Below are 131,368 nucleotides of genomic sequence, written 5' to 3'. Positions count from 1 at the left end.
GCTGTGCTGAAATCCATATAAACTACATCAACTGCACTATCCTCATCTACATACCTGGTCACCTCAAAAAATTTAATCAAATTTGTTAGGCATGACCTCCCTCTGACAAAGCCATGCTGACTATCCCTGATCAAACCTTGCTTCCAAGTGGAGATAGATTCTCTCCTTCAGAATTTTCTCCAGTAGTTTCCCTACCACTGATGTGAGACTCACTGGCTTATAGTTCCCTGGCTTATCTCTACAACCCTTCTTAAATAGCGGAACCACATTAGCTGTTCTCCAGTCCTCTGGCACCTCCCCCGTGGCCAAAGAGGAATTAAAAATTTGGGTCAGAGCCCCTGCGATCCCTCCCTTGCCTCCCTCAGCAGCCTGGGACACAAATCATCCGCAGCTGGAGATTTGTCCAGTTTTAAGCCTGCCAATACCTTGTCACCCCCTATATCAATTTGCTTAAGAAACTCACAGTCTCTCTCCCCGAGTTCGATAACTTCATCATCATTCTCTTGGGTGAAGACAGATGTGAAGTAGTCATTCAACACTCTAGCGATGTCCTCTGGCTCCACCCGTTGATTGCCCCCTTGGTCCCTTATGGGCCCAACTCTTTCCCTGGTTATCCTCTTCCCATTGATATACTTATAGACTTTCTTGGGATTTTCCCTACTTTTACCAGCCAGAGCTTTCTCATATCCCCTCTTTGCTCCCCTAATTGCTTTCTTAAACTCCTAGCTGCACTTTCTGTAGTCCACTAATGCCTCCACTGATTTCCTTCCCTTGTACCTGCTAAAAGCCTCTCTATTCCTTCTTATCGTAACTTCCTCTGGTCATCTATGGTTCTCTGGGCTTGTTACTCCTTTCTATCATCCTCGGGGGAACATGTTGAGCCTGTAGCCTCCCCATTTCCTTTTTGAATGCCCCCCACTGTTCCTTTGTAGATTTCCCCACAAGTAGCTGTTCCCAGCCTACCTTGGCCAGATCCTGCCTTACTTTACTAAAATCCACTCTCCCCCAATCCAAAACAATTTTTTGCAACTTGTCTATTTCTTTGTCCATAACAAACTTAAACTGTACCATGTTGTGGTCACTATCCCTAAAATGCTCCCCCACCACCACCACAGCCACCTGTCCGGCTTCATTCCCCAGAATTAGGCCATGACCGAAGGAAGCTATTCAGCCCATCAAGTCCATGCTAGCCCTATTTGTCAGTCACATTCCTCTGTTCTATCCCCATAGCCTTGCCAGTTTATTTCCCTCAAGTGCCTATTTAATTTCCTTTTGAAATTATCGATCATCTCTACTTTGACTACACTTGTGGCAGCGAGTTCCAGGTTCATTACCACTCTTACCAGCTATACGTTAATTGGCTGCAGAACTGGATCAAGGTGAGACAGAAAATCTTTTAAAAAGTGGAGGTATGCTTACCTTGGAATGAACTCTTCAGAGCATACAAAAGCAAAATATGGCAGGCTGGAAATCTGAAATAAAAAAAAAATGCTGGAAATACTCAACAAATCTGATAACTTCCTTCTCTCCACAGGTGCTAAAGTTTCAGGTCAATGATCCTTCATCAGACTATGAATGGACTGGTTGAGTAATGGTCCACATGGTCCATCTCTGACACTTCCCTTCCTTGACCTCTCTCTCAATTTCTGGTGATAGACTATCCACCAATATCCATTACAAGCCTACCAACTCCCACAGCTACCTCGACTACAGCTCCTCACACCCCGTTTCCTGTAAGGACTCCATCCCATTCTCTCAGTTCCTTCGCCTCCGTCGCATCTGTTCCGATGATGCTACCTTCAAAAACAGTTCCTCTGACATGTCCTCCTTCTTCCTTAACCAAAGTTTTCCACCCACAGTCATTGACAGGGCCCTAAACCGTATCCGGCCCATCTCCCGCGCATCCGCTCTCACATCTTCCTCTCCCTCTCAGAACCATGATAGGGACCCCCCTTTCCTCACATCATCCCACTAGCCTCCGCATTCAAAGGATCATCCACTGCCATTTCTGCCAACTCTAGCATAATGCTACCACCAAACACATCTTCCCTTCACCCCCCCGGCGGCATTTTTAGGGATCGTTCCCTCCGGGAACCCTGGTCCACTCCTCCATCAACCCCTCCTCCTCAACCCCTACCTACGGCACCTCCCCATGCATACACAAAAGATGCAACGCCTGCCCCTTCACTTCCTCTCTCCTCACCGTCCAAGGGCCCAAACACTCCTTTCAGGTGAAGCAGCATTTCACTTGCATTTCCCCCAACTTAGTCTACTGCATTCGTTGCTCCCAATGCAGTCTCCTCTACATTGGAGAGACCAAATGTAAACTGGGCGACCGCTTTGCAGAACACCTGCGGTCTGTCCGCAAGAAAGACCCAAGCCTCCTTGTCGCTTCCCATTTTAACACTCCACCCTGCTCTCTTGCCCACATGTCTGTCCTTGGCTTGCTGCATTGTTCCAGTGAAGCCCAACACAAACTGGAGGAACAGCACCTCATCTGCCGACTAGGCACTTTACAGCCTTCCGGACTGAATATTGAATTCAACAACTTTAGATCTTGAACTCCATCCCCACCCCCTTTCCGTTTCTTCCCCCTTCCTTTTGTTTCTTCCAATAATTTATATAGATTTTTCTTTTCCCACCCATTTCCATTATTTTTAAATCTTGTATGCCGGTCTAGTCTTTCCACCCCACCCCCCACTGGAGCTGTACCTTGAGTGCCCTGCCATCCATTCTTAATTAGCACATTCGTTTAAATAATATCACCACCTTCAACACTTCTTCTTTCCTCTGTGACATCTTTTGATTATCTGCTCCTATCACTGCTTGCTTGTCCCTACAACCACACCACTCCCCCCACTTCTACCCCCCCACCCCATCTTAAACCAGCTTATATTTCACCCCTCTTCTAACATCCAATCAGTTCTGTTTACGGGTCATGAGGACTCGAAATGTCAACTCTTTTCTTCTCCGCCGATGCTGCCAGACCTGCTGAGTTTTTCCAGGTAATCCTGTTTTGGATTTCCAGCATCCGCAGTTTTTTGTTTTTATCGCTAGTATGGTGCAGCCTGGCTTGTCTCTGCATAAGCCTTTAAATGCAGTGAGCAGCCTCAAGTCAGCTCGCTGTTCAGCACTTAGGTGGGTGAATAAGGAGTCTAGTTTCACTGGTATCTCTATGTTGGTTAGCCAGGTAGTAGGGGGCTCAATGTGGGCCTCACCTACGTCTCCCTCCAATTCATCCCCACTGCTACCCTCACTTCTAGGTCAGTGGCAATAAAACAGACCGTTACCTGCCTGTCCCCTTCTTGACTGAGATATTGCTTTACCAAAACAAAAACAGAATTACCTGGAAAAGCTCAGGAGGTCTGGCAGCATCGGCGGAGAAGAAAAGAGTTGACGTTTCGAGTGGATGCTGCCAGACCTGTTGAGTTTTTCCAGGTAATTCTGTTTTTGTTTTGGATTTCCAGCATCCCCAGTTTTTTGTTTTTATTGCTTTACCATGTTGATATGATCAATTAGATAGTTTACTTCCCCAAGCTTCTTTGCTACTCTGTACGGGCCACTGAATCAGGCTTTTAAGAGTTTACCTGGTATTGGTAGGAGCACCAACACGTAGTCCCCTTGCTGAAAGGTTCGGGACCTGGCATGTTTGTCTTCCTGCTTCTTCATAGCTTTTTTGGTGATTTTTAAGTGTTCTTGAGCCACATCATAGGCTCTCATGAGTCGCTGCCAGAACACTGTTACATAGTCTAACATGGAGACTTCCTTCTTCTGTTCTAAAAACCTCTCCTTGATTAGTTTCAGAGGCCCTCACACTTGATGCCCATAAACTAATTCAAATGGAGTAAAACCTGTGGACTTATTGGTTGAGTCCCTGGTAGCGAACAGAAGAAAACTTAGTCCTTTATCTTAGTCATGGGGATACTCGTGACAGTATGCCCTGATCATTAGTTTTAGGGTCTGGTGGTAACAATCTAGTACCCTCTGCAACTGCAGGTGATACGCTGAAGACTTCAACTAGGTCAGGCCCAGGTTACCAGTGACTTGGTGGAATATTTTGGACATGAAATTTGAGCCCTGATCCAACTGGATCTCTGTGGGCAGCCCAGACCTGGCAAAAAATTGTGTTAATTCCCCCACCACTGTTTTGGCAGATATGGTTCTCAGGGGAACAGTTTCTGGGAAGTGGGTAGCCACGCCCATGATGGTAAGGGTATGCTGGTAGCCCCCTTTTGTTTTGGGCAGGGGCCCCACACAGTTCACTAACACCTTGCTGGATAGTTCCCCAAAAGCCAGCATGAGAATCATAGGTGTAGGTTTTATTGCAGGCTGGGGTTTTCCCACAATCTGGCAGGTGTGGCAGGTTCTGCAAAACATGACTACATCCCTGTGGAGGTGAGGCCAGTAAAAATGCTGGCTGATGCAGGCTTGGATTTTGCATATACCGACATGCCCAGCCATCAGAATTTCGTGAGCTAGCCATAACATTTCCCTATGGTACCTGGACAACACCACTGCCTGGCAGATCACTGTCCACTCCTCATTTACAGGTCTGTGATGGGGTCTCCATTTCTTCATTAGCACCACATTTTTAATGTAGTAGCATTCAGGGACGGCTTCTGCCTCAGCTTCAGTGTGGGTAATCTGAACTAATGTTTTTAATAGTGAATCAGCTTGCTTGGCTGCTACCAGGGAAGATCTATTACATCCTAAGGGTCTTCTAGACTCCCAAAAAAGGTTTGCGATGACCAGACCATAGGGTCTTCTGTCTGCAGTGCCACTTCAGCCTCCACTGACAGAGCTTGTCTGGCCTTAGACCATATTACCACACAGTCAGGGAAAATGCCAGGCACTTTCTCCTGCAGCTGTTCTGACTTCCTGACCTCATTTGGCTTCTCTGAGACCACTGGGGATGCTGTTACCTTTGAACCTCTAGGTCATTGCCAAGGAGCAGGTCGACCCTGTCCACAGGCAAACTGGGGGTGACTCCCATAGTCACTAGTCCTGACACAAGGTCACACTCCAGATGCACCCGGTATAAGGAGATGGGCATGTACCCTCCTTCAGTCCCCTTTACCAACCTTGGCACTTACTGTACTCTCTGGTGGAAAGGTCATACCTTTTCCCAGCAATAGAGTTTGGCTGGCCCCTGTATCCCTCAGTATCACCATAGCCTTCCTCGTCTCACCCTGGGGAAATGTGGCTGCCCTTCCTTTGGATACAAAATCCTTGTAACACTCGGGGATTTATTTAACCTTACCTGCACTCTCAGGAGTGCATCTGCAGGTTCACAGCTGCAGTCAGGGCCATAGCCTAGTCTGCTATGCTCTCTGACTGACTCCCATTCTCTGCACGGGGTGTATGTGCCCTTATAAATCCCACTGGTTTTTCCTGTAACCTCCAACAGTTGGCCTGGATCTGCCCTACCTTTCGGCAGTTGGCCTCACTTTTCATCTCAGCACCACCCTTGCTCCACAACAACTCCTTCACTCCCATGGGTGCTCAGTTTTCTGTCACTCTCTCCACCTCTGTCCTTTCCAGTTGACTAAGGGAGAGTCTTTTCTGGGACAAGGGCTTGTGGATCAGGGATGACTGGGGAAAGGTCTCTTCTGGGACCAGGGTTTGTGGATCAGCTCATAATCATCAACCAGTGTGGCTGCCAGCCTGGCCCCTGTTACCCTCTGTTTCTCTATGCATGTTCTTATTGGGAAGGGTATGGAGTTTTTGAACTCAAGGTGAATTATTTTACGGAGGTTTTTGTAAGCGGCTTCTGTTTTAAGTGCCGGCATCAACTGGTCAAAAGTAAGTTGCTTAAGCCTTTCAAATTCCAGGTACATCTGGTTAGGCTGTTTCCTGAGGGTATGGAATTTCTGATGGTACGCCTCCAGCACTAACTGGTACACGCTTAAAATAGCCCTTTTTGCTGCCTCAGTCAGCGGCACTTTCCTCAGGCGAGAGGGAGTAAACCTCGTGAAGTTTTCCTGAAATCTTACTTTGCTGAAGTTCTAATTTCCGCTGCTCCAAATTTAATCTTTCTACCGCTACTCTAACCATATCATTGTCCTAAATTTCCACCAGTAGACTCTTGGCCACCCCTTTTAAAATTTTGGGTTTTCTGACTTTCGAGTGATCTTAAGTGCTTTACTAGTTCTTTTAACTCTTCAAGGGACAGAACTATTAAATTTTCCTAAGTAATGTTCCTTCCATCCGTAAAAACACTGGCATCAAATGTGGGAATTTTTACACTTTAGTAAGGCAAAAAACCTTTTTGCGTTTTTTATTTAAATTGGTTTCAAAGGAACAATTTACTTTCCCCACTCTTAATTCTTTTGTTTCGTCTGTGGGAACTATCCTGGATGACCTCCCAATTTGTTACGACCAGTCCCTGGGCAAAGGTCCTTAATTTGTTAACGTCCCAAACGTGACCCCAATTTTGTTATGCTCCCACATCAGGCAAAATGAGCTGGCTCCCCTTCTTTATTCAACCTCTTTGGTTGGTTTCAACAAGGTTAATTTGAAAGGGATCCCTTCTCCCGTGGATACCTTTTCCCAGTCCAAATGTATTAATTTTTTAGAAGGAGCCAATTTAACCAGGCTTTCTTGAGTCAAAGAAAGAGTAAGTTTATTAGTTACTAAAACTCCCAAAAAAATGCAACACATGCACACAGATCAGAAAAGAGAATTTAAGAGTCCAAAAGTTTAAAAAAAGAATGGATCAGTTTTTGGCTTGTTTGTGAGGCTTAGATGGTGGTACATTGTGGCCGTTAGGTTGGGTGATTCTGGTAAAGCTGACTTTTGCAGTTGGTTTGGAGACATTTGGTTCTGCAGGGTGGCTGAAGAGGCTATCCTATTTCCTTTCGATTGTAGCTTCTGCTGAGCCTTGCCTCCAGCAACAGAGAGTGAGAGACTTCGCCTGCAACTGCAGGGGTGATTAGTTGGTCTTATTGTGCTGTCACTCTCACAGCATACTAGTACACACTGCACTGCTCTGCAGCTAGCTTCTTAACCCATTTCCCTGTCTATTCCAGGAGGGGAAAATAGTTGTCTTGCATCCACCTTAGAACTATTTACATATTCTGAGATTTAAACAAACAGGAGATGGATTCCTGACTGCTGAGATGTACAAATCAGTCTTTTGTCTTCACAACTACAGGAGATTAAAGTTCAGTCTTTTGCATCTTTCCTCTCCCCTTCAAGTGTCTCTGCTTGAAGACCTTCAGGTGTGACATCCCATGTTCTCTCAGGACAGGTCTGTCAGTATAGACATTTTCCAGAAAGTGATCACTTTACATTATCAGCCATCATTTGCTCAGTGCCCTTGCTTGTATTTCTTTAAAAACACACAAGTCTTCCTTAAAAAGTTCAATATGCCTGTAAATAATGTGTGTCGATAATCAGCTTTTCATGACAGTACCCAATGCTAATTTGCATGTGGCTCAGGTAATAATCCAGAGACTATTACCTTTGAGGTTCTGCTTTTTAATTTATTGCCTAGCTCCTCATACTCTCAATGCAGGACCTCTTTCCTAGTGGTACCTATGTCGTTGGTACCTTCATGGACCACAAGAACTGATTCCTCCCCCTCCCACTGCAAGTTCCTCTCTAGCCCTGAGCATATGTCCTGAACCCTGGCAATGGGCAGGCAACACAGCCGCCTGGATTCTCGCTCTTTGCTGTGGTGAACAGTGTCAATCCGCCTCACTAAATTGTTCCCTACGACCACTACATTCCTTTTTGCTCCCCTCAACTTGGATAGCTTCCTGTACCACAGTTAGTTTGCTCATCCACCCTGCAGCCTCCACTCTCATCCAAACAAGCTGAGAGTACCTCAAACCTATTGGATAATTGCAAAGGCTGAGACTCCTGTCCTCTGGGTCCTCTTAGCTGCCACATTTCCTCTCCCTGACCACTGACCAAATCAGAAGACCCTATCCTAAGAGGTGTGACTGCCTCCTGGTACAAAGCAGCCAGGTAACTTTCCCCCCTCCCTGATGTGTTGCAGTGTCTGTCGCTCAGCCTCCAGCTCAATGACTGAGCCGAAGCTTCTAGAGCAGCAAGTACTTTTGCAGATATATTTGTCCTGGATACACTGACATCCAGGAGACCCACCCCCACATCTGCAGCCTTGACACATCCTTGATGTCCTGCCATCCTTAATGTGTTTTAATTAATTAATGAGATTATTCACATTATTTTGCTTTTTTATATATATTTTTCTAACTTTACCACCAGTTTGTATACTATTTTAAATGTTTGGACTGGAATAGACCATAACCACTTACCTGATAGTCACCAAACAGCTAGCTCTTTTCGCTGTAATAGAGCAAAAACCTATTCCCACATGGTGAAAAGAATAGAAAAAGAGGAAGGGAAGGAACACCTCCTTTCCCTCCTCACCGAACCCCCCCTCCCCCCCAGTCACCAAACTCCCAGGTATGCACTCAGTCCCAAAGCTGCACTCGTTTGCCTAACAGCAGTGATGCTCTCCCCCATGGCTATCAATTAATATCTTCCTGCTGCAATTTCAGAGCTCGATGCTATTCTGAGATAACGTGGAACCATGCAGAAGTTCTAAGTGTGAAGTTCCTGCTGCTCAGATTGTCTCAGGTACTTTGTAGTAAAAACGCACTGATTACAGATTCCAGTATGATCAGTTCCACCTCACAAGGTGAACAGGTGTGTTGGGCAAATTAAAACAGCGGCTTCAAACAGCACTAATGATGTGGAGAATAGTGACGGTTTAGGGTCAGTAAGCCTGTACTGCCAGATCTCTTCTTTGGACAAGTGTAATACATGCCCAGGAAAATGGCACCAAGTTGCTTGACAAACAACTTGACACCTTTGGCAGGATTTTCCATTCCTGCCTGCCATCAATGAACTTTTGGCTGGCCCACTGCGCCCCCTGTGGTGGGTCCTGCCATGGCGGGGCCAGCAAATCCTGGCCTCTTATGTTGGTGTCCTCACTTTGGAGCAAGTGCAGATCTTTATGTAAATAAACCAATCCAAATACTTTGTCATATTCTGGCTTTACATTTATTATAAGACCTTCAAGATTTTAACAACAGCAGAGGGAAAAAATAACTTAAAATCCAAAAGCCAGTAGTGAGCCTCATTTAGATCTAATTCAAACTATTACAAAGCAGAACTTATAGACAATACAATCTTACCCACAGTCATCAGTCCGAATATTTCTCACATATACACCAGATAAAAAACATCAACATTTTTAAAATAGACATCCTTTCACTATTAATATGCAGACACTGATTATTTTATTAAGGTTTCAATGAGTTTACATCCATCAGCAAAGCAAAGCTCACAATTCAAAGCATTATCCTAGTCCCTGCACTTTTTTTCTATCCCAGCTGTACCCTGCCTCCATCCTGTCCCTTCCACTCAGATCATCTCTCTACCTAGCTCCACCCCACTCCCACCCAGTTTTGAGTTTGGTAAGTGATGGTAAACCTATCATGACCAAGAGACCTTACTGTCTCACGTATGGTTTTATTCTATTCGGAAAGTTGTGCAAGATCCCACAAGTTCCTTACTTTGTAAAATCAGAGATTTAGTATGATTAGCATGCTCCCAGCACAGCCAAGGAGCTGCTGATCATACAAGAGCTTTGCTGCTACTGGATAACAGAACCACCAATGAATAAAGAGTGCGAGAGGCACACACTGGATTGAGGGCAAGGGAGGGTTTACGAGGATCTTTCAAACCAAATTAGCAAGCAGATTAGTTCAGGAACAACAAGATTCCTGTACCAATCTTTGTACACTGCCTGCTTTACAGCAGGTCACCAAAGGCTGGTAGCTAGAGGAATGCACTGCACCAGATTTTTGTAAAAACAATCAAATGTTAATACTCTAGAGCAACCACAGCTACACAAGTGATTCCAGTGTTAGCTTGCAGTTGGACAGCAGTTAACCTGTCGTAAAAGTCAACCTGAGAAGTTTTTACCCCGTGGGTAGGTCAATGCAGAGGCATTTGTTGTGTTCGCCCAGCTTGTGCGTGTTTTTCACTCATTTTCAGCAATCACACTCCACCTTTTCAAAGTGAGCAGCACTGTTAGTGCAGGTTCAGAGGCTACATTCATGCTCCACATTCCACTACAACACAACTACTCTCATTAACGACATAGTCTCTCGTGATCACACAGCATCAAACACAACAACAAATGAGTAAAATTCTATTCCTATCCCCTTTCAGTTCAGAAACTAAGAACAGCAGCAGGATTGCCTCCCTGCGTGCCCAGCCTCACTAAATTTTTCTCAAGCTTGACTGAGAGAAAGGCAACAGCAGCTGTGCTACCATCCCTCAGTGCTACTGAGATAGGGAAGGGAAATCATTCAGCATCCTCGCTCAGGATCTATATCCAGTAATTCCTGCTCGAAAGTTTGCATGTGGATGTGAGGCAAGGACAAAATTAGTCTTGGCTGGAACGCCCTGTAAAATTCAATGGTCCACGAACACTCACTGAGTTACAAGAAAACTGGATACCAGTGTGAGATACTGGAGGGTGACTGGCACATGGGGAGCTGTGACCCAGCGAGAGTCAGCCCCCGGGGAGCTGTGACCCAGCGAGAGTCAGCCCCCGGGGAGCTGTGACCCAGCGAGAGTCAGCCCCCGGGGAGCTGTGACCCAGCGAGAGTCAGCCCCCGGGGAGCTGTGACCCAGCGAGAGTCAGCCCCCGGGGAGCTGTGACCCAGCGAGAGTCAGGCCCCGGGGAGCTGTGACCCAGCGAGAGTCAGCCCCCGGGGAGCTGTGACCCAGCGAGAGTCAGCACTTTCATGAGTGCAGGGGAGAAAGCTGGATGTTGGGCGAGGGAGTAAATTAAAAAAAAAACAACTTTTATTAAAACGTTTGTACCCTCTCATCAAGTTACCTGAACTCCTCCATCCCACTCAAGTTGCAACTCCACACTAAAATTCAGGATCTTTGACAGCATCAAAAGAAAGTCTGCCTATATAGTAAAACTACAGAACACAGCAATTCAACATTATTCCAAAACTCAAAAACACAGTCATTTGCAGTCTGGTGAAAAGCTGTATTTCTTCATTGTGTGGGGGAATCTTCAATTTCAGGATTTATTCAAGTCGGAAAACAAACTGCACAAGGACAAAAACCACCTCTAATTTGATTGATTCAGGGAATCGTAGAAAAAACAAACATGTAGTTCCATTCAGGAAATACAAGGGACAGTTTCTCTGTAGACGTCAGCTGGTATCTTGAGCAGTAGGTTCCCCTTGAAGGAATGTGGCTACTTTTAACACAATGCTGAGTCCTTTAATACTCAAAGCGCAAACTTCATCTTGGCTTTGTTGACAGGGAGAGGCAGTGGGTCAGAGAAATACTTTAAGGAAGACAGGGGAATCTGAAAAAGAGAGAAACAATATGTACTTTAAGATCAGGGTCAAATATAGCTGCTTAGATGTCAGTCAGGTCCAGCTGGCTAAGACACCAGGTCAGATATCAGATAGTGGAAAGTGACAGAAATGTTTAAAAACACACCAGAAAGAATTAAACTTTTGCTGGAAAAGATTAATTAGACTGATTTATGCCTACAAAACTCCAGTAGAACATAGAGGGTATCAGATGAAATTGTGTTCAGTTGATTTGTCACACAGGCACTTACCAGCTAGGGGCTCACTTGTTACAACAACCGCATTTATATAGCACCCTTAACATAAAATCTCCAAGGCACATAGGAGCCAAATCAATTAAAAATTGACACAAAGTCAAAGGAGGACAGGTGACCAAGAGCTGGTCAATGACAAAGTTTTTGGAGAGCATCTTAAAAGTGACGTGACTAGTGGCGAGGAATTGATAGAATTCCAGAGATTAGAGTCTAGATGGTTGAAGGCATGGCCCTCAATAGTGGGGCGAATAAACTTGAAGGTGCACAAGAGGTCAGAATTGGAGGAATGCTAATTTCTGAGGTCTGTAGGACTGGAGGAGGTTACACAGATAGGGAGGGATGAGGCCATGAAGAGATTTGAACATGTGAATGAGAATTTTAAGTTCAAGGCATTGGTAGACCTGGTACCAATATAGGTCAGCAAACACAGGGTGACAGGTAAAAAGGACTTGGTGCAAGTTAGGATATGAGCAATAGAGTTTTGGATGACTGCAAGTTTATGTAGAAGAACATAACTATAGAAGATGGGAGACCAACCAGGAGACGATTGGAATAGTCAAGTTTGGAGGATGAGGGTTTCAGCAGCTGAAGGGCTGAGGCAAGGGCAAAGTTGGGTAATTTTAACAGAGTGGAAGAAGATAGTATTGGTGATACAGAGGATATAAGATAGGAAGCTTACCTCAGGGTGTCACTTGACAATTAGGATGTCAAGGTTGCAAACAGTCCCAGACAGTGGCCAGAGAAACAGTTGGAGGGAAATGTGGGGGTGAGGGAACAGAGTTTGTGGCAGGAGGCAAAGCCAATTGCTTAAGATTTTGCCCAGGCTTAATTGGAGGAAATTTTGCCTCTTCCAGGGTTAGACCATTGTCAAGTAGTCTGAGAGCATAGAGATAATGGAGGGGTCAAGAAAGATGGTGGTAAGGTAGAGTTCGGTGTTGTCAGTGTAGTGTGGAACCTGACAGTGTGTTTTCAGATGATGTCAGCATGTAAAGAAGAAATAAGAGGGGGCTAAGAATAGATTCTTTTGGGCCTCCAGAAAGAAAAGTGAAGGAGATTCTCTGGCTAAGACTGAATAGATAAGGGTGGTACTGGGCAAGGGCATTCCCACTCAGCTGGACAATGGTGGAGAGGTGTTGGAGGAGGATGGTGGGAGAAACTATGGTCACAGTCAGATAGAACCATATTACACAGTTATGTTAGTGATCAAGAGGGAAAACTCTGCCTGGTTTTCTTCCCCCTATCTTGGGTATGCTGAGGCCAATTATAATGGTCAGCTGTGATCAGCTAGTTGCATGGGTCAGGAACAGAACCTGCTTTCCTTGTCTGTAGCAACTCAATGAATAAACTCTCAGAACCATCTGAAGACAAAAATCACTTTTCTTTGCTGGGTTTATAATAGAAATAATAAATTCTTTTTTATATGTTAAGTTGCCAGCCACTGTGTATTAAGGTAATTACTGTAATAACCACAAGGAGGAGGAAGCACAAAGTGGATTCTGAATTTGTCAGGCAACGATAAAGTCACTGCTGTACTGGGCTGAGAAAAATTGCAATTAAAATATAACTAGATTAAGTAGATTCTTGAGGGAAAGAATAAAGCAACTAGCTCAAATGATGCTTTTATTTTTGGGTCACAGGAGCTAGTAAGGGAGAATGCAATGTGGTACAAAAAACCCCAAATATTCAGAAGATAAGTAAGTTTTACCCAATGAGATTGCTTCGTACATGTCACTTATGCAGATAAAACAAACAGCAAATCCAAATAAATAAGTTACAAAACAAGTTTCTTCTAACTGCTGGCCAAATTTTTACATGGTCAGGTCACGACTGACCCAGTGATATGGAATACCACTACAATGTGCCACAGTATGCGAAAACATTAAACCTATTCAAAAAATATAATGTGGAATAGTACAATAGCACCTGAATATTAATTATGTACTAATAAATTGATTGTGCCATTAACTGTGGTCAGTTATTGAAACTCTTTTCACATAAGTTGCCATTGATGTTGGGAGACTTGAGAAATTCTCCACACAGAGCATCTCATGGTCACGACCTTCAAATGCATTGTGACATCTGGCATAGTAAAACTGAATGGGTAAAGTTAATATAGCAATTTACAATGGTAAATTTTGACACCAAAGCATGATCAAAAACAGAGACAAGAGCTAAGATTTGCATGTGTGTCCCAAGCAAGGTTACTGATAATAGATCACTGGAAATAAACAAAGAGGTAGCTGAAGAGGGGCTGGAAAAACAGCCATGATGAAGCAATTTAAAAAAAATGTTTTTGAACTGCAAAATAAAATTAATAAATGGAACAAATAAGTTTAAAAAGAAAAGATTTTCGGGGCTGCTTGGTGCCTTACCTTTCGTCTCTGGCCTAGAAAAGTCTTTCAGTGCATGCGGTAATGAGGTATACAGGCTAGGAAGAGCCTAGGTTTATTCTCTGGGTTGTGCTAAGTTTGTTTTCAGCTAAGGCAGCCTCCAGGAGTCAGGGAGGAGTAAAATCAGTCAGGTCTTTAGTTATGTCTACTGCAAAGTGCATGTGTGTTAATACCAAGGACAGAATCAGATTTAATTGCAATGCCCTCCATGGTTTAATATCCTGCCAGGACTCAGTGTTCATGAAGAATGGACACTCAAGTGAGTCGCTGGTGCCCAATAAATTGTACCTTAGCAAGAGTCAGCACCGTCAGCAGTGAAGCTGAGAAAAGAGTAGAACTACTATTTAAGCAGATGGTGATATTTATTAATAGGTTTACCCAAGTTTTTTAACTCAGTACCATGGTAACAGTAACTTTTATTAATGGATTCCTCCCACCCCGACTCTGCCCAAGTTCTGTAACTCAGCACCATGGTAATAGTGACTTGAGTCTATAATCAGAACCATAGTAACAGCAATACTTACCTGAGTTATGTAACTCATTAGCCAGGTAACACTACGCTGCAGTCGTATCGATGAGTTGCATTGTTTGAATACTAATTGGCACTGTGTGACTGTAGCCACCCTTAGATTGCATTTGGCCATGTACATCAATCTGTAACAGAAAGAAGAGTATTAGTATGGGAGATCAGGTTAATGTAATACTATGCTGTCAAAATTTACCCACCTGTAGTTTTCATTCTAATTCCTTTTGTGAAAGCTGCACTCTTTCACTTTAGCTTGTTCAAAATGCAAGCATTTTTTGAAAATATTTGTGTTTTATAAGCTACCAATGGTCCATATATCAGGCCTCTGTTACTAACTCCCTCAGGGCTAGCATCATGAGTTGTCATTTCTATGGCAAGTCAATCATTTGATCTTTCATTTAGAAGCACTTTCTTCAGTAAGTGACAGGGCAGACACTGAGATACCTAGTCCAATCCATAGCCTGTACTGAGTTATTTGAGATACTATAATCGACCTCAGTGCCTTCAAACTGGGTATGAAAAGAAATTAGTCTTTCATGATCATACGAACATGCAAAATAGGAGCAGAAGTAGGCCAGTCGGTCATTAGGCTTCAAGCCTGCCCTCCAGAGACCCTTGCTGAAATATGCGGATGTCAGGTTAAGTGTGGGATCTTCTCAGAGCTGAATAGACAATACTCATGTTCGGAACTCACACATGAGGAACAGCCACTTAGGTAGTACTGGAAGTATAACCCAACGTGAGTCAGTCAGAGGAGGGGAGGGGAGAAAAATAGAATTAAAAAAACCTGTTTTAATTATCACAGCTAAGTGGAGCCATGACAACATTTTAAGACATGTTTCATTCTCCCTGTACAAGTGCACTGGCCACATCCTGAAAACTGAGAGGCACTGTATGGTAATATCAGAACCTTTCATCTGCTCTTCTATTTGACACATGATCTGTAGGTGAGAGCAAGACTTCAAAGCTCCACCTCCATCTTTGGTGGATGGAGTCAGGGATGCAATTGTTGCCCTTCCTGCACAAACTCTCAGTTGCTCGGACTCCAACCTCTTACACATCACTCCCTCTCTTTCGCCCACCGTTGACAGTGACCCTTAAGCTGGCTTGGACCCCACGTTCTAGAATTAATCACTCTCTCATTCCAGCTTTCTTTTTTAGGACCTGCCTTAAAACCCATCTCTTTGACCAAGCTTTAAGTCACCTTGACTAATGTCTCTTCTTTCAGCTTGACAGCTAATTTTTCTTCTTTCCTCTGTGGAGCCATTTGGGATGTTTTGCCACATTAGAAGTGCAAATTGATGTTGGTGGTATTTGCTCTGGATCTTTTATAATCGAATACGTGTTCACTACAGAAAGTATAAACACCTTTGTTGATAGGGCTATAAACTAATAAAGGAGGGAGGGAAGGGTTCAAGTAGATATAATAATTTAAAGATAAGGAAAAATAGAGATGTGAGCAAATATGAGCATATAAAAAGAGATGAAGATAACATAAATACTCAGGAAATAGAAAAAGTTATGTGAATTAATAATAAAATAGCTGACAAAAATAAAGCAGGGGTAATGAAAAATAACAGAATATTAGGTTAACCATGCAGCAACATATAGAATATCAGTGACAAATAGGGGAATGGAAGTAAATAAGTAAAAGTGAGGAAGTAGATAATAATAAAGACAATAGAATTAGATCTGCGCAGAGGGTTGTAGAGCTGGAGGATGTTACAGAGTTAAGGAGGGGTGAGGCCCTGGGAGGGATTTGAAAACAAGGATGAGAATTTTAAAATCAAGACATTACTTGACTGGGAGCCAATATAGGTCAGTGAGCACAGGGGTGATAAGTGAACAGGACTTGGTGCAAGTTAAGACAGAGGGCAGCAGAGTTTTGGATGGCCTCCAGTTTACGGAAGGTACATAGGAAACAGGAGCAGGATCGGGCTATTTGGCCCCTTGAGCCTGCTGTGCCTTTCAGTTAGATCATGGCTGATCTTCTACATCAACGCCATTTCTCTGCATTATCCCCATATCTCTTGATATCTTTACTCTAGAAATCTATTGATTTCTGTCTTGAACATACTCAATGACTGAGCCTCCACTGTTTTATGATGTTGTATGCGCCTGCATGCATCTGTGATGTAAAGGTGCTCAGCAGACCAAGGAATAATGTGTGACTGGAGAATGGCCTACCTCTTATTCTGAGACAATGTGTCCGGTTTCTAGAATCCCCAGCCTGGGGAATTATCCTTCCTGCATCTACCTTGTTAAGACCTGTAAGAGTTCTGTATGTTTCAATGAGATCACCTCTCATTCTTCGAAACTCTAGAGAATACAGACTCAGTCTCCTCAGTCACTCCTCATAGAACAATCCCGCCATCCCATGCATCAGTCTGGTGAACTTTCATTGCACCCCCTATATGGCAAGTACATCCTTCCTCTAGTAAGGAGACCAAAACTATACACAATACTCCAGGTGCGGTCTCACCAAGGCTCTATACAATTGAAGCAAGACATCTTTACTCATGTACTCAAATCCTCTTGCAATGAAGGCCAACATACCATTTCCTCCCTAAGTGCTTGCTGCAACTGCATGTTAGCTTTCAGTGACTCATGAACAAGAACACCCAGGCCCCTTTGGACATCAGCACTTCCCAATCTCATCATTTAAGAAATACTCTGCATTTCTATTTTTCCTACCAAAGTGGATAACTCCACATTTTTTCACATTATATTCCATCTGCCATGTTCCTGCCCACTCACTAAGCCTTTTTAAATCCTCTTGAAGCCCATTGCTTCCTCCTCAAAACACACATTCCCACCTAGCTTAGAACCATAGAAAAATTACAGCCGATCATGTCTGTGCTGGCTGAAAAATAAAAAATAAAAAACTAGCTGCCTATTCTAATCCCACCTTCCAGCACCCGGTTCTTAGCCTTACAGGTTACAGCACCTTAGGTGCAGATCCAGGTATCTTTTAAATGAGTTGAGGGTTTCTGCCTCCACCAACAAACCGGACAGCGAATTCCAAACACCCATCGCCCTTTGGGTAAAGAAGTTTTTCCTCATGTCCCCTCCAGTCCTTCTAGCAATCACCTTATATCTGTGCCCCCTGGTAATTGGCCTCTCCACTGGGGAAAACAGGGCACCCCTGTCTACTCTGTCTAGGACTCTCATAATCTTGTAGACCTCAATCAGGTTACCCCTCAGCCTTCTCAGTTCCAAAGAAAACGACCCCAGCCTATCCAAACTTTCCTCATAGATGCAGTTTTCAAGCCCTTGCAACATTCTTGTAAATCTCCTCTGTACTCTCTCCAGAGCAATTATGTCCTTCCTGTAATGTGGCAACCAGAACTGTACACAAAATTCCAGCTACAGCCTAACCAGCATTTTACACAGTTCTGTCATTACATCCCTGCTTTTGTACTCTATGCCTCATTCAATAACTGAAAGCATTCCATATGCTTTCTTTACCACTTATCCACCTGTCCTGCCACCTTCAGGCACCTGTGGACATGCATTCCAAGTTTTCTCACTTTCTCTACACCTCCCAATATCCTTCCATTTATTGTGTATTCCCTAGCTTTGTTTGCCCTCCCCAAATGCATTACCTCACACTTCTCTGGATTGAAATCTATCTGCCACCTTTCCAATCACTCAGCCAGATACCATTCTGAAGACAACAGCTATCATTTCACTCATTGGCAAACTTGGAAATATTACATTTGGTCCCCATATCCAAATTACTGATAAAGATCAAGAGTAGCTGGGGCCCATGCACTGATCCTTGTGTTACCCCACGAGCCACAGCCTGCCAAGCTGAGAATGGTCCATTTATTCCTACTCTCTGTTTTCTGTCTGTTAACCAATTTTCAATCCATACCAGTATATTACCCCAATTGCACACGTTCTCTAATTTTGTTGACTAAACTCGTGTGGGACCTTATCGAAAGCCTTCAGAAAATCCAAATACATTACATCCAGTGGTTTTTCCTTCTCTGTTCTGCTAGTTACACCAACAAGTTTGTCAAACATGATTTCCCTTTCATAAATCCATGTTGACTCTGCTAAATTCGATCATTATGTTCTAAGTGTTCAGTTATCACATCCTTTATAACATATTCTAGCATTTTCCCTACTAATGATGTCAGGCTAACAGGTCTGTTGTTGTTACCTTTACATTTGGTATTCTTACAAATGTCCTGATGAATGCAAGACAAAAAGCTTCGATGTGTCTTTTTTCATCAATACTCAAGATCTATAGTTCCCAGTTCTTTCTTCCTCCTTTCTTAAATAGAGGGTCACATTTGCTACTTTCTGGAATATGACCACCAAAACATCCACTATCTTTACAGCCATCTCTTTCAACACTGAGATACAGAGCATCAGGTTCAAGGAATTTATCAACTTTCAATCCCATTAATTTCTCCAGTACTCTTTTTCACTAATACTAATTTCTTTCAGTTCCTCATACTCACTAGTCCCTCAGTTCTCTAGTATTTCTCCTGTCTCTGTCTGTAATGGGCCCACATTTGTATTTGCTAATCTTATCCTTTTTACATAACTATAGAAACTTTTTTGGTCTGTTTTTATGTTTCTCGCTAGTTTACTCTCATATTCTATTTTCTTTTTATCAGTTTCTTGGTCCTCCTTTGCTGAGTTCAAAATAGCTCCCAATCCTCAGGCTTATTCTTACTTATTTTTGGCAACTTTATAAGCCACTCCCTTTGATCTAATACAATCTTTAACTTCTCTCGTTAGCCATTATATCACCTTTCCTGCTGGGTTTTTGTGCATGAAAGGAATGTAAATTTGTTGTAAACCATGTATTAATTCTTTAAATGCTAGCCATTTCTTGAATATCGTCATACCTTTTAATGTAGTTTCCCAACCTACCATACTCAACTTGCCCATCATAACTTTGTAGTTTCCTTTGTTTAGATTTACTTTCTGATTTAGCTACCTTACTTTCAATCATAATATAAAATTCTATCATATTATGATCACTCTTCCCTAAAGGCTCCTTTACAACAAGATCATAAATTAGCCTTTCTCATTGCACAGGTAGAATGTGAGAGACCAGCCAGTTTGTGAACAGATTGGTTTGATCTCAGACTGTTGCTAGGGAGAGGAATGGAGTTGATATTTAAGCCTGAAATGAACTTCCGACCACATATTCATGTCAGCACTACCTATTTCCACCTCGAAAACATCGCCCAATTTAATCCCTGTCTCAGCTCATCTGTTGCTGAATTTCTCATTCATGTCTTCGTTACCTCTAGACTTGATTATTCCAGTGCACTCCTGTCCCCCTCTATCTTTAAAATCTCCTCCAGCCCAACAACCCTCTGAGGTATCTGCAACAGATTTTGGAGTAGGGACCAAAACAATACTTCATTCTTCCCAATATTTAATTGGAGGAAATTTCTGCTTATTGTTATGATCCCAGCTGCTGTTAATACTGGACAAGTCAGATCCCAGAGTGAAACCTGACTTGATAGACCACTTTTTTTTGAAACTGTGGAGGCAAGTTACTGAACATATTCACAGGATTTTGATGAACTTTTAATACAAAGAATAAAATATTTATTAAAACAAGAAAACGTTTATTACACCAGAAAAAAAGGTTGGAAAGATCACAATACAAATGCAAGACAATGAGTCAAATTCCCACTATTCTTCCCCAGCAATATCTTTACAGACACATAAACCAGTGAAGAGTTACCATAAGCTTGACACAAAGGCTTCTCACTTGGGACTGGCATAGCTGTAATGGTTTTCTTTCAGTAAATACCTGAGCATTCATTTAATATTTCTCACCCAACTTGTATCTCTCCCCAAGACACCCAAAACCACACTCTAAACTCCCTGTTTCTTCAACTGCAGAATAAGTCCCCTAAACTCAGTTTTCCAGTCGCACTTCTGCTAAACTGATCACTTTATTGAGTCCTATAACTGATTATTCAGTTAACTACTAAGATAAAAGCAAAATACTGCGGATGCTGGAAATCTGAAACAAAAACAAAAATACCTGGAAAAACTCAGCAGGTCTGACAGCATCTGTGGAGAGGAATACAGTCAACGTTTTGAGTCTGAATGACTCCTCATCAGAACTAAGAAATATAGAAATGAGGTGGAATATAAGCTGGTTGAAGGAGGATGGGACAGATAGAGCTGGATAGAGGGCCAGTGATAGGTGGAGGCAAAGAAGAGATTGCCAAAGATGTCATAGACAAAAGGACAAAGGTGATGATATTAGCTGAGGAATGTGCTAATGATGACATTAAGGGTAGAAAGGACAAGCAAGTGATAGATAGCCCTAGTGGGGGTGGGGTGGGGGAAGGGATCAAAATAGGCTAAAAGGTAGAGATAAAATAATGGATGGAAATACATTTAAAAATAATGAAAATATATGGGGGAAAAAATATATAAAAAATTATAAATTATTGGAAAAAGGGGGATCAGAAAGGGGTGGGGATGAAGGAGCGAGTTCATGATCTAAAGTTGTTGAACTCAATGTTAAGTCTGGAAGGCTGTAAAGTGCCTAGTTGGAAGCTGAGGTGCTATTCCTCCAGTTTGCGTTGAGCTTCACTGGAACATTGCAGCAGGCCAAGGACGGACATGTGGGCATGAGAGCAGGGTGGTGTGTTGAAATGGCAAGTGACAGGGAGGTCTGGGTCATGGTGACAGGGAGGTCTGGGTCATGCTTACAGACAGATTGGTGTTCCACAAAGTGATCAGCCAGTCTGCGTTTGGTCTCTCCAATGTAGAGGAGACTGCATTGGGAGCAGCGAATGCAGTAGACTAAATTGAGTGCAAGTGCAAATGCTGCTTCACTTGAAAGGAGTGTTTGGGCCCTTGGACGGTGAGGAGGGGGGAAATAAAGGGGCAGGTGTTGTACCTTTTGCGGTTGCATGGGAAGGTGCCGTGGGAGGGGGTTGAGGTGTAGAGGGTGATGGAGTAATGGACCAGGGTATCCCGGAGGGAATGATCCCTACAGAATGCCGCCGGGGTGGGGGGGATGTGTTTGGTGGTGGCATCATACTGAAGTTGGCGGAAATGGCGGAGGATGATCCTTTGAATGCGGAGGTTGGTGGGGTGATATGTGAGGACAAGGGGGACCCTATCATGTTTCTGGGAGGGAGAGGAAGGTGTGAGGTCTGATGCGTGGGAGATGGGCCGGACATGGTTTAGGGCCCTGTAAACCACCGAGGGTGGAAAACCTCGGTTACGGAAGAAGGAAGACATGTCAGAGGAACTGTTTTTGAAAGTGGCATCATCAGAACAGATGCGACGGAGGCAAAGGAACTGAGAGAATGAGATGCAGTCCTTACAGGAAGCGAGGTGTGAGGAGCTGTAGTCGAGGTAGCTGTAGGAGTCGGTAGGCTTGTAATGAATATTGGTGGACAGTCTATCACCAGAAATTGAGACAGAGAGGTCAAGGAAGGGAAGGGAAGTGCCAGAGATGGACCATGTGAAAATGATGGAGGGGTGGAAATTGGAAGCAAAATTAATAATTTTTTCCAGGTCCAGACGAAAGCATGAGGCAGCACCAAAGCAGCCATCGATGTACCAGAGGAAGAGTTGTGGGAGGGGGCCTGAGGAGGACTGGAACAAGGAATGTTCCACATACTCCATAAAGAGACAGGCATAACTGGGGCCCATGCGGGTACCCATAGCCACACCTTTTATTTGGAGGAAGTGAGAGCAGTTTAAGGAGAAATTGTTCAGTGAGAGAACAAGTTCAGCCAGAACGAGGAGAATAGTGGTGGATGGGGATTGTTCGGACCTCTGTTCAAGGAAGAAGCGGAGAGCCCCACCTATCACTGGCCCTCTATCCAGCTCTACCTGTCCCACGCCCCCCTTCAACCAGCTTATATTCCACCTCATTTCTATATTTCTTAGTTCTGATGAAGAGTCATACGGACTCGAAGCGTTGACTGTATACCTCTCCGCAGATGCTGTCAGACTGCTGAAGTTTTCCAGGTATTTTTGTTTTTGATTCAGTTAACTACTGTCCCTTGTACTTGTACTTTTCTTCTCAGAGAGTTTCAAATCCCTATCTTCTCTCTCTAACCCACACTGAACACCCCCTCTCTCAACTCCTTTCTTTTCTGTGTCTGTGTTACTGGATCACTGTCGCTAGGCAATAGATGAGCCTATTTTTTTTCAGAATTACTTTCAACCCCTCTCTCTAACTTCAGAATTTATAAGACCTCATTAAAAATGTATAGACACAAACAAACCCAAAAGATCTGAAACCTTTTAGTCACAAGCCTCTGGACTCCCATGCACCAAGGTTCATAAACAAAACCTAAATGAAACTAAAACCACTTTTACATTTCTTAACACACTTATATATATATATATATATATATATATATATATGAATTCAACCTAAAGTTATACATTGTTGATAACATTATACAGCACTAAATGTGGGAGCAGTCAGATAATTTAGCAACAGTGGAGAAGTCAAGTGAGGTTGAGCTGGGTGTTGTCAGCAAATAAGTGGAAACTAAAGCTGAGCTTTCCAATGATGTTGCCAAGGGGCAGAACGTGGTTGAGAAATAAGAAGGGGCCAAGGAAAAATTCTTGGGAGACACCGGAGATAATGGTATGGGAGAGGAAGTGAAACCACTGCAAGTGGTATTCTGGCTGCAAATAGATAAACAAGAATGGAACCTGCCAAGAACATTCATACCCAGCTGGACAACAGTAGAGAGGCTTTGGAGGAGAATGGTGTGGTCTGCCATGTCAAAGGCTGCAGACAGGGCAAGAAGGAATAGACTGGAAAAAAATAATCTTTAAGATAGAGATTAATAGAATTTACGGGGAAATATATTCCATTAAAAATAAGAACAACCAAGCAAAAAATAAGATGTCATGGATAAATAAAAAGGTGAGGTTAAAATGAAAGCTAAAGTAAAGAGCTCACCTAAGGTACATAAGTAAGAATCACAGAATCTCACAGTGCAGAAGAGGCCCTTCAGCCCATCGAGTCTGCACCGACACGTGACAAACACCTGACCTACCTACCTAAACCCATTTACCAGCACTTGGCCCATAGCCTTGAATGTTTTGATGTGCCAAGTGCTCCTCCAGGTACTTTTTAAAGGATGCGAGGCAATCCGCCTCCACCACCCTCCCAGGCAGCACATTCCAGACTGTCACCACCTTCTGGGTTAAAAAGGTTTTCCTCACATTCCCCCTAAACCTCCTGCCCCTCATCTTGAATTTACGTCCCCTCGTAACTGACCCTTCAATTAAGGGAGGCAGTTGCTCCCTATCCACCTTGTCCATTCCCCTCATAACCTTGTCCACCTCGATCAGGTTGCCCCTCAGTCTTCTCTGCTCCAACAAAAACAACCAAAGTCTATCCAACCTCTCTTCATAACTTAAATGTTTCATCCCAAGCAACATCCTGGTGAATCTCCTCTGCACGCCCTCCAGTGCAATCACATCCTTCCTATAATGTGGTGACAAGAACTGCACACACTACTCCAGCTGTGGCCTCACCACAGAAAGGAGAGGATGACAAAAGGGAATATAACGAGTTTAGAAAGAAGGTTAAAACAATTAGGAAGGCAAAGAGGAATGATGAAATAAAAATGGTAAAAAATATAAAAAGTAGAGAAATATTCTATAGACACATAAATAACAAAAGGACAATTAAGCTAAGGATATGACAACTAAGGGCTGAGCAAGATAAACTCACAGGAGATGATAATGAAATGGCAGGGATAATGAACAGATACAGTGCCTCAACTTTTACTGAAGAGAAAGTTACAATGATAGAAGGAATCCAGAGAGATATTACAACAGTTAAGATAGGAAGAAAGATGATAATAGACAAACTAATCAAACCTAAGGAGAACAAGACCTTGGTCCAGATGGATTGTTGCCATGGATAGTCAAAGAAACTGGGGAAGAGGCAGCAGAAACACCAGCAGAATTTATAAAAATTCAGTAAAATTCAAAGGAATAGTGTCAGAGCATTGATGCACAGCAAATATAACTCCAATCTTCAAAAGAGAAATAAAACTAACCCAGGGAACTACAGACAAGTTAGACTAGCATTAGTGATATAATAAAACATCTATAGACAGAGAATATAATAAAAATAGTCAACATGGATTTCTAAATGAAAGATCACGTTTCACAAACCTTATTGAAACCTTTGAAGAACAATAATAGACAAGGATAATGCAGTGGATGTGGTAAACATAGACTTTCAAAAGTCCTTCAAAAAGGTGCCACATAAGAAGTTCATTACAAAGATCAGAGCATGTGAAGTCAGAGACCAAGTGGCAGAATGAATTGAAAGATAATAACAAAACAAAGGGTAGGAATCAACGGAAGCTTCTCAAACTAGTAGAAGGTCCTGCAAGGATCATGCTGGCACCACTGTTTTCATCATACACATAAATCATTTAGAAATTGGAGGTATGATGTCAACATTTACGGATAATATGTAATTGGGGGAATAGAATGATAATATCACCAGCTGTACAAAATAAGGAAGACATAAACAGGCTTGCAGAGCGGGTAGATAAATGGCAATTTAAATTCGATATAGCAAGTGTGAGTTGGTTTATTTTGGTAGGAAAAATAGGAAGGCCATTTATTCCATAGAAGTCGAGCAACTGAATGGGGTAGAGGAGTAAAGAAATCTGGGAATTGTAAATGCACAAATTGTTAAAAGTAACAAAACAATTTGTTATGGCTATATAGAGTACAAAGAACTGGGTTCATTTCTTGAGGAATAGAATACAAAAACAGGGAGCTAACATTGAATTTATATAGCATCTTGTTATTATCATACCTAAGTGTGCTGTTGTGCAGTTCTCATCTCCATTCTATATAAAGGATATTTAAAAACTGGAGAAAGTGCAGGAAAGATTCACAAGAATGTTACCAGAACTAAGAGGGTGCAAATATCAGAGAAGATTAAGCTGTTTAGGACTCTTTTCTCTGCAAAAAGAATATTAAGGGGAAACCTGATCAGTGAAGAGGTTCAAGATGGTGGATATAAAAAAAACTAATTCCACTCAAAGTAAGTCATGGATACTAACAGATCAAATATAGAATTTTAGGAGGATTTTAATTACACAGTGGTGAAACTTGCTGCCACATCGAGTGGGTGAAGCACATAACACTGATGCATTTGAGTGAGGTGGGCTTGATCCATGAGGAGAAGGGAATGGAAGGATATGGGGCCAGGGTGGGAAGAGATAGTTAGAGCAGAAGGCGGCTCAGAGTATGAGTGCCACTATACACCAAATGGGCCATTTATATCCTGGCTTATTTGACACAAAATGTAACAAAAGTCTTTCATTTCTTGAATCCGAGCAGTTGAAGTAGTTAGTGGATAACACTGAGAACCAACAACTGAACTCCCTCGCGCTGCAACACTACAGTGAACAGTAACATTAAAATAAAACTGAATTTAGCATCTGCAGTCTCCCCACACAATGAATTTCCAATCTTACTGATGGTAGTGTGCTGACAAACAAGGCAGGCAGGCATGGTGCCTGTGGCCGACCTCACATGGCTTATTAAGGTCTTAGAAGTTTGTTCACCCTCTCAGCCCCACTCCAGTTCCAAAGCAGATAAAATAACAAAGCAGCAATCAAAAAAGATTTAATACCATTAAAATATTTTTAGAGACACTTACAGAGCTCATTCGATCCCCAAACATATCTCCAGCCCCCATGTGAGATGTGTGAACAAAGTTTGTTGGCTCTCCAATCATACTCCTGTCTATTCGTCTGCGTCTTTTCTGTCAAAAGAGGTACCAAGATCAGGAGTGAGGTCCTGCACTATGACAACACATGGATATGTCAATTGTAAAGTGATTACATCCCATAGATTACCATAAATATACAATAGGTTTATTAATACAAACAGCCATGAGGCATTCTCATGATGAAAGTTATACCCTATCTAAATTTAAATACTATGCAATCAATCAAGACTCTGTAGAAAGTACTTTAAGGAGTAACTAAGCATTACAGACATTGCATATATTATAGATGGTTAGTGTTCTAATTTTCCTCACCACCCCACTCAATAAAATACAAATCCGATATCAAAAAGTTCCCAGGAATACAAACCTGAAAGCAGATATTCCATTCTAATCCCGGCCCCTTCTCTTTAATAAGTATATAACAAGCCATTGAAATCCAACCGTATAGCTCTGCACTACAATAAATTCAATAAAGTTAAAATTATGGGATACATTCACTTAAAAAACATACTTACTGGCTGCGGTTGTTCTGCGATGCAGCAGTTAAAGCATAACCAGAATTCACTCATTGTTACAAACTATTTTGCCGTGTTTGATAAATCCAGGATCACTTTGGCTATGTTAGCTGTTGCTGAAGAAACTTGGGCAAGCAATGTGAATATAACTGGACACTCAGGTTCTGGTACTTTTGCTGTCAAACTAGAGTTCAGTAATCTTGTGGTAGGTTATCAGTCTTCCTACTGAAATGGTTTCTCCTACCAATGCTGCATCAGCTTTGCATATCACCAGTGCTGCCGTAGCCAAACTGCAGAAACAAAATAAATATTTGCACTTGAGAAATAATATCTGGTTTTATTTTTGTATTAATTTATTTGGCCCAAGTAATGAGGCATCACTGATGCTCCACAATTACCAAGCACTCAACACTACATGGCTTTTAATTAACTTCAAAAACAGAAAATACAATCTCATGGTGGGTCACAGAGCTTATCCAGTGAGTATCCAAGTCAAATAGTGCAGCAAGGTTCCAGCTTCAATCTTAGTTGTGCTGAGCCAGCAGAGCTCGGGCTGTGTTTGGTGTGGGGGGGGGGGGGGGGGGGGTGGTGTTATAATTGGCTTTGTTGCCTGCAAAGTAGGGAGGATGAAAAAATAATCTGACTCCTGATTACTAACGACCGATCCTTCTAGGATGCATATTTGTGATGTTGGCTCAATTCGGAAGTTCCCACCCCGTAAAAATTAGTGACTAGAAACTCTACCCAAGCAAGAATCAGTGCCTATGGAGGCCAAACTCAAGTCTGAGACAGCGCCCAGGAAACCCAAACATCAGGGAAATTCAATTTTTAGGGAACTTGTATCCCAGTGAGAATCAATTCATGTGAAGCCAAATCCAAGTGCAAGCCAGCACACGGGGAGCCCAAAGCCCACTGAGAATCAGCTCATGGGGTATCCAAACCCCAAGGAGAGTCAGTATCCAGGGAACGGAAACCTCCAGTGACAGTCAGCACACATGAAACTGAACCATATTGAGAGTGACAACACGGGGAACACAATTCGAGTGCTCAGGAACCAAACCCCTGAGAGAGCCACTCCTTCAGGAGAGAAGAAAATTGGCACAGTAAGGGAAAATCTAAATAAAAAAAACAACCGTGAACAAGTAATAAAATGTAAGTACTTGTCTTACATGTGAATTCTGTCAAACTTCTCTGAAGAGCATCACTGTCAGAGAAATACAGCATGTAAGCATCTACCCATACAGCTCACTCCCAGCCATTTCACAGCAATATTCTCACCCAAATATGTAGCACGACCAAATGGATGGTGTCCCTCTGACTGTTAGACAGCACTCTGGTGTTCTGCTAGGCAGTTGGATTTTTATCTGTCTGCGTAAACCATGGGAAGCTGCACTTTCCATTGGGAAATATTTTGGTAGCTTGCCCCATGACTCAGACATTCACAGTATGTGTCAGTGTCTTTACAAAGTAGTCATTACCCAGTTAGTCAGATATTGTGGTAAATGTTGGAACATTCAAGTAAAACTATATCTTTAGCAAAAGCACTTATACTAGTTGGACCATATGGTTCACAGTGTAAAACAACTGTCAAACCCCAGGACACAATAACTGCAGATTTTTCAATCTTTTTATAAATCATCTGTAACTCCATACAAAATTAGTTCCAGTTTAGCTGATTCCGTTACTGAATCGTACTCATTGAATCAGTTGCTCCAGTAAATTAAAGCAGAATAAGGTCTTAGTACAATCTGAGACTCCACCATTCTGAAGTCATTAGAAAACATTTCTAGTCTGTTAGATCATAACCAGATTATTGGGTCATTTCACACTGACAACACTGTATCCTAGAACACCACATGAAAACTGTAATGGGGAATTTTCAGTTTTCAAAATACCACTAGTTTTGCCTAAAAAAAAAGCGTATTTTTCCCAAATTTGCACTAAGTATGGTAGCTTGCAGGTAAAACAGCGTGCTGCCCACCAATGGCAATGGTGGGTTTTCACGCCGTATCGCCCCAAGCCCACCTCATTATTTATGCACTCCCAGGAAACACGCCATTTCCATGGCAGGCGGGCTTGCTCATTCACCCGCCCACCATCACTCCACCTTTGCATCACGCTAGGCGCCATGTTTATAGGCCAGCCACAAGCACAACACTCTTTGCTTCAGCTCACTACTGCTGCCCGGGAGACATGGCCCTCAAAGGCAAGAAGACTGCAGCCCCATGGTTTAATGACGGGTCCCTCGAGCAACTACTGGATGCTGTGGAGGCCCGCCGGGATGTCCTGTACCCTCACTCTGACTGTAGGATGGGCAGTAATGTGGCCAATCTAGCTCGGGAGGCGGTGGCAGTGGTGGTCAGTGCCAATGTCCTTCAGAAGAGGGCAGCCACCTAGTGCCACAAGAAGATGAATGATCCCCTCTGTTCCGCCAGAGTAAGTCACTCTTCATCATTCTCAACGCACACACTCACAATCCTAGCACACATCCACAGGGCTCTCACTCACTGCCAGTTCAAGGGACATCACCATTCGCTCTCTCGCACTCACCGTCATTGTCCTCATCCCATCCATGGGACCACTCACCACCCGTAAAGGCCAGGCACATTTATCATCTGGCACCGCAGGCATACCTGCTTAAACTTTCCCCATCTCTATCCATGCAGGACAAGCTGGCACACAATGAGAGAGAGAGGTCAAAGACCGGTGGCTGAATGCCCGAAATCAAGGTCCTCACAGACTTTGAAAACAGAGTCATCCAGCTGGCCGGCAAGGACCGGTCCTGCGCTGACGGTGAGGTTGGCGCTGCTCTACCAAGTGAGGATCCAGCAGTGCAACATCCATCAGACAGCTATGCTGTGAGTGATGTGTCCTCTTTCACAGACCACTGCCATGCACTAATTATCTCTCCTTGCTTTCACATGCACATCAGCCAAACAGTTGACAAAGTCCATGACCCAGGGTCTCCAATCAAACCCCAAAGAAACCTCTGAAGAGGAATCTGGAGGCACTGTCCCTGAAGCTTGCAAAGCAAAAGGCGACCCTGGCAAGCTCAGCAGAATGTTGCTGTGCACACACCTCCAGTTCATCCATAGTGCAGACCACCAAGTGCACATCGCCTCTGCTGTTGTGAAACATGTCGGCGTACTTTCCCGATGATGTGGATGTACAATCCAGCAGGGGTGCAAGGACTAGCGGGATGGTCTGGCAATGATATGCTGATGTATTACAATGAGGTTCCCAACAACTGATGGCGGGAAATGCGGCCCGCCATCAGTGGGCTGAGCATACAATCGCGACCTGCCTTCCTGCCATCGTGAAACTGATCCCGCCATACTGTCCACTCACACCACCTATCATGCCCACCACCAGCGGGCACAGAAGATTCCACCCAACGTCTGCAAATATTTCTTCTTTTGATATTTTTCATCAATTTTCTTCACTCAAGACATTGAACCCCATTGGGATACAGTCCCACAGGGCGGTCACCCTCTATACTGGGATACCGTCACGTAGCAAAAGTTACTCCTCATTACTGTAGCAGGAATCACTGGTTAGAGGCTCTTTTTCTCCTTTGTAACTGATGAATTATATGGTCAATCATAGTACCCCTACTGCTGTTATGGAAGAGATCAGCTAATCTGTGAAAGGAATCTGGAAACTTTCCACGTGACTTGGGTACTCACTAGATAAACTCACTGAGTCATCGGGAAAGGTTCTGGAAATTTCTACTGTTGGGTATACTTATGTGAGAACATCTGTGCATTTATAAAAGGCTGATTGAGGGTAGAAGGCACAGGGATTGTGGTATTTACACTGTAGGCCAAATAGAAATCGATACCCTGTGTATAATGTGACTTCTTCTATGGCAGTGTGTTTTCCAAGCTGTGTATTTTTCTGTTAGAGTGAAATTTTCCTGAGGAAATGCCGTATGAGGAATTAAAATAAAAATTGAAATGCAGGTACATCGGCACCTGAATGAAAAGAGCATTATTTTGGGTGGGACCCTTATTGTGATTCAAGAGGATTTCCACTCGTGGAGTTTTGCTACCATGGAGACGAGGAATGTGCACAAAATGAACTGCATTTTGAGATAAAAGTTAAAAAACTGCAGGGAATCTAATATTAAAACAGAAAACATTGGAAATACAAGACAGTTCCATCAGCAACTTGTGTCCTTGCTTTTTAGATGCGATAGGCATATATTTTTCTTTTGAGATGGTTGTGTGTTCCAAATTCTAACTAATTTAAACTGGTAATTTGAGCAAATCTTTACTGATTCCAATGTAAGCAAGATATCCTGAATATCTTCACTGATCCAGACACAGGTAGGATATCCTCAATGATTCAAATTCCTCAGCATACAGCCTGATCCAATTTGAGTCACGGAGTCAGTCATCTCTACTCAGAAACAAGCTCACAACAGGTTACTGTAGGAGATGGCATAATACATGTCACTTTGAGGGTTTTGTATCTTTTCATCATGTGGCACTGCATTCAGTAAGCAGAGCAGGAGTGTTCTCTTAACTAATTAATCCAAATTCTCTACAAATCACTAATTTTATAAGGTTTTCATAAGTTGTACCTGTTGTGAGCCACTTCAATGGCTCAGCTGATTTAAATGGTGAGGGATTGAGCCATAAAGATCAGAAAGGTCACAGGTTACGTTAGTGACCTATATTGAGTTAGCTTACCTCATCTGAAGTACTGGCAGGTACTTTGCGATTAGTCCCTGCAACCTTGGAAGGGTTGAGGATGGTAAAGGGAGGAAAAGGTAGCCAAACAGGACTCCTGTATCTGATTCCTATCCAAATTGGATGCATCTCAGCTGTGAAGTCGCTCCACTGATACTCAACTAAAACTCACAACAAATTCATAGGAGGTACATAATACATATGAAACATATAAGAAAATATCTTATGGTGGATGAAGGGAAAACTGGGCTTTTATGTATTCTATCATCTATTGGGAAATATCTTCATATACATATATGAAAGACTAGAGTCTAATGTAAATCTGTCAAACTACAGACGTCAAACTTCATTGGCTCACAATTCAAAAGAGATCTTATTTCTTTCTGGGTTCTGATCTGCAGCCAGAAATTTATCAGTAGATAGAGTTGCCCTCTATCAGACCTCAGTTGTAGAACTAACCGGATTTCCCATTTAACAGGCGCAGATAAAAGCACTGTAATTAAATAAACACACACCCCAATGACGATCCGCTTGCATTCACAGTCATCTGGCTCCAGGAGAGACAAGCCCGGGTAAGGCCTCTCAACCTATCCTGCTACCCCGCCAATACCCGCCCCTCGCAATAACTGGCCAATCACGTAACAGCTGCCGGCATGCGGCCCATCCTGATTGGTCGATCTCCCCTTCAATCAGAGTCAACGGTCTCCTGCCCACCATCACAGTGGGTTGCTCCGGAGATGCGAGTGGAAACTCATTCAGGAGTTTACCTGAGGGGGCCTAGCCTGCAGTCAGGGCCGCCGATGTCTGTCCTTCTCCGGCCGACGTCCGTCCCTCTCCGGCCGCTCAATCCCACACCGCCTCCACCCGCCCGGAAACCGCCGGCGCTGACGTCAGAGACCTGTCAAAGGTCACTGGCTGCTGCTAAGTAACGTAGAATCGTGACGGTACAGAAGGAGGCAATTAGGCCATCGTGTTTGCGCTGATTCTCCAAATGAGCGTAATGACTCAGTGCCATTCTCCTGCCTTTCTCCAGTAACCTTGCATAATGTTTCTATTTAAATAATAATCTAATGCCTGCAATTATAACCTGCCTCCACCGCACTTCTAGGCGGTGCATTCCAGACCTAAACCACTCGTTGTGTGAAAAAGTTTTTTCTCATATTGCATTTGCTTCTTTTGCAAATCACTTTAAATCTGTGCATTCGTTCTTGGTTCTTACGTGAGCAGGAACAGTTTCTCCCTATCTAACCTGTTCAGCGCCCTCATGATTTTGAACACTTCCATCAAATCTCTTCTTAGCCTTCTCTTGTCCAAGGCAAACAGGTCCAACTTCTCCAATATATCTTCATCCCTAGAACCATTTTTGTAAACATCCTAAACTGAACGCATCCTGCAACATCCAACCATGTGCTCCTTTCAAGTAGTAAAACATCCCAAGGTGCTTCAAAGGGGCATCATCAATTTGACACTGTGCCCCATTAGGTGACATTTGGTCAGATGACCAAAAGTTTGATCAAAGAGGTGGGTTTTAATGGGTCTCTTAAAGGAGGACAGCCAGGTGGAGAGGTGCAGAGATGTTTGGCGGGTATTCCAGAGCTTAGGGCCTAGGCAACTGAAGGCACGGTCACTAATTCAAATCAGAGTGCTCAAGAAACAAGAATTCACGCAGATATCATGGAAATCATCATAGTGAATTTACAGGATGCAAGGAGACCATTTGGCGCATCATGACTATGCCAGCCAACAAGGAGCCATGCAGTGCTCTTGGTCCATGGTCCTGTAGATCAAAGGACTTAAGGTGCATAACCAAGTTACAAGGGTTTCTGCCTCAACCACTTCAGGCAGTGAGTTCCAGATCCCCACCATTCTCTGGATAAAAACCACCTCTAAACCACCTACCTCTTACCCTAGGTCTCTGCCCTCTAGTTATGGACTCAACCAAGTGGAATAGGTCTTCCCTATCTGGATTCCTCAATTTTATACACTTCAATTAGGTCTCCCCACAGCCTCCTCTGTTCCAAGGAAAACAACCCTGGCCTATCTAATCTTTCCTCATAACTAAAATTTTCCAGTTCAGGCAACATACTCATAAATCTCCTCTATAATTTCTCTAGTGTTATCACATTTTTCCGATAGTGCGGTGGCCAGAACTACACGTGGTACACTATTTGAGGCCTAACCGGTGTTTTATATAGTTCCAGCATAACCTCCCTCTTATATTCTGTGCCTCAACTAATAAAGGCAAGTATCCTTATGCCTTCTTGACCACTTTACCTACCTGTCCAGCCACCTTCAGGGATCTATAGACATGCATTCCAAGGTCTCTCTGTTCCTCTACACTTTTCAGTATCCTACCATTTATTGTGTATTTCCTTGCCTTGTTAGCTTTCCCTAAATGCATTACCTCATACTTTTCCTGATTGAATTCCACTTGCCACTGTTCTCTCCACCTGACTAAACCATTAATTTCCCTTTCTACAGCTTCTTTCTTCATTATCAAGCAATAGGACAATTTTTGCATCATCTGCAAACTTGTTAATCATAGCCCCTACATTCAAGCCCAAATCATTGAAATATACCATGGAAAGCTAGTGCTAAACCCTGTAGAACTTTACTGGAAACAGCCTTCCAGTCACAAACGTTGCCATTGGCTGTTATCCTTGGCTTCCTGCCACTGAGCCAATTTTGGAAGTAACTTGCCACTTTGCTTTGGATCTCAAGGGCGTTTACTTTTGCAACCAGTGGCCTTATCAAAAGCCTTACTAAAATCCATAGCGACTACATCAAAGGCACTACCCTCATTAAACCACCACCCCCACCCACCCCCCCCCCCCGCTGTTACCTCCTTAAAAAGTTCAATCATGTTAGTCAGACATGACATTCCCTTAATAATTCAGTGCTGATTATCTTTGATTAATCCATGTCTTTCTAAATGAGGATTCTTCCTACCCCTCAATTTTTTTTCAATAATTTTCCCACAAGCAGGTTTAGGCTGACTGGCCTGTAATTACTCAGTCTATCCCTTTTAAACAATGGTACAATGGTAGATGTCCTCCAGTCCTCTAGCTCCACACCTGTAGCCACAGAGGATTTGAAAATGATGGTCAGAGCTCCGGTTGTTTCTTCTCTTGCTTTCCCTTAGTGGCACAGGACACATTCCATCTGGGCCTAGGGATTTATCCACTTTCAAAGATGTTAAATCCCTTAATACTTCATCTCTCATTATGTTAACTTCATTTAATATTTCACACTCCTCCCTGATTGCAATCTCTATTGTCCCTTGCATTTATGAAATCAGACACAAAATATTCATACCCATGTCCTTTATCTCCACACACCAGTTACCCTTATGGCCCCTAATAGACCCTACTCTTTATTTATCTTCTGGCTCTTTATGAATTTATTTAAAAAGATCCATGGGTTTTCCTTGATTTTACTTGCCAATATTTTATCATGCCCTCTCTTTAATTTCTTAATTTCCTTTTTAATTTCACTCCACACTTGTTATACTCTAGATTTTCTGTGATATTGAGTTTAAGGTATCTTTCAAAACTTCCTCTTATTCTTTATCCTTTCCTTCAAATCCCTTAATGTTCCGGGGGCTCTGGAATAGTTCGAGCTACCTTTTTATTAGGCAACATACTTGCTAAGAACCTTCGGTATTTCATCCTTGAATATCTCCCAATGACCTGGCACTGAATTACCTTCAAGCAGCTGTTTCCAATCCACTATAGCTAAATAACATCTCAGTTTAGTAAATTGAGAACTTTTATTCCTGGTCTATCTTTGTCCTTTTCTATAACTACCCTAAACATAACTGAATTATGATCACCTCTGCCAAAGTACCCTCCAACTGATGCCCCTTCCACTTGCCCAGCTTTATTCCCTAAAACAAAGTCCAGGTCCATGCCCTCTCTTGTTAGGCTTGCTATATACTGGCAAAAAAAAAAGTTCTCCTGAATGCTTTAAAGAATTCTGTTCCCTCTGTGCCTCACACAGTAATTCTAACCCAGTTAAAACTAGGGTAGTTAAAACACCCTGCTATTTCTGCCCTATTGTTTTGCATTTCTCAAAGATTTGCCTACATATTTTCTCTTCTATCTGCCTCTTCACTGTTTGGGGCTCTATTTTACATACCTGATAGTGTGATTGCTCCTTTTTTGTTCTTCAGTTCAAACCAGATAGCCTCATTTGATGATCCTTTGAGCATATCATCCCTCCTCACAGCTGTAATTGTTTCTTTAATCAATATGGCTACCCTCTTTATTTTTTACCCCCTATCTCACCTGAAAATCCTGTAACCAGGAATGTAGAGCTGTCATTCTTTCAGCATGTCTCAGTAATGCTTATACTATCATATTCCACTCTGTGCTCTCAACTGTTCTGCCTTATTTTTTGGACTAGTTGCATTGAAGTTTGTACCATTTAGTACTGCCAAACTCCCTTGTTGTCTATTTTCTAATCTTTGTTTCCTCTGCCTTCAAAACACACTTTGGAAAGTTGTGGAGCTGGAGAAGATTGAAATAGGCATGGGAGGTCATAGAGGGATCAGGAAACAAGATTGAGAATTTTTAAGTTGAGGCATTGCGTAACTGGGAGCAAATGTAGATCAATAAGCACAGGGGTGATTCATGAATGGGACTGAGTGCAAGTTAGGACATGGGCAGCAAAATTTTGGATAACCTCAAGTTTACAGAGGGTGAAATGTGGGGCCTGGCCAGGAGATTGTTGGAGTTGTTCAGTCTAGATGTAACATAGGCATAATTGAGGGTTACAGCAACAGATAAACTGATCATGCAGGAAGAGTCAGGCAATCTAGCAAAGGTAGAAATAGGTGGGCTTAGTGATAATAGAATGGTTATAGCACAGGAGGAGGCTATTCAGCTCATTGTGTCTGTGCTTGCTCTATGTAAGAACTACTCAGATAGTCCCACTCCCCTGCCTTTTCCACGTATCCCTGCACTTCTTTTCTCTTTAGATAATTGTCCAATTCCCTTTCAAAGACACAATAGAATCTGCCTCCATCACACTCTCAGACATAGTGCATTCAAGATCCTAAACACTTGCTGCATAAAAATGCTTTTCCTCTTGTTGCCTTTTGTTCTTTTGTCAATCACCTTAAATTGATTTCCTCTGGTTCGCATTCCTTCCACCAAGGAAACTTTATCCCTATCTACTCTGTCTAGACCACACATGATTTTGAACACCTTTATCAAATCTCCTCTCAAACTTCTTTTCACTAAAGAGAACAACTAGACACTGTAATGTGTTTATTTCTGCTGTGTTCCAATAAAAAGGTTCACTGTAATGAATTGGTATCAAGTTTGAAGCATTTGAATTCTGACAGTGACAATAGCATGTTTCAGGGTACTAGTTAGATAGGGGTAGAGGTGGAGCTGAACGTAAGCAGTCTGGTGATGGAGAGGAAGTGGAGTTGGAAGCTCCAGTTGGGGTTGAGCAGATGTCCAAGTTTGAGAACAGCCTGGTTCAGCCTAAGACAATGGCTGAGAAGAAGATGGAGATGGCGGGAACTAAAAATGATGGCTCCAGCATTCCCAATGTTTCACTGGAGGAAATTATGGCTCGTTCAAGACTTGATATTGAATAAACAGTCTGACAACACATTTTCACCTCAGCTACAAACCTATCCTGAAGAACAAAACAGCATTCATAGCACCCTTGAAGTAGAAAAATACAAGCAGTCAAATGCTGTAAACTGCTGTAGCTCTACGTACTTGTGTTTGTACCTAGGTATACACAATAATGTGTGACATGTAACATTCATTTCTCTTTTAATTCCTGCATTTTTTAAACAATGCAGCTTCTTAGCTTTCCAAGTACATATCCTGACTTATTTCCTAATATTAGAAATTGCTCAGTAGATTGACACTGTGTTGTCTGGAACTCCTTTGGGAACTTATATTTGCAGAAGGATGTGTAAATGAAAGATTAGTGTGGGAATATTTTGTGTTTTACAAAAGCACAGGATATAGTTTAATCATCTTAGATAACCTAATACAGTTTCTGCAACCCCTATTGGACCATTTATTTCACTGAAATTAGGTAAAATTTAGGATGAGGAGCAATATTGCTTCTGTTTTCCCTGCACCACTGACTTGCTGAACTGTGTATTCAACTTAAAAGTCAAAAATTAATTTATTTCCCCCGGGCCTGGTTACCATACCCACAGCTAATTTCACCACAAAAAAGAATCAACCAAAAGATGTTTTTGTTTGGGGGTGGGGTTGAGGGGAGAATGGGTAATGAAATCATGTATTTCAGTTTCTTTTGAAATTTCCTCATAGATAGGGCCTATGATTTTATATTAACTATCAGTGTGACTCATCTGAAGTCTGCTGGTGATGTGCTCTTTACCACCCTGCTATAAACTAAGCTAGAAAAGTCCAACATTGCATAGTTTTAAAAACACAGCATGTGACAGTATCAATGACAATATCTTAAAAAGGACCATGCACTTTAAATCAATTTAAATGAAATTATATGACCCTCCCTTCCTTCAGCAGTTATTGAGCTTTAAAACCTAAAGTTTATGTCAGCCAGTGCCCACTCCTGGGCACACTATCTTAGAGGTGTAATGTGTAAGAGTAATGTTAATAATGGGCACCCATTATGTGTAAGGGTAATTCTTAATCCTGTGCCCAGAGATGAAATGTGTAAGGACAATTGTCGATACTGGAATACTATCCCAGGGAAGCAGAAAGTTTTCTAATCAAATCTGGAATCAGGCAAGGCTGTACTCGCTCCTATTCATGTGGTGTACTGAGCCTTTTGCCAAGCCCATCAGGAAGGACATGGGCTTAAGAGAGGTGACAATCCCAGGCAGCGGGGGCACTCAAGTCAAAGTCTCCCTCTACATGGACAACGTCGCTGTCTTCTGCTCATATTCATTGTCACCTCACAGACTTATGAGCATCTGTGACTTATTCGAACTAGCCTCAGGAGCCAACATAAGAGCAAGGCCATGTTATTCTGGATCCTTTACTGTCAGCTTAGAATGTCTGAAGGTATCGGGAATGTGGTTTGGAGGGGGCAGCTCAAGCACCAAAATCTGGAAGGAGCATGCAGCCATGTTGAAATAGAAATTCTACACGTAGGAGTGATGCTCCCCTTCCATTGTGGGTAAAAGCCTGGTCATCAGGTGCTAGGCACTCTCAATGCTGCTGTACATGGCGCAGGTCTGGTCCATACCCAGTTTCCTGTGACTTGGCTGCATCAAGCTTTGTGTATACCCTTGGTACACAAACACCAAGTGTCACTACTTGCTAAGTTTCTATGTCTCCAGTGTTGCAAAGGATGGGTCAGGCCACGTGGCCACAGAACACTCCGTTCAGTTGGACCGTGCCATACCACCTGTCCCTCATGGAAATGTTTGTGTAGAAAAACACCTTTAACAACAAATCCATCAGGCAGTGCTCTGCATGTAATGTCCTCAAAGTCCTTTGGGAAAAGGAGATGGTGGATCATGTCAGATGGTTCGCTGAGCAGACAGTAAAAGTCATTTGGCAGAATGCCTCATAGCCAGAACTTTCAAACAAACATCAAGACATAGCTTGGCTGGTGGTGAAAAGGATCCTCCCTGTCAGATCCTTTCTGCATGCTTGGAATCTCACTGCCTCTGTATGCTGCCCTTGAAGTGACCACCGCCCATCTCCTTCTAGAATGTGGCTTTGCATCACAGGTCTGGAAAAAGATGCAGTGGTTTTTGGTCATGGTTCATCCTGAACTGCTCTGTAATGCAGAGCTCCATGCACAAACACTTCCATGAGAGGCAGGTAGTATGGCATGGTCGATCTGAATGGAGCGTTCTGTGGCCACATGGCCTGACCCATCCTTTGCAACACTGGAGACAGATAGAAATTTAGCATGTGTGACACTTGGTGTTTGTGAACCAAGGGTATACACAAAGCTTGAGGCAGCCAAGTCGCAGGAAACTAGGTATGGGCCAGACCTGCGCCATGTACAGCAGCATTGAGAGTGCCTAGCACCTGATGACCAGGCTTTTACCCACAATGGAAGGGGAGCATCACTCCCACATGCAGAATTTCTATTTCAACATGGCTGCAGAACTCTGTGTGCTATGGACTGTTCCCAGGGACCTGCCCTGAGATGAGCAGCAATTGCTGTTTAAGGACCATCAACTTGGTGAAAGACACTTTTTAGTCTCCTTGAAATTTCCAGTGCAAAGGGCTGTCAACTATCGAGTGTTGCAGACTGGCACATTGCAAGTTCCAGGACTACATTCTGAGGAGTGCACTAAAGCTTGGGGCAGCTGCTGTGAAGGCTTAATGGGGAAAGGCTGCTGTCTATGGCCTCCTGCCATAGTTAACTGAGGGATTAGAAACTATGTAAAAGCCCTCGAGTTGTATAACCTGTAATGGTAACTGTAGTGAGGCAACTCTTACTATATTGGAGGAAACTGATCTGTAGAACACAAAATAGGACAGAGTGTTTGGAAAAGGCTAAGAATCTAACTTCAAGCACATCAGATAAAAGGACAACAATGAGAAAGGGGCTAGGAAATACAGGACTGAAGGTGTATCTGAATGCATGCAGTATACGAAATAAGGTAAACGAGCTGGTGGCGCAGATTGAAATTGGCAGGTATGATGTGGTGGACATCACAGAGACATGGCTGCAAGGGGATCAGGACTGGGAGCAAAACATCCAAGGATATACATCCTATCGAAAAGATGGGCAGGTTGGCAGAGGGGGTGGGGTTGCTTTATTAGTAAGAAATAAAATTAACTCGATAGCAAGAAATGACGTAGGGTCAGATGATGTAGAATCTGTGTGGGTAGAGTTGAGGAAACACAAAGGTAAAAAAACCATAATGGGAGTTATGTACAGGCCTCCGAACAGTAATCAGGATGTGGGGCACAAGATACACCAGGAGATAGAAAAGGCGTGTAAGAAAGGCAAGGTTACAGTGATCATGGGGGATTTCAATATGCAGTTAGACTGGGAAAATCAGGTTGGTAGTGGATCCCAAGAAAAGGGATTTGTGGAATGTCTACGAGATGGCTTTTTGGAGCAACTTGTGATGGAGCCCACTAGGGAACAGGCAATTCTAGATTTAGTGATGTGTAATGAGGCATATTTGATAAGGGAGCTTAAGGTGAAGGAACCATTAGGAGGAAGTGACCATAATATGATAGAATTTACCCTGCAATTTGAGAGGAAAAAGCTGGAATCAGATGTAACAGTATTACAGTTGAATAAAGGCAACTACAGAGGCATGAGGGAGGAGCTGGTCAGAATTGACTGGGAGATGAGCCTAGCAGGAAAGACAGTGGAACAGCAATGGCAGGAGTTTCTGGAAGTAATTTGGGAAACACAGCAAAAATTCATCCCTAGGAAGAAGAAGCATACTAAAGGGAGGACGAGGCAATCATGGCTGACAAGGGAAGTCAGGGACAGCATAAAAGCTAAAGAGAAAGCATACAATGGGGCAGGAAACCAGGGGATTGGGAAGCCTACAAAGACCAACAGAGGACAACTAAAAAAGAAATAAGGAGAGGGAAATATGAGGGTAAAATAGCCAGTAATATAAAAGAAGATTGCAAGAGTTTTTTAGATATATAAAGGGTAAGAGAGAGACAAAAGTGGTCATTGGGCCGCTGGAAAATGGCGCTGGAGAAATAGTAGTGGAGAACAAAGAAATAGCGGAGGAACTGAATAGATACTTTGTGTCAGTCTTCACAGTGGAAGACACGAGTAACATTCCCAAAGTTCAAGAGAGTCGGGGGGCAGAGGTGAGTATGGTGGCCATTACCAAGGAGAAGGTGCTAGGAAAACTGAAAGGTCTGAAGGTGAATAAATCACCTCGACCAGATGGATTACACCCCAGAGTTCTGAAGGAGATGGCTGAAGAGATAGTGGAGGCATTAGTGGTGATCTTTCAGGAATCACTCGAGTCAGGGAGGGTCCCAGAGGACTGGAAAATCGCTAATGTAACCCCCCTGTTTAAGAAGGGAGTGAGGCTAAAGATGGGAAATTACAGGCTGATTAGACTGACCTCAGTCGTTGGTAAGATTTTAGAGTCCATTATTAAGGATGAGATTTCAGAATACTTGGAAGTGCATGGTAAAATAGGACAAATTCAGCATGGTTTCATCAAGGGGAGGTCATGCCTGACAAATCTGTTAGAATTCTTTGAAGAGGTAACGAGTAGGTTAGACAAAGGCGAGCCAATGGATGTTATATACCTGGACTTCCAGAAGGCCTTTGACAAGGTGCCGCACGGGAGGCTGCTCAGTAAGATAAGAGCCCATGGTGTTAGAGGCAAGGTACTAGTATGGATGGAAGATTGGCTGTCTGGCAGGAGGCAGAGAGTGAGGATAAGGCGGTCCTTCTCAGGATGGCGGCCAGTGACTAGTGGAGTTCCGCAGGGGTCAGTGTTGGGACCACAACTTTTCACTTTATACATTAATGATCTAGATGAAAGAACTGAGGGCATCCTGGCTAAGTTTGCAGATGATACAAAGATAGGTGGAGGGACAGGTGGTATTGAAGAGGCGGGGAGGCTGCAGAAGGAATTGGACAGGTTAGGAGAATGGGCAAAGAAGTGGCAGATGGAAAACAATGTGGGGAAGTATGAGGTCATGCACTTTGGTAGGAAGAATAGAGGCATAGACTTTTTACTAAATGGGGAGAGAATTCAAAAATCTGGAGTGCAAAGGGACTTGGGAGTCCTAGTCCAGGACTCTCTTAAGGTTATCTTGCAGGTTGATTTGGTAGTTAGGAAGGCAAATGCAATGTTGGCATTTATTTCGAGAGGACTAGAATATAAAAGCAGAGATGTGCTGTTGAGGCTTTATAAGGCTCTGGTCAGACCACATTTAGAATATTGTGAGTAATTCTGGGCCCGGTATCTCAGGAAGGATGTTCTGGCCCTGGAGACGGTCCAGAGTAGGTTCACGAGAACGATCCCAGGAATGATAGGCTTAACATGTGAGGAATGTTTGAGGACTCTGGGTCTGTACTCGATGGAGTTTAGAAGGATGAGGGGGGATCTGATTGAAACTTACAGAATACTGAAAGGCCTGGATAGAGTGGATGTAGGGAAGATGTTTCCATTAGTAGGAGAGACCAGGACCCGAGGGCACAGCCTCAGAGTAAAGGGAAGACTTTTTAGAACAGAGATGAGGAGAAACTTCTTTAGCCAGAGAGTGGTGAATCTATGGAATTCATTGCCACAGAAGGCTGTGGAGGCCAGGCCATTGAGTGTATTTAAGACCGAGATAGATAGGTTCTTGATTGGTAAGGGGATCAAAGGTTATGGGGAGAAGGCAGGAGAATGGCCTAATTGCTGCTCCTATGTCTTATGGTCTTATGGTCTTTATGAAATGTCAAATTTAAACTGTTATGTAATGTACCTTTACAAATTTTATGAATAAAGTAAATTTTTTCATAGAATATGATCCCAGAGATGGGCTGACCAAAGGTAATTCTTTATTCTGGGCACTGTATTCCAGAGATAAGACATGTAAGGGCAATTGTTAATACTGGGGACACTATCCCAAAGATTTGTAAGGGCAATTTTTAATACTCTACTAGGATATTATCTCAGGGCTGGATTGTGTAAGGGTGATTCTTGACACACTACCCAGTTCTTACATTATTGAAGTCTTAGCTTTTTTACAGAAATGACTTTTTAAAGTGAATACAGACCTAAGTGTTGGAAAGAACCAGAATCCTACCACCTATGTCTTTGAGTATCAGTAAGTTGTGTATATCGTTTGGGATGCAGCACCATTGTAGCAGACATCCATAAATGCACTCCAGTTACTGGACTACCTGTCAGCAATGTAATGGAAGACCAGTTTTTAACCACTTTGAAGACAGAAGTTCAAACAAGCCAAGCCAAAACACATGTAAAATGCAAGAAGCAGACACATGTTTGCCCCGATCCCACAGTTTAAGTGTCCCTTATTTTATTCCTTAAGACTTGGTCTCCCTGGGGTTTGTGCTGTGATCTGTTCACTGTACTTGCCGTGATATACACTATTTGCTATGGTGGAGCAAATTGAAGACTTGTTTTTTTTTTTAGCTGAGACTTAGCTGCCACACTCTGCCCTGGCTGCCTGACTCTCTTCCATGGTATTCTGACTGGGTGGTTTGGACAGGGAAGATCCAGTGTCCACTGGCATGTATAAGACCTTTTGTGACCATGTGGGCACTGCAGGACAGACCTTGTTTTAAAGACAACATTCTGATTTAGTTGGGTAGATTAGGTGCACTTTGTTTTTGTTGGGTCTATCTTTTAAAGCTAAGTTTGAGTTTCTTTCAGTTTGATTAGACCATATATCAGAGGTGCCCTATAAGGGCATTTGTATTACCCTTATTGGTCCATTAAAACAGGCCAAGATGCCAGACATAGCTCTGGCCTCCAGCTGCTCTCTGGATCGGGGGAAATGGCCTGCGGGGCGACCAGCCACAGGGACAACAATCCGGCCACCGACACTGTGCTTGAAGTTGGTCAGAGACTTTTCAATGTGAACCGGGTTATGCTGGCGTCGGCCAGCGAGTATTTCCGGGCCTTGTTCGGCGGCGGCGCCAGAGAAAGCTCGGAGAATCACATCGTGCTGCGAGGCCTGGATCCCGAGGCCTTCCAGCTGCTGCTGGGCTTCGCCGCCCGGGGCCGAGTGAGTGTGGACCGGCAGAATGTGGAGGCCTTGCTGGAGGCGGCCGATTTCCTACTCTTTGACCGGGTCAAGCTGCTGTGCGCCGCCTTCCTGCAACGGGAGCTGCGGGTGGGAAACTGCGCGGGGGCCCTGGCCTTGGCCCAGCGCCTCGCCTGTCCCGGCCTAGCTGCCGCCGCCCGCGGGGTGGCCCTCACCCACCTGGCCGCCTTCATGGCCGAGGAGGAAGAGTTCCTGCAACTTCCCAAAGAGGCTCCGGCTGAGCTCTTGGCCAGTGACCACCTGTACGTGACCAAGGAAGACCAGGTGTTTGAAGCAGTGATGAAGTGGGTGAGTCACCACGACAGCAGAGAAGGCCAACTCCTGGAGCTGCTGGCCTTGGTCAGGGCCCCCTTCCTGAGCCTGGCCTTCCTTGACCTACTCATTAAACGCTCCAAGCGCCGCCTGGAGGATGACCCTCACAGCAGGCTCCTGAGAATATTAAACCACAACCTTCCCCAGAGCTGGACAAAGACCCAATCCCAGCCCCAAAGCAGCAGGAGCTATGAGACCATGTATGTTCTGGGGGGGAAACACGATCAAGAACAGCAGGAACTATTTCAGTTTCATCCTAAAACCAACACCTGGCAAGCCTGCTCTCCTCTTCGACGCAGAAACCTCACCCAATATGCGGTAGCAGCAGTAGGTAACGCCACGTGCAAATTATAGCACAGTAGGTTGCATCAGGTGCTTGGTACAGTTCTAGTGTTTGGGGGTAGTTTAAAACTTAACTGCCTATTCAAATGAATACAATGAAATTATGTTTGTAGGCTAATTTAAAAACTTGTTTCAGTGCCCATCAAGATAATACGTATCATTGCAGGGGCAAGAAAAATTTCCCTTCCAGGCACCCAGTGTCTGGATCAAACCTGGAGGGAAATTTACTCTAGCTGCATGGGTTAAATGTAAAGTTCCTCTACAAACGTTCCCAGGTGAAGTGCAGCTCTGTTTAGATGCAGATAACACTCCCTCAAACAAGAACAGAAAATGTTGGGAAAACTCAGCAAATCCAACGGTATCTGAGGAGAGAAAGACAGAGTTAACATTTCGAGTCCGTATGACTCTTCTTCAGAGCTATAGAGAAGTAAAAATGTGATTAAATTTATACTAAGTAAGGGGGTAGAGCAGGTGAAGTTGGTTAGAAGGCCAGCGATAGGTGGAGGCAAAGGAGAGATTGACAAAGATATCATGAACTAAAGGAAAAAGAGGTGTTAATGGTAGTGGTACTGGCTAAAGGAGGTGCTGATGGTGGCATTAAGGTCAGAAAGCAGAATGTGGTAATAGCAGGACAAGGGTGAGCACTCTGGAAAGAACAGCATGAACAAGTGAGAGATGGCCCCGTTGGGGTGGGGTGAGTGGTGGGATGGGACAGTGGTGGGAAAGAAGATCGAAAATAGGATAAAAGGTAGGGAAAAAACAATGAATAAAAATGAAAATAAATAAAGATAAATAAAAATAAGTGGATAAAAAATAAAAATGAATATTGAAAAAAGGGGATAAAAAAGCAGGGGTGAGGATGGAAGCGAGAGTTCATGGTCTGAAATTGTTGAACTCAATGTTAAGTCTGGAAGGCTATAAAATGCCTAATTGGAAGATGAGGAGCTGTTCCTCCAGTTTGTGTTGGGCTTCACTGGAACGTTGCAGCAGGCCAAGGATGGACATGTGGGCATGAGAGCAGGAGGGTGTGTTGAAATGGCTAGCGACAGGAAGGCCTGGGTGATGCTTGTGAATAGGCCGAAGGTGTTCAGTAAAGCTGTCACCCAGTCTGCGTTTGGTCTCTCCATCGTAAAGGAGACTGCATTGGGAGCAGCGAATGTAGTAGACCAAATTGAAGGAGGTGCAAGTGAAGTGCTGCTTCATCTGAAAGGAATGTTTGGGCCCTTGGACAGTAAAGAGGGAGGAGGTAAAAGGGCAAGTGTTGCACCTTCTGCGATTGCATGGAAAGGTGCCATGGGAGGGGGATGAGGTGGTCGGAGTGATGGGAAGGTGTGTTTGGAGGTGGCATCATGCTGGAGTTGGCGGAAATGGCAGAGGCTGGTGGGGTGAAAATCACTCCCTCAAACCCAATCTTGGATGAGCATCCCGTGTGAATTTTTACTGTTCAACACTTATAGCCTAGGAGGCAAAGGAGAATTCCAGTCTGATATTCTGGGATGGATTTGAATACAGACCTCAGAACTTAAAGTACAGGGTTTAATCCCACTGTGCCATTCAGCCTCTGGTACTTAGTGTTAATTAACTTTTGTTTCTTAGCTTATAAGGACAAACTTAGAAACGTAAATAAGATTCCGAGTTTGGTGACAGTAATATAAATAAAAGCCATTTCATCACAGACCTCACACCCTCAACGTCAAGAGCTTGATTTGCAGGTGGGGGCGGGGGGTTTGGTTAGTACATAAATTCCTTATGAACAACAAAAAAAGCTCAACAGGCCTGTGGGTAGATCAACCTCACTTCTCTGATTTCTCATTGTATTCCTACCTCACACTCTTTCTCTGTCTCCAGAAATGCATCGACCTCTCATTCACATTTATCCCAATTTATGCCCACAATCCTCAGAGCAAAATCTATCAAAAGATGGTCAAGTAGTTTCCCCTAGGTAAGAAAACTGGAATATCAGGCAAGTGACCCAGGGTTATTTCGGTCTTCCTGTAACAGGATTAGTGCATATTTTTAGGTGGTTAAAGAAAGGAAAGAAAAATGACTTCCAAACTTTGGGTGGGAAGTCAGGGGTTCAGCCACATCCATAATGTCTCTTGTCAAAGACATCATATGTCAACAACATCATATGCCAGAGCTGTCACATATCCTTAGCACAAATGTAGTGTTTTGCTGAATTAACTACTTATTTGTTAAGTTATCAATCAAATATTTGATTCACTAAATGTGATGAATCACAAGTAGCAAAGGTAACAATCAAGGCTGAGTAACCCAGAGAAAGCCAAGCAATAAATCATTGTTTTTTTTCCGAAAGATACCATCCAAAATAGCATGTATGACAAAACCAACCAATCAAATCACAAGTAATTTCTTCAAACTGTGTTTGCACTCTGTTTAGGTCACTATCACGCAGGTCACGCAGTAGCATCTCAGCTGTGGCTCAATACAATGAATCTAGGTCAAACTCCGCGAACTCCCTTCCTAACAGTGGGTGTACCTATACCACATGGTTTGCAGCTGTTCAAGAAGGCAGCTCACCACCACCTTCTCAAGGGCAACTAGGGATGGGCAATAAATGCTGGCCCAGCCAGTGAAGCCCACATTCCCTGAATGAATTTAAAAAAAATCTTGCCTCTGAGTCAGAAGATTGTGGGTTTAAGCCCAACTGCAGGGGTTTGAGCACAAAATCCATAGGCTGACAATACTGGGAGAGTGCTACTGTCAGAAGAACTGTCTTTCAGATGAGACATTAAACCCACCCTTTCAGGTGCAGGTGACAGATCCCACAATGCTATTTGTAAAACACAAGAAAGTTATCGGTTCTGTCCTTGTCAATATCTATCCCTCGATCAACACTAAGACAGGTAAAAATAAAAATACCTGGAAAAACTCAGCAGGTCTGACAGCATCTGCGGAGAGGAACACAGTTAACGCTTCGAGTCTGTATGACTCTTCAACAGAACTAAGGAAAAATAGAAAAGAGGTGAAATATAAGCTGGTTTAAGGAGGTGGTGGGGGGGACAGGTAGAGCTGGATAGAGGGCCAGTGATAGGTGGAGATAGCCAAAAGATGTCATAGACAAAAGGACAAAGACATGTTGAAGGTGGTGATATTATCTGAAGAATGTGCTAATAGGTGACATTAAAGGTAGAAAGCAGGATGAGCAAGGTACAGATAGCCCTAGTGGGGGTGGGATGGGGGGAAGGGATCGAAATAGGCTGAAAGGTAGAGATAAAACAATGGATGGAAATAGGTGGGAAAAGAAAAATCTATATAAATTATTGGAAAAAAGGTCTTGTTGGCTGGCGCACTGACCTCTACCTCGCAAAGGCTGAGCGTCAACTCACAGACACTTCCTCCTACCTCCCCCTGGACCATGACCCCACCACTGAGCATCAAGCCATTGTTTCCAGGATTGTTATTTACCTCTTCTCCTCTGGAGATCTTCCCTCCACAGCTTCCAACCTCATAGCCTCGCAAGCTTGAATGGCCCGCTTCTACCTCCTACCCAAAATCCACAAACAGGACTGTCCCGGCAGACCGATTGTGTCAGCCTGTTCCTGCCCCATGGAACTCATTTCTTGCTATCTTGACTCCATTCTCTCTCCCCTTGTCCAATCCCTTCCTACCTACATCCGTGATTCCTCTGACACCCCACATCATATCAACAATTTCCAGTTCCGTGGCCCCAACTGCCTCCTCTTCACCATGGACATCCAATCCCTCTACACCTCCATCCCCCACAAGGATGGTTTGATGGCTCTCCGCTTCTTCCTCGAACAGAGGCCCGAACAATCTCCATCCACTACTACTCTCCTCCGTCTGGCTGAACTTGTTCTCTCTCCGAACAATTTCTCCTTAAACCCGTCTCACTTCCTCCAAATAAAAGGTGTGGCTATGGGTACCCGCATGGGCCCCAGTTATGCCTCTCTCTTTATGGGGTATGTGGAACATTCCTTGTTCCAGTCCTAATCCGGCCCCCTTCCACAACTCTTTCTCCGGTACATCGATGATTGCTTCGGTGCTGCTTCATGCTCTCGTCTGAACCTGGAAAAATGTATTAATTTTGCTTCCAATTTCCACCCCTCCATCATTTTCACATGGTCCATCTCTGACACTTCCCTTCCCTTCCTTGACCTCTCTGTCTCAATTTCTGGTGTTAGACTGTCCACCAATATTCATTACAAGCCTACCGACTCCCACAGCTATCTCGACTACAGCTCCTCACACCCCACTTCCTGTAAGGACTCCATCCCATTCTCTCAGTTCCTTCGCCTCCGTCGCATCTATTCTGATTATGCCACTTTCATAAACAGTTCCCCTGACATGTCTTCCTTAACCGAGGTTTTCCACCCATGGTGGTTGACAGGGCTCTCAATCGTGTCCGGCCCATCTCCCGCGCATCCGCCCTCAGATCTTCTTCTCCCTCCCAGAAACATGATAGGTCCCCCTTGTCCCCACTTATTACCCCACCAGCCTCTGCATTCAAAGGATCATCCTCCGCCATTTCTGTCAACTCCAGCATGATGTCACCGCCAAACACATCTTCCCTTCATCCCCCCGGCGGCATTCTGCAGGGATTGTTCCCTCCGGGACACCCTGGTCCACTCCTCCATCACCCCCTACACCTCAACCCCCTTCCATGGCACCTTCCCATGCAACCACAGAAGGTGCAATACCTGCCCCTTTACTTCCCCTCTCCTCACTATCCAAGGGCCTTTCAAATGAAGCAGCATTCCACTTGCACTTCCCTCAATTTAGTCTACTGCATTCACTGCTCCCAGTGCAGTTTCCTCTACACTGGAGAGACCAAAGGCAGACTGGGTGACCGCTTTGCGGAACATCTTCGGTCTGTCCGCAAGCATGACCCAGACCTCCCTGTTGCTTGCCATTTCAACACTCCACCCTGCTCTCATGCTCACATGTCCGTCCTTGGCCTGCTGCATTGTTCCAGTGAAGCTCAACGCAAACTGGAGGAACAGCTCTTCCGACTAGGCACTTTACAGCCTTCCGGACTTAATATTGAGTTTAATGCTTTTAGATCATGAACTCTCTCCTCCATCCCCACCCCCTTTCTGATCCCCCTTTTTTCTAATAATTTATATAGATTTTTCTTTTCCCACCTATTTCCATTATTATTTAAATGTATTTCCATCCATTGTTTTATCTCTACCTTTTAGCCTATTTCAACCCCTTCCCCCCACCCCACCCCCACTAGGGCTATCTGTACCTTGCTCGTCCTGCTTTCTACCCTTAATGTCACCTATTAAAACATTCCTTAGATAATATCACCACCTTCAACACGTCTTTGTCCTTTTGTCTATGACATCTTTTGGCTAACTCCACCTATCAATGGCCCTCTATCCAGCTCAACCTGTTCCCCGCCCCCAAACCAGCTTATATTTCACCTCTTTTCTATTTTTCCTTAATTCTTTAAAATGTTGGAGTCATACGGACTCGAAACGTTAACTGTGTTCCTCTCCGCAGATACTGTCAGACCTGCTGAGTTTCTCCAGGTATTTTTATTTTTGTTTTGGATTTCCAGCATCTGCAGGTTTTTGCTTTTAATTAAGACAGATAATCTCATTATCACATTCCTGTTTATGGAACCTTGCTGTGTGCTAATTGGTTGCTACATTTTCTGCATTACAACAGTGACTGCACTTCAATCAAAGAGCTGGCTGTAACAGCTGTAAAGTGGCTGTAAAGTGCTTTGGGACACCCTGAGGTCATGAAAGGACTATAACTGCAAGTGCTTTTTCACAGTTAAAAATAACATTTATATCGTAACAAAGACAATAGAGTACACAAAGCTTAGCCATAAAGTTAGTTATTTAGTATTACAAATGCTTGCAAGAAATTTCTCTGTGTTGGCCTTTTATTGTGCTTTGATTTCAAAGCTTCTGCTGAATCTTGAGATGCTCCTGATTTTTAACTATTGTGGAATAATTGCGTGCAAGAGAGAGTTGGATCATGAGAGTTATAGTTTACACCATGGTTCTGTGAGACTACAATACCCATAGTTCACCAGAGCAACCCATGTCTCATTACAATCAGGTAGAAAGTGATTTATGCTACTGTTAAACAATTTTTCGAAGCATGTAATAGCTTTTATTAATTGAATAAGAACTAACTGTGAGGTGGTGTGGTCACTAAATAGCAAAGATGAAGCTTTACTAATCAATACCTTAAGTCAAAGAATGACCAAGGAAATGATATTGCTCAATGAAAAATGGGCAATGCTATTATTTCTGCATAATTGATAACCCAGGAACTAGATTGCAAGAAACTGTGGCTTTAAATGCAATACCGAAGAATTGCAGTTGTTTTAGAGAGCTATTTGTTTCACAGAGAACCTCTCTGGCCACAGGAGAGGTGCCAGAGGACTGGAGGACAGCCGATGTGGTACCGTTATTCAAGAAGGGAGGAAGTGATAAACTAGGGAACTACAGGCCAGTCAGCCTAACCTCAGTGGTGGGGAAACTTATGGAAGCAATTCTGAGGAACAGAATTAATCTACAGTTGGAGAGGCAGGGATTTATCAAGGACAGTCAGCATGGTTTTGTTAAGGGGAGGTCATGTCTGACCAATTTGATTGAATTTTTCAGAGGTGACCAGGTGTGTAGATGAGGGCAATGCAGTTGATGTAGTCTACTTGGACTTCAGCAAGGCTTTTGATAAGGTCCCGCATGGGATACTGATAACGAAGGTAGGAGCCCATGGGATCCAAGGCAAATTGACAAATTTGATCCAGTACTGGCTGAGTGGCAGGAAGCAGAGCGTGATGGTCGAGGGGTATTTTTGTGACTGGATGCCTGTGTCCAGTGGGGTTCCACAGGGATCGGTGTTGGGTCCTTTGCTGTTTTGTGGTATATATAAACGATTTAGACTTGAATGTAGGGGGGTTGATCAGTAAGTTTGTGGATGACACGAAAATTGGTGGGATGGTAAATAGTGAGGATAGCCTTAGATTACAGGAGGATATAGATGGTCTGGTCAGATGGGCTGGTCAATGGCAAATGGAATTTAATCCCGATAAGTGTGAGGTGATGCACTTGGGCAGGACAAACAAGGCATGGGAATACACGATGAATGGTAGGACCCTGGGAAGTACCAAGGATCAGAGGGACCTTGGTGTGCATGTCCATCGATCCCTTAAGGTAGCGGGACAGGTAGATAAGGTTAAGAAGGCATATGGGATACTTGCCTTTATTAGTTGAGGCATAGAATATAAGAGCAGGGAGGTTATGCTGGAAGTATAAAACGCTGGTTAGGCCACAGCTAGAGTATTGCGTGCAGTTCTGGAATCCGCATTATAGGAAGGAAGTGATTGCATTAGAGAGAGTGCAGAGGAGATTTACCAGGATGTTGCCTGGGTTGGAGAGTTTTATTTATGAGGAGAGATTGTTTAGACTGGGTTATTTTCCTTGGAGCAGAGGAGATTGATGGGGGACATGATTGAGGTGTATAAGATTACGAGGAGCATAGATGGGGTAGACAGGAAGGAACTTTTCCCCTTGGTGGAGGCATCAATAACCAGGGGGCATAGATTTAAGGTAAGGGAAAGGAGATTTAGAGGGGATGTGAGGAAGAATTTTTTCACCGAGCGTGGTGGGAATCTGGAACTCACTGTCTGAAAGGGTGGAAGAGGCAGAAACCCTCATAACATTGAAGAAGTATTTGGATGTGCACTTGCGATGCCATGGCATACAAGGCTATGGGCCTAGTGCTGGAAAATGGGATTAGAATAGTTGGGTACTTGTTTGACCGGCACAGACTTGATGGGCTGAAAGGTCTTTTTCTGTGTTGTAGACCTTTATGACTCTAAAACGGGCTTGGATTCCAAGTCACAAGTCTTAAAGCTGCAGGTACTTTTGATTTTATTTTCAGTTTGTTCCACACAGAAATGTTTGTAAATCATTGGGTGAATCACTGGGAGATTATCCATTTCAGTCTGTACAAATCCTTATCCTATCAGGTTTCCCATTCTCAGATTAAGCTGTTCCTTGTGTGTTTCTGTAACAGGGAATTTCATCTTTGTGACGGGAGGGTACTTCCGAGATGAGGTGGTGTGGTACTGTGTGGACTGGGTGCTGATTTATAACTACTGTGAAGACAGTTGGATGGAAGGACCAGCGATGAAGCAGTCTCGCAACTGGCACTGTGCAGTTGGTGTTGGGATGTACCTTTACGTGCTGGGCGGGAGTACTGATGCAGCTGTTATCGCTGATGTTGAGCGACTGCCATTGATGGCCACAGATTGGGAGGACATGGAGCCAATGGTGGAACCCGTGGAGAGGGCTGCAGTGGTCAGTGCTGGCACCAATATATATGTTTTGTGTGGACTGGATGAAAAAGGCGATGTTTACAGCGGGGTGCAGCGGCTGGACGTGGACAATGACGTTTGGGATGTGATCTCCTTCTCCCCTCTTCCTCGGTAGGTCCTGTTTAATTTGTATGAGGAAGTTTGTTAATTTGACACTAACTTGCAGTTGTGTGCATGTTTTCAACTACCCTGATAGCTTTCAGCTTAGATTGATCATGTTTAAGCTCTCTGCTTAACCTCCTGCTTGGTCTCTCTAGATCCACCTTCTGTTTCCTGTCCCATTACCACTTCCCTTTTGCCTTGCCCCAGCATCCTATTTGTTATTTAAATCTCTCCTGCCTTCTGCCTTATCCTTCCTTTTCTTGCTTCTGTACTTCCTTAAAATGTTACATCTCTTAACTTTTTCCAAAAGGTCACAAACCTGAAATGTTAACTATGTTTCTCTCTGCTCAGTTACCTTTTCACCTACTGAACTTCTTCTGCATTTTCTGTTATACCTAAGTTCGTGTTGATTCTGTTTAAGGTTAACTTTGCCTGTGATGAGCTGTAACTGAGTGTAAGGTAGCTGCACTGTATCAGATATCTCAGAATTAAACACAGTTCAGCAGCACTGTCACTGATACTGGTGTTTTCTTTACCTGTTTAAGGTATGATCTCTGTGCCACCATTCTGAATGGTGCAATATACGTAGTGGGAGGTCAGACATTCCGTCTGGACACAGACACTGACGAGTGGACCCCAGTGGACGAGGAATGCTTGAATCAAAAGTTCTTCAGCGGCTGCACTACTGTTAATGGGAGGATCTTTCTCCTTGCAGAGAGGAGAGGGAACACATCAATCCCAAACATGGTTCTCTTCGACCCTTATACAGACACATGTCAGGTGGTGGATGTGGCTGTGCCCTGCCCACTCCCTATACGAAGCTGTGTGTCCATCCAAAAGTTCAATGTGAGGTCTGGGGTCTAATCAGATTAAGAGAGGATGAGTTGTTTGTATTGCTAGCCTCAGATCAGTACTACTTTTTGAGAGTGGCATCAAGACTGGGGAAATCACTGCCAGCTTTCCCAGTACAGGAGAGACTGCAATCGCTATCGCACTGAGGCTGCCATGAACAGAATCTGGGATCCTGATTGGTACTTTATCTAATGTACCATTAAAAGGCACCTTGCAATTTGCCCCTTAATAACCCAGGGAGTATGCATTAATTATAAGCTCCTACCTACAGGCTGTTTCCTATATGGTTAGATACCCTGCTTTCTGACAGTGGGCTGAATTTCCTTTTTCTCCCTCATACATGCCTTTCGTGCTTCCAGATTTGAATATAATGCTTTCCTAGCCACTGCCCTGCATGGGAATGGAGCAACTAAGTCTAAGTCAAAGTTCCTAGCCAGCCTGCTATCTTTCAGCTCAACCAAAACTCTGCTGCATGGATCCTATCCCACAACAAATCTTGTTTGCTCATCGCCTCCGTCCTTACTGACTTGGATTGGTTGCCCTTTGCTGCAAATGTAAATCACCCCATCACCGGATTCCTCCCTATCTCTGTAACCTCTTGCAGTCCTTTAAGCATCCCCTCACCTCTGTTCCTCTGACTGTGACTCTTGTGCACTTCTTCCTCTCCTGCTCCCTTCACTCCACTATAGGCAATCGTACCTTCAGCCACCTCGACTACATGCACTAGAATTCCTTCATTATCACCCCCCCCCCCCCGCCCCGCCACCACCTCCAGCAACCCCTCTGCTGTTTTAAGATCCTCCTTAAAACCCACCTCAACCCTCCTATCTTTCTTTGGCTCAGTATCCATTTTACTTATGCCTTGGAATGTTGCTCTACATTAGAGGCAAGTTGTTTTCCTAGAGCCCTACTTGGTCCTGCTGTTCTGCAGCTGGCAGGGACCAATACAATGAAGTTTTCACCAGCAATCCGTTGCCCCCATTAGGGGTTTTTGTTTCTGTTCGCTGTGAGTGCTTTTTATGGACTGAAAGCAATGTTGTATTTCCCTGCCTTTGTTTGCAACATCACTGAAACGCAGAAAGTGAAAGATTCAAGAGAATGAGCACACAATAGTGAACACTGATGAGAAAGTCAAGAAATCAGTTTCTTTGAATAAATGAACTGTTATATTCAGCAATGGTATTGTTTATTGTCCTCCATCACCCCCAGCCATTAAAAAAATAACTTACATTTGTATAGCACCTTTAGCATAGTAAAATGTCCCAAGGCACTTCTCAGGAGCATTATTCAACAAAATTGGACTCTTAAGCCACATAAGGAGAAATCAGGAGGAGTGATCAGAAGCTTGGTCAAAGAGTTAGGTTTTAAGGCAAGTTTTAAAGGAGAAGAGAATGGTGGAAAGGCTTAAGGAGGGAATTCTAGACCTTAGGACCCAGGCAGTTGAAGGTATGGCCGCCAGTGGTGGAACAATGAGGAATCAATGGTACTCCAAAGACCAGATTTGGAGCAATCTACGAGTCGTCCCTTCATTACCACACACAGCTGGGGGTGGAACAAGGGCTACTCATGAGTTATCCGACAGGACCTGCCCACAGACATCTGGATGCTGCTTAAAAACTACAGAAATCAAAACATCTAATGTTACTTCACTGTGCTAACAGGAAATTCTAAGAAATACACATCAAGTCCTTTAGCATCAGAGGAAAAGGACAAGCATGTGTTGAGGGTGGGAGCCATGGTTGAGGTTGTTGCCTGAAATGTTAACCTGCTTTTTCTCTCTTAGATACCGACAAGCCTGCTGTGTAGTTCCAGAATTTTCTATTTTTGTTTCACATTGTCAGCATTTTTGCCCTTGCAACTTCAAATTTACAGCAGGCTAGATTTCAGGTATGTCTAATTTTACCACCCTTAGTTGTGGCACTGAAATTGCAGACATCTCTTTGGCATGAGTTACCAGTTGTTGCTGGTAGGCAGTAAGATGCCAGGAGTTGAGTTACTAGGACCATGTAGAATCATAGAAATTATAGCCATTCAGCCCATCGAGCCAGTGTCAGCTCTTTAAGTGGACCTGTCTGTTCCTTATGGATCACTAAGTAGAAACTGCCCTTTGTTGGGATTGTGGAATTAGCAGGGAACAAAATGACATCCAACTCTGGACATTAAAAGTAGCTGTAGCTTCACTGCAATAGAAAGAGAAAAACACCAGAAATTTCCTCGAGAGCTCTGCCAATCAGCTACTGTACCTGTGACAGAAACTTCCTTTAGACATCTATCCCAGATTTCTGCCAGTTGCCAGGACTCCAAGGAATTTCTTCTGGGAAAATTAAATGGTCAGTCTATGTTTATTTTTGTAACACACTGAAGTGTCACAGACAGCTGATCAGCATCAACACCAATGTTGCATCAGCATTACTGCGTTCATAGAGTGGGAGGAGGCCATTCAGCCCATAGAGTCTGTGCCAGTTATTTCAATATAATCAAGTTAGTCCCACTCTCCGATCTTTCTCTATACCCCTGTAATTTTTTTTTCTCCTCCAAGTGTTTATCAATTCTCATTTGAAGGCTGCTGCTGAGTCTGGATCCACAAACATCATTCATGTGACACATCAGACCGTGACATCTCAGTATATGACATCAGCTCAGCTCCCACACCAGGCCCTTCTATGCAATCAGTGTGCAACACCAATTTAGTCCCCGATACCTCAGTGTGTAACACCACTGATAGTCTTTGCTTGAGCCATAGTTGATCAGTGTAACTGTTCCTCTGGTTGTTTGGGTGAGAAGTGATAATATTTATCAGGGCTAAGTTACTAACTGTAAATAGAGGCTGTAATTCAGTCTCTGTTTCTGAATAGAGCTTTGTGCTTTTCCTACTGCTGGGACTACCAGACTACGTCATGCTAAGAGAAGAGACTTGTCTCTGCCAGATATTCACTTCCAAAGCTGAAGTGAAAATTGCTTTGTAGTGTCTGAAATGTTCCCATATATTAACTAGACCAGGCTGCATTTAAAAAAACTCAAATTTGAAAACAGCACAATGTTTTATTTTAGCTCAACTTATCTCTCTCAAGGTGAAATATTTTCAACTTGGAACAAATAGTTTTTGAGTGATTTTTATTTTGTCACAGCATTTTAAAAATATAAAAGCATAAAAATAATTTTGAACAGGCAATACTGGATGAAGGAAAATTGTGAGTATTGGTACAGGTCTGGGCAAGTCCCACCTGCCATTCTGGGCAGGTACCTTCTGAAATTGTTACACACCTGGGCAGATCCTGTCGGATATTGGTACAGGTCTGGGTGTGTACTATCTGATTTTGGTACAGGTCTGGGCAGGTACTGTGTGATGTTGGTGCAGTTCTGGACGGGTACTGTCTAATTCTGGTGCAGGTCTGGGCAGGTACTGTCTGATGTTGGTATAGGTCTGGGTGATACTATCTGAGGTTGCGACAGGTCTGGGCAGGTACAGCCTAATATTGGTACAGGTCTGTGTGAATACAGTGTAATATTGGGCAGGTACTGTTGTAAGAATCTGGGGAATGCCTAATTTGAGTTTTCTCACTAATTATTGAACACTAAATTAAATGTTATGACTGGCTGTGCATTTTAAAAAAAATGTTATTGTTGTATTTATCCTGTTTTCATTCGTGTTGGGATTATACTCTGGGTAACAATGGTTGACTGGTGAAAAGACGGGAAATTGTAGTTTGGACTTTCATTGACCAAACGTTTTACTGGCTGAAAGGTGTAGAAGAGGCCAAATGGTCAAAATGCAAACTTTAGCAGTAGTCCAGTAAAGTGTGAGAACAGACAACTTGCTGTGAGAACATGGAAAAAAACTGCTCCCAGAGGAGCAGTACTGCCTTGAATCCCAGACAAGACACCTGGGTGTCGAGGCTACCATGTTTTCACTGCTTGGCATGGGAATGCTGACACCCTGTACCAGGGACAGAGCATACATAGGAAGCCAATTGTTTGAAAGTTTGATGTAGCTTGGGCAGGCACAGATGGTTCAATGACAGGTTTTGTAATTGGGCCGCTCAATTGCTAGGCAATGATTGGGTTAAATCAGTCTCTGTAGGTTTTGCTGTGAAAAAGATGGTATAAAAGAGATTCCTCGAGCACAGAGATTTATAGGAATCTTACATTTTGCATTGACTACTGATGGTTCTCTGGCATTTGGGCAGACCAGGGAGTGTTTTCCTGGAGATTGTGCCTCTAACCAGTGTGTAATGGTGATACTGTTGCACTTTGATAGTGCTGCTCGGACATTAGCATGTGTCAGGACTTATTTATGCTGAATAAAATATAACTGCTGTCACCAATAAGGGATAACTCTTAGTTAAGATGAACTTCGAGTCATTCCAAGGTTTAGGAAAAGGGGATAAAGAGTTAACTGACTTCCTAGACTCTGTTTTTCTGATACTCTCTGATGCTGCTCCAGGTCTGGATGGGTACTGCCTAATATTGGTTCAGGCCTGGACAGTTACTAGTCTGTTTCAGTGCAAGCATGGGTTGATCCTTGCTGATAATAGTGCATACTTGGACTGGTACAGGTCTAGGTTAATACAGGCCTGTACAAGCTCTGCCAGTGTTGGCACAGAACTTGGCTGAGCTAGCCTAATAATTGCTCGTGTCTGTTTTCTCCCCTCACTATTTTCAGACAAAACCAAGAAGTGGGTGACCCTGGTACTTGCTGCCCATCCATAATCACCCTTGAGAAGGTGAGCCATCTTCTTGAACTGCTGCAATTCCTGTGGAGTAGGTATACACATACAGTGCTGTTAATAAGGGAGGTCTAGAAATTTGACCCATGACAGTGAAGGAACAGCAATCTAGTTCCAAGTCAGGATGCTTTTTTCTCATCCTTTCCTTTTTATCCAGGCCAGGATTTATTGCCCATCCTTAATGCCCTTGAGAAGGTGGTGGTGAGCCACCTTCTTGAACCACTGCAGTCTTCTGATGTAGCTACACTAAGTGCCATTAAGAAGGATGTTCCAGGATTTTGACCCAGCAAGAGTGAGGGAATGACGATAAAGTTCCAAGTCAGGAAGGTGTGTGGCTTGGAAGGAACATGTAGGTAGTGGTGGTGTTCCCATGTGCCTGCTGCCCTTGTTTTTCTAGGTTGTAGAGGTTGTGGAAAGCGCTGTTTACCAGGTAAGTTTTTTTTTGTTCATTCGTGGGATGGGGGCATTGCTGGCTATTTCAGAGGCCATTGCCATGGGTCTCACTAGGTAAGGACAGCAGATTTCCTTCCCTAAAGGGCATTAGCCACAATCAACAATGGCTTCAGTAATCAGTAGGCTTTTAATTCCAGAATTTTTATTGAATTTAAATTCCAACATCTGCTATGGTGGGATTTGAACCTCGGAGATTTAGCCTAGTCTGGTGACAATACCAGTACACCACTATGCCTCCCCATGCAGTGTACCTTGAAGATGGTATGCACTGCTGCCACTGTGCATCAGTGGAGGAGGGAATGAATGTTTAAGGCGGTGGATGACGTGCTGATCAAGTGGGCTGCTTTGTCCTGGAAAGTGCCAAACTTCTTGCTGGTTGTTGAAGCTGCACTCATCCAGGCAAGTGGACAGTATGCTATCATACTCCTGATTTGTGCCTAGTGGACAGGATTTGGGGAGTTAGGAGGTGAGTAACTGACTGCAGAATTCACAGCCTTTGAGCTGCTCTTGTCCAGTTCAGTTTCTGGTAAATGATAATCCCCAGGTTGTTAATGTTGGCAGATTCAGCGATGGTAATGCTGTTGACTATGATGGGGAGATGGTTAGATCTCATTTGTTGGAGATGATCATTGCCTGGTAAAAATATTACTTGCCACTTATCAGCCCAAGTCTGAATGTTGTCCAGGTCTTTTCTACTCCAGAATTTTGTGGATGCTGCACCACTGAATATATTTAAGGCTGAGATAGACAGATTTTTGGTCTCTCAGGGACTCGACGGGTATGGGGAGTAGGCGGGAAACTGAAGTTGGAGCCAAAAATCATTGAATAGTGAAGCAGGGTCAGATGTTCTAATCATGCTCTTATTTCTTGTGTTTTTGTGAATGGTACTAACCAAGTGCAAACATCCCCACTTCTGACTTTATGATGGAAGAAAAATCATTGATGAAGCAGCTGAAGTTGGTTGGGCCTAGTTCACTATTATGGAGAACCTCTGCAGCGATGTCCTGGGACTGAGATGATTGGCCTCCAACAAGCACAACCATCTTCCTTTGTGATAGATGTAATTCTCCTGAACTCCCCGTAAACTTCCCCTGAATTCCATTGACTTCAATTTTCCAAGGCTGCTTGATGTCACACTTGGTCAAATACTGCCTTATGGCAAGGGCAGTCACTCTCACCTCCCCTCTGTATTTAAGCTTTGTCTATGTTTGGACTGAATCTGTACCGAGATCTGGAGCCAAGATCTCCAGTCAGGAGCCCTGGCAGAACTCAAACTGAGCATCGGTGAGCAGGTTAATGATGAGTAAGTGCCACTTGATAGCACTGTCAACGACATGTTCCATTATTTTGCTGATGATTGAGAGTAGACTGATGAGGTGGTAATTGGCCAGATTGGATTTGTCCAGCTTTTTGCAGACAGGACATACATGAGCAATTTTCCACATTATTGGATGGATGCCAGTGTTGTAGCTTTACTGGAACAGCTCGTGTAGGGGTATGGCTAGTTCAGGAGTACAAGTCTTCAGTACTATAGCCAGGATGTTGGGGCCCATAGTCTTTTCTATATGCATTTCCCTTAGGCATTTCTCTATCACATGGAGTGAATTGAATTGATTGAAGACTGAGATGTGAGATCCTGGGGCCCTCAGATGATGGCTGAGATGGATCATTTGATTAGCACTTCTGGCTAAAGATGGTTGTGAACGTGTCAGCCTTGTGTTTTGTACTCAGGCAGTGGGCTATGCCACTATTGAGGATGGTGATTTTCATGAAGCTTCCTCCTCTTAGTTGCTTAAATGTCCACCACCATTCACAACTGGATGTGATAGGACTGCAGAGCTTTGATCTAATTCATTGGTTGTGAGATTGTTTAGTTCTGGCTATAGCATGCTGCTTCTATTGTTCAGCATACATGTAATTCTGTGTTTAAGTTTCACCAGTTTGGCAATTCATTCTGTGGCAGTTGCTGCTCCTGTCATATACACACATTATTAAAAAAATGATTAATCCCTGGCTTTATAGTAAAGGTGCTTTATTTTTATTCATTCATGGGTGTCGCTGGCTAGGCCAGAATTTGTTGCCTATCCCTAATTGACCTTGTTTACAGGGCATTTAAGAGTCAACCACATTGCTGTGGGTCCGGAGTCATGTATCAGACCAGGTTTCCTTCCCTAAAGAACATTAGAGAACCAGATGGGTTTTTAATGACAATTGACAATGATTTCATGGTCATCATCAGACTTTTAATTCCAGATTTTTTATTGAATTCAAATTCCACTATCTGCCATGGTAGGATTTGCCCTGGGTCACTGGATTACAGGTCCAGTGACAATACCACTACACCATTACCTCCCCGCAAAGTGAAGGAAATGCCAAGACACGAAGTGACAGGTTGTGGTGGAATACAATTATGTTGCTGCGGATGGCCTATAGTGCTTCATGGTTGGCAAGTTTTTGAATTACTAGATCTCTTCTGAATCTATTTCCATTAGCATGGTGGTAATATCACACAACACAATACAGGCAGGAGTTCATCAGCACAAGGACTGTGCAGTCATCACTCCTATCAATAGTATCATGGATAGATGTATTTATAACTGAGAAATTGGTGAAGATGTTCTCTCACCATCTGCCACAAATCCACTCTTGGTGTTGGATATTGAAGCCCTCCACCCAAAGTAGATTGTGCCTTTGCTACCGTCAGTGCTTCTTCCAAGTGGTGTTCGGCATGGAGAAGCACCGATTGAGGAAGGGTGGTAGTCAGCAGGTGGTTTCCTTACCCATGTTTGACCTGATGCCATGAGATTGGGGTCTGAAGTTAATGTTGAAGACTCCCAGGGGCACTCCCTACTGACTGTGTACCGCTATGCCACCACTTCTGTTGGGTCTGTCCTGCCAGTGGGACAGGACATACCGAGAGATGGTGATGGAGGAGTCTGGTATGTTGGCTGAAATGTATGATTTTGTGAGAATGACTCATTGAGCAGCTGCCTAACATAGTCTAGAGGGACAGCTCTCCCAATTTTGGCATAAGGCCAGATATTAGTGAGGAAGATGTTGCAGTGTCCACAGGCTAGATAATGCCCTGACAGCTGATCCAGTTTTATTCTTTTATCTAATCACAAGAATGTTGAACAACTGACTATGTGAGAGAGTAATTAAAAGTCAACCACATTGAAGGTCAGATAAATAAGGACAGCAGATTTCTTCTAAAGGAAATTAGTGAATCAGATGGACTTTTGCAACAATCCAACAGTTTCATGGTCACCATTACTGATGCTAACTTTTTATTCCAGATTTATTTAAGTTTCCCAGTTGGCATGGTGGGATTTGAATTCATGTTGTCACATTGTTAGTTCTTAACATAACCACTAAACTACCCAGCTCTTATAAATAATTCAGTTTGAAGGCTTCCATCTAGTGTGTTATGACTGTAGGATTACAGATCTGGAAACAATTCTCATTTAGCACTGTTTCTTCCATCATCCCAGAGTGATTTGCGATGAGACATTTCCCCCTTGACATTAATAGTTTTTTTTCTACACACATTCCAATACCTGAAAAATATACTGTACTCCCAGCTGGTGAACATTGCAAACTAAGTGTTTGCAATTAAAATAAAACTTCAAACTGTTCACTGTTGCTGGTTACATGTCAGAGTCAGTAATCTAACTCCTATGGTAGTAAATTATCTCAAAATAGAAAGCCAGTCACATTCGTCTACTGTCCTGGGGAGACACAATGACCTTTTGGGCCAAATTTCCCTGGAAAGGCCATGAAGGCCTTACCTGGGATGGATGCAGTCAAGCTCATGCTGCAGTATTACAATCTCATGAGAGGAGTCTCTACTTCACTGTGTCTCTTAGGAGAACTACCAGTTAGCAGTTGTCACTGGACTAGCAATCCAGGGGTCCAGGCTAATGCTCTGGGGACATGGTTCAAATCACTCCGTGGCATATGGCAGAATTTAAATGAACAAATCTGGAATTAAAAGCTAGTCTTGGAAAATATGAAACCATTATCGTAAAAACTCATCTGGTTCACTCATGCCCTTTAGGGAAGGAAATCTGCCATCCTTACCTGGTCGGGCCTACATGTGACTCCAGACCCACAGCAAAGTAGTTGACTCTGAGCAGCCCTCTGAAATGACCTAGCAAGCTACTCAGTTGTATTAAATCACTACAGCAAAGTTGATAAGGAATGAAACCGGATAGACCACCCGGCATCAACCTAGGCATCAGAAATGACAACAGCACACCCAGCCCTGTCGACTCTGCAAAGATCTCCTTACTAACATATGGGGGCTTGTGCCAAAATTGGGAAAGCTAACTGACAGACGAGTCAAGCATCAGCCTGACATTGTCTATATGGTATGGTTCTGTGAGTATGTCCCAGATACCACCATCACCATCCCTGAGCATGTCCTGTCTCACTGGCAGAACAGACCCACCTGAGATGGCAACACAGTGGTATACAGCAGGATGAAGTCCTCAACATTGACACCGGCCCCATGAAATCTCATGGCATCAGGTCAAACATGGGCAAGGAAACCTCCAGCTGATTACCATGTTCCCCACGTACCCCCACCCTCAGCTGATGAATCAGTACTCCATGCTGAACACCACTTGGAGGATGCATGGAGGGAGGCAAGGGCACAGTATGTACTCGGTGGGGGATTTCAGCACTACTGACTGAGCCCTAAAGTATATCGATACTAGACTAGGTCTGCAGCAGGTGGTGAAGGAACCAAGAGGGAAAAACATGCTTTACATCGTCCTCACTAATCTATCTGTCACAGATGCATCTGTCCATGACAGTACTGGTAGGAGTAACCACCACATGGTCCTTGTGGAGACTCCATCGTTTTGTGGGGTACTACCACTGTGCTAAATGGGATAGATTTTGAACAGGACAGCCATGAAGTGCTGTGGGCCATCAGCAGCAAAATTGTATTCAACTACAATCTGTAACCTCATGCCTGGCAGATTCCCCACTCCACCATTATCATCAAGCCGGGGATCAACCCTTGTTCAATGAAGAGTGCAGGAGGGCATGTCAGGAACAGCATCAGGCATACCTAAAAGTGAGGTGTCAACCTGGTGAAGGTACAACACAGCACTACTTGCTGCCAAGCAGCAAAAGCAACATGCAATAGACACAGCTAAGCAATCCCACAACCAACGGATCAAATCAAAGCTCTGCAGACCTGCCACATCCTGTCACGAATGGTGGTGGACAATTAAACAACAAGTGAAGGCAGCTCCACAAATATCCCCATCCTCCATGGTGTGGGGGGAGCCCAGTACATCAATGCAGAAGACAAGGCTGAAGCATTTGCAACCATCTTCAGCCAGAAGTACTAAGTGGATGATCCATCTCCTCCTCCTCCTGAGGTCCCCAGCATCAAAGATCCAGTCTTCAGCCAAGTTGATTCACTCCACGTGATACCAAGAAACAGCTGAATATGCTGGATACTGCAAAGGCTATGGGCCCTGACAATATTTCGGCAATAGGACTGAAGACTTGTGCTCCAGAACTCGCTGTGCCCCTAGACAAGCTGTTCCAGTATAGCTACAACACTGGCATCTACCTGGCTATGTGGAAAATTGTCCAGATATTTCCTGTTCACAAAAAGGACAACTCCAACCCGGCCAATTACCGCCACATCAGTCTACTGACGATCATCAGAAAAGTGATGGAAGATGTTGTCGAAGATGCTATCAAACAGCACTTACTCAGCAAAAACCTGTTCACTGATGAGCAGCTTGGGTTTTGGCAGAGCCACTCACTCCTGACCTCATTACAGCCTTAGACCATAAGACTAGGAGCAGAAATTAGGCCATTCGGCCCATCGAGTCTGCTCCGCCATTCAATCATGGCTGATAAGTTTCTCAACCCCATTCTCCCGCCTTCTCCCCGTAACCTTTGATCCCCTTACCAATCAAGAACCTATCTGTCTCGGTCTTAAATACACTCAATGACCTGGCCTCCACAGCCTTCTGTGGCAATGAATTCCATAGATTCACCACTCTCTGGCTAAAGAAGTTTCTCCTCATCTCTGTTCTAAAAGATCTTCTCTTTACTCGGAGACTGTGCCCTCGGGTCCTAGTCTCTCCTACTAATGGAAACATCTTCCCTACGTCCACTCTAACCAGGCCTTTCAGTATTCTGTAAGTTTCAATCAGATCCCCCCTCATCCTTCTAAACTCCATCGAGTATAGACCCAGAGTCCTCAAACATTCTTCATATGTTAAGCCTACCATTCCTGGGATCTTTCTCGTGAACCTCCTCTGGACCCCCTCCAGGGCCAGAACATCCTTCCTGAGATACGGGGCCCAAAATTGCTCACAATATTCTAAATGTGGTCTGACCAGAGCCTTATAAAGCCTCAGCAGCACATCTCTGCTTTTATATTCTAGTCCTCTCAAAATAAATGCCAAAATTGCATTTGCCTTCCTAACTACCGAATCAACCTGCAAGTTAACCTTAAGAGAATCCTGGACTAAGACTCCCAAGTCCCTTTGCTCTTCAGATTTCTGCATTCTCTCCCCATTTAGAAGATATTCTATGCTTCTATTCTTCCTACCAAAGTGCATGACCTCACACTTTCCCACATTGTATTTCATCTGCCACTTCTTTGCCCATTCTCCTAACCTGTCTAAATCCTTCTGCAGCTTCCCCGCCCCCTCAATACTACCTGGCCCTCCACCTCTCTTTGTATCATCTGCAAACTTGGCCAGGATGCCCTCAGTTCCTTCATCTAGATCATTAATGTATAAAGTGAAAAATTGTGGTCCCAACACTGACCCTTGCGGAACTCCACTAGTCACCGGCTGCCATCCTGAGAAGAACCCCCTTATCCCCACTCTCTGCCCCCTGCCAGACAGCCAATATTCTATCCATGCTAGTACCTTGCCTCTAACACCATGGGCTCTTATCTTACTGAGCAGCCTCCTGTGCGGCACCTTGTCAAAGGCCTTCTGGAAGTCCAAGTAGATAACATCCATTGGCCTTGGTCCAAACATGGACAAAAGAGCTGAACCCAGGTAAGTGTCACTGCCTTTGACATCAAGGCAGCATTTGACCAAGTGTGGCATCAATGAGTGCTAGCAAAACTGGAGTCAATGGGAATCAGGAGGAAAACTCGCCACCGATTAGAGTCATACCTAGCACAAAGGAAGATGGTTATGGTATTGGTCAACTTTTCACTTTATACATTATGGTTATTGGAGCCCAATCATTTCAATCCCAGGACATCGTTGCAGGCGTTCCTCAGGGTAGTGTCCTATGCCCATTATCTTTTGCTGCTTCAATGACCTCCTCTCCATCAAAAGGTCAGAAGTGGGGATGTTTGCTGATGATTGCATAACGTTCAGTACCATTTGCGACTCCTCAGATACTGAAGCAGTCCATGTCCATATGCAGCAAGACCTGGACAACATTCAGGTTGGGCTGATAAATGGCAAGTAACATTCATGCCACACTGGTGCCAGGCAATGACCATCTCCAACAAGAGAATCTAACCATCTCCTCTTAAAATTCAATGGTGTTGCCATCACTGAACACCACACTAACAACATTCTGGGGGTCACCATTGACCAAACCTGACTGGACCAGCCATATAAATACTGTGGCTACAGGAGTAGGTCAGAAGTTGAGAATTCTGCAGCTTCTGACTCGCCAAAGCCTGTCCAACAGGGTGTGATGGAATACTCTCCGCTTGCCTGGATGAGTGGAGTTCCAAAACACACAAGAAACTTGACATCATCCAGGACAAAACAGCCTGCTTGATTGGCACCCCATCCACCACCTTCAACATTCACCCCCTCCACCACTGTGGCAGCCATGTGTACCATGGACAAGATGCACTGCAGCAACTCACCAAGGCTCCTTTGACACTACCTTCCAAATTAGGGAGTTTTACCACCTAGAAAGACAAGGGCAGCACTGCATGGGAACACCACCAGCTGCAAATTCCCCTCCAAGCCACACACCATCTCGACTTGGAAATATATCACCACTCCTTCACTGTTACTGGGTCAAAATCTACACCACACGGACTGCAGCAGTTCAAAAAGGCAGCTCATCACCACCTTTGAGGGCAATTAGGGATGGGTAATAAATGCTGGCCTAGCCAGCAACGCGCACATCCCGTAAAATAAAAAAAATGTTAGGGCTGCATTAGGAGCAGTTTTGTAGTGTGGTCTCCTGCCCAATCCAGAGACTTAGGCACGTAATCTTTACTGATACTTAAAGTGCAGTACTGAGGGAGTGCTGCACCCTCAAAGATGCTATCTTGCAGGTGAAATGTTAAGTAGAGGCCTGAGCTTCCCCCTCGGGTGCAAAAAAAAATCCTTCAACTCTATTTAAAGCATTCTGTCAGTGTGCTGGCCAATGGTTATCCCTCAAACACTAATTACAAACCATGTAGTCATTTATAACTTTTCTGTTTATGGGAGCCTGCTGTCCACAAATTGGCTGCAGTGTCTGCCTACATCACAGTGACTGTGGATTTCATTGGTTATGAAGCAGTGTATGATGGATTTGATGATGAAAGAAGTGAAAAATGCCAGTTGCACTTCTTTCCTCCCATCAGTCTGGACTAGATTTGAACTCTGATCCCCAAGTGTTTAAATCATTGCTCTTCCAAAGATCTAGCTAGAGGCAATGCATAAGGAGTCGTAAACTAACCAAAGTACAACTACAGGCAGTGACCATACAAGATACACCACTGCTGGCAACCTCTGGCCTCAAATTCAATTAATATCAGAACCACTGATAGAAAAACTTTGTAAAAAATTTAATTTATTCAGATATAATTTCAAAACAAATCTTATTTAAATTTCTACTGAAATTGACTAGGTGGTGCAGAATCAGACACTTAGTATGTCAATCAGTACAGGTGTTTAAATCAAAGATGTGCACTCAGATTTTTATGTATTTACAAGCAATGTAACTAAGACTGTCATCTGTACAACAGCATCATTCAGTCTGGATACAGTTCAACTCCAGAAAGGTTAAATAAACATGAGCAAGAGGGTGCATGAGCAACTTAAACATGAAATGAGAAAGTCCATAAGATTATTTCAGTCTTGGTTGTTGCATCTCATGCCCTACAGTGTTCAGGATTGCAAAAGGAGTTTCTTTCAAACTGTCCTGCAACGACCCATCTTCTCCCCTTCAGAATTCAGACTATACTCAATAATTGGTCAAAGTCAGCAAGATTGGCATGGTTTTCAGTATTAAAACAAGATTCCTCTGGGCCCATTGACTTCTTCCCCATAGCTTTACTCAGTTATACACAAAACATCTGGAGACCGAAGTATTTCATGTCTTGAAATGGTCCACTTTGTGAAGATTAGAGCTGAGAAACTAAATAGCAGGTACACTCGAGCATCCTACAAATAAATGCCATGAGACCGTTGCACCACACCCCATCCTGGAAGGCATCTTGTGTCATTGCATCTTTTCACACCAGCAGAGATTGCTGTTCTTGATGCTCCCTTTAGAGAATTCCAGGAAAGCAGACATCGTTGCAGCTCAACACACACAAAAATTTGAATTCCAACTTTTAAAAATGTATTTTTGATGGAAAGTTCATGGAAAAGTTAACCTCCATTACAAGTGATGCCAGCTTACCTACACAGTACACTGGAAGTAAAAGGAATAGTGCCCCTTAATGCTGAAATTTTACAGACTGGGTACAACAGAAACCATTGGCTTTCCTCAGTGGCGGAAGGAGGCAGAGCTGCTGAAATTAAAACTCTTGAAGCACATCCCTTTCCGGTTCAATGTCTGTGAGAATATGCTAATCCTAGTGAGAAAATGTGTTGGAAGCTGGATCGCTGTCATATCTCAGCACTTTGATTGTTTCCAGAAAACTACTGAAACGTCATTAAAAATCCCTTAAATCAGAAGCTGGATTTAAATCCAGTTTGATGCTCTGTGCTCAGCCCAGTGATACTACTAGGATTTGTAATCTGTCAAGGACTAAACACTCAAACACACCCCAAAATACATCCACCAATTCTGCTTCTGAATAAATACATAAAAAATGCAACACTAAGTATTTCAGATGTTTAGCATATCAGGACAAAAACAGTTTACACTGGGGTCTGGATTGTCATGTCAGTCTGCCAGAGAGTTCCTTATCTCAGCTATGCTGCTTACCAACTCGGGCATCTCCCAAGAATGAATCAGCCCAGACTGGTCTTGTACAATACATAGTGTCCACTATGAGAACCACACTGCAAAGTCCTGGGGAATTAACGACACAATGGGGGTGAAGGTGGGGGTGGGGGAGGGGGGCCATAAACACAAATAAAACTAGTCAGTTTGACAAAATCGTTCAAATAACTTCACTTTGTTAATCAGTATTTCAATATTGAAAGTGTTTCCTGGATGAGATCTTGAATTCTTTATCTGCGTGAAGGCCTCAATAGTGATGATGTGATGTATAAAATGGGAACATTGTGTTAAACACATGCCCCCTGACAAAATATTTGAAGTCAAATGAAAAATGTGAAGTTTGACCAAGGTCATGAAGGAGAGGCAGGTCCATTGCAGTAGAATTGTGGATAATTGTAGATTCTGCAGCTTTGCAATCCCTTTTACAAATGTATAGGATGAGTGTCATGGCAGGCAGTTGTTAGTGTTCATCAGCAAAAATCTAAAGAACAAATCTTTTAATAAGTCGGTGCTAACCTCATCCTTCATTACGCAGCTGCCAGCTACCTGACTTTGGGCAGCTTGTTCCTTTCATTTGATTTGCTTTTCATCCCATTTGTCATTTTATTTAGCACACCATTGTGACTGGTCGATGATGCAGACTTTGATTCTATCCTCCCATCTTCCTCCTCCTCAGTCCTGTCACTTTCTTCATCGTCACTCCTTTCATCCTTATCAATCTACAGCAGATCCAAAAAAACCTCACTTAAATTTCCAAAGGGAGATTCTATACTTTAAATAATCTATTGCTTAGGCTATTCATGCAAGATCCCCTCAGCTGGCCTTCTTCCGTCAACTTCTGTAAAGTGTACATCGTTCTATTAGTCTGATTACTTCCACCCAGGACACTTTCCAGTCTCGGATCAGGATGGAAATGGAGCATGCAGAGTGGAGGCACCCCCACTACTCACCTCTTCTGGTTCAGGGATGTTCCGATCCCTCCCCTCAGGGAATCCAACAAGGTAAGATGGGGAAATACTGAACATGATTAAGTGCTGCTCAACCAAACTGGATCTTTGAACTGTAACGCATGAGACCTGCAATTTCTGAAAGATTCTCAATGCCTGCTCAGGGGCAGCCTTTTAAGGTGAATATCTTTTTTTCAGCAAGTTCCTTGAAACTCTGCAAAGTTGGCCAAAAGCCACTCAGTTCAAAACCAGCCCAGAGCAATGAAATGAGCATCAAAGCCAGGTTCAGGTATCAGTTCTTTATTACCCTTAGTTTTATCATTGGATATGAGGGCATCATTTAGATAGCTGCAAGATTAGGAGTGTGAGAAAATCATCGGAATGGGAAGCAGATATAATCACTTCTGTGACAACTGGAACAACTTTGAGCAAAACAAGCTCAACTGGTCAGCCTGCAATCTAGTGGGACACAGATGGAAAGAGAAAAAGAAAGAAAGAGTCAGTGTTGGAAATACACCACACTTCCATCAGGGCTAGTAAAAGAAAAGGCAGAACATTGAGTGCAAAGTCTGGGTCATGACAATGGATGTACTGTGCCCACCATTTTCTGCTCTGGTTCCCTTGGACATCAGTTCATTGTGCAATTGCCTGTATTTGCCACTAATTGATACCATTTCACTTAGAGGTGGGTGACATGAAAATTGTGTACCAAGGATGACATGCGAGATATACTTGCAATGCAAAGTACTTTTTTTTTAAAAAAAGGTGATTATGGTCTTCTAAATATTAATTAGCGATCTTCCTTGGAATCAGGACTCCAGATGTCATTGCTTACAGCAGATCCCAGTGCCATTCATCTCTCATCTAAGAGTTGCCATCATAACTCTCATTTGGGCCTTCTGTTGATCTGTTGTTACACAGCAATAGGCTATAACATTAAATGAAGGAAGCAGAGGTTTGGGCAGTTTACTAGATCACCTCATTCACTGTGGATTTGGAATGATCAAGCTCCTTTTCCAAACTTATGGTTCAAGTTGATGAACAACTGAGCCCAGCGAGGAGAGTTCAAAATCCTGTTGTGAAACTGACCTAACTCTGGTATCCAACCAGGTTTACCAGCCCCAGTTGTGTTGCTGTCAACCTCGAAGTCTGCTCACCATGTACTTCCAATGCATTTCACATGTAGCACATCCTTACCTTCCCAACAAACACGAACTTGACTACCATTCTCAAAATGAGGTAGGCCCAAAATATGTGCAACAGCTGCAGGACCATCAGGAGAACATTGAAAAAATAGTAACCAAAGAAGGGCTGGAAAATCTCCATGGAGTAGTAGAAAGTGGTGTAAATTACCCTGCAAATGATAGTTTTCAACAGTTAGCAAAGACAGATAGGTGACAGGGAAAGAAAGCATCAAACATCATCCCAACTCACATCTATTGGCTCGAGATTCATAGGTGTATTGACATTCAGTTCAGTCTCATCTCAGTAACAGCATCTCTTTAATGACACAGGTTGTGGTGGGAAGGTCTTTATATTCAAAGGGTGGTGGTTGGAAGGGTGGGGTTAAAAGGATGTTTGCATGGATTCTGTACAGCAAATTGCATGCACTAAAGGGGTTCAGCCGGGTATACATAAGTCAGAGTTCATGTGTACAGTTCCTCATTGCTTTACTCCCACCTTGGTCAGATATTAGGCGAGGCAGAGTTAAGGTAAGTCACCTAACCCCACAGAGTGGGAAACAAAACATTTATTGTGGGTAAACCCATAGCCGCTCTCTGATGTACAACAGTTCCACAAACAAACATTTGCCTATCTAACCTCTTTGTTTGGTGCAATTGGTGCATTGGTCGGCACATAAAGAGTAAGGAGAGTTCTCAAAGATACTGACTAGCCCTAAAACACAGATACATACAGTCAACTTTGAATTAAGATTTAAAACAAGCTGTACATTAAACCTGCCCCAGGCAACTGCTGTATAATCAAGGCCCTGATGGTGGCATCACTGAGCTTGCACAGACTTTACTCAACAGCACCACCTGTGGGACCTGTGTTACTGAAGACTTAAGTAAGATGCAATTTACATCTCCATCCCCCACCCCACCCACCACGGTCACAAAGGCTGCAACAAATAGCATTAACCTCTCTGACTCTCTCTCCACAGATGCTGGCTGCCAGGTCAGTTCAATATTTCCAACAGTTTCTGTTTTTATTTTGCATCTTTGTTCAGCTTTCAAGTTTGCGTTTTTCCAGAGTTGTTTGGCCTTAGGCAAATTAACGTTTAGGTACTTAATTACTGATTTGTACTTTAGTTTGAGTCAATCTTTAAATGCAGCTATCTACAGCATTGGCATATTGTCCAATAGGAACTGACCACTGGGGCACGTAAGCTTTCAGGTGAAAAGCCTTCAACTTGTCTTTAGTGTTTCAGATGCTGACAGGCAGATATGTTTTTCCAGCATTTTCTGTTCGAGATTCCGAGTGTTGTATTTACCCTGAATGTCAACTGGAAATTTGAATAACCTGATTTTCTAGGTGATTTTCTCAATCTGCATTGCACTCTGCCTACAGACCAGTCTTCTGCTTTGTCTAAATGAGTAATTTACTATAAGAGATACCTGCAGGCAACCAAGACCAGGGTAAGCATCCACACACTCCAAATCAGAGTGACTGTGGGCGGTGCCAGGAACGATTGCCAAAGATTCAGGAAGGGCACTGTCCCTCCCTCGATCAATCCTTCACATATCAGCATTTGCCAAACAAAAACAAACTAAGATAAAAGAATCTGCATGTCAGCAACATGAATTTTATTCATTGCAGCCTTTTTGACTTTGGGGCTACTGGTAATATTAAAATGGGCCTTAATTAGAACTGCAGTAACACAGCTTCAAGAGTAACTTTCAAAAGGAAATTGGGTACGTAATTGAAAAGAAAAATTTGCAGAGCAGGGGAATGCAACTAATTGGATAGCTCTTTCAGAAAGTGGGCACAGGCAGGATGTGCCAAATGGCCTGCTCCTGTACTGTAAGACTGTTTTCACAGGGCTCCTAGAAAGGTTGTGTCTAGTGTCCAGTACAATTGGCAGCCTGTGGCAGACCATCTCCTTGATCCTGAAGTAGAAGAGTTTCTCATTAGCTTGAATGATAATAGATTGATTTCTCATCAGCACTTTGAACCCTTTTGGACACCCCCAAATTATCCAAAGTAGGAAAATCACAACATCCCAAGCAAAGAACTACTCACACATTTGGAAAGATGATAAGCCGTGTAATCAGAAAGACCACAGCAAAGACCACGAACAGCATGTCACAACTCTTTCGCCATTCTGCATAGTTCAACATTTTTGCGCACTGCAAATTAAATAAAAAGACAAAGGATTCACGAACTGAAACTTGTCTTGGGAATTGGTCCTCAAACTTGGGATTTATTTCAAATTCCTCTTTGAACATTGGCCAATTAAATACTTGGAAGATTGAACCATTGTCTTCAGTCCTCACCACAAACTCTATTCCTTAGCCACTGACTCCATCTCCATTCCTAACCACTGTCTGAGACATGTAGGATTGGAATTCCCTCTAACTGGGAAATTTATGGAACATAATTTCAAAACCCACAAACATGTTTTGACCTCATGATTGGAACTATAAATTACAAAGAAAGATAAGTTGCAGTTAGCAGTACAGGGCTGGACAGCAAAGGGTTAACTCGGACTTTTAGGCCGGAATTTCTCTCTTTGCGGGCGGGCTTAGCCACAGAGCCAACTGCCGCCCGTGATTGGCTCGGCACAATTTCAGGCAGGTGGGCCAATTAAGGCCCCCAGCATGGATCGCGAGCGCTGATGCTTCAATCTCCCCTAGGCACAGAGCTGCCGTAGGTAGAATGAAGCGCTTTTTAAAGAAGTTATAAAAGACATTAAAAATTTAATGAAACATGTCCCCTTATGTGACTGTGTCACATGAGATGGGACATGTTTTTCTTTTTCAAAAAAAGTTTTTATTCAATTTGTAAAAGCTTTAGGAAACCTCATCCTGCTTGTGGATGAGGCTTCCTAAAAAGCGTAAAGGCCACTTGGCCTTTTCGCCTGCTGCCAACCATTAGCTTGGACAGGCAGTGTAAATTTGAAGTTAACTAGTTCATTAATGGCCTTAATAGGCCTTTCAGTTATCGGTGGGTGTGCAGCTGACTCCGGTGCGTGCTCACCGAATGAAATATCGTGAGACAGCGCAATGACATCGTTTTACGTTCCAGCATGTCAGGCCCGCTCCTGAATGCCGAATGTTAAATCCTGGCATTAGTAAAACAAAAAAAAGTGACTCAACAAAAGGGTTTGGACATTGACTGACTACTATCAGAGAACATTGGCACCAGGGAAATGCCATTACCTGCCATCAACCAATGTAATCAAGAAGTCTGATTACCCAATAAAATGGTACAAAGGATATAGCATCAACACAATATATTCAAGGAATTATGCAACTAAGGTTTGCATCACAGCCAATAATACTGGAAATAGGGTCATTCAAACCCTCATTAACTTTGGAGCCAGGTGCTGTCACTGTGCCACCTCAAACAGCAGGAGAACTGCTCATATTTGTCTGGATACATCTTCCATGGAAAACCCTGTATTATTTCAACCGGCAGGAGCTGATGACGTTTGTCTGGACTTTGTGTGGAATCAACTAAATGGACATTGAAGCAACAGGAAATATGTTTTGACATGTCTGAGTTAAATTATTATAAAAGAAGGGTGGATCTGAGTATCTGGGCTTCATTTGGAAGCAGGGTCAGGGCTGGTCATCTTGACTCAGACCTACATTCTACACTGTGTTGGGGATAGCAAGTTTCAGCAAAATCACAGTGATATTGGTCTGAGGGTTTTGTGAAGGATTGGGGTGAAAACTTGGTGTTTTTTGCTGGTACCTTGTAACTTGTTTCAGCCATATATCTTGGTAATATTGGTCTGAGGGATTTTTTCTTCGAGTTTTGGGACAAGACATGGACAAGACATGACAAGCCTGTGTCTTTGTAAGTTTAAACCAAATTGTGGGGATTTTGTATGGAGTTAGCATTTTTTGTAAGTTTAAGTCCGAGTCGTGGTGACTTTGTGTCGGGTACTGGGAACCAAGGTGTTTTAAATTTTGGGATTTTGTACTGTGGGTTGTGGGTGATTCAATAAAGCGATTGTGAATTATCAGAAGAAACTTGTCTCGCTGGTCATTCTGTTCAAGTCATACACTTGTGAATCTGGTGTCGCGAACTTGAGTATGGGAATGGTCTCTGAGAGAAAAGGGAACCCCCTACAGATTGAACCGGACTGCTTGTAACCTCAGCAACTGTTTGACCCTGAGATGAGCTTCCAAACTCACATCCTCGCCATTACCAAGGCCACTTACTTCCACCTCCGTAACATCACCTGTCTTCGTTCCACCTCCGCTCATCTGCTGCTAGAAACCTTCGATACCTCAACTATTCCGATGTCTTCCTGGCCAGCTTTCCACCCTCCATAAACTTGAGCTCATCCAAAACTCTGCTGCTAACTTCTGAACTTGCACTATGTCCTGCTCACCCATCACCCCTGTGGCTGGTGACCTATGTTAGTTCCCAGTCTGGTAGTATCTGGCTGGCAGCACCTCCATTTTGAAATTCCCATCCTCAAATCTGTCCAAGGCCTTACCTGTCCTCATCTCTATACCGTTCTACCCAGCTGGGGGAAAGACATCGGTGTAGTGGGAACATCACTGGACTAGTACTCCAGAGGTCTGCACTAATGCTCTGGGGACATGGGTTCAAATTCCACCACGGTAGCTGGTGGGATTTATATTCAATGAGTAAAACCTGAAATTGAAAGCTAGTCTCAGTAATTGAGAGGGTGAAACAATCACCGATTATCATAAAAACCCACCTGGTTCTCCAATGTCCACTGGGAAGGAAATCTGCCACCCTTACCTGGTTTGGCCTACATGTGACTCCAGATCCACAGTAAAATAGTTGATTCTTAACTGCCCTCTGAAATGGCCTAGCAAACCACTCAGTTCAGGGGCAATTAGGGATGGGCAACAAATGCTGGTCTCGTCAGCGACATCCACGTTGCTTGAAAGAATAAATTTTAAAAAGTACAATACCCCAAGATCTCTGCACTGCTCCAATTTTGGCCTGTGTGTGCCTCTCTGGATTTCCTTTACTCTACCATTGAAGATCATGACTTCAGCTTCTTAGAACCCAAGCTCTGGCATTTCCTTTACTAAAACTCTCTGCCTGTCTACCTCTCTCCTCATTTAAGCCATTCTTTTAAACCCACTCCTTTGACCAAGCTTTTGGTCACTTGTCCTAAATATCTCTGTGAATGTCAAATTATGTCAGCTAACGATCCTGTAAAGTACCTTGGGATGTTATTATGTTAAAGGCGCTATGTAAATGAAAGGTGTTGTTTTTTGTGATGGTCTGGATCTGTCGGAATGTCAGGTGATCACTCATATCTGAAAATTCTATACATGACAGATTTTAATGAGTCACTCCTGTTTCTGGCCTCTCGGATATTTCAAAACTGGTGCTTTCTGATGAGAAGTGAGGGCTGGGAAACAGTAAATATCAGCATAAACACTTGGATGAAGAGATGTGGGTATGGGCTAATCGTAGCCACCTCCTCCTCCCACACCCTCCCATTTATGCCCTCCACAACTCATAATCCACCTTGGATCAGCTAACCCAGCACAGATTTGTGATCATACCCGTCACTTTCCGGATAGTATGACACGGTGCATTAATCCATATAGCCAGCAGGAAGCTTGTACGTGATGCTTGACCATATATTCATTCTGGACTGGTCAGGTTCCAGTCAATTCAACAGAAACAATATTTCAACAGCAAGTTCCAAACCTTACCATGGATTGTTACGATCCCTGTAGAGACTGATAACGTTTTTTTAAAAAAAAGAAATTCGAATTTCCAGTTAAAAGCTGAAAGGATAACATGACAAGATTTCATGTTTTAAGTCTTTTACTTTAACACCATACTAAAAACACTAATGACTAAACACTATTTTTGCAGGTAACTTATACTTTAAACCATGGAACAGAACACTTTACTTTTAGCACAACCAAAAAAAACACACTTCAGAGGTATACTTTACACTATCTTTTAAATGGATATTCATTTCTCCCAGAATCAGTCAAAAATGATTCTTAGCGCTCAAGGGTTTACTTTTGTTCTTTTCCTTTCTCAGCTTGGTAACTTATAATGCTCTGAAATTTCCTTCATGGTGAGGGTATTACTGGAGATCCTCTCTCTAGCACACACTAGGTGAATCTTCCAGCTTCGTTTCAACTCCTCACGAATTTGGTCTTATCAATCCAAACTCGAGCTTCCACCTGCATTCAAGCGCAGTGAACCATAGAGACATTTGGCCGTTAGCTGCTCTCTCTCTCTCCCGCAGACCCTAATAGACTAACTATGTATGAGAATTTTCAGGGATACCTTAGAAACCCTCCCTCCTTCACCATCTCAACATTAACCTGCTCATTTACTGAAAGTCCAAATTTCAAACTGACCCAATCTGGGCAAATCGGGACATATCCTGAGAGACCAGTGGCACATCAGTATCCCTATGGGTCTGCATCTTGTAAAAGTAACTCACCTCCATAATATAATCAGATGCATCATGAACTAACATCACCAGGGTCCCCACCCGGATGTAGTTTGCACAATAGGAGAAGCCAATCAAAAAAATGGTGGCAATGTGGTGAACAATCTGCTCCTTGAAGTCCTGCAGCAGAAGAAAACAGAAGCAATTTATTCAGAGCTAACAGAGCACACGACCCTTCAGATAGGACTTAAAATCAAGTTAAAAATAGTCTATTGCCTTCGAGCAATAAGTATTTCAGGCTCCTCAGGCAGACAATCTCTCCAAAACAACCAGGATCAGCTGTCCCTAAAGTCTGCACATTTTTCACAGCTCCGGAATGCCGTTACTAGCACATGACCTCCTCCTAGACCTGGGTTCAAGTGGGTTTGGATGATTTCTAATAAAAACAGAAAATGCTGAAAATACTCAGCAGGTCTGGCAGCATCTGTGAAGGGAGAAATAGTGTTAACATTTCAAGTCAATGATCCATCATCAGGTTCTCATGAACCTGTTTAAATCTAGAGGAAAACCAAAAGGAGAGATCTCCTGTATTGTACACCTGAAAACATGGCTTAAAAGTAAGTTATAATTCATGCATTTATATAGTACCCAATCACAGGGGAATGTCATACGTGGGAAATATGCCCCAGAAACAGGCCATTCGGCCCAACCAGTCCATGCTAGTGTTTATGCTCCACTCAAGCCTCCTCCCATCTAAACCTATCATAACTATCTATTCCTTTGTCCCTCATATGCTTGTCTAGTTTCCACCTAAAATGCATCTATACTATTCACTAACGACTACACGGTCCGTAAGATGCAGATTCTCATGACTCTCTGGGTAGAGATATTTTTTGTGAACTGTGTATTATATTTCTCGGTGACTGTCTTATATCGATGGCCTGTAGTCATGTCTTTCCCCACAGGAGGAGACATTCCCTCCATATTTTGCAATCTTAAAAACCTCCATTAGGTCACCTCTCGAGAAAAGAAGGCTGAGGGAAGAAACCCAGCCTGTCAATCATTTCCTGATATGTATACCCATGCATTCCTGGTATCATCCTTTTGAATACTCTCTGCACCTTCTCCAATACCTCTTAATCCATTTTATAATATGGCGACCAGAACTGCACACAATTCTAACCAAGGTTCAATACAGATTTAGCATCACTTTTCTACTTTTCATTCTATTGCTGGAAATTGCCAACATGTGGCACAGCTTTTAGCGAATGGTGTATATGTACTCCAAGATCCCTTTGCTCCTCTACCACTTGCACCAAGTAATAATTGACCTCCCTATTTTTCCTACCAAAATGTACTACCTCACATTTATTTGTGTTGAAATTACTTTGTTATTTATTTGCCCATTATGCTAGTTTATCAACATCCTCCTGTAATTTGTTGCAGTCTTCTTCAGTATTGACAATCGTCCCTAATTTGGTGTCATCCTAAAACTTTTCACAGAAGTGAACTAATTTTACATTGAGGGGGTAGGGGTCCAGAAACACAGTCCAATAAAGAGAGAGTTAAATTCAACAAGACTTATTGCATTGCTTCCTATTTTAACTGTCTCTCAGTATTCCCAAACCTTGCTCAACCTTCAATCAAAGCTTGGTATCAGCTAACCAATACTTGCCCAGTTAGTTCCTCTCCATCAAAAACAAAATGCTGGAAAAACTCAGCAGGTCTAGTAGCACCTATGGAGAGAGGAACAGAGTTAACTTTGAGTCCATATGACGGTCATGCGGACTCAAAACATTAACTGTTTCTCTTTCCAAAGATGCTGCTAGACCTGCTAAGTTTTTCCAGCATTTTCTGTTTTTGTTTCAGATTTCCAGCATCCGCAATATTTTGCTTTTATCTTAGTTCCTCTCCACTATGTTTTCCAACCTTCCTTAGTGCTGTACTATGGGACTGGGCTCTTCATCCAGTGTCCCTTAATGAGGGAGCTCTAAAGACAACTTCAAGTTCAGCTATTGGCCTTGCTATAAATATGTATTTAAGACTCTTGATTGCAACAAACAAATATACAAGCTCCAGAAATGTGTCTAGTTCTGAATTGTTTCATGAAATCAGTCAGCCAGCCACAACCCTTGGATCAGCAGGCAATCCCCTCAGAAGCTGCCTTAAATATCTCAGACTGACGATGACAGTTATGGAATTTAGTGCCTCAATGAGATTTTAAATGAGAGATGGAGTGCAACCTTAGTGCTATAGCACTAAGACGTCACTAAGAGCAGCACGAGGTGATATCAGCTGCCCTGGTCCAAGGTGAAGGGTGAAACTCAGTTCCAGCCACTGATCCAATTTTCTGTGTAATGTGATACTGAAACAGAACACCGAAAGATCATTTTATTCCATTGGTAGCTCCTCATGGGGATTTTGATCTATAGAAACTAATCATGCCATGTAATTCCAAACATTCCCTTCCAAACATGAGCCCAGTGCGTTTGCAAACCATAACAACTTTTAATGTGGAAGCAATTCAAAACGGTTTGAGATTTTTTAAAAATCTAGGTCATAGGTAAGTCAGATGTGATGATAGTAGAACAATAAATAGAATCTGTGATTGAGAGATAATTATTTAAGGTAGCTTAAAAAAAAGTGTCAAATCAAGTCCACAAAGAAACTCCATGAATCCACTGCTTACATAACCTTTAATATCTCCACATCAAAACTCTCAGCCTCGATGTCCTTACATTGTAGGAAGCTTATACTAGTGGATGATGTACCTCGCTTGACTCCTCCATCATCTCTAAATTGTCAAATTACTTATCCAACATCCAGTGCAGGATGAGCAGAAATCCCCTCCAATTAAATATTGAGAAGACTGAAGCGACCCTCACCATAAACAATGCTATCTCATCGTTGATTCCATCTTTCCCCTGATAACTGAGACTGAACCAGACTGTTTGCGACCTTGGTGTCATATTTGACTCCGAGGTGAGCTTTCAACCACATATCCACGATGTCGCCTATTACAACCTATGCAACGTTGCCCATCTCCACCCCTGCCTTGGCTCTTCTCTTACTGAAATCCTCATCCATGCCTTTGTTACCTCTAGACTGCACTATCCCAATACATTCTTGGCTGGCCTCCCACATTCAACCCTCTGTAAACTTGAGATCATCCAGAGTTCTGCTGCCTGTTTCTTAACTCACACCAAATGACATTCCCCTTTACCCTTGTGCTCACTGACTTAAACTGGCTCAGAGTTAAACAATGCCTCCATTTTAAATTTCTCAACATTGTTTTCCCATCCTTCCATGGCCTGGCCTCTCCTTATCTCTGTAAACTCCTCCAAACCTACGATTCTCCAAGATATCTGTGCTCCTCTCCAATTCTAGCTTCTTGAGCATTCCTGATTTTAATTGCTCCATTATTGGCGGCTGTGCCTTCACTTCCCTAAACCCAAAGCTCTAGAATACCCCCTAAACCTTTCCGCCCATCCACCTTGCTTTTATACTTTAAGACACTCCTTAAAACTTTCTTCTGACCAACTTTTTGGGCATCTGCCCTAATATTTTCTATTTGTAGCTTGGCGTCATATTTTTTGTTTTATAATGCCCGTGTGAAGTTCCTTGGGAAGTCTTCTTCTGTTAAAGGTGCTATATAAATACAACTTGTGGTTGTTGTAAGATGTTAACATTGCCTGGTAATGGATCAGGAAGTCACTTACCTTCCTCTTCACATCCAATGAGACCCTGAAGAGGAGGGACCAGTAGAAAGCCAGTTCTATCATATAGTACCAGTACTGGGAGGGTAGCAACACCTGAAACAGAACTAGTAACTTAAGAAAAACGGGGCTAAAAACTGAAACCAACAAGATGAGAGAGCAGCACACTGAAATATTTTATAGAAAAGGAACATATGCAAGAAAACAAAACAGGGTTAAATACTGAACCAAATACATAAACTAGATTTGACCCCCCATGTTTCAAGAGGGGCAAGGGGGAAAACAATCAGAAAGCAATGACCGACTGGGATTGCCCTACAAACAGGATCATGGTGCAGGAATGATCTATTTTACATTTTATGCAGAATGCGTTAGATCATGGGGTGAAGTGAGCTGTTGGACCCATCCCAATTCATACACAGTCAGAGCTGTAACAGCACAGGAGGCAGCCAATCAGCCCATCAAACCCATGCCAGCTCTCTGTTAAAGTAATCCAGTCTGTCCCATCCCCCGTAGTCCTGAAAGTTGGTTTGTGCCCACCCAATTTCCCTTTCAAAATCATTGATCATCTCCACTTCCACCATCCTCCAGCAGTGAACTCCAGATCATTACTACCCGCTCTCCTCCAGACACAACATCATGTCCTTAAAAGATTCCAGGGTTTTGCATCCTGTCCTAAAATGTCCTTTCCCCACAGTGAGTGACATTGGCCAGGCAGCATCCATTGCTCTAAATCGGAGTCAACCGATGTGAGTCAGACTGGATGGCTGGTACATTTCGATTGGGGTGCCACAATCCAGAAGCTTTCACATTCATTTACTCTGACCATTCCCCAAATTAAGTGTTTTATTAAAGTCAATTTCCATTACCATGGTGATTTAAACTAACGGCCTATACAGTGACTACTACATTATTGTCCCCTTTATCTGCTCCATAATCTTTTATACATCTACAAATGTCACCAGACATAAAGAGCCTCAGTTTCTCCAGTCTTCACCATAACATAATCTTTTGATGCCAAGATGTCAACCCTTGTGAGTCAGTACCATCTCTCTGGCCCAACTCTGCAGTTTTAGTCACTGAGACAGGGAGAACACACAGTGCTCAAAATGCAATACAATCAGCACAGCACACAGTTTAAACTCAACATCCATTAACTTACATAATATGGATTAACAATATCAACTGAACATGCTGAGGACATGGCCAGTGATAGGCTGCGCACATGAGAGGATGGTTGGGCCAGTTTAAGCATCGCTCTTTGCATATAATATTTACTTTGCAAACACAGTCAGTACATACTTGCTGAGGGTATCCTTTCCAGCACTCCTTTTGATCCCAGAACCACGGTTTCTGTAAACAAGAGACAAGTGTTTGCAATGACTAACAAGCAGATTGGATAGGTGAGTGAAGAAAATGTTAACAAAGGGATTTAGGAACGGGGCAAGTAAATGCGATTAGAACTATTTGCTAGCAATGAGGGTAAATGGCCTCTTTCCTGTTTTAATTTCCATTTATCTCTGTAACTAGTTCTAGATTTCTCATCATGGCCACATCTTTTACTTGCTGAGAAGGAAGATGCCTAACAATTGAAGCATAAGAATTTGTTAGTCAACTGGGTTCATGCTGGAACCTTGGTGACCCCTTTAAACTATTGTTGCATGTGATTATACTGAAGAACAACATACCCTCTAATTTTTCTGTGTAGTGCATAGCCGATTGTTTAAGTGCATAGGCCCCTTAATTTTTTTTTGCATAGCCACACACCAGCAGTAACTTAAAGGGGTTGACTTGAGCAACCTGTGTGGGATCCTCTAGGTTGCTGTGTGGCCACACAATTTCGAGGGCCCATTACTCAAGAGCCCTATGTCATTGTTCAGGATAATAGAAAAACACTCAAAACAGCAGAGCTCTTTCCCTTATTTTCTCCCCTTTGACATCCCAATGGCACACATTTCACTCAAACCTCTGCTATGTTAGTTCACGAGCATCTTCTGTGAGGTGTGTATGGATGGAGCAAGGGAAACAGAAATCAGGGCCACCTAACCCTGTCCTTGAAAGGGGAGCAGCTCAAATACTGGAAGCTCAAACAGGATGCAGCTGGGAGATCTGTGGTTAAACCTGCCCCTCCGCTGAAAAATAAGTTGTCCTGCAAAGAGGTTTGGGAGATCAGGACACCAGAATGTAACTTTCCTTGCATCCAGCCTTTTCTCTTGTAGCTGCAAAGCACATGTACTACAGACAGTCATCCAATTCACGAAGCTCACATTATTGGATCTGCTCACATGGTGCCATTGGGATAGAACAAACCTTACATTCTTGTGCAACACCCAACAGAAGTAAGGTCACAATTCCCACAGTTGCAGGGTTGGTAATGTCTTGGTAGCATTTAACTGAGTTACACAAAACTTGATCTTGGGTTCCATGCCTGGTTTGTCCAGAGCTGGGCTGGTGGTTGGGTAATTGTAATCAGCATCACTGCCTCAGAAATAAGGGGGAGGGGAAGTGGAGGAGAGGGGGAACAATAGCCAAATGGTTGCTCCTGGTCACTGTCTAATGCCTCCTGCTGGACAATCCCTGCATCAGGATACAAGGCAAAAACATGGCACTAGAATTGTCCCCATCTCCAACGATTCTGACAATATTCGCTGTCTAGGCAGAGCAGGTATACTCTTGGTCCCTCATGTGCTGGATAATTGCTCTTTCCTGAGCTGAGGGCACCAGAGGTGGCTGACAGGTGGTCGGATAACCCCCCCCCCCCACCCACATACACATAACCCAGGAGCTGTTGTTCACAAAAACAAAGTGGCAGAACCCTGAAAGGCAAAGTACTGCAAGGCAGACAGTGCCAGTAGAACTGTATCCCAACAATTCACCAACACCACAGGAAGGTTCAACATCTTTCAGAAAAAAGGGGAAAAAATTGGAGAGAAAAACTATTAAATCAAATCAGTGCACTACAAATCACCTGCCACATTAAATAAATACTGCCTTTGCTCCTGAAAACAGGCACTAAAATGGGTAATTCTCTTTCTGCAGCTACATGCAAAACATGTGTTATTAGGGAACCAAATAGAACTTTGAACTAAAGTATAGACAGTTAAAACTGCAGTAAAACAGAAACATAATAAAATGCCTCATGGAAGTTCAGAACATCATCACTGTAAGCTTGTGATTTTCTTCTCTAACATTCTGCTTTTGAAACATTGAGTGTTTCACTGGGATATGACTGACTATCAATAAACTCTGTCATCAGTAGTAATCCAGACTCCATAGCAATCCCAACAAGAGAAGGGGGTGAGGACAGCATTAGGAATTACCTGCCAAGCCCTTTAAAGCTTGGGCCTCTTTCCAATGCAGCTAACAATGCAGCAAACAAGAGGATTTATACTTACATCAAGGAGCACACAGAGACCAGCAACAAAAGCAAGCAGGTAAAACGCAAATCTCCAACTGCAACAGAGAAAGAGAAGAAGTGTGACCTCAGGCTGGGACTCAGAACACGAGGAGCCAGAAGCAGTCAAAGTAAAACAAAAGGAATAGCCCCTTTCATGAGTCTTAAACTTCTGCAAAAAATATTAAGCAGATTGTTTCACTGCCACTACTGTACAAACGATCTATACGCCAGGTGGGTGAACAGTCAGAATCTTCAAAGGACAATGTGGGAACTTCAGTGATGTGAAACAGAGACCACAAGTTTGGTTTCTCCCCCATTTGTGGCTTCACGATTTAAAAGCTTTAGTCGCTAGAAAGGTATCAGAAAAGGAAACGACAAACTCCGGCAATGATTCCCTCTCATTGGCCCAAACCCACCTTTTCTTTCCCTCCCCAACCCCCTCATTGATGATTTGAAGATCCACATCACTGTCTGTCAATCTTCCCATGAAAGTGTGATATCTCCATTATCCTTCAATATTCCTTTACCCATATCACTCTTAACTTTTCAAATCTCAAGATATGCATGTTTATGGTAGGAAACATTATCGAATTGGAGTTACACTCATGTGGGGTATAGGTGGGGTGGCCATGGCAGAGAGGAATTGAAGAGTGTAATAGTAATTGAGGGGTGCAGGCATTTTGGTAGCAGTGGAGGGGCGCGGGAGGAGTGGGGGGGTGGGCCTGGGTCTGGCAGGTATGCAGAGGTTTTGTTCACGAAAGTACACAGATAATCCAACCCACCCACAAAGCTCCAGTAAAACAGGCTGGAACATTTGTTACATAATATTCCACTCCTGAAGGCACCAATTCTCTCCAGGCTGCAATACCCCAAGTATAAGCTCTTATTGAGATATAGATTCATGTTCAACTCGTGTCCTCAGATTCTTAATTAGTGTAGCCATTTATGATAAGTTAGCCAAACGTCGACACATTTTCCAGCATTGGGGTCACAGAATAGTAATCAGGTGCAGAAATCCATAATACACACTTGGCTGGGAACAAATCTAGCATCTTAATACCATGCTTGCATAGATCGGTCAAGCCAAGGCCAGAGATCAAATCTGAAACTCTTTTGCCCCATGTGACTCAATGACACATTACTTAGTGCAATCCAATCAGAAGAATTTTCCTCAACGACATATTCACAGGCAATCACTCCATCTCCAACAGCGAGAGCGCTTTTAACCTTATATTTGGGCTGAGCAAGTTTAAATCTACCTTTGCGTCCACAAGTTCTTAAAGTTCCCTGAACAGATGAGGAACTATACAAAAGTGAGAATTATTGAGGCTTTGCTCATATTTCAGAAAGCCCTAAAATAAAAGCAAAATACTGCGGATGCTGGAAATCCGAAATGAAACCAGAAAATGCTGGAAAAACTCAGCAGGTCTGACAGCATCTATGGAGAGAGAAACAGAGTTGATGTTTCGAGTCTGTATGATGAAGAAGGGTCATACGGACTTGAAACGTCAACTTTGTTTTTCCCCCCACAGATGCTGTCAGACCTGCTGAGTTTTTCCAGCATTTTCTGGTTTCATTTCAGATTTCCAGCATCCGCAGTGTTTAGCTTTTATTTTAGGGCTTTCTGAAATATGAGCAAATCCTCATTTTTGTTTCAGCAAGTCCTGCCCGTCACTCCTATGACCTGACCACCGCAACCCGCGCCCCACCCGCGCCGCTCCCCCCCCCACCCCCCCCCCACTTCATCCAGCCCCCATGATGCTGCTCCCCATGTTCAACCCCTTTGACCCTGTTCAGGATTCTCCCCACTGTCTTACAGTATCCGCCATCCAGTCCTGTTCACACCGTCCCTATCCCCAAACTTAGCCTCTGTGGTCCCACTGTTCTCAACCAGAGACACTTGATCTCCCCCAACTCCCACACTCAGCCCCATGAGTCCCCACCTCCGCTCAGTGCCCTGCCCCATCCTCACCAATGCTGTTCCACTCCCAACCCCTGGCCCCCACCCTCCTCGCAACTCCACTTTCACCATGCTCTCAGCCCCTTGACCTGAGTCCAAAACCCCACTCAACACCCCTCAGCCCCTGTGCTCTCAGCCCCTGCAACCCTGCTCTACCAGCATTCTCACATGACACTGCTTCTCCACCCTACAAAGAATTTCAGATTGTTTTATTTGCAAAGTTAATACCATTTTATTACAGTGTGTAGAATGTGCAACCCTTTCCCTAGAGGCAGCAAACAAAGTATATCCCAATAAACACTCAGAAGGCAGGACTCCACTCACCACCCCACGGAGCCAAAATTCTCTTAAAGGGCAGAAATCCATGTTGAAAGAGCCTTGCAGAGATTAGGCTGAAAAATCAAATTATTTGAGTAGGCCCATTTACAAATCTCAAACTTTCAGATTGCTCATTATTGTAATTTTCCTCTGCAAGAATAGAGAGATTAGATTACAGTATAAGTACTGTATACACTTGCTGCACTTAACGCTCTCTTCATTCTTCAGTCCAATCCTCCCTCTTTGATAAAGTGGTGGGAAATCCTTTTCTTGCATAATAGGTACTCAACCACCCTTTCACAAATCTATCAACAGAGATCCAATAAATATTTATCGGGCCATTACATCTAACTTAGTTTGATTACTCACTAAAAAGACACTGCCAAACAGGTTGTTGGATGCAGTACTTCAAATACATGTGTTCCATCAGATGGGAAGTTTGGAAGTAAGCACTAAGATTCAACAAGAATCACATCATTTGCCACCTCCCCAAACATAACAGTGAGCATAATCCATTCATAATTAATTCATTTGAAATGCAAAGACCTTTGCTGTCAAGACAAAGTTGGCAGCCATTTTGTGCACAGCAAGATCCCACATACAGTAATGAGATGAAAGGTCCGTTAATATTTTATTTGCATTTATTGGTTAAAGGATGGTCATCTATCAAAACAGTGGGCATACCCTGATCCTCTTCAAAAAGCACCATGGGATCTTTCAGATCTACCTCAGCCAGCACAGCAGCCAGATGTGATCCCAGTTCAACATCTCATGGCTAAAGCATAGATGATGGTTTCAGCAGATGGCCTGAAGCAGGGGTGGAGATGGACAAATTGTAACACTAACTCAGAACAGGTAATGGATGGAACGTGGCATAGTCCTGCTGTGTGACTTTGTCTCACATCAGGTAGTGGTTTCCCAAACTGGATGGTGTGTTTACTCCAAGTGACCACTTTTCAAAATAATTCTCAAACACATTTAGAAACAAAGTGTATAAAATATACACCCAGGCAAAGAAAAGGCAGTATCTCCACAACAGAATAAACCCTGTGACCTCAGGATTATTCAAAGCTGATATATTGGAGCCAACTTTATGCCTGAATTTAGGATGAACCTACTGCCTCTCTTGGTTTAATTGCTTCAAATCATCCTCACCTGGCTTCACAGAATTTCTGGGTGATGCTGGGTCTGTCCTGATTTCTCCGGTGCCGAAACCATATCTTCACCTCCTGCACCGATATGTCACACTGCTTGGAAAGGGCAAGGAGATCACTCTACAATAAGCAGACAGGAAAACACACTGATCAACCTTGATTGCTCACTCATGTACATATAGCTTGTACTGGCAAGTGGTTATTCACATTGCAACATGGCTTCAGCTAGGCAGCACAGTCTGCCCTCACACTTACAGATAACTTCCCCAGCAGCATTCAAAATAAACCCCAATTTAGCTTTTTTCCCCTCATTTTCATCCCCATCAGGTGGGAAATAAAACCTTCAGGAATTCTGGAGAGTGTATTGACAGAAGAGGATGGAGTCGGAGGCGTCTTGCGTTGAGTAACTATTTCCCAGGAGCATGGACAACAATAACTTATCAAGTGTCAAAAGCGGTCTCAGAAATCAACTGACAGAGAAACATGGTCGATGTTTCAGGCAGAGCCCTTGTGTGTTTTCCAATGAAGGGTCTTGATATTAGAATTACTTCTTCTCCCACAGTTGCCGGCAGAACTTTTCTCAAAAAATATTCCAGTTCTAGGCCATTCCAACTGCCTATCTGTCAAATCCATTTAATAAGTGACTGCGTAAGATGCCCCATCCTTTAGAATGCTCAGACTCACAGGGTAGGCTCACTCTTGGGCACAGTCAGCAAGATGACTAAATGTTTGTTGTATATCATTGCATGATCAAGAGGAAAGCAGGAACCTCCAGCAATTATGTCATTGTGGTGTTGCAGCTCAGTGCTCCCTTCTCAGTGTGTTAAGAGCTTCCTTTTTATTGGAATTCCAGCACTTCAAGGATCCCGTGCCAGCCCTGGGCCCAGAGGGTGTAGCAACAGGATATCTGGCTGTCCTTCAAAAACACAGGTTGGTTCAAAGTAGGGAGTCATCAAAAGTCAAAGCCATTCAAATACTGCAAGAAACAGGTGGCAGAATGCCAGTCTTATACACTCTTCCTCTTCTGTACAGTCCCCAGTCTCACATGGAATTCAGTTCTGGTAGGATCAGGTTATCACCCAGGGACACAGAGATGAATAATTTATAGAGCAGAGTGAGGTTTCACAATCATCACCAGTCAGGAATTGTGACAAGTGTTAAATAGTATAAACCACTGGTGGAAGTCCCCATACGTCAACCACAGGGTTAATTAACACTTCTGCAACTCTATAAAATATGTTGTAATAGCGCACCATACTTTCTATACGTTTTCCCACAAGAAATGAAACCTGCCAAATGGCCATTTGCAGCCCATCCACTCGAACTGATGAACATTCTACAAACTTGTATAGTCGGCAATGATTTCTTGGAGCGTTAGTATCTCCCTTTGGAGCCGTGTATCCACTGTTCCATGTTTGCCCAAGTGCTGCTTATTTCCTGATGTTTCCGAGTTCTCTGTTTGTCTGCCTGAATAGCGCTGATGTTCCCATGTTCTTCAGTTGGCCACCTATTTCCAAGCCTTTGAAGGTCAGTGCTCATGTCACATCCACAGAGTCCTTTAAACATTTTGGACTTGTACTTTATTCCCCTCCTCCACCACCACCCCCACAGCATCCCAGGACAGTTAAAATGTTATGCAAGTCGAATATTGCACTGTTAATTAATTTTGCTTCAAAATAATTATATTGCTCAGTGGTAAATCTGAATTTGATTTTAGTCCAAATGGAACTTTTCCATTTTTGTGAATGGACAGGAAATTCCAGGCAATATCTGATGCAAATGCACAATAGTATCAGAGGTAATCATAGTCCTGTGCCATACTAACCCATTCATGTCATGGATCAGGGTGCAAATTTCAGATCAAAGTAGATGCTGGTTACCTGATGAAAACTGCTGTGAAGCCTATTGGAGGAGTACTGAATTGTATTATCAAACTGCAAGTCCCTCCCATCCCAGGTTGGAATGATAGAGAATAAACTCGCCCACCTCTTTAGGACATGTGGGCTGTGTTGTATAGACTTTCTCCAAAGTAGGCTGAGGAGGTGCTATCCTTCTGTATTTCTCCTTCACACCCATATGCTTGCTCAGAGGTAAAGCAATCAACCTGAATAAACAGCAAAGGAAAGACCTGTCAATAAAATTGCTTCGATTAGCGGCAGTCTAGCTAGCATATATACTGAGCCACAGCCGAGTGCAGGGTTAAAAGTTTAATCATTTTTACTGCAAGATTAGAAACAGTTGTTCCTACCCATGGCTCAGCAATTGCTTCTTCAGACAAATCCTGATTATGCTACATGATCATGAACATTTGCTGCACAGACATGGAAATAGTCAGCACAACCTCTACTGCAAGCTGCCTGATCCTTGAAATTCCTCAGTGAATGTTTGCTTGTACAGTGTATGAACATTACAAGGTGCTACAACACAAAAACATATGAAATAGGAGGTGTAGGCCTTTCAGGCCTTTTGAGCCAGTTCCACCATTCAATAGGATCATGGCTGATCATCTAGCTACACCTTCCCACGCTATCCCCAATATCCCTCAATTCCCTTAGTATCCAAAAATGTATTCATCTCAGAATTGGATACATTCAATGGCTGAACATCCACGGCCCTGTGGTGGAGGATTCCAAAGATACACAACCCTTTGTGTGAAGATATTTCTCATGTCAATTTTAAATGGTTGATACTTTTTTTGAAAATGTGGCTTCTAATACTAGACTACACAGCCAGAGGAAACATCTTCCCAGGATCGACCTTATCAAACCTCTTCAGAATTTTATATGTTTCAAGAATTCATCTCTCATTCTTCTAAACTTTAGAGAATGTAAACCTAGTGTACTCAATCTCTCCACATGCCAGGAATATGTCTAGTGAATTTTTTGTTGTACTCAAGGCAAATATATCCTTCCTCAGGAAAGGAGATCAAAACTGTACACAGTACACTAGATGTGGTCTCACCAAGCTCCCATACAATTGTAGCAAGAATTTCTTACTCATACTCCAATCCCTTTATGATAAAGGTTAACATACCATTTGCTTTCCTAATTGCTTGCTGAAGTTGACTTGCTGTGATTTGTGCACAGGGGCACTCAGATTCCTCTGAAACCAACATTTTGCAGTCTCTCACCATTCAAAATATATTCCGCTTTTCTTAGAAAATTGGATAACTTCAGGCTTCTCCACCTGCCATGTTCTTGACTCATCTGTGTCTCTTTGGGTCCTCACAATTTACCTAACCATTTTTTTTTTATCATTAGCAAGCTTGGATACATTATGCTCAATCCAAGGCATTGACAAAGATTCTAAATAGCTGAGGCCCAAACACTGATCCTTACAATATTCCACTAGTTAAAGACTGCTAACCCAAAAAATGACTGGTTTACTTGTTCTATTTTTGATACCTTAATCAATTCTCAATCCATACTAATATATTACCCCCAATCCTGAGTCCTAGTTATGCAGCAACCTCTTGTGGTACCTTATTGAATGTTTTTTGAAAATCCAAATGCACATCCACTGACTGGTTCCCCGTAATCTGCTGTGGCAGTTACATCCTCAAAGCACTAAAGGATTTGTCAAACGCCGTTTTCCTTTCATAAATCCGTGTTGACTCTACTCAATCCTAGGTGGTTCAAAGTGTCACCTTACCAAGGCTCTAATAGATTCTAGTGCTTTCCCTACAAATTACATCAGGTTAACTGGCCTATAAATACCTCATTTTCTCTCTCCCTCTTTCTTAAATAGCAGTGTTACATTTGCTCCTTTCCAATCCACGAAGACCATTTTAGAATCGAGGGTAATCTGAAAGATGGAAAGCAATACAGCCACCATCTCTGTGGCCATCTATTAAAACCCTAGAACGTAGGCTATGGAATTTTGACATTTAGTCCCATTAATTATTCCAGTTTGCTACTATTAAGTTTTTAAAGCTCCTCATTCTCTCTACATGTATTAGTGTTATTTGTCTTATATAAGCATGAGTTCTCTAAGCTAGAATTGGATCAGGAAGTTGAGAATTAGAATCACATAGACAATGTTCGTGCTCTAGACCACTGTCCACTGTGAATGGATTAAATAACAAGGAACAATTAAAAGATTGTATCAACTGTTCCATAAAATTATCACTGTGCAAAGTAACAATAGAGACTTTTAACCAAGAGGCGAGATCAAGTTCACTATTGTGGCTTGAAATGTGGTTTGGGACTAAGAACCAGAATTTAATTTTTAAAGTGATTTTTTTATATATAAAAAAAATAGGCTTCACACTCTGGTTCCACTTCACTCAAATCAGCTCTCTCTGGGCCCAATGTCCAAAGCCTTCTCAGTCTATGAACCTCTCGGGAACATGACCATATCATGAGGTCAATTTTAACTTAACCCACCTTATTCTCCATTAAAGTCAAAGGAGAGTAACAATGGGCGGGAGCTTCTTTCCACCTCATCCGTGACTTCCCTACTTGCCAAGTTAGATTAAAATCAACTCTGTTTTTCTCTCCACAGATGCTGCCTGACTTGCTGAGTATTTCCAGCATTTTCTATTTTTATTTAAACTTAACCCTGCTGTGTTTCAATGCTCAGGCTTTGAAATCATTGGATTTCATTACCTAGAGCAGTCAAAGGATTACAAACCAAACAGCTAGAGAAATAGGAGTAGGCCATTCAGCCCTTCAAATTTGCTCTGCCATTCAATGAGATCATGGCTGATCTTCTACTTCAACACCATTTTCCTGTACTACCCCCAAAACCCTTTGACGAGGAACCTATCTACCTCTGCCTTAAAAATATTCAATGGGCCTAACTCCGCCGCTCTCAGGGGAAGAGAGATCCAAAGACTTACGACCCTCAGAAAAAAATTCTCACTCTGTCTTAAATGGGAGACGCCTTATTTTTAAACTGTGTCCCCTAGTTCTAGTCTTTCCCACAAGGGGAAACCATCTTTCAGCATGCACCCTGTCAAGTCCCCCTCAGGATTTTATATGTTTCAGTAAGATGACCTCTTATTCTTATAAACTCCAATAGATATTAACCCAGTCTGCTTAACTTTTCCTTATAAGCTAGCCCCTTCAACCCAGTAATCAGTCAAGTGAACATTCTCCGACCAGCTTCTTATGCAATTCTTTCCTAGGTAAGGGGACCAAACTGTACACAGCTCTCCAAATGCAGTCTCACTAAGGCTCTGTACAGCCGTAGCAACACTTCCCGATTTTTATACTCGATTCCCCTTGCAATGAATGCCAATATTCCATTTGCCTTCCTAATCACTTGCTCTACCTGTATACTAACTTTGCTGCTCTTATTTCAATTTTGATGGTGCAGTGCAGCTTGAGGGCCTGAGCCTATCACCCGTTGCTCAGCTATCTGGCACCACTTTCTCAATAAAAAAAATATTTTTAATATGAGGGGGTGCTGCAGGATTAATGGTGTCAGAGAGAGAGAGAGAGAGAGAGAGGAAGAGAAAGACTGGCTCATCAAATTATTAAATCATGGATTGAAATCATATGGTGTGACATTAGTGGCCCTGCTGTTTTTTTTTTGAAGAGGTTAATCAATATATTGAGCAGGCTGACATTCCAGTGCAGTATTGAGGGAGTGCAGCACTGTCTGAGCTGCCGTCTTTTGGATGAGGCCCTTTTCCTCTTGGGTGCATATCAAAGATCTCCCTGGCCAACTTTTATGCCTCATTCAGCATCACAACAGATAATTTTTATATGAAATAAAAATAGAAAATGCTGCAAAAACTCAGCAGGTCTGGCAGCATCTGTGGACGGAGAGAAGCAGAGTTAATGTTTGGAGTCCAATATGTCTCTTCCTTGGAGCTTCACAACATATCTGATCATTATCACATTACAGTTTGTAGGAACTTGCCAAGGGCAAATTGGCTGCCACATTTCCTACCCTACAAAAATGACCATGCTTCAAAAGTACTTCCATTGATTGTAAAGTGCTGAGGCATACAGGGGTCACAAAAGCTGCGATATAAATGCAAGTCTTTTAACATATTGAGCCTATACCTGATCATATTTCGTACTTCAATCCTGCCTATTGAGGTTTTCAAACAACAAAACAATCTTCAAATCAAAGTAGTTTCATCTAGATTAGACTACAAATTATTGAAGAGGATTCTTCTAATTATAGCCATGCAGACTAGAACACAATATAGAAATAAATGAGTGCAAAACGTAAGATTATTGGGTGAGCTGGCCCCAAACTACCTTTCAAACAGAAAACGGACAGCGATAAAGACAAATGCACATGGAATGGCGATGGCAAGGTCACGAGGTCGGGGATATCGGGCATGTTCAGAGTTTTCAATATCTTCCCATGTGATACCCGGTGGAAGCCAGTATTCATGGTGCCACAACCACTTATCCAGGACAGAAGACATCCTAGAGGCAAGAGAAAAAAAAGGTGCTCAAGCAGAAGTCAATACTGACCAGCTTTCAGTTCATTCTCTTACACTTCCCTGAATTCTGCCTCAATATCATTTTAGACATTTACAAACAAGGCATTAACCAGAATTTGAGTTCAAGTTCAGTGCACAACCCTACACATTAAAGGCAATCAATTTCATGTTACAAAAGGATCCTGAACACCAGGGATAGGCACACAGGATTCCTAGTTGTACTTCTTGGACAAAGACATTAGACGTTAGTTTTGAAGATTTTTTTGAAATGAAATTTTTTTTTTTAAAAAAAGAAAAATTTTCACCCAGTTCCTTCCATACCATCACATCATAACAAGAAAACAGTCCACAACTTAAGTGCAAAAATCAAGGCTGACAAGCCAGTGTGGTGCTCAGAGTGCTGCACTGTCAGAAGTGCAGTTTTCCAGATGAGATGTTAAACTGAGGCCCCATTTGCCTGCAAGGATAGTTGTAAATGATCCCACAGCACTATTTCAAAGAAGAGCAGGGGAGTTTCCCCAGTGTCCTGACCAATATTTATCTTCAAACAACATCATAAAAAACAGATCAACTGATCATTATCATATAGCTGTTTGTGGGAGTTTGTTGTGTGCAAATTGGCTGCCGCATTTCCTACATTACAACAGTGACCACACTTCAAAAAGTACTTCATTGGCTGGAAAGTGCTTTGAGACGGGCCAGTGGTTGTGAAAAGCACCATATAAATACAAGTATTTTTATATGTTTAGGGTTTAAAGCCACTACTTCTTTCCAATGGTTTGGCTTCCAGTGTGATCACTGGGATTTCAAGAACAAAAATGGACATGGCCAATTTTATCACTGCCCTAGATGAAGTGTGACGAATATGGAGTAAGGTGACCATACCTAACTGTGAAAACCATAAGTGCATATCTCAGAACTAGTGAGTGTTTCCATTGCAACCAGATACTACTTTGGGCATCACCATCCAAAGGGGGGCATTTGGACTGTGGCTTCTTTATTGCTGAGTAGCTGATAACAGTCAGGTGTGGAGAAGGCACCAATAGATAACTGGATTAGGCTTGGCTCCAAGGTACCCCAACTGATGCTCCCTCAAGGTTAATATGAAGATTGAAATCTTGCCCAAGCACTGGCACCATGGAACTCTAGCCTAAGTGAGGGATTCATGTCTTCAGGAGATGGGAGAAAAGTTAAAAAAAGGCTAGGTGAAATGATAAGGATGTTAGGTAGGCTTGCGTGCCATGGCCTATGCCCACTTCCTTCTCACCAACTCAAGGTCAATTAAAACATGTTTATTTATCCAATTAGTCAGGCTGCCTAGAAGAAAATACAATATTACAGTAGTTCCCCATTCCTACCCTCATCAATGCTTTTCTTTACTGTAATTAATTACAGGTCACTTTCCATGAGTTTCTTGCTGAACCAGTTTGTCCCTATTTATTTCATTGCATCACAATGAATGTTGTTGGGAGATGTATTGCATCTGTGAGGAGGAAGAAACATTTCTGACTTAACCTTATGTTCGCAACATTTCACTGCTCCACTGATCAAACACCACACAAAAAGCAGAGACCCCTTTATGGGCCTTTTAACTGGTGCTTAAACATACAATGGATCAGTGGGTAAATGCGTTGCGGTGTGATACTGAGCTACTTAAAGTGGAAAGTCGCAGGTTGCAGCCCAGAAAGAACCATAGAAACTTGGAGCACAGGAAAAGGCCATTTGGCCCATCAGGTGCATGCTAGTCTTTGATTAAAACAATTCAAAATTAATCCATTGTCCTGCTGGTTCCATGTAGCCCTTCGTCTTCCTCTGGTTTATACAGTTATCCAACATTTGCTTAAAAGATGCAGTGATCTCTGCCTCAAACATTCCCTGACCTGTGCAGAGTTTAGCAATCTCAGCCAAGGCAGGAATAGAGCACTACAATTGGCCTGAGCACACACGACAGAGGAAGGAAAAGGAAATCAGCCAGGGTTATGAGCACTGTCCAGTGTTTCCTATACAGACAGATTGGGCTGCATCATGCTAACCTGCAAAAGCTAACGAATAACTTTGCTCCAAAAAAATGTGCTGACAATTGAAAAAAGTCCCATTAAAAAACTTCTGTGACTTAAGGCTTTACGTTAAATTCTCCATGTTTAAAAATAAATTCTCAAATCCAGTAAAAGTGTTTTCAGATTGTACACTGCAATTCAGTTTGTTTTTCTGTCAAAACAGTGACCCAATGATCTCAGTTAGGATGCACAAAACTAGCAATGGGAATCCCATGGGCCAGAGGCTTCTCATGTCAGAAAATGCAGCTATGCCCAATGTTCCATCAGTTGTGTTATAGGGAAAAGAACCCAAAATAAAACAAAACTAGCAATTTTTGGAGGAGAATCTTGAAATTTTTGAAGATGGAAGTTAGCTCCGATTGCTTAAATTTTGATCCAAGTGTTTGCTCAACTCAGTTGACATCTTCTCCTTAACATTTCCTTTTCTGAAATAGAAGGATGTAGGGTCAGTTCTGTTGAAGGGTCATGAGGACTCGAAACGTCAACTCTTTTCTTCTCCGCCGATGCTGCCAGACCTGAGTTTTTCCAGGTAATTCTGTTTTTGTCAAGTACAATGTACCTGAACGCAATCCAGACTGTGTCACAAAGGTATCAATGTATATAATGTTATTGGAAATTATTTTAAGTTGGGCTTGTAGTAGGGCCTGTGTCTGTGAGTGTGAGTGTGTGTGTCTTAAATGGATCAAAGCCAGCTGGTCTGAGTGCTTTGATATATGATAGTTTTGAGATATTAAAACAGTAAGGTAGAGGATACATTTGCATTTTGTTGAATAAACCATTCAAAGACTGGGGGTGAAATCTTGCACCTAGCTAGGAGACACAAAGCAATTATGTTTATATTACTAATAAAATTGGTACTATGAAAGGGGTTTTATTGTTAGAAGAGGTGGAGTTCAAAGGGCCTGGTAATGTAATGAGAATTTGCATTCAAAGGGAAGGCTAGGTATATACAGAAAATAGTTGTATGTAGGTAGGTCACTGGCATGTAATATCTAAGCAGCCTGTAAGCCCTACAACTATCTGCAAAGAAAACAAATTGAAAGGAACCTCATTTTGAATTTGGAAGATAAACAGGCATTAGGCAAAGCACATTTTAAGTCTATGGGTTATTGTTCCCTTGGTGAAAATATTTACCTGGGAGTGATTAATTTGGGGATTTGTGCAAAAATTATGATGGCAGTAATTTATAGACATGTGTATGTGTTTAATTCCTTGTTAAATTAATACATGTTTAACCTAATTTATATAAAAAACCTCTTGGGGCTTGGTGGGTTTCATTTCTGAATTCAGAGCTGCAACTCAAATATACCAATTGAAAATATCGGTTATGAGAGTTGTGTCTGCGATTTTAAATAACTCAGCCTTTACCAATTGCTGTGTCATAACAGTTGACATTTCAGTGCAGTACTGAGGGAGATCATCTTTTGAATGAGGTATTAAAATAAGACCCCACCTGCATCCTCATATATAAAAAAGTGGGAGTTCTTCCAATGATCTGGTTAACACTAAACAATCAATGCCTAAAGCAAATTAACTGGTCGTTTGTTTTGTGCTGTTATTGGGTTCTTGTGCACAAAAAGGCATGAATATTTATATATAAATAATGATTGATCTTCAAAAAGTAACTTAGAGGATGTAATGAAGGTGCTACATACTAATGACTGATCATGTTCTATGAAATATGGAATGGACTGGTGGGGATTGACAGGAACAATTACCTGTTGACCTCTGGCAGTGACAAAACAAAAGGCAGCCATCCACACAAACTGCAAAGACCATCTGTTTCCAAGCCAGTGTATCAACAATCATTCTTCCCAAGGACAATCCCACAATGGAATAAGCTCTCAAAGAAAATAGTCATGGCCCCATCGCTTAAAATCTTTAAAACCCATCTCTCAATTATTTCCACTTAAGTTTTTCATTATCAGCATTACCATTTCAGCAAGTGATGTCTGGTTTGGCTAGCGCTAACCATATAAATGTTGGCAGACACAGATGTTAATCTGTGACCTCATGTCCCAGTATATCCCCCACTCTACAATTACCATCAAACCAGCGGATCAACCCTGGTTCAAATGAAGAGTGCAGGAGGGCATGCCAGGAACAGCAGCACCAGACTTCATTACAGCCTTGGTTCAAACATGCACAAAAGAGCTGAACTCCAGAGGTGGGGTGAGAATGACTGCCCTTGATATCAAGGCAGCATTTGACCACGTGTGGCATCAAAGAACCTTACCTAAAAATGAGGTGTCAACCTGGTGAAACTACAACACATTACTACTTGCATAAGCTGCAAGTGATAGACAGAGCTAAGCAATTCCACAACCAACAGGTCAGGTCTAAACTCCGCAGTCCTGCCACATCCAATTATGAATGGTGGTGGACAATTAAACAACTCACTGGAGAAGGCTCCACAAATATCCCCATTCCCAATGATGGAGGAGCCCAGGACATCAGTGCAAAAGATAAGGCTGAAGCATTTGCTACAACCTTCAACCAGAAGTGCCGAGTGGATGATCCATCTTGGCCTCCTCCAGCATCATAGATGCTAAGCGTTAGCCAATTTGATTCGCTCCATGTGCTATCAAGAAATGGCTGAAGGCACTGGATACTGCAAAGGCTATGGGCCCTTACCAAAATCCAGCAATAGTACTGAAGACTTGTGCTTCAGAACTTGCCACGCTCCTAGCCAAGCCGTTCCAGCACAGCTACAACAATGGCATCTAGCCGGCAATGTGGAAAATTGCCCAGATATGTCCTGTACGCAAAAATCAGGACAAATTCCCCTGGCCAATTACCACCTCTTCAGTCTCCTCTTGATCATCAGTAAAGTGATGGAAGGGGTCATCAACAGTGCTATCTAGCAGTACTTGCTTAACAATAGCCGCTCACTGATGCTCAATTTGGATTCCGAGACTTCATTACAGCTTTGGTTCAAACATGCACAAAAGAGCTGAACTCCAGAGGTGGGGTGAGAATGACTGTCCTTGATATCAAGGCAGCATTTGACCACGTGTGGCATCAAAGAGTCTTAGCAAAACTGGAGTCAATGGGCATCAAGGGGAAAACTCTCTGGTGGTTGGAGTCGTACTTAGCACAAAGGAAGATGTTTGTGGTTGATGGAGGTTAATCATCTCAGTTCCAGGACATCACTGCAGGCGTTCCTCAGGGTAGTGTCCTAGGCCCAAACATCTTCAGTTGCTGCATCAATGACCTTCCCTCCATCATAAGGTCAGAAATGGGGATGTTCGCTGATGATTGCACAATGTTCAGCACAATTCACGACTCCTCAGATACTGAAGCAGTCAAGTCCAAATACAGCAAGACCTGGACAATATCCGGGCTTGGGCTGACAAGTGACAAGTAACATTTGGGGCACACCAGTGCCAGGCAATGACCATCTCTAATAAGAGAGAATCCAACCATCGCCCTTGATGTTCAATGACATTTCCATCACTGAATCCCCCACTATCAACTTCCTGGGGATTACCATTGGCCAGAAACTGAACAGGACTAATCATATAAATACTATGGCTACAAGAGCAGGTCAGAGGCTAGGAATTCTGCAGTGAGTAACTCGCCTCCTGACTCCCCAATGCCTGTCCACAAGTGGACACAAGGCACAAGTTAGGAGTGTGATGGAATATTCTCCATTTGCCTGAATGAGTGCAGCTCCAACAACATTCAAGAAGCTCAACACCACCCAGGACAAAGCAGCCCGCTTGATTGGCACCCCTTCCACAAACATTCACTCTCTCCACCACCAACACACAGTGGCAGCAGTTTGTACCATATACAAGATGAACTGCAGGTACTCACCAAGGCTCCTAAGGCAGCATCTTACAAACTCACGACTCCTACCCTCGAGAAGGACAAGGGCAAGCAGATAGATGGGAACACTACCACTTGGAAGTTCCCCTCAAAGCCACTCACCATCCTGACTTGGAAATATATCACTGTTACTTCACTATCTCTACGTCAAAATCCTGGACCTCCCTCCCTAATAGCACTGTGGGTGTACCTACACCACATGGACTGCAGCGGTTCAAGAAGGCAGCTCACCACCACCTCCTCAAGGACAATTATGCATGGGCAATAAATGCTGGCCTAGCCAGCGATGCCCACATCCCATGAATAAATAAAAAATATGCTGAACCAGAGCAGAAATGAGGTTTTCTTTATATCTCCCTATTCCATAGCATCCCCCAGTGTGGACTGGAAGGTTGTTAATGTGTCGTCTTTGCATCTCATTTAAGTATTTTCCATTGCTACTCCATACTTTTATTTACAATTTTTTCTTCCATTTAATCCTGGCAAGGTGCCCCAACCATGATCGCCTCCTACGCGGAACTTAATAAGAACATAAGAAATATGAGGAGTAGTCCATTCGGCCCCTCAAGCCTGTCCGCCATTCAATAAGATCATGGTTGATCTGCCCCAGGCCTCAACTCCTCTTCTGTGCCAGCTTCGCTTAGCCTTCAACTCCCCGATATTTCAAAAATCTATCTACCTCCTCTTTAAATATTTGCAGTGATTTAGCCTCCACAACTCTCTGGGGTAGAGAATTCCAGACATTCACTACCTTCTGAGATAAGAAATTCCTTCACATCTCAGTTTTAAATGAGTGTCCCCTTATTCTGTAGCTATGTCCCCTAGTTCGAGATTCCCCCGCTAGTGGAAACATCTTCTCAACACCTACCCCGTCAAGCCCCCTCAGAATCTTGTACGTTTCAATAAGATCACTCCTCATTCTTCTAAACTCTAATGAATAAAGGCTTAACCTGTTTAGCCGTTCTTGATAAGTCAGTCCCTTCATCCCAGGAATCAGCTTAGTAAACCTCTTTTGAACTGCCTCCAATGCCAGTATATCCTTTCTTAAATACGGGGACCAAAACTGCACATAGCACTCCAGGTGTGGCCTCACCCACACCCTGTACAGTTGTAACAAGACTTCTGTCTTTTTAAACTGCAGCCCACTAACAATACAGGCCAAAATTCCATTTGCCTTCTTAATTACTTGCTGCACCTGCACATTAACTTTTTGTGTTTCATGCACAAGAACATCCAGATTCCTCCGTGCTGCACTTTTTTGGAGTGTCTCACAATTTAAATAATAGAATGCCTTTTGATTTTTCCTACCAAAGTGCATGATCTCACACTTTCCTACATTAAACTCTCCTACATTAATAGGGATCACTTTATCCAAATGCTCACCTATTCTTAAGCCATCAACTTGCTTCACTACATTATCTAGGAGGTAAAGTTGCAGTTCTTTCCTTGCTGGGATAGCATCACATTGAGACAATTGTTCTGAATGCACTGGCAAAAACTGAAACCTCCCCCTTCTCACCACAAACAAATATCTTCCCTATTCCAGTTTATATTTGTATAATTATAATCTCCTGCATCTATAAGCATGTTAAAGCACAAAACTCTAATCTGACTACAAGTTTAATTTCCTTCCCACTGTTTGGCAGTCTCCAAAATGCTCCCAGCAATTTAATCAATCCCTCAATATTGCTCAGATGAATTTGAAAGGGATTTGTTTGGATCAGTGTTTTATTTAAGCCATCACAAAGAATTGTGTCAAAGCTCTAAATGTGCATGTGTTATTCCATAAACGTACTGCAATAATACACTTGAGAGATAAGTGAAGTACTCATAACAGCCCTGTACTTAAAATGCTGATGTCACACAGAATGCAGCCAAAGCTGAACTTTGACGGCACTTTCTGCAGTCAAAATGCAACTAAAAATGGTGAAAGAATATGATTAGGACCAATATTCAAGGGCCTGTCCTGGCAGTTTCAAATCACACCTCCAGACTGTACTAACATGAGAAAGGGGGAGCTGTATCAGAATTCTAAACAATTCAAATGCCTCCACACCTAGTGATCAGATTTAATAACTCCTAGTGTGATAGTGAGATAAAATTTGTACCCATCTGCTTTACATTTTATCAGAAGGTCAAACTTGCACCATTAGCGGTGGCCCATTGAAACTGTGCTGTATAGGAAGGCAGAACCTCATTATGAATCGGCAGCAAGAGTTATTCTTCAGCAACATTTCACTTGCAGCAATTTCTCTGGGACAAGGATGTTGTAGATGAGTGAAACTTCTTCAGATCATGGAGGAAGAAGTTCAACACATTCCTTTTCCCAGTCAACAGTTTAAAATTATCTAGGGTGTAGGCTGTATGAAGTAAGACACCTGGCCATATTTATGACGCCCAAAGTCCACCTGATGCAATATTTATCAGCATCTGAGACCAGAGTCTGAATTTGATTCAGAAACCATTCTGGCACAAAGGCAGAGCTGCTATGTTGGGCTGTAAACATATTTCTCGACCAGTGAGTTGCTGAAATAACTTGAGTCTGAAAGGTACTTCCTTGGCATCGGCAAAATGCCACTTCTCAAACATTTTCCTGCCACTCCTCGTCTGGGCTGAACAGGATTACATCAGCCTTTTTCTGCCCGAGACTGCACTTTGAGTAGGGTTTCCAACCCTCCACATTGGCATCTCTAAGAAAAATCTCCTGGACACTTAAAGCCCAGGGACATTGTAAAAGTGACTTTTTGTCATTTTAGTACCTTTGTTTATTAATTATAAAATTATTGGAGATGGGGAAAACTGTTTAACTGAACAGGGCATTTGGAGATAGGAAGTTATGTGAAGAAATCCCCAAGAATACATCCAACCAGAGTTGGGAACCCAAACTTCATGAAGGGAGCAAAGGTTCTCTGAAGAATCAGCGGGAAGTGGGTTCATGAGAAGAGGTGATGACTGATACACTGGCAGTAATGCATGCCCATATAGCCATGGCAGAATCATCCCCACACTATCCCACAGTAACACCAATGGAGAGTCTGTACAGTGGCAGGGAGGGGCTGATTTTTGCACCCCTCAACTAATCATTTTCATTTTGCTATATGTAACTGAAACACAAGTGGGCTGAACACCCTCTGTGCAACTTTTAGTGTCCTGATTAATTCATTTTCTATCAAATTCCTGTGTTTCAAAAACCTAACAGCTAGTGACTAAAACAAAAACATGCCCAGGAACTTTATGTAATGTGTTAACAAGTGAAAGACAGCACATAGGAAATTCAATCCAAAAGACTGCAAATTGTACAATCTTGGTACCATAGAGATGGAGTCTGAGTCGAGTGTCCAGGCACTGAACAAAAATAGCTTGGGATGGTAGAAAATGTTTGAATGGAGCAACTCCATTGAAAGGAAAGAGAAAATCTCCGCCATGCCAGGTTGATCCCAAGGTTCTGACTGATTATCCCATGGAAAACATCTAGGTACAAGCACAAGATTAAAAGGAGACTCATTTCATAACCTGTCATCGTAAGAAACGAACAGAAACAAATGATCTGATTTCGCATTCTGGATGTGTAGTAGGGCTGAAACTACAGTATTTACAGCACTAGATACAGGAACCAACCCCAGCCCCTAGTCCATCACATCTAGCTATACAAGCTAGTCAAAGGATCAGACTTTAGGTCAATTAGATGTGTATTTTTGAGTTTCAATTAGATGTGTATTTTTGAGTTTTAATTTTTTTTTTGAGGAAGAGCTGAAGCTGTCTTGCGTGAATCAGTTTCATTCAAGTAATTAACACACCTACAATAGCAAGATCAGAGGCATTGGCTGTAAGTGACCTTCACCACCTTACAACCATCCCAGACATCTACATTCCTCCAATTCTTGTCACTTGTGCATTCTCCCTTTTCATCACCCTTCTCGACAGGGTGCCTGTAGCTTAGTCACTAAAATCTGAAATTCCCTCCCTAAGCCTCTGTACTTCTCTCTCCTCCTTTAAGACACTGCTTAAAACCTACCTCTCTGACCAGACTAAGCCGCGAGACCGGTCAACTTCCTCACATGGCTATTCCACAATGGGTAGGAAATACTGAGCCATCAGGATTTAGTTTTCCAGCAAAAGGAGGATGAGAGGGTTAAGCAAGGCTGGGTAGAATTAAACAAAATTGTTTAACGGATTTTCTTTGGAAGAACAGGGGTTACTGTGCTGTCAATTAGTTAGAGATGAATGTTAGCCTTTAAATGGATCCTTGACCATCTGAGATCCAATGCTTTTTGGTTACTGCTAATGGATCTTAGATCGAAGAGTAGAATTTAAATTAGAAAAAATACAAATGAAATTAGCTTACTGTTATAGTCCAGAAAGTAGCTAGTAAATGATAATATTGAAGCCAATCTTTACTTCAGTCTATTGATTTATAGAGTGAAACATTACAAGCATAAAGGCCCTAACTCAACCACAGTTTCTGTAAGTGTCTCTTTATATGTGCTCAAGTAAAACCCCAATTAATGCCCTCGACTGGTATATAATTAAACATAATTGATATACAATTAACACTTAGAACTGTCCACATTTTAAGCCTATGGAATGTATAGGATATCCAGCTTACAGCAGAAAGCCAAAAGGAAACCCAATCCCTAATATTTTAAGAATGATTCTTGCTGATGTAATGTTAGCTTATACCTCACATCACCAGTAATTTCCTGATTGTAAGAAGTTTCTGTCAAACTCCAAGTGAGATGTGTCAGCTCCCTAAGTAACTCCTATGATGGAAAAGTAGAGGATCCCAGTTTTGCAGGAAACTTTGGGCCTCATCAGCTTATGGCATAGCAAGAGTTAATTTTTCTGTCCAAATACTGTGCCCTCTTCTTCTCACTGGCATTCAGTTCCTTGGGCGTTGATCCAGCCTGGCATTCTTTTCAGTTTGGGGCAGAGCTGAGGGAGTTTTTACCAAACAGCAGACCTGTATGGATAATCCAGCCGAGCTGTATAAAAGGACATTAATTTGTAATGTCCATTACTTTTGTTTACTGTACAAGATGTGATCAGGCCATTATCCTGTGCTATTGGAGAGGCTGAAATATTGCAAGCAAGGTTACTGTCAGATGGAGCAGATCAGCTGTCAGTTTAAATTGTTGGTAGAATTTTCTTTTGCTGCAATTAGAAAGCACTTGTTCACAAACACCAGCCTTAGCCATGGTGCAGGATGATCTCCAATCTCCAAGCTGGGGTCAAGTCCTTTTTCCACCCCCAGCAAGAAAAGTCTTTAACCAGCAGGGTTGACACAACAAGCTGCTAATCATAACATTGCAGTTGTCATGGTGCCACTCCTGACAACTTTAACTTCACATAACAAAGTAGCTGGGTTCATTTAAGGGTGCTGCCGGAGCTTATTGATCTTATACTAGGATGACAGAGACTGTATCCCAACACAAAAGCTCAAAACAAGATACATGACCTCTTGCCCTGTGGAGATCAGCAATAACCGACACCTCAGCAATGCCTTCTTAATACCTGCCCTCCTCCCTAGACCCTACCCCTCTCCTGAAGGTGTTGACTCTCACTGGATTGATGTTTGCTGGGCTCATTCTGGTACACTATCCAAATGGTTATTTATCATATATGTGTCTAGGCAGTGCCAGCTGAGGATTTGAACACAAGGGATATCACAGCAAAATCTAATCCATCTTGCACCCACGAGGCATTACTTACAGAAGCAGGGACCCCAACTCTCTCTCCTCTCTCAAACATAGGTTATTAACCCACTAATAGCCCCCAATGCTGCTCTGACACCAAATGATACATACGGGCCAAGGACTGAAGCAGATTTCCCAATTTTAATTGCTGCATCATTGATGGTCATGTCTTCAGCCAAAGCTTTAGAATTCCTTCCCTTAATCTGTCCACCTTTCTCTTCTCCCTTAAGTCACTCCTTAAAGTAGGAGTGAGGAACCTTTATCTTATCAAGGGCTATTCACGCATAGACAAAATCAGTTGCAGGCCACAAACACATTTTTCTAAGAGAGAATACAGAAATGTTCAACTCACCCACTGCTTTAATGCGATGGCTGAGTTTGCTTTTCCTTAATGAGTAGCACAGCTTCTGTGTCTCAATCACAACACTCGTGAAATTCTGCTCAACGTTTTGCTTGCTTTCCTTCCCCATTCTCTCTCTCCGTCACTCTCTTTTCTTTCCCATTGTCTGTCCGTCTCTCTCTCTCTCTCTTTCTCCCTCCCTCTCCTTTCCCACTCTGTCCCGGGTGTCCTGCTCTCTTTTTCCCCTGCCCCAAATTACTCTCAATTCACCACCTAATCGGCAACTGGCAGCTTCCCAACATGGGCTTTGAGTGACTGTGCCTGAGGTTCAGGCATCAGAACATGGTACAGGAGATAGGGAACCAGATTTAGAAACCTCCCCCCGGGCTGGATGAAAGAGTTCAATGGGCTGGATCTGGGCCCTGGGCCAAAGGTTCCCCATCCCTGCCTTAAAGCCTATCTCTTTGAACATTACCCGTCCTAATGTCTGATAATGGCAAATTTCATTTGAAAACATATCTGTGAAGTGACTTGGGACATTTTATCATGTTAAAAGTGCTATATAAATGCAAGTTGTTGTGTGGCTTTGCTACTCACTGCATAAACCCAAATTAGGGGCAGGCAGGGAGGTAAGCAACTAATTGCCGATGTTTACTATGCCAGTTGGGATTTTGTTGTGAGTCATGAGCTGGGACGATGCTGGATACCCAGACACCATTTTTAAAAAATAAAATAAAATAGGATCTTGCAAAGGAGCAAATTTACACTGGGGGTGGGTTGTGGGTGGGGAGATACAGGACAATTTACAGGGAGGGAAGATGAAGGAGGTGGGAAAAATAAAAAAGGATCTTGTGGCTTGTTCAGGCTCCAGTTGAAAATCAGAGCCAATGATTGGAATATCTTGGTTGAAAAGCCAATCTGGGCAGGTCACCATTCTTGCAATTTTGTTATTTTCTCATTAAAGAGAGGCACTTGTTCAAGATCAGTGGGAGTGCAGGCTTAGGCAAAGTCCATCTAAAAATAATGCCTTTCAGATTATATATGCTCACACTACCTGATCGCACATGCAGTATTTTATGTTTATTCACATTAAAATCCCTATGTCATCTCAGCCAATCCACATTATTGATCAAAGTTTCTGAGGATAGTCAAATCTTCGTTATACTTATTAACTTCTGACAAAGCTTTGTACTGAGCAGGTTTATTACTACAATTCCATATGATTCATAGTTATTGTAACTAGCAGGGGTCCCTGTGGAATCATACTGGTCACTGTATCCCAGGCAGGGCTTGTATGAAGCTTCATTTCAAAATACAGAGTACACAAAGGGGGCTTAATTCAATAACCCTTACAATAAAAATTGAACAAAACAATCCCTCAAATAATCCCAAAGCCAAATGAGCAAGGACAAGCAGCTGAGATCTCATTTATTGCCATTTCAGAAAACCTCGCTAATTAAAAGGCTCTTTAAACTCTGGCCTCTTGCAGCCAGAACCGGCGGATGCAACTGGCATCCATCACCATTCGATTCAAATGAAATGTTCCTCGCCCTTCACAGTAGTTGACAAAAAAAAGAGACTGGAAACTGTTGGGAGTGAGGGGAGAGAAAGTAAACTGAACTTGGGATATTTCCCTCCAAAATTGGATTCTGAAAGTACTGTTAAGTGGACAGAATATTCCTTCATCAAATCAATTATTAAATGTAAAATCAGAGAGTGCTAACCTTCATTTCTCCTTTTCTTTGCTCCCACCTCTTCTGTAGATGTCCTCATCAGATTTCTGAGTTCTCCTTCACTAATTAGTAAAAACAATGGGGGTAAATGTAGCTTGTTGGAGGTGGGGAAAGGTCTAAACACACTCTCAGGGGTTGGAAGATTAGGACAAAATGTGCTAGAATCAAACTGGACAAATACTAGGGCATATCAGGGTGGGGTTGTATCTTTGTTGCTAATAAAACTGTTATAGCTTGGATTTACTACCACCTCAATCATCTCCCATCAATTTAACAATGGGCATTCTGTTTAAACAGTATGGTCACCGCTGCTGTTGCTGCCATTGGTTCATCATAATGATGGTGGTTGCAATGTTTGCTTATTTAAAATTCAGAGTGCCTAAATTATGGAGCTAGCTTGAGGTGTTAATGAGCTAAACAGGAACTCTTTCTTGAAGGGGATGTTATCCAGGGCAAAGATTACATTAATCCAGCACCTGCGTCTCTGACATCAACTACACAAACGTCCAAACTAATAACTCAATAAAGTAGTCAAGACTTGTTTCTGAAATTCAAAAGCCTACATGGGAAGGCAGAGTTCAGGAAAGTCACCAAAGTTTAAAAGAGAAATAAAAAGTTAGGAGGAAATGATTTTAGACAACACCAAGCTTAAGTACCAAAAACCCACAGAAAATAGCTTTGTTGAACACCTCAATACCTACTGTATATATTACAGCAAAGCACAAACCTCAAAAGGACAAAATCAGTAAAGAACATGGTTATTTTACATTTTGTCTACACCAAAATCATTTTGCAGAACTTGAGATTATGCTCTGTATCCTTAACTCAACCTAGTCCCATTTGCCCATCACCCCTGTGTTCACTGACCTACATTGCTCCTGGTCCAGCAATGCCTCAATTTAAACATTTTCAACCTTGCTTTCAAATCCCTTCATGGCCTTACCCCTTCTCACCTCTAATCTTCTCCAGCCCTACAATCCTCCCAGATCCCTGCACTCCTCCAATTCATGAGCAACTCTTGAACATCTTGATTTTACTCATTCCAACATTGGTAGCTGTGCCTTCAGCTGCATAGGCCTCAAGCTCTGGAATTTCCTTCCTAAACCTCTCCACCTCTACTCTCTCCTTCTTTATTGTGTTTCTTAAAACCCAGGTCTCTGACCCAGCTTTGGTCACCTGTCCCAATATTTTGTGTTTCAGTGTAAAGTGTTTTTCAATAACACTGCTTTGAAACATTTTGGGAACCATTTTAATGAGTAATAGGTGCTATTTAAATATAAGTTTTGTGGAGTCACTCGACTGTTGGTATTTTAGACCTAATTTTTTAAGCTAATGGAACTGAACCCTTTGTTACATTCCCTCCCATTATGCTTCCACCACAACCAATTTCCTATCAATTACCAAAAAGAAAATTGTGAATCTGAGCAACTGTTGATATCACAAAGCTTGTGTGTCTTGCAGAGATCTCAAAATAGACAGGAACCTTGAAACCCCAGGGCTTTTTCCACTCTACACCAAGTGTTCCATCTACCAAATGCATGAAGGGACCAGCGTTAGTGCGAGAGAATAAAAATTGTTCTGAGTTTTGATAGCAACATCAGCATCAGTTAAGGCTCCCTCTCGACTGTCTCATTAAAAGTTTCCAGGTTAAACATGGTAATGGGTTAGGTACAATGTAAGGTTTCCTCTGCAAGGCCCCAAGGATGTACCTCAGCTCCAACCTCAAAGGGACAATACTACTACTCTTGGAAATCTATTCTCACACCAGCTGTCTTGCGGCATCTGAATTAAGTTGCAAATTTGTGCCAAGGTCTTATGGCCACTTGGAACTTTGTTGAAATTTGCCACTCATTAGTAGGACCCTCAGAGCAAGTATACAGGGAGGGCACTTTACAGCCTTCCAGACTTAACATCGCTTTCAGCAACTTCAGACCATGAACCCTTTCCTCCATCTTTATCCCCTTTTAATACAATTTTTTAAAAAATCATTTCTTATTTACTATTTTCCCCCCAACCCCCACCCCTCCTGCCGACTCCTCCTAACAGGGCCATCGGTCACTTGTTTTTATGTTTTGCCTTCACAGAGCACTGACATTTGTTCTGCCTATAACACATTCTGCTATCTTACCTATATGACACGATCAGCACTTCTTTAGGCTTTAACACTACCATTAACACTCCCTTTGCCATGTGTCCATGACATCTTTGGCAATCTCTCCTGAGCTCCCACCTATCCCTGACCTTGTATTTGGCTCCACCTGCTCCACCCCCCTTTAAACAGTATAAAATCCAACATATTTCTACTTCTCTTTAGCTCTGAAGAACAGTCATACAGACTTGAAACATTAATTCTGTTTCTCTCCCCACAGAAGTTGCCAGACCTGCAGTTTTTCTTGCATTTTCTGTTTCTATTTCAGATTTCCAGCATCCGCAATATTTTGCTTTTACACAGGGAAGACTTCCATTCCAACAGTTTGGGTTGGGATATTTGGTGCCTAAGCATCTGCGCACCTCATGTTTGATCAGGACTGAAGCTTTGCATATGAAATCAGTGAGCATGAAGTTGTCTCACAAATGCTTTTCTCAAAATTCATTTTTATGGGATGTGGGCGTCGATGGCTAAGTTAGCATTTATTGCCCCATCCCTAATTTCCCTTGAGGAGGTGGTGGTGAGCTACCTTCTTGAACTGCTGCAGTCCATCTGGTATATGTACACCCACAGTGCTTTTAGGGAGAGAGTTCCAGGGATTTTGACCCAGCAGTAGTGAAGCAACGGCGATATATTTCCAAGTCAGAATGGTGAATGGCTTGGAGGGGAGCTTCCAGGTGGTGTTCCCATCTGTCTGCTGCCCTTGTCCTTTATGATGGTAGTGGTCGTGGGTTTGGAAAGTGCTGCCTAAGGAGCCTTGATGAGTTTCTGCAGTGCATCTTGTAGATGGTACGCACTGCTGCTACTGTGCGTCGGTGATGGAAGGAGCAGATGTTTGTGGATGGGGTGTCAATCAAGTGGGCTGCTTTGTCCTGGATGGTATCAAGCTTCTTGAATGTTGTTGGAGCTGCACTCATCCAGGCAAGTGGAGAGTATTCCATCACACTCCTGACGTAGATGGTGGACAGACTTTGGGAGTCAGGAGGGGAGTTACAGCCACATGATTCCTAGTCTCTGACCTGCTCTTGTAGCCACATATTTATATGGCTAGTCCAGTTCAGTTTCTGATCAATGGTAACCCCCAGGATGTTGATAGTGGGGAATTCAGCAATGGTAATGCCATGGAACATCAAGGGACGAAGGTTAGATTCTCTCTTGTTGGAGATGGTCTTTGCCTGGCACTTGTGTGGCGTGAATGTTACTTGCCACTTGTTCAACCAAGCCTTGTTATTGTCCAAGTCTTGCTGCATTTGGACATGGACTACTTCAGTATCTGAGGAGTCACGAATAGTACATTGTACAATCATCAGCAAACATCCCCACTTCTGACCTTATGATGGAAGGAAGGTCATTGATGAAGCAGCCGAAGATGGTTGGACTTGGACACTATCCTGAGGAACTCCTGCAGTGATCTCCTGGAACTGAGATGATTGACCTCCAACAATCACAACCATCTTCTTTTGTGCTAGGTATGACTCCAGCCAGCAGAAAGATCCCACCCCCAACACCAGCACCACCACCACCACCCACCCCCCCCCCAGTTTTTCTTGATGCTACATTTGGTCAGATGCTGCCTTGCTATCAAGGGCAGTCACTCTCACCTCAACTCTGGAATTCAGCTCTTTTGTCCCTGAGATAGTGGATGCATTGACTATAATATTCCAAAATTCCCTGGATTCTGGAAAGGTTCCAGTGGATTGGAAAAATAGTAATATAACACCCTTATTCAAAATGGGTAGGAGGCAGAAAGTAGGAAATTATAGACCAGTTAGTTTAACATCTGTCATTGGGAAATTGTTGGAATCCATTATTAAAGAAGTAGTAATGGGGCATTTGGAAAGTCAAAATGCAATCCACCAGAATCAGCATGGTTTTATGAAGAGTAAATTGTGTTTGACTAATTTGCTAGAGTTCTTTGAAGGTGTGACAAGCAAAGTGAATAATGGAAATCCTGTAGATATAATATATCTGGACTTGCAGAAGGCCTTTTATAAGGTGCCGCACAAAAGATTAATACACAAGATAAGACCACGCAGAGTTAGGGGTAATATATTAGCTTGGATAGAGGATTGGCTAACCAGAAAGCAGAAAGTTGGGATAAATGGGTCTTTTTCTGGATGGCAAGCTGTAACTAGTGGGGTGCCACAGGGTTCGGTCCTTGGGCCCCAACTATTAACAATCTATATTAATGACTTGGATTCAGGGATAGAAGTTACTATAGCTAAATTTGCAGATGACACCAAAATAGGTGGAAAAGTAAGTTGCAATCAAGAAATAAGAAATTTACAAATGGATATGGACAGGTTAGGTGAATGGACCAAAATTTGGCAAATGGAGTTTAACGTGGATAAGCGTGAGGTTATCCATTTTGGTCAGAAGAATAAAGAGGCGACTTATTATTTAAATGGAGAGAAACTTCAGAATGCTTCAGTGCAGAGAGATCTGGGTGTCCTCGTGCATGAATCGCTGAAAACTAGTATACAGGTGTAGCAGGTAATAAAGAAGGCAAATGGAATTTTGGCATTTATTGCTAAATGAATAGAGTATAAAAATAGGGAAGTGTTACTGCAACTGTATAAGGCACTGGTGAGACCGCACCTGGAGTACTGTGCACAGTTTTGGTCCCCTTACATGAGGAAGGATGTATCTGCATTAGAGGCTGTTCAGAGGAGGTTCACTAGATTGACTCCAGAGATGCGGGGCTTGTCTTATGAGGAGAGATTGAACAGTTTAGGCCTATACTCGCCAGAGCTTAGAAGGATGAAAAGAGATCTAATTGAGGTATATAAGATTCTAAAGGGGATAGACAAAGTAGAGGTGGAGCAGATGTTTCCCCTTGTGGGGCATTCTAGAATGAGAGGACATAAGTTTTAGGCTAAAGGGTGGTAGATTTAAACCAGAGATGAGGAGGAATTACTTTTCTCAAAGGGTTGTGAATCTGTGGAATTCACTACCTCAGAGTGCAGTGCATGCCGGGATGCTGAATAAATTTGAGGAGATAGACAGATTTTTAATTAGTAACAGGTTGAAAGGTTATGGGGAGAGGGTAGGAAATTGGAGTCGAGGCCGATATGACATCATCCACGATTGTATTGAATGAAGAGGCAGGCTCGAGGGGCTGAATTGCCTACTCCTGCTCCTAGTTCTTATGTTGTCCATGTTTGAACCAAGGCTGAGTGCCCTGGCAGAGCCCAGACTGAGCATCACTGAGAAGGTTATTGCGAAGCAAGTACCACTTGATAGCACTGTTGATGACCCTTCCATCACTTTATTGATGATAGAGAGTAGACTGATGGCAAGGTAATTGGCCGGGTTGGATTTGGGCAATTTTCCACATTGCCAGTAGATGCCTGTGTTGTAGCCATACCGGAACAGCCTCGCTAGAGGCACGGCAAGTTCTGGAGCACAAGTCTTCAGTACTATTGCCGGAATATTGTCAGGGCCCATAGCCCTGACTTCAGCTGTTTTTTGATATCACACGGAGTGAATTGAATCGGTTAAAGACTGGCATCTGTGATGCTGGGGACATCCAGAGGATGCAGAGATGGATCACTCGGAACATCTGGTTGAAGGTTGTTGTGAATGCACCAATGTGCTGGGCTCCTCCATCATTGAGGATGGGGATATTTGTGGAGCCTCCTCCTCCAGTGAGTTGTTTAATTGTCCACCACCATTCACAACTGGATGTGGCAGGACTGCAGAGCTTAGGTCTGACCCGTTGGTTGTGGAATTGCTTTGCTCTATTACTTGCTTCTTATTCTGTTTGGCACGCAAGTAGTCCTGTGTTGTAGCTTCACCAGGTTGACACCTCATTTTTAGGTATGCCTGATGCTGCTCCTGGCATGCCCTCCTGCATTCTTCATTGAACCAGGGTTGATTCCCTGGTTTGGTGATAATGATAGAGTGGGGGATATGCTGGGCCATAAATTACAGATTGTGGTTGAGTGCAATTCTGCTGCTGCAGATGGCCCACAGCGCCTCATGAATGCACAATCTTGAGTTGCTAGATCCATTTGAAATCCACCCCACGGTGGTCGTGCCACACAACACGGTGGAGCGTATCCTTAATGTGAAGATGGGATTCCGTCTCCCAAGGACCGTGCGGTGACCACTCCTACCGATACTGTTATGGACAGATGCATCTGCGACAGTCAGGTTGGTGAGGATGAGGTCAAGTATGTTTTTCCCTCTTGTTGGTTCCCTCACCACCTGCCACAGACCCAGTCCAGCAGCTATGTCCTTTAGGACTCTGCCAGCTCAGCGTGTGGGGGTGCTACTGAGACAATCTTGGTGATGGACATTGAAGTCCCCCACGTACAGTACATTCTGTGTCCTTGCCACCCGCAGTGCGTCCTCTAAGTGGTGTTCAACATGGAGGAGTACTGATTCATCAGCTGATGGGGGGCAGTACGTGGTTTCTTTTGACCTTATGCCATGAGACTTTATGTGGTCCAGAGTCGATGTTGAGGACTCCCAGGGCAGCTCCCTCCTGACTGTATATCACTGTGCCGCTACCTCTGCTGGGCAGGACAAACCTAGGGATGGCGATGGTGGTGTCTGGGACATTATCTATAAGGTATGATTCCATGGGAAGACTATGTCAGGCTGTTGCTTTCCCAATTTTGGCACAAGCTCCCAGATGTTAGTAAGGAGGACTTTGCAGAGTCGACAGGGCAGTGTTTACTGTTGTCATTTCTGATGTCTAGGCCTGTCCAGTTTCCTTCCTTTTTATTGACTTTTTTAAGTGGTTTGATACAAATGAGTGGCTTGCTAGGCCAATGGTTTCAGATTATTTTAATTCCAGATTTTTTTTATTGAATTCAAATTCCACCATCTGCCTTAGTGGGATTCAAACCCAGATCCCCAGCACATTACCCTGTCCAGTGACAATACCGCTACACCACCACTTCTCCCAGATGTTTATTGTGCTCATATTACTTTTCCCTCCATTATTTTGAGAGGGGTGTTTTTTTTAAATAAGCTTAACAAAAAGTAAGGCAGGGAGGGTTGAGGTACATTAAATCTTCACGATCGTACCTCTCTTTATTTCTACACTGGAGCTGGATTCTGTCATGTTACGGTGGAGATTCCCACAGCCCCAGTTTTACTATTGCAGATTGGTTCAAGATGAGCTGGTTTGGTTTTGGCTGCATTCACTCTTTAATTTCAAAATTAAATGCAAGTTTATAGCACCGGATTTAACCAGCTATCCATCAGCAGCAACTGTTATGCAAAACCTTGCCCAAAAATATTTCATTGAGCTGTGAAGCATTTTGAGACAGACTGAAGATAAGCACATAAAATATAGGAACAGGTGTAGGCCATTCAGCCCCTCGAGCCTGCTCCACCATTCAATAAGATCGTGGCTGATCATCTTGCGTCTCGCTTTCCACATTCCCATCTAACACCAATAACCTTTGATTCCCTTGCCTATGTACTTCCACCTACAAAAATATTCAATAACCCCTCCTCCACCACCTTCTGAGGTAGAGAATTCCAAAGTCACACAACCCTCAGAAAAAATTTCTCTTCATCTCTGTCCTAAAAGGGTGACCCCTAATTTTAAAACTGTGCCCCCTGGTTCTGGATTCTCTGACAAGAGGAAACATCCTTTCGACATTCACCTTGTCAAGGCCATTCAGGATCTTGTATACCTCAATCAAAACACCCCTCACTCTTCTAAACTCCAGTGGAAACAAGCCCAGTCTGTCCAACCTTTCCTCATAAGACAACCCACTCATTCCAGGTATCAATCGAGTAAACCTCCTTTGAACCACATACATTCTTCCTTAAATAAGGAGACCAAAACTGCACACAGGATTCAAGGTGCGGGTCTCACCAATGTCCTATGTAACTGAAGCATAACATCCTTACTTTTAAGTTCAATCCTTCTCGTAATAGAGGATACATTCCAATAGCCTTCTTGATTACTTGCTGTACCTGCATACTAACTTTTTGTGACTCATGTACTAGAACACCTAGATCCCTCTGCACCTCAGAATTATGCAGCCGTTCTCCATTTAAATAATACTCTGCTTTTTTGTTCTTCCTGCCAAAGTGAACAACTTCACATTTTCTCACATTAAACTCCATTTGCCAGATCTTTGCCCACTCACTCAATGTCTATATCCATCTGCAACCTCATGTCCACTTCACAACATACTTCCCTACCTATCTTTGTGTCATCTGCAAATTTAGCTATCATGTCTTCACTCCCACCATCTAAATCATTGATATAAATTGTAAAAGGTTGAGGCCCCAGTACAGAGCCCTGTGGTAACATCACCACCTACAAATTCCCCTCCAACTCACTCACGATTCTGACTTGGAACTATATTACCATTCCTTCACTGTCACTGGGTCAACATCTTGGAACTTCCTCCCTACAGCACTGTGGGTGTACCTACACCACATGGGCTGCAGCAGTTCAAGGCAGTGACTCACCACCAGCTTCTGAAGGGCAATTGAGGATGGACAATAAATGCTGGCCTTGCTAGCATTGCCTACATCCATCAATACATAAATAAAAATCATTTCCCTCCCCCAAACCCAACTGAATATTCACACTATCTACTAGGCACTCATATGTCCTGCTGTTCTTAGTCAGAAAAGTTTAATCTTCTCAATTATCAAGAAACAAACAGGAACATTGTCAGGGTATTTTAAAGATTACAGACTTCAACAGGACAATTATTGGTATATTGAGGTGTCTTGGTAGTTTTCCAGCTCACTGGGATCTTGCTGCTTCTGGGCAGTTATCATAACCATGTGCTGGAATGCCAAGGGTACATGAAGATCAAACAAAACCCTGTTCATCAGCCCATGGTACCTACAGGATTCCCTCTCTTCCCTCCCTTCAAACAAATGCCACTTGCCTTGGCTCAGTGGTAGCACCTCTCTGAATCAAAAGATCATCGATTCAAACCCTCACTCCAGAGACTTGAGCACATATCTGAGTTTTCACTCCACTCTTGAAGGTACTGTCTATAGGATGAGATGTTAAATCAAAGCCCTGACTGCTCTCTTAGATAGATATAAAAGGTTCCATAGCATTCTTCCAAGAGGATTGGGCATTCTCCTAATACCTGGGTCAATATTTATCCACCAATTATCACAGAAAGATTATCTTGTTATCTATGTTATTGCTGTTAGTGAAATATTGCAGTGTGCAAATTGACTGCTCTGTCTACAACAGTGACTGCACTTCCAAAAGCACTTTGAACTATCAAGAGATTGTGAAAGGTGCTATATAAATGCAAGTTCTATTTGGGACAAACCCCATTTTACTTTCTCTTGCCAGCTAAAATGAGAAACAATTTCCTGCTACTTTATTTGAAATCAAAGAGTGGCCAATAAAATTGGAAGGACCTAATGGAAGACAGAACAGACCCTGAAACACACAGTAAAAGAAACACTGACATTGCTGCACTGAGGACCGTCTCTGCTTCGATTATCTGAAATCTCCAGGCTATGTGCTTCTTCCTCCCTGCATCCTCAGTGTTGACATCAAGACGCTTGCACCGACTTCTGCGCTAGATTCTTGAATAACAAGGAAATCAAAGACTATTAGGGTAGGCTGTGATGTGGAGCTGGGGCCAAGATCAGATCAGCTACAATCTTACTGAATGACAGAGCAGGCTCAAGGGGCCAAATGGCTTACTCTAGCTGCATGTTCATATGTTGCTCAGTTGTTCCAAGAACCTCAAGGTTGGTAAATTCCTCTGCTCCATTAGTCTCAGCTACCAACTAGAATCTGCAGGTGTTTAAAACCAAAGCTGGGCGTCACCTAATCATTTTTGCCTGATTTACTACCTCCTCATGCTACCTCTTTTCAAACTTGTGGGACTTGTCTCTTGCCAGATTTTCTTACAACACTCGCATCAGGACAACAGGATCTGACTACAATGGAATAGGAGGGGCTGTGGAACAGAATATTTTTGAAACGCAATCCCTGTAGCCACAGTTAAAAGCTGAACAATTTAGAAAGGTCTTAATCTTAATTGATTGTTATTTTTGCATAACATACATTCTCCATGCTGTTTACTCAGTCTCAGTGTTGCCTCCTTTTCTTTTAACAGTGTTGTACATAAATCTCTCAAAGACTACCATTCTCTTGCTAAAAATAAACTTGCAGACATTAGTAATGGTCAATTATGCAAAGCCACTGGCTAACCAGGAAAGATCAGAGGTACCCATTTGCTGCTAACTTAGTGGATCAGGCACTTAGTGGATCAGGCATTGAGCAACCACTAGTCACACCCAACCAACCTTACAGGTAGGTAACACAATGAGTGGGAAAATTGTCAGACTATAATCAGTGGGGAAACAAAAGGACTAACTGGAGAAAATGATAATTAGATACAGCTCATCTTTCCCAACAGCTTCTCTGCAACTTGGCTTGCCACTCGTACACCTTATAACATTTGAAGCACTTGCTCGTGAGAACTATAAACAGTGAGCAAAACTCCAGAGCAGGATCTTTAACCACGAACAGTGAACATGAAACAATTCTAAAATTCTCAACAAAAACAGAATTACCTGGAAAAACTCAGCAGGTCTGGCAGCATCGGCGGAGAAGAAAAGAGTTGACGTTTCGAGCCCTCATGACCCTTCGACAGAACTCAAGTTTTACTTCTAACCAAGTTTTTGGTCACCTCTCCTTATGGCTTGGTGCCAAATTGCCTCGTGATTTTTACTTTGTTAAAGATGCTACATCATGTCCACTCACTCAGCACTGAAGTTTCAGACTCCTTGATGTGCTCGCCCTGTTATTTTTCTAACTTGGGATGTTGATAATCCAGGTGGAAGCCTTCATTGTTTACCCCACATTTCTATGATAAAATGATGGACTTTCTCCTTGAATTACTGCAGGTTAATGGGAAAGTGGTTGTACTTTTCTTCTTCCTGATGGCCATTATCTATCATTTATATTGTGTAAATAATCCCTCTAACAGGTCAACCCAAACCTGGATGTTTCCCAGGTTCTTCTGTAGGCTGGCATGTGCTGCTTCAATATTAGAAGAGTTGCAAGTAGGGCGGAACATAGTGGAACAAACAGTCCCACTGCTGATCTTATGAAGGAGGGATGGTCATTGATAAGCATGGGACTTCAACTGATAACCTCTTGAGTCAAAGGCAAAGGCACAACCAATTCAGACAAGCTGACAGTTGCACTGTGTGCAGCCATATTTTTGTACCATGTACAGCCCGCACTGTGTAAAGAGGCCTCAAATCAACCTGTTTTAAGATGGACGACTAATGCACCATGGCAGTTTGAAAACTTGAATCCAGGTTTTAAAATTAAGGCCTGGTCACAGTCCTTAATTTTTCAGGATTTTACAATAGGCTGTTGCTTGTTTATCAGGTAATCCAACAGTGTTCAGATAGGAGAATTTGCATGCAGCTTTCGGTGAAGATTAATTACAGCACATGCTGCAGAGAGCAGAATCAGGCATGAATGTATTGGATGTACTGGAGACTGGGGAGCAGGAAATCTCCTGGAACTGAGGTTGGGCTTGCTTTACAGTTACTATCCTTTCTTAAATACGAAAAGGTTGTTGACGAACCCTTAGTAATGAACCTCCCTATGTCTCCACATCACATCACACAGAAGTGAATAGAAAGACAAGCTGCTTTCCAATTTACAGTTTTTTGTTTTACTGCTTTGAAAGCAATTATATATTTGAAAAAAGATATAATTGCATTAGAAGCTGTTCAAAGAAGGTTCACTCAACTCATTCCTGGGATGAAGGGCTTATTTTATGAAGAAAGGTTGAGCAGGTTAGGCCTAAATCCACTGGATTTAGAAGAAAGAGAGATAATCTTATTGAAAGATATAAAATCTTGAGAGCACTTGGTAGGGTGGATACTGGGAGGACGTTTCCTCTTGTAGGGGAAAAAGTTTAAGAATAAGAGATCTCACTTTTAAGACAGAGATAAGGAGAATTTATTTTCTCTGAAGGTAATTACAGTATGGAATTCTCTTCCCTAGAAGGTAGTGGAAGCTGGGTCATTAAATTTATTCCAGGCTGAGTTAGATAGATTTTTGTTAGACAAGGGAGTCAAGGGTTATGGGGGGCAGACTGGAAAGTGGAGCTGAGATCACAACCAGATCAGCCATGATCTTATTGAATGGTGGAGAAGATTCAAAGGGCTGAATAACCTACTCCTGCTCCTAAGTCCTCAAATTTATAGACCACCAAACAGAAAATAACCTGTCTGATCATCACAGGACCTCAGTTACTTCCTGTATGAGGGATATTTTAAGAGTCTAACTGAGTACAAGCTTTGCTCTATTATTTACTAAATGCATCAACTAAAGTTTTGTAGAACCAATCACTGTTTTGTGACCCTTGCTGGAGCGTGTAACTCTTTCATGTACAAACACGTTTCCATCTGTTCCTATTCAGATGAAGTTACATTGTTTCATAGTTTGCCATTGTGAGATTTGAACTCTTGATCTTGGGGTTACAAACCCAGTACCATAACCACTTGGCTATTTAGGCCAAGCATGCATCAACTAAATGGCAAGTCACCTAATGATTTCTCAAATATTGCCCTAGAATTACACAGAAATGACACAGGTGGCCATTGGGCCAAATACTTTTGTGTTTAACCTACACGCAAGCAGTACAGTACTCCGCTCATATGACCAACCTGTGCCCATATCTCTTCATTCCTCATCATCCACCATCTTTCTAACCTATTCTTAAATGTTGACAGTGTCTCTGCTTCAACCACTAACTCTGCTATTGCATTTCAGAGCCTCACAACTTTCTGTGATAATAAAATTGGCCTATCCTGCTCTCCTAGGTTTCCTGAATTTAACCTTATATCCATCCCCTCATTCCAACTATTGGAAACAGTCTGTCTCATCCTTTCATAATTCTTCCTAATTTTTCGAACTCTGCAGACTGCACTGAGCCCACACTGTACTCTCCCTATTGCCTTACTCCTTTCTTATCCTTTATTAATCCAGTGCTCTCAGATTGAATTTGCCTTTATTAATGATACATTCTACAACATTGCAGTTTCTTTAAGATTCCATTGTAGATTTAGAGTCTGAGTGGTAATTTCTCTTTCCACCTCAGTTAGCTCATTCACCTTCCAAAAACTGACCTTTCATATTTCAGTCTTAAACCTCACCATATTATAGTCACTACACCCAAGCCGCTCACCCACACTTAACTCCCTAGCCTCTGACTTTTTAAACTGGATCTAGCAATGTCTCTCTCCTTGGCACATGCACATCCTCAAGGAAGGAATACTTCTTACGTTTTAGGAATTCCATTTCCTTTACTCTGTTGATTCCCTATCTGCCGAAGACAAGTAGATTTATCATTATTGCAGCAAGATTTAAATAAACCAGCTCAGAGGGGACAGCAGCTCCTGGGCGATTCCATACAAATATTACCTGGGACTGCAGAGTGGAGGAAGTGGGTGTGGGGGCAATGGTGCAAATAGAGAAAGAGAGATACCTCCCTAAAAAAAGAAAAAAAAACATTGCTTAAATGGAGAGAGTATTAAAATCTAACTGCTTGTGAAAATTGAAGACAACAGACATGGTCATCTGTAGGAGGGCCTATGCATGGTATCTTTTAGAGTGGGAGGTCTGTTGCAGGCCCCACATTGTCTTGGTGGGACATTGCCTGGTTGCAATGATCAGGCCAGCCTATATAATTGAGGACAAAGTTCTGTTGCAACCTTTCATCAGCCTTCATAACCATCAGCTGACACACCATTCAAGGATTTTGTTGAGGTGGGACTTATGGAATGATGGCCCTTGCTTGCCATGTCACCGGGTGCTGTAAAGTAGGCTTATGGGGGTTTTCAATGACATAGAGGCACCACCCTTTACCTCACCTAACCATAAACATTCTACCAACGGGACCTGCGACTGCGCATATCTGGAGGTGGTTGTTCCAACTATCCACCACTTGCCGATAAAGTTGGTAGCTGCAGCCTGCCCCCAACAAACATCGGTCTGCAGGGGGAATACCAAGTTGGTGCTCCATGGGTCTTCAAACTGTACCACTGCAAAAGAATTGCACCCCCGCCCAACCCCCATCCATGACCACACCCCATTGGTTCCAAAGTTAGCATATTCAATCCCATTCGAAGCACTAAACACGAGGGGGTTAAATTTTATTGAGTTTCGGTGTAAAACAGGAGAGATTGATTCAACCACACTGCAGATTTGCATTGACTTCAATGGTATTGAAAATCTGGACTGAAGTATCTAAAGGAATCTTCATATCACTCACTTTACACTACCCAAAGTCAATATTATTCCCAAGGGCTGGCTGGACCTGTCCATGAGAAGCTGCATCGTCCACTGTGATTAAAAGTGGTTCTAAATTGTTGTTCTTCATTCAAGCAGAATGTGTTCCTATCCTACTGCAAGTTGTCACCTTGCCCACAGCCCTTCCTGCTCACAGCCCCTCCCTAGACACACTCTGACCTGTCTCCTCTCACCCAAGCTTCCCCTCCTTATCCTAACGTTCTCACCAACACTGGCTGTTGATAATTCCTTCTAATTTAAACCTTCTGGCATTGTCCAACTCTTTATCTTTTCCCTCATGGGGGGTGGGGATGAGATAATGCAGCACGTTCAGCACAGACCTGGCTGATTGCTCAGTATAGGAAACACATCAAGTGAGTGAAAGAATGAAGATAGGCCAAATAGCATTTCTCATCTGTAATTATCTCACAAAAGACAATGAATCAGCATCCAAACTGTGCACAATCGCCTTTTATAAACTGCGACAAACCCAACTGCACCGAGACGCCTTGGTTCGTCTGCTCGTCAACACTAAATTCTTTGTGTCTCCAACATTAAACAAAAGTGCCATCAATATTTTATGGGTCCCCGCATAGCTGGAGCACATCATGAATTATTGAATTAACAGTTTACCCCATTAAAAGATGCAATATCCACAAGCTGATTCCGTGACTCAAAAGTTATTTTTTTAATTCACTATTCAGTCTCGTGTCTGAAGCCTTCAGACTTATTCCATTCAACACAAAAAAATCAAACCTTCGCCATAAAATTACCTAATTTGTGTGATGCGTTCTAGCCAGTGATCAGAACTGTGGTCAAAAAGAAAAAACTGGGTTCATAAAGCAACTTACAACACTTAAAATTCAGTATTGATATAAATGTTTCTTAAAAGGTCTGCATTTATATAGTGACTTATCACATCCCTCAAAGGGCCTGCTGTTCAAAGATTCTTTGAAGTGATTTATGTAAACAAATGGAGCAGAGGCTGTTTGCACACAGCAAGGACTCAAATAATAAAATGAGTGCCCCGTTAATCTGCTTTTAATGGTCTTGGAAGGATCAATGAAGCCAAGACATCCGGAATCTTTAACATTCACCTGAATCACTGGAATAGGCAAGTGAGAACTTGTTTTAATGTCTCTGATAATGCAGAGCACCCCCCAGCACCGCAGAGGCCCCCACTGCCCCAACCCAACCAGCACTGCAGAGGCACCCCCCCACCACCACCCCCCCAACCCAACCCAACCAGCACTGCAGAGGCACCCCCCCCCAACCCAACCAGCACTGCAGAGGCACCCACCCCCCAATCCAACCCAACGAGCACTGCAGAGGCACCCCCCCCAACCCAACCCAACCAGCACTGCAGAGGCAACCCCCCCCCCCCCCAACCCAACCCAACAAGCACTGCAGTGACGCCCCCCACCCAACCCAACCAGCACTGCAGAGGCCCCCGCCCCCAACCCAACCCAACCAGCACTGCAGAGGCCCCCGCCCCCAAACCAACCCAACCAGCACTGCAGAGGGCCCCCCCCAACCCAATCCAACCAGCACTGCAGAGGCAACCCCCCAACCCAACCGGCACTGCAGAGGCCCCACCCCACAACCCAACCAGCAATGCAGAGGCCACCCCAACCCAACCAGCACTGCAGAGGCCCCTCCCCCCAACACAACCCAACCAGCACTGCAGAGGCCCCCCCAACCCAACCAGCACTGCAGAGGCCCCCCCAACCCAACCAGCACTGCAGAGGCCCCTCTCCCCCAACCCAACCCATCCAGCAATGCAGAGGCCACCCCAACCCAACCAGCACTGCAGAGGTCCCTCCCCCCCAACACAATCCAACCAGCACTGCAGAGGCCCCCACCAACCCAACCAGCACTGCAGAGGCCCCCTCAACCCAACCGGCACTGCAGAGGCCCCTGCCCCCAACCCAACCCGCACTGCAGAGGCACCTCCGCCCCCCCAATCCAACCCAACCAGCACTGCAGAGGCCACCCCCAACCCAACCAGCACTTCAGAGGTCCCTCCCCCCAACACAACCCAAACAGCACTGCAGAGGCCCCCCCCAACCCAACCAGCACTGCAGAGGACCCGCCCAACTCAACCCAACTAGCACTGCAGAGGACCCCCCTCAACCCAACCCAACCAGCACTGCAGAGGACCCCACCAACCCAACCCAACCAGCACTGCAGAGCCACCCCCCCAACCTAACCCAACCAGCACTGCAGAGGCCGCCCCCCCCACCACCAACCCAACCAGCATCGCAGAGGGCCCCCCCCACAACACAACCCAACCAGCACTGCAGAGGCCCCCCCTGCAACCCAAACCAACCAGCACTGCAGAGGCCCCCCCAACACCACCAGCACTTTAGAGCCCCCCCCCCCCAAACCAGCACTGCAGAACTCCCCCCGCCCAACTCAACCAGCACTGCAGAGGCCCCCCCACCAACCCAACCAGCACTGCAGAGGCACCCCCACCAACCCAACCCAACCAGCACTGCAGAGACGCCCCCCCCCCCACCCAACCCAATCCAACCAGCACTGCAGAGGCCCCCGCCCCCAACCAGCACTGCAGATGTCCCCCCCCACCCCCCCGCAACCCAACACAACCGGCACTGCAGAGGCCCCCCCGAATCCAACCCAACCAGCACTGCAGAGGCCCCCCCCAACCCAACCCAACCAGCACTGCAGAGGCCCCCCCCAACCCAACCCAACCAGCACTACAGAGGCACCCCCCAACCCAACCAGCACTGCAGAGCACAGCCCCCTCCACCCAGCACTGCAGAGTGCAGCCCTCCCCCACCCCCCCCCACCCAGCACCGCAGAGTGCATCCCCCCACCCCCCCGCACTGCACAGGGCACCCACCCCCCACCAGCACTGCAGAACTCACACCCCCCCCTGCACTGCAGAGCCCCATCAGTAACTTGTGTCAATCTCGACACTGGAGGCTGTGCTTCAATGCCTGATTCTGAGGCCCAAGCTCTCCACCTAGACACTGCTAACCAGCCAGGAACCAGTGGTAACAGGCCTGCTCACACATGCAAACAGCGCATAATCCAGAATCTCAGTGTCGAAAGGCACACAACACAATCCACATTAGGTGTGTAATGTATTCCAGAAAGGTCTCTTATATCTTTTAGTTCAGCATGTTCCAAAGGCCGCACAAAGAATTCATTCTGATGAAGAGTCATTCGGACTGGAAACATTAACTGTGTTCCTCTCCGCAGATGCTATCAGACCTGCTGAGTTTTTCCAGCTATTTTTATCTTTGTTTCAAAGAATTCATTATCAGGACACTAATTGTCTGTTAAAGATTCCAATTTTTGAATGAAACAATGATTGGACAGTCTCAGCAAGAAATTGCTTTTGATTTGCAAGGTGCCTGACATTGAAGAGAAATATTCACAGTAGTTTATAGAGCACAAGGGATTGGGGGTAGTAAACTGCTATGGACTGAGAATTGCTTAACAGACAGAACAAAAAGAGTAGGAATAAATGGGTCAATCTTGCGTTGGCAGGCTGTGATTGGAGGCTGTGGGGTACCACAAGGATCAGTGCTGGGGCCACAGCTGTTCATAATCTATATAAATGATTTGGAGGTGGGGACCAAATGTAATATTTCCACATTTGCTGATGACACAAAATTAAGTGGGAACGTAAGTTGTGAGGAGGATGCAAGAAGGCTTCAAGTGATTTGAACAGGCTAAATGAACAGGCAAGAGCATGGCATATGGAATGTAATGTGAATAAATGTGAAATTATCCACTTGGTAGAAAAACCAGAAAGGCAGAGTATTTCCTTAAATGGTGAGAGGTTGGTGAGAAGTGTTGATGTCCAAAGGGACTGGGGTGTCCTTGTTCTTGAGTCACTAAATCAAGCATGCAGGTGCAGCAAGTAATTAGGAAGGCAAACGGTACGTTGAGCTTCATTGCAAGGGAGTTTGAGTACAGGAGTAAAGATGCTTGGCCTAAATAGCCAAGTGGTTATGGTACTGGGTTTGTAACCCCAAGATCAAGAGTTCAAATCTCACAATGGTAAACTATGAAACAATGTAACTTCATCTGAATAGGAACAGATGGAAACGTGTTTGTACTCGAAAGAGTTACATCTTCTACACCCGGTGCGGATGGGGGTCGGGAAGGAGGAGGACCTGCTCCTGGGCCTGGCCAAGTTGGCCATTAACAGGTCCAGGCAGCGGGCGATCGACGGGGGAGTCCTGCCCGATTGTTTGTCCCTCTTCCGCGGCTACGTTCGCTGCCAGATGTCCCTGGAGAGGGAGCACGCGGTGTCTGCTGACACGCTCGAGGCCTTCCGTGCTCGGTGGGCACCGCGGGGACTGGGGTGTTTTGTTGACCCCTTTAATCACATTTTGATTTAAAGTTTGTAACGTTCCTTTAAACTTTGTCCTTGGTTTTACAGCTGACCTGATTTAGGGGCTGTGCCTGATTTATCCCAATTTTGTTGATTTAGTTTAATTGTTTTCATTTTAAAAGATTATCAAGAGTTCAAATCTCACAATGGCAAACTATGAAACAATGTAACTTCATCTGAAACAGTTGGAAACGGGTTTGTATTCGAAAGAGTTACAGGAGCAAAGATATCTTGCTGCAATTGTATAGAGCCTTGATGAGACCACATTGGAATATTGTATCCAGTTTTGGTCTCCTTATCTAAGAAAGGATGTATTTGCCATTGAGGTAATGCAACAGAGGTTCACCAGACTAATCCTTGGGATGGTGGGATTGTTTTACGAGGAGAGATTGTGGAAACTGGGTCTGCATTCTCTAGAGTTTCGAAGGATGAAAGGTGATCTCATTGAAAATTACAAAATTTTTACAGGGAGCGACAGGGTAGATGTGGATAGGATGTTTCGCATAGCTGGTGAGTCTAGAACTAAAGGGCACAGTCTCAGAAAAAGGGGTAGGCCATTTGAGACTAAGATGAGGAGGAGTTTCTTCAGAGGGTGGTGAATCTTTGGAAATCTCTATCCCAGAGGGCTGCGGAGTATGTTCAAGACAGAGATCGATCAATTTCTGGACACTAACATCATCAAGGAATATGGGGATAGTGGGGAAAAATGGTGTAGAGATAGCTGATCAGCCATGATCTGTTCGAATGGTACAGCAGCCTCAACAGGCCGAATGGCTTACTCCTATAATAAGATAAAAGCAAAATACTACGGATGCTGGAAATCTGAAACAAAAACAAAAAATGCTGGAAAAACTCAGCAGGTGTGACAGCATCTGTGGAGACAAAGACAGAGTTAACGTTTCGAGTCCGTATGATTCTTTGTCAGTGAAGAAGAGTCTTAAGAAGAGTCATACGGAATTGAAATGTTAACTATGTCTTTCCCTTCATAGATGCTGTCAGACCTGCTGAGTTTTTCCAGCATTTTTTGTTTTTGTAGCCTACTCCTATGTTTGATCTGGAGACCCCTAAATCCACCATTTCTGTTTGCCTGATAAGGAATTGTTTCTTTCTCTCTCTCTCTTCATGGACCCAAATTAAGAGAGTGGTTCAGAGTTTCAACCTCTCAAGAAGTTTTCAGAATACCGATGGAATTTAACAAACACATACCATACAGTTCATTAGAATATTGGTAAGCTTCCCAATGGAGCATTGGCCCTGCTAGTTATTTGGAGGTGAGTGGGAATAACATGGCTACCTGAACAGGCCCCATTGTATCAGCCAAGCAGGCAGGTCAATCATCAATGAGTGTCCTTTAGTCATACAGACTGACATGGATTACCTAGTCTATCAGACGAAAGACACTGGTTCAATCATCCCCTCCCACAAAAAATGATTCAAATGAGCAGCACATCACACTTAGGCAGACAAGCAAGTACCAGGAGCTCTGGGGCTGAAAGGGTTAAAAGTACAGGTTGCATGGGAAATTCATGAGTATAAAAATTTAAGGGCTGATTTAATGAAGTGCTTTTGATTAGTGGAGTTAACGGAGAAGAAGTTGATAGGGTAGCTGGAGAGAAACTCGACTTTCTAGCTGGAGTTCTTAAAACCAGAGCTAGGTCATTCAGGGATGTGCATTTCATACAAAGGTTTGTGAAAACTATCGGCTTGACCCAAAAAGCTGTCGAGGCTGGGGGGAAAATTGAAAACTTGAGTTGGATTTGTATCAAGTGTATTAGAAATTTGAAAAACTGAGATAGATTGGTCTTAGATATTAAAAGGCATGGGGCCAAGGCAGCGGCTATATCAAATTGAGATCTAGATGATCAAATTTAATGGTAGAACAGGCTCGAGGGGTTGAATGGCCATCTTCCATGTTCCTCATGAGAAGAACAGGTTGCTATAGCAAGGACATACAATATAAATCCCCTCATAGGTTGGTTCCACCCAATGGAGCAGATACCTGCCTCTTGACAGCCCAATCACGTGAGGTCCTGAGCCCTGGGTAGGAGGACGTATGCACACACCCAGCCTCCAAGCTACATCTTCCAGCAGCCATCATCCCGAGCCTCAGTGTTCCCTCATCACCAGATATCTGCCACCAGCAGGTTGGAAGGACCCATGTAGACAATCAGAGATCTCAGAAAAGTCCAAGACCAATGTCTTGGACTTTTAAAAAATTCTTTCACGTGACATGGGCATTGCTGGCTGGGCCAGCATTTATTGCCTATCCCCAATTACCATTGAGAAGGTGGTAGTGAGCCACTTTCTTGAACCACTGCAGTCCATGTGGTGTAGATACACTTAGTTAGGCCTACTCTTCATCCAGGTCTTCATACAAGAGGCTTTGGCCAGCTTGCCCCTCCAGGGTCAAGGCACAACCCCTCTTCCCTGAAACTGGATCTCTTATCTTTGCCACCTAACAGCATGGTTGTGGATATCTCATACAAGCTGAAGGAGGCACCCTCCATTTCCCCATGAGGATATCTTAAAGGAGAACAATTCCAACACATCATATACACAACCAGCTTAACCTGGATCACATCTGATCCTTCACAACCAGTCAAAAATTACTCAACAATCATTCATTCAACCTCCAGAATCAAAAGATCATTCAGCCCTCCGCATTGAGAATGTTCTAGATGAGAGGCAGAGGGACGGGGGATAAGAGGTGATCAGGAATGGTTTTTCTATCAATTTACCAGCCAGAAATCTTCTAACCAAAGGGACACCTTAAAATACACACATCAAACTCAGTGCTGAGTAGAGAGTTAATCCCCAGAATTTCAGGCAGCTAACCAGCTGCTTCACAATCACAAATAAAACTAAGTGAACAGACAACTGTAAATGTCCTCAGCCAAAACGAATAGGTCAGAAAAAGAAAATAATTAAGCAAAAACAAGTCCCTATTCTTCACTCCGTTCCTCTCTTGCCATCTCATTCTCCCTGCCCCATTCTCTGTGATGTGCTCATTTCCACTTTGTTGACCAATTCTAACACTCCTGCTTCTCTCCCTCTTCCTAACCACACCACCTCCCCCTCCTCTTCCCCACCGACCACACTCGCTCTAGCCCCTTTCAGTTCGTCAACAACTCGAAAAGTTGCGGTAATAATTTACGGCTTGAAGTTTCTCACCGACCTGCCGCTTGCAGCTGATGTGGGCTTCGACACAACAATTGATTTTTTAGAATTGCCAAGACGGGACCGGAGATGGCGGGATGAAGTCGAGCAGCTTCAGAGAGACGCGCTCAGAATGAGAATCCAGGTAGAGGAATCAGCCTGAACAGGACTGAGCTAAACTACAGCTGCCACCTAGTGCAAAACCTGCAACTACCGCAGATCGTCTAACAGGAGGTGGAGACTTCCAATTGATAATCTGTATATTTACACGGGCGGGGGACTAGAAACACCCAACACACACACACCTGGGACGGGAGAGAACACCATCACACACACACACACACACACCTGGCACTGGGGGAACACCATCACACACACAGCTGGGACTGAGGGTAACACCATCACACACCTAGAACTGAGGGGAACACCAACACACACCTGGCACTGGGGAAACACCAACACACACACACACCTGGGACTGGGGAGAATAGCAACACACACACACCTGGGACTGGGGAGAACACCAACATACACACACCTGGGACTGGGGAGAACACCAACACACACAAACCTAGGACTGGGGGAACACCCAACACACACACACACACGTGGCACTGGGGGGGGGAACACCAACATACCCACACATGCCACTGGGGGAACACCAGCACACACACACCTCGGATTGAGGGGAACACCAACACACACACACACACCTGGGACTGGGGGGAACACCCAACACACACACAGCTGGCACTGGGGAACACC

At 43.3% G+C, this 131,368-nt stretch overlaps 2 protein-coding genes and 1 long non-coding RNA gene across 8 annotated transcripts; 1 reads left to right on the top strand and 2 right to left on the bottom strand.

The window, feature by feature from the left end:
* Window positions 1-26,812: 26,812 nt before the first annotated feature.
* Window positions 26,813-32,412, bottom strand: LOC121286707. Its single transcript, XR_005945033.1, has 2 exons — window positions 32,274-32,412; window positions 26,813-27,102 (listed from the first exon to the last, which is right to left on the bottom strand). It is a non-coding gene; the product is annotated as an uncharacterized LOC121286707 (long non-coding RNA).
* Window positions 32,413-43,940: 11,528 nt separating this feature from the next.
* LOC121287590 (kelch-like protein 23) lies at window positions 43,941-54,412 on the top strand. Its single transcript, XM_041205517.1, has 3 exons — window positions 43,941-44,853; window positions 52,893-53,304; window positions 53,841-54,412. The coding sequence occupies exons 1-3, from the start codon at window positions 43,941-43,943 to the stop codon at window positions 54,157-54,159; spliced, it is 1,644 nt and encodes a 547-aa protein (XP_041061451.1). The 3' UTR covers window positions 54,160-54,412.
* A 13,700-nt stretch (window positions 54,413-68,112) lies between these two features.
* Window positions 68,113-130,803, bottom strand: LOC121287483 (ceramide synthase 2-like). Of its 6 annotated transcripts, XM_041205408.1 has the most exons (12): window positions 130,623-130,803; window positions 108,641-108,711; window positions 94,805-94,978; window positions 90,576-90,693; window positions 88,591-88,709; window positions 85,156-85,213; window positions 83,063-83,113; window positions 81,764-81,856; window positions 78,096-78,224; window positions 73,706-73,812; window positions 71,660-71,816; window positions 68,113-70,234 (listed from the first exon to the last, which is right to left on the bottom strand). In XM_041205408.1, the coding sequence occupies exons 3-12, from the start codon at window positions 94,975-94,977 to the stop codon at window positions 70,058-70,060; spliced, it is 1,182 nt and encodes a 393-aa protein (XP_041061342.1). In that variant the 5' UTR covers window position 94,978; window positions 108,641-108,711; window positions 130,623-130,803; the 3' UTR covers window positions 68,113-70,057. The 6 variants fall into 6 exon arrangements, with proteins under 6 accessions (XP_041061342.1, XP_041061344.1, XP_041061343.1 ...); XM_041205410.1 differs by lacking the exon at window positions 108,641-108,711 and having other exon boundaries at window positions 130,619-130,803; XM_041205409.1 differs by lacking the exon at window positions 108,641-108,711.
* Between the last annotated feature and the right edge of the window lie 565 nt (window positions 130,804-131,368).

This window comes from Carcharodon carcharias, chromosome 14 (assembly GCF_017639515.1).
Source record: "Carcharodon carcharias isolate sCarCar2 chromosome 14, sCarCar2.pri, whole genome shotgun sequence".
Taxonomy (NCBI): domain Eukaryota; kingdom Metazoa; phylum Chordata; class Chondrichthyes; order Lamniformes; family Lamnidae; genus Carcharodon; species Carcharodon carcharias.
The sequence above is the reverse complement of the archived record's forward strand: the minus strand, read 5'-3'. Positions and strand labels throughout refer to the sequence as shown.

Coding starts and splice junctions, on each gene's coding strand:
- LOC121287590 (XM_041205517.1), top strand. CDS start 43,941: ATGGCCTGCGGGGCGACCAGCCACAGGGACAACAATCCGGCCACCGAC. Junction 44,854..52,892: donor ATATGCGGTAGCAGCAGTAG/GTAACGCCACGT, acceptor TTTCTGTAACAG/GGAATTTCATCTTTGTGACG. Junction 53,305..53,840: donor TCCTTCTCCCCTCTTCCTCG/GTAGGTCCTGTT, acceptor TACCTGTTTAAG/GTATGATCTCTGTGCCACCA.
- LOC121287483 (XM_041205410.1), bottom strand. CDS start 94,977: ATGTCTTCTGTCCTGGATAAGTGGTTGTGGCACCATGAATACTGGCTT. Junction 88,710..90,575: donor AGCCCACATGTCCTAAAGAG/GTGGGCGAGTTT, acceptor TGCTTATTGTAG/AGTGATCTCCTTGCCCTTTC. Junction 81,857..83,062: donor GGAAAGGATACCCTCAGCAA/GTATGTACTGAC, acceptor GTTCTGTTTCAG/GTGTTGCTACCCTCCCAGTA.